Source organism: Lycium ferocissimum, chromosome 12, assembly GCF_029784015.1.
Source record: "Lycium ferocissimum isolate CSIRO_LF1 chromosome 12, AGI_CSIRO_Lferr_CH_V1, whole genome shotgun sequence".
NCBI classification, from domain to species: Eukaryota; Viridiplantae; Streptophyta; class Magnoliopsida; order Solanales; family Solanaceae; genus Lycium; species Lycium ferocissimum.
The window spans coordinates 46,604,330-46,748,508 of NC_081353.1; the positions used below are offsets into that span (position 1 = coordinate 46,604,330).

At 33.8% G+C, this 144,179-nt stretch overlaps 8 protein-coding genes and 1 pseudogene across 10 annotated transcripts in view; 6 read left to right on the plus strand and 3 right to left on the minus strand.

Annotated features, from left to right (window-relative positions):
- Window positions 1-40,874: 40,874 nt before the first annotated feature.
- On the minus strand, window positions 40,875-44,824 carry LOC132039784 (uncharacterized oxidoreductase At4g09670). The gene is made up of 3 exons (XM_059430305.1): window positions 44,560-44,824; window positions 43,187-43,477; window positions 40,875-41,671 (listed from the first exon to the last, which is right to left on the minus strand). Exons 1-3 carry the CDS (start codon window positions 44,728-44,730, stop codon window positions 41,051-41,053), a joined length of 1,083 nt encoding a protein of 360 aa, XP_059286288.1. The 5' UTR covers window positions 44,731-44,824; the 3' UTR covers window positions 40,875-41,050.
- Window positions 44,825-67,066: 22,242 nt separating this feature from the next.
- Window positions 67,067-69,213, plus strand: LOC132041089 (16.9 kDa class I heat shock protein 1-like; annotated as a pseudogene).
- Window positions 69,214-71,821: 2,608 nt separating this feature from the next.
- Window positions 71,822-75,624, minus strand: LOC132041088 (NAC domain-containing protein 17-like). The gene is made up of 3 exons (XM_059431861.1): window positions 75,256-75,624; window positions 72,559-73,719; window positions 71,822-72,287 (listed from the first exon to the last, which is right to left on the minus strand). The coding sequence occupies exons 1-3, from the start codon at window positions 75,431-75,433 to the stop codon at window positions 71,908-71,910; spliced, it is 1,719 nt and encodes a 572-aa protein (XP_059287844.1). The 5' UTR covers window positions 75,434-75,624; the 3' UTR covers window positions 71,822-71,907.
- A 10,705-nt stretch (window positions 75,625-86,329) lies between these two features.
- On the plus strand, window positions 86,330-89,870 carry LOC132039694 (co-chaperone protein p23-1-like). Of its 3 annotated transcripts, none has more exons than XM_059430197.1 (6): window positions 86,330-86,487; window positions 88,458-88,644; window positions 88,732-88,891; window positions 88,983-89,023; window positions 89,119-89,170; window positions 89,631-89,870. In XM_059430197.1, exons 1-6 carry the CDS (start codon window positions 86,483-86,485, stop codon window positions 89,735-89,737), a joined length of 552 nt encoding a protein of 183 aa, XP_059286180.1. In that variant the 5' UTR covers window positions 86,330-86,482; the 3' UTR covers window positions 89,738-89,870. The 3 variants fall into 3 exon arrangements, with proteins under 3 accessions (XP_059286180.1, XP_059286179.1, XP_059286181.1); XM_059430196.1 differs by lacking the exon at window positions 86,330-86,487 and adding an exon at window positions 87,005-87,077; XM_059430198.1 differs by lacking the exon at window positions 86,330-86,487 and adding an exon at window positions 87,005-87,077 and having other exon boundaries at window positions 88,986-89,023.
- A 1,182-nt stretch (window positions 89,871-91,052) lies between these two features.
- LOC132040127 (probable F-actin-capping protein subunit beta) lies at window positions 91,053-98,069 on the minus strand. The gene is made up of 8 exons (XM_059430741.1): window positions 97,930-98,069; window positions 96,279-96,349; window positions 95,052-95,165; window positions 94,205-94,287; window positions 94,053-94,126; window positions 93,827-93,946; window positions 92,097-92,192; window positions 91,053-91,375 (listed from the first exon to the last, which is right to left on the minus strand). Exons 1-8 carry the CDS (start codon window positions 98,056-98,058, stop codon window positions 91,292-91,294), a joined length of 771 nt encoding a protein of 256 aa, XP_059286724.1. The 5' UTR covers window positions 98,059-98,069; the 3' UTR covers window positions 91,053-91,291.
- Window positions 98,070-101,759: 3,690 nt separating this feature from the next.
- Window positions 101,760-104,674, plus strand: LOC132040540 (uncharacterized). Its single transcript, XM_059431190.1, has 2 exons — window positions 101,760-102,209; window positions 104,261-104,674. Exons 1-2 carry the CDS (start codon window positions 101,835-101,837, stop codon window positions 104,474-104,476), a joined length of 591 nt encoding a protein of 196 aa, XP_059287173.1. The 5' UTR covers window positions 101,760-101,834; the 3' UTR covers window positions 104,477-104,674.
- Window positions 104,675-119,555: 14,881 nt separating this feature from the next.
- On the plus strand, window positions 119,556-123,921 carry LOC132040587 (probable WRKY transcription factor 51). Its single transcript, XM_059431239.1, has 3 exons — window positions 119,556-119,917; window positions 120,289-120,438; window positions 123,487-123,921. Exons 1-3 carry the CDS (start codon window positions 119,634-119,636, stop codon window positions 123,671-123,673), a joined length of 621 nt encoding a protein of 206 aa, XP_059287222.1. The 5' UTR covers window positions 119,556-119,633; the 3' UTR covers window positions 123,674-123,921.
- Window positions 123,922-129,892: 5,971 nt separating this feature from the next.
- On the plus strand, window positions 129,893-132,587 carry LOC132039376 (uncharacterized; the record flags this gene model as incomplete). Its single annotated transcript, XM_059429866.1, has 2 exons — window positions 129,893-130,027; window positions 132,174-132,587. Coding segments are annotated over 2 exons (351 nt in total), but the record flags the coding sequence as incomplete, so codon positions are not given.
- A 4,109-nt stretch (window positions 132,588-136,696) lies between these two features.
- The window catches only part of LOC132039377 (probable WRKY transcription factor 51), a 34,354-nt gene continuing 26,871 nt past the window's right edge, over window positions 136,697-144,179 (plus strand). The window contains exons 1-2 of the mRNA XM_059429867.1: window positions 136,697-136,773; window positions 137,443-137,539. Of these exons, the coding sequence (XP_059285850.1) occupies window positions 136,697-136,773; window positions 137,443-137,539 (174 nt within the window). The remainder of the gene's footprint in view (window positions 136,774-137,442; window positions 137,540-144,179) is intronic.

Consider the following 144,179-nt stretch of genomic DNA (forward strand, 5'->3'; position numbering starts at 1 on the left):
ATTTAATAATGTCTACTCCTACTACTTTATGACTTAATTAAAAATAAAAGATCCAATCGAGTGTTCTTGTCTTCTCAATATCTTGCGGAGAAGAAATAGTCATTAGGAAATTGACCAAAGTTTCATGTTCACACTATATGTAAATGTAATTCGAATGACCAAGAATTTTATATATATATATATATATATATATATATATATATATAGCATAATATTAGTATCGATAGAACTATTTACTACGTTATAGTCGCGATCGAGTTCAATTTTCCCTATTTCCATTCCCTGTTCTCCTCTGTAATAAGACGTTTTTTTAACACCATCATGTCAATTTTTTTTATATATTGTGGTTGTACATCATTATGTCAAACAAAAATATATTTATTTCCAAAAAATTTCGATAAAATTTCTTATGGGTCAATTTGAGATACATATTTAATCACTATTACAAAATCACTATTTTCCCACTGAATTTCCAACTGAAAAATGTTCAATGGATATTTCCACTGAATGTCGGTGGGCAATACCTAATTACTAGTGTTTTGATGTTTTCACAGGGAAAAATTAGGAAGCTTCCCAGCGTTTTAATGGAACTTGTTTCCACTATGCGTTTTTTCAATGAGCTAGTTCGGTGAGAATGAGGTGGGAAAACTATATTTTATAGCACAAATTTCTCACTAAAAGTCGGTGAGAAAAACCTTTATTTCTAGTGGTGAATCCAAATCAGACCAACTTTTAGAGGAGCAAAATTGGACAGGTTAAAATGGACTAAACTAATAGACAAGCCAGTTATTAACCCGTCAAAACTTAAACGGGTTAAACAATCTTATTTTTATGGAACAGAATGATTTTGCCACATATACCCGTCAAAATTATTCAGAAGGAATCCATGATACCTTCACAAAGACATAGAAAGAATACTAAAACTAAACTTATAAACGAAGGTAGCAAACTCCTTGACTACAAATGCTTAAACTTATAAACGAAGGTAGCAGAGTCCTTGACTACAAATGCGGCTAATGTGAACTACAATGTTGTCTTGACTATATAGTCAAATGGAATGCATATGAACCATAATAGTGAAACGATATATGAAGGAAACATAATTAAAAGTTTAGTCAAATACTCTTGTTATAAAAGCAATTAAAAAATATCCTTCTTAAGAATTATGCCAATAACTTAACCGAACGATATGGACAGGGGAAGTATTATACTAGACGGGGTGTATATGTGAACCTAGACGGTTTTTGTTATTTTTTCCTGTCCATATTACATGATGTTTTAAATTTGGGCATACCCTTTAAGAAATTCATTGAGCCCTAGAAATAAAAGGTGGTTTCACTAAATTACCTTTAATTAAATACTCTTTTTGTCTCAATTAGTTGTCATATTTTTGCGTTTCGAAAATTAATTTGACTAATATTCGAAACTAAATTGCGATTAAAATTTAGATATTCAAAAACTATATGAAAAATAGCACAAGTTGCAACTTTTCTTATGTCAATTTGACGAAAAATATATTTTAAAATATTAGTTAAATTTTACCTAGTTTGACAAGAAGAGAAACATGACAACTAATTTGGGATGAAGAGAGTAATACATATTTAATATGTTTTTACGCTTATGTAAAAATCATTTATCTAAATAAGGGTAAATTGGAAGAAAAATAATTAACCTCTTCTTTACTAAGTTAAAATTCATTTATCTTGGACTAAATATAGAAACTAATAATACCATATAATATGGACCGGAGAGGGTAATTAAAAAAAAGATTTGTACTAAACACTCAATAACCTAGGTGCCAGTGGCCCGAGTATTACACTATTATCAACTACAATCCACACGGTCATTCTGCACACATATACACGCAAAAACACACACATACTCAAACCCCAACGACGGATCCTAACTTAAAATCCCTTTCTTTTCATGAGTAGTGTTAGAGGCCACTAGGTTGGTGAAATAAGTAATCTACTCCCTCCGTTCCCTTTTATTTGTCTAGTTTAGAATTTATATATCCTTTAGGAAATAATAATTGATATGAGTATTTTATCACAATATTCATATTAATTGATGTTTAATTTCAGGTCTTGGGAGATGACTTGAGGATTAAGTAATTAATGCTAAAGGTAAAACACGAAGAAAAAAAAAAAAATATATATATATATATATATATATATTTCTCTTGATATGCTAAAAGTGACAAGTAAAAATAAAAATGTAACTATAGTATACTGGACAAGTAAAAGTGAACGGAGGGAGTACTAAAAAAGAAAAAATATGTTTTCCTCTTGATATATTAAAAATTAAACTTGTCAAAATTGTCCTCACTCTTTAGATTTATTTCTGCTTTTTACTTGAAAATAATCAACAAGGAAAAGAATTTTTTTTTTTTTTTTTTTTTAAAAAAACACTCTCTGTCCCTTTTTAGTTGTTAGGGTAACAACAACATACCCAGTGAAATCTCACAAGGTGGAGTCTGGGGAGGGTAGTGTGTACGCAGATCTTACCCCTACCTTGGTGTTACACCTCTCGTTTCCGTCGCAAGAAAGTCCTTGGTTTCTGGGTTGTTTATACCCTTAGTATGGAGATCCGTACCCGAGTTTCTGAGATATAAAGTGCCTTACCTCGTGTGTACCAAAGCATAAGTATGCGTTCTTTGCAATACGATAGGATTATAAGTTAAACGAAACGAATCAACGCGAACCAGGGCGACTCAGGGATTCAGAGAAAACAGTGCACTTTGACGGTGCAAAGGGACGGCCCGTCAACATGTTGATGTGGCGTCCTTTCACACCGTCAATGTACTGTGGCCTCTGAATCTGGGGGTGGCTAATTGACGGTGCAAGTCGCCGTCGACGTGTCGACGGACCGTCGACCCGCTCGTCAAACCGCACCACTGGAACCTTTTTGTTCCACTTATATATAAATGCCCCTCACGTTTTATTTCTCATTTTATCATCCTCCAAACCAGAGAAAACCCTAATATATCTCCTCTCATCAAATTAGTTAAGTTCTACCAAGATCTGAGCCTCGTGAACCCGAGCTAGTGAAGAAAAAGTTATTTCTAGGGTTTTGTTGAAGTTGTTGAGCTTAAAAGTTGGAGTTGAAGTTTGATGGTTGGAAATCCTCTTCTTTAAGGTATGTATGTAATTCTTATCTTCATTATTGAGTTGATTACCAAGAGTTTTAGTAATTTTAAGGTGAAGAGAGCATAGTTGTGGATGTGGTAGGTTAATTGAGTTAAGTTGGGGCTAGGGGCTGTTTTGGGAGGTGTTTGAGATGGAATTGGTTATATTTTGATATGTAAGAATTGATGGTTGGGTTGAATTGGAATTGAAGGGTTATTAAGTTTACAAAGGAGATGCTGCCCGAATTTCATTAAGTTGTAAACTAGATAAAGGTTGGTATATGAGTACGTTCTAGTCTAATAATTGATACTTAGTCTTGTGTGTAGATTTTCCAAGCTCGGGATAGTAGCATAGCTAGCTTGAAAAGCGAATAAGGTATGTTAAGGTTGTCCCTTCTTTCATTTTGGCATGATCCTTATAATAAGAACGAATGAATGAGCTTCCATACTACTCTACTCTTAGAAGCATTAGGAGTACTTTAGTCTTTGATGATCCTACACCCTTTTATGATTGTTCCTTATGTTCTTGCATCCTAAGATTTCTTATATTGATGATGTTAGCTCAAAAGATGTCTATCGGAGGTAGTACGACCTTATGTCACTCCGAGATTTCTAGCTACTTATCATACTTATGCATTGCATTCATTATACATATGCATACTGACCCATGACCAGAAGGCGTTATATACGCGTATATTATATGTATATGGGGTATGGGAAAAGGGATAGGCGTTATATACGCATTACCACCTGATCAGCTGGTGCACTGTGATGATGATGATGATGATGATGATGGCCGCAGAGAGGTCGATGGGATATGATATATAGATTGGGTTGTATGTTCCTCAGCACTAACATATATATGGATCGGGCTATACGTTCCTCAGCACTAACAGTTATATTATGACCTATGCATATCATACGCCCTCGTAGGCACTTTTTTATACAGAAAGTTATCTGCGTACACCCCCGATGTTTAGTTACGTACGCATTCGGATATTAGAGATTAGCTTTCATGTTTCGGATCTCTTTCATGATCTTATATGTTTGTTGTTCTTTTGCCTTACATACTCGGTGCATTATCCGTACTGACTCCCCTATTACTCAAGGGGGTTGCGTTCATGCCCGCGGAGTTCGTACGACGGGCGGTCCGGCTCAGGGACTACCACTCAAGCGGCGGTGGTGAGCTCCACTGACCCGAGCCGGATAGCGCGGATTTATTTTGGTATGCCGTTTTGAGATGTATATGTATATATATATATATATATATATATATATATATATATATATATATATATATGTATATATAGGTATGGCGGGGCCCTATCCCGTCCTTTTCTACGATTTTTTCTATTCCATTGAGAGGTCCGTAGCAAACCGGTTGTATGAAGTTGGCACGTGATGTAGCCCTTGCACGCTCTCATTCTTTGTCAGACAAGACATATCGACCTAGTCGGCTTGCATTGTTATTTTCACTATGCATATATATATATATATATGCATACACCGATAGTTGATGGTTCTTGATGCATATCTCACGGTGTTATTCTTGTATACGTCAGTATAATTCAGTTATAAATCATGAATGGGCCATCCTATCCTTCATCCGAGCTTCAGGTATGAGTATAAGGGTGCTTGGTCAATAGAGGCCAGACACTTGTCATGACTCACCGGCGTGGGTCGTGACACTTGGGAGGTAGAGAGGTTGTTTCCGATAGACCCTCGGCATAAGGACAAGCAATTCAAAGAGGTATGAAAAAGGAAATAACGAAAGCGAATAAGCCATGATAAAGTAGTCTGAAAAAATGAGCATTAGCTATAATAGATAAATAAGATAATCGAAGTACAGGAAACAACAGATAATCGAAGTAGAGGAAACAACCTATCGTAGCGTAAAACCAAAGGACAAGAAACTATAAGAGCAATACTACGATTACTGGTATGAAAGGCGGCTAAGCGTGGAACGCTTAACTACCTACTAGTCTAATTTGTGTCTTCAACAACCTTATATCTAAGGTCATATCCTCGGTAAGCTGGAAATGCATCATGTCCTATCTAATCACCTTTCCCCAATACTTCTTCGGCCTACTTCTACCTCTCCTGAAAACGTCCATAGCCAACCTCTCACACATCCGCACTGGGGTGTTCGTGCCTCTCCACTTCACATGCCCAAACATTCTTAGTCTCACTTCCCCCATCTTGTCCTCCACCGAGGCCACTCCCACCTTGTCCCGAATATCTTCATTCCTAATCCTATCTATCCTAGTATGTCCACACAGCAGCATCCTCATTTCTGCAACTTTCTTCTTCTGAATGTGAGAGTCCTCCTAAAATTATTAGTTGTTAAGGTTACTAAAAATATTTGACCCCAAATACTTGTCATTCTAGAAAATCAAGATAAAATTAATTAAATTTTTCCTACTTTGACCTTATTATTAATTGTGTTCTAAAGTAAACAGTACTAGTGTCCATCCATCGAAGAGAGATAAAGGGTAAATTGCTCAAAAAGTACATTTTATTACGATTTCTTAAGGAATACAGGTAAAAGGATATCATACCAAAGGCAGGGAATAATTTATATAATTTTAATATATGTATTATTGTGCCATAACATTATAATCACTATATTACTAATCTCTGCATAATTTATCTTCAAATCAAACGACCCCTTAGGTTTTCACCTCTCTTCAAGCATGGGCTTGAACGTGCATGTAGGCGGGAGACCAGAATAAAAATGACTGTAAATGACCACTTGTAGCTTGATTACGTGTTTTCTTAATTAATGTGCTTACCCTTAACTTCATAAGCTTAAATCATAAACTAATCCCAAAAGATTTGACTACAAAGAGATCTTAATCACCGTCCTAATAAAATTGGCAAGCCTAATCTAGGATCTGCTACACGCTAGTTGGCCAATTAAGGATATACACGAGTCTGCTTTATGAAGAAAAAGTGAATGTCTAGAGGTTGATGCATGTCCTCCCTGCATAATATTAATATGTCAAACTCTTGAATGTCTGTTTTTCTTGGACTACATATTTTAGAGGTGTTTATGATACGGTATGATATGATTTTGAAAAGTTTGATTTGGTATGTTTTAAAAAATATTATATTATTGTTATATTAAATTAATTTAGTATGTTTCGATATTTTTAAGTTTGATTTTACTTTATGCGGTACGATTTGTTCAACTTCAATTCAATTTATATACGGCGGAGAAGTATGACTTCAACCATCAGTAGCGTACGCAGGATTTTTCATAAGCAGTGTCACTATGTAAAAGAGTGAACAACTGAATAATCACTATAATGATATCATATTATAAAAAGACAACTTAAATCATATTAATAAAACTCATTCCAAGTACATTATAGAAATTAGAAAGAAAATAAATTATTGTCATGAAAAAATTGCAGACACTGAATAAAATATTATGGTGAAGAAAGTGCTAACTTGATGTGGCAATCAGGATAAAGAACGAGAAGAACTTCTATTCTAATTTAAAAGGTGGATAGCCATCAATTATATTCTAATCGATAAAAGAATTTTTAAGGTTATGACTTATGAGTTCTTTTTAGGGTTTTAGCTTCTAAGTTACTTGACCAATTTGGTATAAAATTGGAGTAGGACACGGCTAAGTTATCTAACTGCCATTTTGTTCCATTTATATTTTAGTTGTTTTATTGATTTAGAATTTATATTATAGTATAAGCAAAAAAATGAGGCTAGGCGAGTTTGAACCTGCGACCTCGCCTTTAGAATAGAGCTATTTACCAACAGACCAACGCATGCCTTTATGCTGAAAAGTGTCGCGTCGTTATTTTTACCTTTTATTTTCGTTCCATTTATTTTTCATCTATGTATATTTAGTAAAAAAATTCGACGAAGCAGTGTCACGTGACACCCCTCGGACCAACATAAATCCGCCCCTGTCAACAATGATGAGTCCTCTCGTTACTCTTTCCACGACAAAGTCCCCATCTTAGCTGGCCCGAAGAGCAAGTATTTCTTCCGCTGCGTCTGCTGCTATTGATATTGCTACTCCCATTGACTCTTTTTGAGTAACTCCCATTGACTCTTTTTGAGTAAGATCCGCAGACAATAAGCTCAAATACGGCTCAAAATTCTTTCACGCTTGAGATGAATGAAAGTTGTTTAGTGATTTGCAGAAAACGTCACACATTCTGCTTGATTTACAAATGATAACACATTGTAATACTGCAAAATAAAATAGTAATGCCATATATTCAAATAATGAAATTTGGGAATTTGCATGACATCTCGTCCATGCAGGGATTACACTATCCTATAAGTACACTTAAAGATAAGCATAAAATTTGCCTCATCTATATTCCGTATGTCGATATCTCTAAAGTTCATTTTTTGTTCAAAAGACTAAAGGCAGGATAGACGATAATGAGTAGTACGTACTATTTCATATGGCTAAAAGTAATTATGTTATGAGTAATAACTCATAAATCATAATATAATTGATTTAATAACTTGATGAACAACAATACAAGTAATCTGTTTATAACGTTTCTAAACTACAATTCCAAAATAAAAATTCTTGACATCATAGATATATGAAATTAAACTCTATCCATTTTAAATTTGGAAATTTTTTAAAAGAAAATTAAAATTTGGATTGACGTGTATGTTCATGCTCCATGCACGTCCGCCCAGACGGCAGCTTTGTGAGAAGGAAAAAAAGGGCATGTGGTGTGGTGATTAGTGCCATTGGGGCGTTTACAATACCCATAACTTCTTTTTGGTGTTGGCACTTTTAGATTTTTGGTCATTTGTTATGTAACTCGAATTAATTTCTTGAAGTTAGCTAGTGTGTTCCCATGAATTATGGTGGTTTAGGTTACACGTGAACTTTTAGGATTAAGCCACTTGGACCCATAGGCTAGGATTTCTAGATAATGAGTTCACTATTAAAAAAAAAAAAAATGTATTAAGTCGAAATTGATCCCTAGACCTATAGGTAAATAGCTCAACCTTCAACCAAATGCACCATTTAGCCTTCTTGTAGTATGAGTTCTACCAAATAATATTATACCAATTTTTAAAAATATATTCATAAAATACCTAATTTTACGGAGAGACCATGGGTTCAAGTGCCCCAAAATTAGTACGCAAATTCGCCAGGTCATTTGCACGATTACTCTTCAAAGGCACTGGTCTTTAATTTTTGCCTTCGCCTAATACCATGAAGTTTGGGGTTCGAACCCCGGTTCAGTCAAAAAAAAAAACGCAAGGTAGAGTTTTGTAGCACAAAAGGCCTATTCAGCCAAGTTCGGCTAAGTTTGAATGCAAAACTCTACCCGTAAGCGCAGTTTTGCATTCAAAATTCTGTCTGAGAGTTTTGCATGCAATTGCATTCAAAACTCTGCCTTGCGAAATTCTTTTTTTTTTTTTACCGAGCCGGGAGTTCGAACTCGTAACTCGGGGTAAAGGGCGGAAAAAAAATTAAAGACCACCAATTTGAGGGGCAAAAATTAAAGACCAGTGCTTTTGAAGGACAATCCACACAAAAAAAAATGAAATTTGCCCCTGCTTGGACCTCAAATTCCACCGGCGAATTCTCCACAAATTATGCCAAGAATAAGAATAAGGGTATTAAATGGGCAGGTTAGATTAAATTTAAATCCTGTTAAAATGAATCAGTTGATATATAGATAGATTATTCAAACTGAATTGAGATAAAACACACACAAATGTGTACGTGGTCGCAAAGTAATATAGTGATTTTTAAAGTCGGATATCGTACCAACAGGCAACAGGAATTTATGATCAACGATTATATTAGACTTCACTATTATTACCAATTGAACAAATATTTTCCACAAAGGTTATTTTTATGATTAACTACTGCAGAAAGTAAACTAATGTAATTATTTCTGCTGAACACTCGAAACAAGGGTTGGACAATTCAATTAACACAAGGAGATGGTATATTCCAGGATTATGGGATAACTAGTAATCATGTTGCGCATTCACCTTGATTGACTTGCTTTCTTTATCGAGTTGATTGTTAACAACGTTGATATTATGATTAAGAATCTGTCAAGTTCTTACCGTCTATTCATGCTACTTTTCACGCGTTCTATTATCATGAACTTAATGCAAATGCATTTATATTTCTTGTAAGCTAACCAAGCAGGGCGAACTTAAGTATATGTGTATACTAGACGCAAATCCGCTCCTTTATGCCAGGGTTGAGATCCTGCTCTAATCTACTTAACCTTATGTCTATATTCCTATGTTGAGTTCAATTCAAGAGTCAAAGATGTATCCTACTGGTCGCAAAGCAATAAGATAGTCGAGCTCAAGAATAAATAAATAACTCATATGATAATTTAAGCAAACGTTAAATCAAGTTCACAATCATACTATGTCCATAACCCCAGAGCAAATGAAATTAGCCGCTCATGTTCGTAACAACATCTTAGGAATGTTAAAAATCATAAACTAATGATAAAAATGTAAAATTAGAAGTTAAACCGATGATTTGTTGCTTCCACGATGCTCTTATATATATTTTCTCTCCAAGAATGTCCGAACCCCTTCAAACATGACCTAGGGTTCTATTTATAGGCTTAGGAAAAAGCTTAGGGTTTTCCGTACCCTTTAAAAAGGACATTTAATAATTTTAGTGATATAAATTATGTTTTTTCTTCTCTTTAATAGCAAACTTATTTAATAATTCATTAATTGAAACCGCAAGGATAGGTTTGACAAACTAAAGATAAATGACTTCTCTTTTAAAACATATTGAATATTTTCAAACAGATTTATTTATCAAAATGATTAAAGCTAAACCTTCATTTTGTGTCAAGTAGAGTCAACACTGATATATATATCTATAAAACCAAACATTCACCTATCTATACAATGTAATTTTCCGGCGAAGGGGTGTCACTTGACACCCCTCGGGCATGGGTAGCTCCACCCCTATAAGTCCATATAAGGAGATCACTTATCTCATTAACCACTGATGTGGTATTTTTCATTCTTCAACATAACTCAGACGTGTATATCTAACTTTAGCATATCGAACCTCAGGCTTCTCGCATCTTTCAAATATCCTTCTTCCTCTAGTCACTACAAGAAAACATTAATTAGTTATGAAATTCGTCGCTAATCCATCGCTAAATAGCCAGTAGCTCATATTGTTCTTTTTATAATCCGTCATTAAATAAGAGTAGCAATAAATTTTATTATTTAACTTGATTTAAACTCACTTTAATAATCGCCACTTCGTCAAGCTTATAACACCATATGTGGTTTCAATGTAAAATTGGATTCAAATATTACACTTTAATTATTGTTCAATAGATTCGAAATACATCATGGTACAACAACTAAGAAGAAGAAGTACTGGAGGAGGAGCAAGCAAGTTTCGTTTGAAGTTTATCAATATTGGTTCCAAGTTAAATATTCTTAAAAAATGAAATATACTTTAAATAGTAGGATAAAAATTGACTATCATGTGCAATTCCTACTATGTAATATATGTGTATGGTTTAACACATTTCTCGCCTCTGATTAAGAGATCGCAGGTTAGTTCATAATTTTTTTTAGTTCCCCTCAAACCAACTAATCTTAGCTAGTGTGATTAAAGTTATCATCGAGATAATCAAAAACCGCATCCACCAGACTTAATTTTCTGTTGGAATCCATTAAAGTTGACCTTAATTCTAGTATACATTTGGGTAGCCCAAAGTTTAAAGCTCAAAGGCAGAGTATTGGAAATCCAAATCTTGAAATTCTCTTTCTAATTAAGCTACTCCCTCCGTCCATTTTTACTTGTCTTGTATTAACTTGGCTCACTCCGTAAGTAACCATAAATAGAATGACAATTTTATTAATATCATGTCTAATTATTACTAAATCATCTAATTATTAGAATCAATCAAACATACTTTAAAAGATGTGCAACCACTAGCAATGCATTGAAATTTTCAACCTAATAATTAATACTAAAGGTAAATCAGGTATGCAATAGTAAATTATATCTCGATTTTTTAAACCGGACAAGTAAAAACGAACATCTATTTTTAGCATAGAGGACAAGTAAGAATATACGGAGGGAGTCATATGAGCAAATTAGAAAGAAAATTATCTTACTCATTTATCGCAAATTTATTCATTTTCACTTGTAAATTTACTTTTCATTTTACCCCCTCGTAGGGTTGGGTTGGTTGGGTTTTGGTTGGGCGGGGGGGGTGGTAAAATCTTGGTAGTTGCTTTTGATGTCTATCACCTATTTAATTAAATTATAGTAAGTCCCGTTGTTGATGTGGGGACAGTTTGAAGTGAACTGAATCGGGTAAAGGCAGGCATTCTGGCGCTTCAATCGAGAGAAAGGGGTGCATTTGTAAGCCCCATTCCAGCACCAGTTGTGGACTGGACTGATGTGGGACCCATTGTGAGTTTGTTGGCAGATGATCCTCCATCACCAGACAAGGGCAAGAGGACCAAGGAAGACCTGGATGAAGAAGAGCTAGACGAGGATAAGCAGTTTAGGAAAGTCCTCCGCCGCTCACGGACTAATACTCATTTCACTAGGGCTTCTCCCAGCACAACATATGTAGAAGAGACCTTGCCCGGTCACACCTTAGGATGATCAAAGAGCCTTGTGCACCCCAGAAAGCTCATACCCTCTGTTTTTACTTATTTTAATGCATCGGGACAATGAATGATTTTCAATTAGGGGTGGGGTAGCTCGTTTTTGTTTGTATAACTGTCACTCTTTTTCATCCATTATATTTACCCGTTTAGCCCATCTTTATTTTATTATCCGCTATAGCCACTTTTTCACTCTTCTGTTTTTTCCTTCCTCCATCATCTCCGGCAAGCTTCATTGAACCCGACTAGCTCCTTCACCACGAGCCACCACTGTATAGCCTATAAACACCCCTTATACATTATGTATAAACCCCTCTCATGTATTAGCACCTCTTGTATAAGTTTGTATAATATTGTATACTAGTCTTATACGTTATTATACAAGGTTTATACATTGTCTACAGTAAGTGTATAAAGTTGTATATTGTCGTATAATATTGTATACCGTCAAAAAGTGACTATGCTGGTTGTAACTTAAAAATATAGCTACGCAAATGTAATTTTGTATGTTGGATTGTACATTACTGAAATTTTCCCTTTTAAAAAGACTTTTATATATAAAATGTAATTTGTTTTACATTTACATGATTTGTAAATATGTAAACTATGTTATACAAAAATTGAGAAATAAATATCTAAATTCACACAAAAATTGAATACGTTGACCTTAACTCTAGATGATTGAAAGAAAAGCCTAAAGAGATGGGCTTTTCCCATTTTCACACGCAAGACATCTTCGTCTAGTACAAAATTTGATATTCCAAGAATTGATTAGGATATTTGTTAAAGCACATTGAAATAATTTAATTGGGTAAATATAAGGAAGTATTTTGGTAGCTTTAAACTTTATTGTGTCTAGAGCTAGCACATCCACCAAAGAACATTTACTACTATTGATTTAGTTACAACCGAAAACACAGCTTGCACTATTAAAAATAGTACATAGTAGTACTCTCTATGATATATTTTTTCACTGTAAATGATCTAAAATTATTGATACATTTGCATTTTCTATATATTTTTTATAACTTTTGAAATCTAAATATATAAACATTTTAAATTTTTGATTGTGTTATTTCTTGAATTAAACTACATATTTTCAGGCATTGCTTCAATAAATTTTCCCAAGTACATATCATTTGAGGCGGAACTATGTCAAAAGTAGGGGGGGTCATCGGACTCAGTAACTTCGGGAAAAAAATCTTATAAATATGCGTGTGTGTTTGTGTGTGTGTGTGTGTTTTGATATCTTGAAGGACCAACATATATGTGTATATATTTGATTAAGCCTGGATACACAATGGTTGGATGGGAGTATTAGTTGAGTTTGTTGCTTAAGTTTTGCTGGTGTTAGACGATGGCCCCACTCGACTCTTACAATGGGGTGTGTGTGTGTGTGTTTTGATATCTTTGGAGGACGAATATATATATTTGATTAAGCACCTGGATACACAATGGTTGATTGGGATTGAGTTTGTTGCTTAAGTTTTGCTCGTGTTAGACGATAGCCCAATTCTATTCTAGGTCTAGTAATATAATGACTTATTTTAAAAAAAAAATACACAGCAAGTTAATAGCGCTAGGAATAAACTTCAAAAGAAGTAAATGAAGTAATTAATATTCTTACATATTGCAAGAATAAATTCTATAAAAAAGAAATATAAGAATAAATATTTAACATAATAATAGCATAGGAAAAGGATGTGATAGTTAATGGAACGGATGATCTGCAGTGATAACATGTTAAATTTAGTGCAGTACATATTTTGGAAATATGAATCAAAAAGACATTTGATTCAGACGAGGTACGCGACATTTCATTTTATTTGGATCTACGCTCATACGTACGTACTAGTGCATTCCAAGGTGCTTAACATCATAAGTAATGTATATAATATAAAGTAGGGTAATGCTAAATGGGGAGAATCGTATGGACAGAAAATGCAAAAAGTCTATATCGTTCTTATTAGTTTTTGGCTCCAACTATTCCTCTTTTCCCTCCAAAAATTAAAGTAATACTTACTATCTTAGCATGTTCAAAATGGCGTACGCATGATTTTTAGCAAGCGGTGTCACATTTTAAAATGAAACAAATAAATAAAACACCATGACACAATATTAAAAAAATGAGCATAATATAAATAAAGCCCTACTCATGTGTATTACTATAACTCTCCTCGATGAATTTTCATTTTTTGAAATGTATTCAAATTACCTCTTTAGAAATAATTTAACAATTTCCTTCTCATATTTGATATTGATTAGCTCACAATATGTAATGGAACTCTCTTCACTTTTCTGATTGATATATAAAATAATTGAATTAGGAAATCCTCTATTTACTGAATAATAATTTTTTTGTTTACAAAAGAATAAAGATCAATTAGATAATAATTGATTGAATAAGAGAACAATTGAATTGGGCGCAAGTTAGCCTAACGTGCGCCACTCCATGGGAAAGAAAACCAAGCTTACGAATCGGCTGGAAAACATGACTAGAAAGGGTAATGGAAGGGGAGTGAACGCATCTGATGGTAGAAACACACCAATTAGCAACACTGGACCAGTCATGGCAAATTTGAAAACTCGTGCCCTAAGTGAAGTTGAACAATTGGGGCCAATTGCAGTAGTAGGAACTAATGAAGTGCCAATCGGAAGTATGTCGAGCAAGCACCCCACTGAAGGAACGCTGATGGCGAAGGTGTGCACGGAGAAAAACAAAACAAACAAAACGAAGAACAAATTGGGGAATAGGAGAAGGCTACTACAACACCACTTAGCAGCGGTGGGCAATCCTGGGCAGATGAAGCAGACGACATGGAAATTCAACCAGCAATGGGTAAGTCAACTGAAACTATGGCATCGATATGGGACAATTTTGATATCACAAAAGTAACTAATGCTGGGTTCAAACTAGAATACGTTAACCCGGAAACTATTAGTGATCAATTGATTGTGGAGAATGAGGAGGAAGATTATAAGTCTGAAATTGACTACTGGAAGTATGTTGTTATATGCTATGTGCTAGGTGCGCATCCACCATTCACAGTCCTGAATGGGTATATTCAAAGGATGTGGGGAAAGTATGGAATAAATAAAGTAGCTATGATGTAGAATGGTATTGTGTTGGTTCGGTTTGATAGTGCAGATGGGGAAAATGAGGTAATCCAAGGGGGAATTTATCACTTCGATAATAAACCATTGATTGTGAAAGCGTGGAATCCTGATATGGAGTTTAGTAGGGATGAATTGTATTCAGTGCCTATATGGATTAAGTTACCTGGGTTAGATTTTAAGTATTGGAGTGCAAAAGGATTGAGTAAATTGGGTAGCTTGATTGGGAAACCTTTAATGGTGGATAGGAACACGGAGAAAAAAGTGGGACTGAATTTCACGAGACTATTAGTCGAGGTGCAAATTGATTCACCACTGCCAGAAGTGATCTAGTTTAGAAATGAGAGGGGTAACATCATTGAACAACGCGTTGCATATGATTGGAGGCCGTCTCTGTGTAAAATATGCAAAAAATATGGTCATGTAGAGGATATCTGCCGCCAGAACAAGAAGAATGCACCAGTGGATAATGCAAAGATGCGCAGAGAGTATGCAAGAGAATGGGAAGAAACAACAAGGAAAGGGAAATGCACAACAAAGTGATACTGCCAATGGTTCCGGTGTGGTAAAGCAGGTCCAAAACCAATTCACGCATGGTGGAAGGGGTGGAGGATGGAGAAGACAATATCAAGGGAATAAGTGGCAAGCTCAGAAGCAACAGGCGATACTAATTGCTAGCACAATAGCAATAGGACTCGGTACAAGTTCGAGCCAAAATGGAGGAACAAGGGAGATAAATGCCAATGTTAATAATGCTTTTCAAATTCTTGGAGAGAATCAGGGTGTTACTAGCACAGAAATTGCTAAAGAGGGGGTGGGAACTCAACTGTCTCCTTCTGGGGATGGTTAAACTCATGAGCTGGAATGTTAGAGGCCTAAATGGCCTCAATAAGCAGAAGGAGGTTAAACTCCTCTACAATGAATTGGACCTTGGATTAATGTGTTTTTTGGAAACTAGAATAAAGGTGAATAAAGTAGGAAATATTATGAATAGTAAGTTTGGAGGGTGGGAGTATAGGACCAATCATGCTGCTCAATATAATGGTAGGCTAGTAATGGTATGGAGGCAGGATTGGTTTGAGGTGGAGTTTCATAGTGAAACTGCCCAAGCAATGACCTGATTCGTTACAAATATTACTTTACAACTAAAGTTTGCGGTCATTTTTGAGTATGCTTATAATTTGAAGGAAGATAGAAAAGATCTATGGAATTATCTCTCCCAGTTGAACATGGGAGCATGCCCATGGATAGTTTTAAGAGACTTTAATCTTTTGTGTTAGGAGTTACAGATAGACTTGGGGGTAGTCCAGTTACTTTGGCTGAAGTAGAAGACTTTCAGAAATGTTTGGATGTATGTGGACTCATGGAATTGCCTAATAGTGGATGCAAGTATACATGGAATGATAACCAAGTTGCTAGGGTGTTTTCTAAAATAGACTGGGCCTTTATGAATGGGCAGTGGTTAGATGCCATGCCAGAATGTGACGCTGAGATACTACCAGAAGGAGTTAGCGACCACTGCCCAATTGTGATTAAAATGAGGCAGCTGGAAAAGAAGAAGGGGAAGGTGTTTAAATTTTGTCATATATGGAAAGCTCATCCAGAGTTCCAAGATATTATTGCTGAAGGGTGGAGAATACCTGTTATGGGATATAAAATGTTCCAAATCGTGAGGAAGTTGAAAATGTTGAAACATAGGCTGAAGACACTCCACAAGGAAAATTTTAGTAATATTGTACGAGAAGCACAAGAAGACAGAATTGCTATGACTAAAAGCCAAAGGGAACTACAGCAGGATCCTTTGGATGTTCATCTGCAACAAGAAGAGAAAAGGCTAAGGTTAAAATATAGGAATTCTTCAAGGCTAGCAGAGGAGTTCCTAATGTAAAGAAGTAAGGCGACACGGATAAGAATGGGAGACGACAATACTAAGTATTTCTTTTCCATCATTAAACAAAGGAAATTGGTACAAGCAATCTGCCAAATCAATGATGAACACAACCAGGTCCAGCAGCAACCACATCAAATAGCAAAAGTATTTGTGAAGTACTACACGCAGCTGTTGGGACAGAAAGGGGAGAGAAGAGGCAAAGCTTATGAGGGATTTTTCTCCCAGGGACCAAGGCTAACTGTTGAGCAGCAGTGTTCCTTAATGCGAGAGTGTACTGTCCAGGAAATCAAGGAAGCAATGTTTAGCATTAATGAGAACAAAAGCCCTGGACCAGATGGATATGGAAGTGGGTTCTATAAGGCAGCCTAGAATGTTGTTGGAAATGATGTATGTGCTGCTGTGTTGGAATTCATGCATACAGGTAAAATGCTGAAGCAAGTCAATGCCACTTTAATATCATTAATACCAAAGGTGGAGAAGCCAAAACATGCTAGCCAATTTAGACCCATCTCTTGTTGCAATGTGCTCTACAAATGTATTTCTAAGTTGCTATGTGTAAGACTAGCAATAGTACTACCTACTTTGATAGATGGCCCTCAGGCTGCATTCGTTAAGGATAGGGCAATGGTACACAATGTGTTAGTGTGTCATGACTTACTTAGGCACTATAACAGGAAGAATGCCTCTGCTAGATGCCTCATGAAAATAGATTTAAAAAAGGCCTATGACATGGTAAGTTGGCAGTTTGTCCTGGAAATGTTAGTTGGATATGGTTATCCCCCTAAGTTCATACAACTGGTTATGGTGTATATTACAACTACCACTTTTTCAGTTAAAGTAAATGGTGAAAGCTGTGGCTATTTCAAAGGCAAGAGGGGATTGAGGCAAGATGACCCTATCTCCCCGCCACTATTTGTACTTGTAATAGAGTACCTTACCAGAGTGCTCAAGCAGATGAGTCAACTACCTGACTTCAGATTTCATCCAATGTGTAAAGAAGTGGGATTAACACACCTGACTTTTGCCGACGACTTGATGATATTCTGTAAAGGTAATGAAGCATCTGTCCAGCGAATTATAGAAACACTGACTCATTTTTCAAATGTAACAGGGCTGGTGGCTAACAGTGAGAAGTCTAATATTTATATGGCTAGTGTGGATGATAATACCAGGACCAGACTAGTAGAGATAACTTGATTTACAGTGGGCACTTTTCCTATGAGGTACCTTGGGGTGCCCCTTTCACCAAGGAAGTGGAATAAATTAGATTGTCATGCATTATGCTTGAAGATTACTGAAAAGATCAGGTCTGTATCTGTGCGGCACCTCTCCTATGCTGGGAAAATACAGGTGATTAATTCGATTTTGTTCTCCCTACACAATTTTTGGGGGGCAGTATTCATCTTACCTAAGAGTGTGTTGAAAGTGGTGGATAGGCAATGTAGGGAATTTATGTGGGGGAATAGTGAAGGAGCAAAGAAAGTAGCACTCATGGCTTGGGAAAAAGTATGCACTCCCAAGAAGCAAGGAGGGCTGAATATTAGGAGCTGTAGGAAGTGGAATCTTGCATCTGTAGGCAAATTGGTTTGGCAACTAGTTACTAACAAGGAGAGCCTATGGGTAAAGTGGATTCAAGAAGTTTATATGGAACCTGGAGAGGAATTTTGGAACCATACTGCACCAAGTGATGCTAGCTGGTACTGGAGACACTTGAACAAGATAAAAATTGGAATGCAACAGTGGTATAGTCATGGTAAGTACTCGCTGACAGCTAATGGCAACTATTCAGTCACTAAAAGTTACCTTACTATGATGGAAACGGGACCCTTTCTTGAAGATCATGCACTGATATGGAGCAAGATGTTGCAGCCGAAGCATAGGTTCATACTATGGCTAGTGAATCAAAGGAAATTGTTGACCAAAGATAGGATGTTGGTTACGGGGATAGGTTGTACTACAGTAGAGTGTGTGCTATGTGACCAAGAAGTAATTGAAGATGCCCAACATATGTTCGTTGACTGTGAATGGTATCAAGAAGTAAGGAGGGGACTTACACAATGGATAGGAGTGCAATTTCCTCGGATGGAATCTAAACACGTATTGAGATATATTGCTAGACATCACTGGTGTAAAATGAAGAAGGAAACATTAGCAGTTGTCCATGACGCGTTGATATACTATACTTGGCAGTCTAGAAATTGGAGGATATTTAGGGAGCTTATTGTAGATACAAGTTTTGTAGTGAAGGAGATACAGTTTATATTGAAAGAAAGGATAAATATGGTTATAGGATCCAAGAGAGCTAGAAAATGTATAGGATTCCTGGAAGCTCTTTGTACTTAGAGTTGCTTTTTCTGAGGCCTGGTACTTTTGATCAGGTGCTCTTAAGTTTGTAATGGATGGATGGTTTGGGTGGTAATAATATTTTACAGTTTATTACCAAAAAAAAAAGTACTGAACACTGTTTTTCCTATATAAGGTACTAAAGGATCACTAAAAAAGGTCGTCATTCATCTGATTACATAAATCGATCTTAATCAATTTTATTGATGAAAAAGAAGATGAAAGAAAAAAAATATATAGCACACACTTAATTATGGAAGCACCAACTTTCTTCGTTCAGAACTAGTATATTATCTTGTTCGAATATTAAAATATAGTGCTTTGGATTGTTAGTTCACATTTTTGTTAACTTCTAAAGGTTCGAACCTTGACAAGTATCTTTTTTATTTGTGAGGGAGAGAAAAAAAAATACTAAAAACAATGAAGGGAGGGAAGCTACCAGGTTTCGAACGCAGGACTTCTAGCCACAAAATGAGGCGCCTGGCCAAACGAGCTACACCACTGGTTGCAACAGGCAGTGTCACATTATTCAATTTCCCCGTTATTTTACTTGTGCCTTCCAATTATGTATACATAGTTAATAAAACATTTCGATGAAGCAATGTCACGTGACACCCCTCGACCTAAGGTAAATCCGCCCCTGCATGTTCACCTTTTATCTTCTCAATACATTATATCTAAATTAAATTTATAATACAAATACGAGGATTAAATTATATAAATTGAATTTGAATAAATATTTCAACTGAAAATTCTTACTTGTAAGAATTTATAATGAAATGTTTAAATTTAATTTTAGTTAATTTAATCAAACAACTAATGTATTAATTTTATAATTTTATTTACTAATTCAAATTATGATAATTTAATTTATTACTGCGAAATAATATAATTCACATCATATATATTTTAAACTAACTCTTCTACATTTTACGTACTCATCATTTGTACATTTTACCAGTAAAAAATTAACTTATAACTCACATTCTTGCATACATGTTTCTATATATTTTAGATTTAAGCAATTGGCTCCCTTGCATTACAAATATATGATGCTATACTTTAAAAGTAAATAATATATTCTAACTATATAGAAGCGCGGGTGGATCGTCGTCCGTCCCACCCAAAAAAAAAAAGGATGGGCCCCATAATAAATACCAAGCAATTTAAAAAAAAAAAAAAAAAAAGTGGATCCCATATTAAAAAAACAAATAATGTCAAAAAAAAGTGCACCCCATATTAAAAAAAACCAAACAATATTCATGTAAGTTCCAAAGTATCTCATTAAGTCAATAATGATAGATTTATTGTAACATGCGTATCAACCCATTAGTAGGAGCAAATGAAATTATTGTACAGCAAAAAATATGGATCCCATATTATTGCTTTTCTTCAAAAGGTTAAGTAGCCAAACCATACAATTTTCTTTCTTTTTTTATATTAGCCTAAAATTTAATCTAGATATTGAACTGTTGTATTTGCTATTCCACCGTGTCATTTATTTGTTATGTTTACTAAAATAAATATACTTAAAATATTTATATTTTAAAATAAGATAAAATTTAATTACTTTTTCATTTTTATTCTTACTCTAATAAATGTGAAAAGAGATTAATGTCGTAAAAGAAAAAATAATATCAAATGGAGATCAAATAATGAATAAGGTAAATTAGTCAAATTATAATTCTAATTGACGTTTCCTTAAAAAACCATGCAAAAGACAACATGACAAGTAAAATGAGCTAAACCGAGAATATTTACCAAAAATTAAAAAATAGTAGTTCTTCGTTTAAATAGAAAATTAAATTTCTACTTTGTTTCGTTTTAAACATGTAAAATTAATTTAACAATTTGAATCAGAATCATCCAAATCAAAATTTGAAAAAAATAATAATAAGTATTTTACACCTTTAAATTAATCGAATTAAAACTGAAAGTATCAACTGATGCTTAAATATTGCTATTGTTTTATCTCAAAGAGAGGAAAATAGTTTCCTTTTAAACAAGTCTTCTCTTTTAAAAAGTATTAATAAATTTTTGCAGACTTTGTATTCATAGCTAACACTAATATAATAAAGTTTTGAATACGGAGCACAAACTACAATGTTATATTAATCGTGTTTATCAAATTTTTACTTTGTTTCGTTTTAAACATGTCAAATTAATTTAACAATTAGAATTAGAATTATCCAAATCAAAATTTGATAAAAAATAATAAGTATTTTACAACTTTAAATTAATCGAATTAAAATTGAAAGTATCGCGATGCTTAAATATTGCTATTGTTTTATCTCAAGAGAGAGAAAAATAGTTTCCTTTTAAACAAGTCTTCTCTTTTAAAAAGTATTAATAAATTTTTGCCGACTTTGTATTCGTAGTAAACACTAATATAATACAGTTTTGGATACGGAGCACAAACTACAATCTTATATTAATCGTGTTTTGAACATAGTGTGTGTGTGTGTGTGTGTGTGTGTGTGTGTGTGTGTGTGTGTATATATATATATGCATAACAACAGTGTAAAGTAATAATGTCAAAAAAAAAAAAGAGCATCCCATATTAAAAAATCAAACAGTATTCGTGTAATTTCCAAAGTATCTCATTAAGTCAATAATGATGGATTCATTGCCACATGCGTATCAACCCATTAGTGGGAGCAAATGAAATTATTGTACAGCAAAAAATATGGACCACATATTATTGTTTTTCTTCAAAAGGTTAAGTACCCAAATCATACAATTTTCTTTTCTTTTTTTATATTAGCCTGAGATCTAATCTAGATATTGAACTGTTGTATTTGCTATTTCGTCATGTCATTTATTTGTCATGTTTACTAAAATAAATATACTTAAAATATTTATATTTTAAAATAAGATAGAATTTAATTACTTTTTCATTTTTATTCTTACTCTAATAAATGTGAATAGAGATTAATGTCGCAAAAGAAAAAATAATATCAAATGAAGATCAAATAATGAATAAGGTAAATTAGTCAAATTATAATTTTAATTGACGTTTTCTTAAAAAATCATGCAAAAGACAACATGACAAGTAAAATGAGCTAAACCGAGAATATTTACCAAAAATACAAAAATAGTATTTCTTCGGTTAAATAGAAAATCAGATTTCTACTTTATTTCGTTTTAAACATGTAAAATTAATTTAATAATTTCAACTAGAATTATCCAAATCAAAATTTGATAAAAAATAATAAGTATTTTACACCTTTAAATTAATCGAATTAAAATTTAAAGTATCAACTGATGCTTAAACATTGCTATTATTTTATCTCAAAGAGAGGAAAATAATTTCCTTTTAAACAAGTCTTCTCTTTTAAAAAGTATTAATAAATTTTTGCCGACTTTGTATTCATAACAAACACTAATATAATAAAGAAGTCTTAGATACGGAGCACAAACTAAAATATTATATTAATCGTGTTTTGAGCATAGTGTGTGTGTGTGTGTGTGTGTGTGTGTATATATATATATATATATGTGTGTGTGTGTGTGCATAAAAATAGTACAAACTTATAAATGTTTATTAGCAATATATATATATATATATATATATATATATATTATCACTATCCTAACACAACTACATATATATAAATACACTATAATTTAAAATGTTGACCCGTGCACAGCACGAGCATACGCCGTCTAGTATATTTTAACTATATAGAAGAGTGAGTTTGCTCACTTTTTCGTCGCCAGTCACCAATAAATTAAAAAAGATAAGGTGGGCCCCAACCTTCTTTAATAGTAGAAAAGTTGTTGTAAAAAAAAGGGTGGGACCCAATCTTCTATAATAGTAGGAATGAAAACAAAATTAAGGTAGGGCCCACTCTTCTATAATAGTAGAGACTAAAAAATTAAGGTGAGGTCCTCGTGGAGAATTAGGAGACAATTGCAGAAAAAATAAAAATAAAGGTGGGATCCACCTGAAGAAGTAGGAGACTATTGCTACGAAAAAAAATTAAGGTGGGGTTCACGTGAAGAAATAGGAGACAATTGCAACAGAAAAAAATAAGATATTCAAATAATGATAATAAGTTCATAAAATGGTAAAGGTACGCTTAGAGAAAATGTAAAGAAGAGAAGTTCGGAAAAAAAGAAATAACGATTTAAATTGAACATAAAAAAGTCATAAAACCAAAAGATTTAAAACTTATACCTTTGGGTATAAGTTTAGACACATACGTCTCACACCAATAATGAGGAATAACATCAAGAAGACGAAATATAAACGGTCAAAAAAATAATAAGGTGGGCCCCATACTAAAAACACCAAGCAATATGAAAAAAAAATAAGGTGGGCCCCATACTAAAAACACCAAGCAATATTTTTTTAAAAAAAGAAAAAAGTAGACCCCACCATCTCCAAACTCATATATAAAAATAAAAAATAAAAAAGCGGACCCCATATTACAAAAATCAAGCAATATAAAAAAAAAATGAACCCCATATTAAAAAAAAACGTGCATCCCATACTAAAAAACCAAACAATAGTCATGTAATTCCCAAAGTATCCTCATTAAGTCAATAATGGTAGATTCATTGCCACATGCGTATCAATCCATTAGTGTCACAAAATGAAATTATTGTACAGCAAAAAACATGAACCACATATTATTGCTTTTCTTCAAAAGGTTAAGTAGTCAAACCATACAATTTCCTTTCTTTTCTTATATTAGCCCGAGATCTAATCTAGATATTTAACTGTTGTATTTGCTATTCCGCCATGTCATTTATTTGTTATGTTTACTAAAATAAATATACTTAAAATATTTATATTTTCAAATAAGATAGAATTTAATTACTTTTTCATTTTTCTCCTTACTCTAATAAATGTGAAAAGAGATTAATGTCGTAAAAGAAAAAATAATATTAAATGGAGATCAAATAATTAATAAGGTAAATTAGTCAAATTATAATTCTAATTGACGTTTTCCTTAAAAAATCGTGCAAAAGACAACATCACAAGTAAAATGAGCTAAACCAAGAATATTTATCAAAAATTAAAAAACAATACTTGTTCGTTTAAATAGAAAATCAAATTTCTACTTTGTTTCGTTTCAAACATGTAAAATTAATTTAATAATTTGAATTAGAATTATCCAAATCAAAATTTGATAAAAAAATAATAAGTATTGTTCAGGTCCAATCTACATACATTAACAATAGAATGTTTTACACCTTTAAATTAATCGAATTAAAATTCAAAGTATCAACTGATGCTTAAATATTGCTATTATTTTATCTCAAAGAGAGGAAAATAGTTTCCTTTTAAACAAGTCTTCTCTTTTAAAAAATATTAATAAATTTTTGCCAACTTTGTATTTGTAGCAAACACTAATATAATAAAGTTTTGGATACGGAGCACAAACTACAATGTTGTATTAATCGTGTTTTGAATATAATATATATGTGCATAAAAACAGTGCAAACTTTTGTATGTTTATTAGCAATATAAAATATATATATATATATATATATATATATATATATATATATATATATATATATATATATATATTATCACTATCCAAATACAACTACATACACATACATACACCGTAATCGAAAGTGTTGGATGCACGGGCATACGCCGTCTAGTATATATAGAATAGTGGTGAGTGGGACCACCAAGGGTAAAGTGATCATTTCAAACAAAAATTTAAGAATCGATCGCATACCTCTAGGTACATTCAGCATATTATGTGTGTACATTTTGACTGATTTGACATAAAAACCAACTATCTTTCAAAGAATTTCATTCTCATCCCACCTCTTTCTAGCTGACACATGTTCTTAGTGGGCCCATCTATTTATGATTGTGACCGATAGCTTTTTGTAGTAAGTTATTCAACTTTAGTCCAATAAAATTTGTAAGCTGTCAACTTCTTTTAAGATATCTTTTTTCCAGCTACCAAGACATTTGACAAAGAAAAACTATTAACTCATTTTGTAAAGGTTTTGTGATTAATAAAAATAATTGTTGTAAAAACTGATCTTTATATAGTTGTACCAAATATATGACAAGTTGATCATCAACATTGGAGTTCTCATTTCCTCACTCCATTATTAGGGCCAATTTTGGACCCCTCTCTCTGGTATATCCCAAATAAAAAATAGTAGTATATTTCTATCGTTTCAATTTATAGTGATGATACTTGAATGGACATAGAGGTTAAGAAAGAAAAAAAATTAAAACTTGTGTTTTAAAATAAGAAATAAATATTTGCGACACTATAAATTATCTCATTATAAAAAAATATAATTTTTTTTTAGAACTGACTAAAAAGAAAAAATGCCTTTTAAATTAGGACGGAGGAATTAGTATGTAATTTTATAATATTTAATTCAAACCCACTTCATAACTTTTGAAAGTTTGTAATTTCTCTATTTACTTGAATTAATATGAATATATGACATGACAACTAATGTTAATTTGATAAGAGAACTAAATTCAACATATATTAAACAATTTTTAAAACTTTATCACTGTTACATGCATAGTTGGAAATAAAAGATGTGACTTAGATTTCACCTAATAACTAGAATAATGAATTTTTAACTTAAAATATAATAATAAACAAAACACTCGATGTACTTGATATATTTAGGCTTTTTTATAGTTAATCCAAAGAAGATTAGCACATAAAGTATCATGAATTTCTTTGATATTATTATATTGTAGAATTTAAGTGAGAAACTTTTAATAAAATATACAAAGGTAAGTAAAACGTACATTCTCTTCACATATTTTAAGAAAATATATGAAAATTTGTACTTTAAATTGATAATGGAAATTTTATAAATATTCATTTTTATTTCTTTCTACATATGATTAATTTATCTTTAATTAGGTGCCTTTACTCTTTTTTTTAAAACTTCTACGGACAATATAATATAATAATAAAGAGGGTAGCATATATCCCAACAAACAAACAAAACTATTTTAAAAATCTAACGATAAATTTCTTTGATATTATTATATTGTAGAATTTAAGTGAGGAAATTTTATAAAATATACAAAGGTAAGTAAAATGTACATTCTCTTCACATATTTTCAGAAAATATATGAAAATTTGTACTTTAAAATGATAATGAAAATTTTATAAATATTCATTTTTATTTCTTTTATACAGATGATTAATTTATCTTTAGGTGCCTTTACTCATTTTTTTTTTTTTTTTTACTTCTGTGGAAAATATAATATAATAATAAAGAGGGTAACATATACCCCAACAAACAAAAAACTCTATTTTGAAAATCTAACGGTTAGTTGATTGTACAAGGTTATATATATATATATATATATATATATATATATATATAGAGAGAGAGAGAGAGAGAGAGAGAGAGAGAGAGACACACACACACACACACACTCTTAAATACTGAATGATTAACCATCTCATCTCATATTTAAAGTTTTCTTTCTCTTATATCAAGAATTATGTTAATTGACTTAAGTAAATATTAATTTAATTAAAAAATAATATATTCAAATAGTATTATTTTTAACCTTATATTACATCTATGATCGATATTAATTCCCATTTTTATTCGACATTATTAGCATTGTACCCACTTTTTAATTTCCTTAAATACCCGTGACATACTTTGGCCAAGACATTAGCAAAACGGGTAGTTTTGTCTTTCCATCTCAAGAAATAAATCCCAACATTATCTTCCCTCTTCATCAGTCTCATCCCCTCCCTTATTATCAAATTTATCAAATTTTAAAAGTTAATATGGTTAAAACCTTAATTACAAAATTTCATTTAATTTGTTATATTATTCTTTACGATGTATGTTCAAATTGAAAAAAAAAAGGAACAAAATTTTGTGACAAGGGCCAAACTCGAACCCGTGAACTAGTGATCACAAAGTTGGGTTGGTTGCCGCTGGGCAGGAGCAACTACATCTGTCGAGTGCGGATAATTAAATGATAGTTATTTACTTGAATAATTAGAGGGGTAGACTAACAAAGTTAATTTATAAAGAAATGATTTAAATCAACCGATAATAGACAACAACATAGGACATTACATGATTTACACAAGTATACATGAAACAAAATTAATGATTTAGAAAATATATTGTAACTACATACAAAATGATCGCACTTTTTACTTTATCGAATTCAAACTAAAGTAACTGACACATTATAAGTATATGTGTTATATTTTTTTCCGGAGGTGAAGAAAATGAAAAACTAATCAACATTTCACGAATAAATTATTTTTTTGTGGTGGTTATCCTACAGAATTACATGACAATACAAGTTCAATGAATTTCGATGTACATCAACAGAAAGACTGCACCACAACATGTTGTTGTCCCTCACTACACCAACTCTAACTCCCAATCAGTACTCCAACTATTTTTTTGCAATAGTCCGAGCCCGTCGTCTCACTTTGGCCCTATACTTAACCTGCGGGAAACATGCACATGGGTGGTTTGGTAGGATAGTCGTCGAATTGCATGGTCATCGTATATCTAGCACCTTCCCAGTCAGTCTCGACTTTTTTGTAAATATGACATTTCCACTTCATCAAATTCCTAGGTGCTCGACCTCCACCTTTTTCCGGCTTAGCGTTAAAATTAGGTACAGTTTGGTAATCCTTAGTCGATTGTCGACGAAACGCTCAAGTGAGGTATCGCGAGACATTTTGTTTCCCTTTTGCTCTCTCTGTGAGGGTAGTGTTTTTCTAGTAACTCAACTACACAATTTAGAGAAAGGAATAAAAATACATGTGTTATATGAGAAAATTTACAACTTACAATTTTTTTGTATTGAGCTATATTCAATTTTAATGTATTTCTATGTGGTTTCAATTATATTTTGTTGCACAAAACGATCCATATCATAGCACTACAATGTCTGAATCAATGCCTCAAGATCAGTTCCATTAAATCCTTCTATTGATTCAGCCGGACATTAAACATGTTATTAAATTAAGATACTTAATTTCATTAAATTAATTTATTACTGAGAATTTCACGGCTGAACCTAATGTGCCTCTCCATTATTTTTTTTAAAATATTAATCCTCAAAATTTCCAGTCGTCCCTCTTGGTCAGGACGACCTCCAGCTGGTGCAACTCAAATCTTCCTGACCTATAATCATATCAGAGTATGTTAAATTTGAACTAAAGCATATTGATATAAAGTATAACACATGGCAAACTGAAGTCAATAATCCATCTTTTCGCTTTTAACTATTTGGAACTTGACAAGGAAATTAAAAATATACATTCGCAATACCTTATCAATCAACTCTAGCCTATTTGTTGTCCCAACAACCAAGATGTTGTTGAAGCCAGTATAACCATCAATCTAATAGCATAATTAAGACATCAACAGTTAAATATAATATTCAATAACTTATTTAAGAAGCAAAAGTGATGCATAGATTTGGTGGTGGTGTGGCCCAAAAGAGTATTGTGTTTAAGGCCAACCAGTGTTAATAGTTGGTTCACAACCCTATCAGCTACTGTGTCTAACTAATTGTTCCAATCTCCTGATGTCAATAGCCAATAAAAGTTAACAGATGCCAAAATAAGCATAATAGAAGCTAAACAACTCAGAAATGCTTACCCTTACAATGGACTCTAGCTAATTCATCAAAGATTGTCACATGAAGAGCACTCTCAGCATCTAAAGAAATCAATATGCGTCATTTCATGACCAACCACATCACATTAAAGAAGAGCAAAAACACAATGTATTACAAAAATTACAGTATAAACATCATTCCATCAGGATGAACAACACAAAAGATATATAATAGCAAGATCTACCCCAATAATTCTATGATTTTAGAGACAAATTATGTGGTCTTTTCTTACATTACTATTTAAATACAAGATTGGTCAATAATGGAAAATTTTAATCTCTAGTGTTGTACTTGGTATCCTATGATATTTATATGAACTATCATAGGGCTTAGTTTTTAAATCCAAGCTGCTTGTATTATTATGGGAGATCATCATCATTATCAGGACGTAATAAATAAATTCACTGATTAACTTTCCTCATTCTATATAATAACTAGTGTTAAAAATATATTTGAACAGATAGTAATAGAGTAATACTTGTGCATGTTTGAAATGTCGACAAGAGGATCAGGTGACAAATGTATGTATATTAACAACATGCAAACTAAAATGGAGCAAACTATAGATAATGGGTAGAGAGTGCGAAAAATGATGATGGGAATATGACTCAAAAACTACAAACTAATCTAAAGCATACATCATAATTTTACCTTTTTAATTATGATCTATAATAGTTGAATCGATAACATCTGTTATCTTGCGCTCCCTTTCCCTTGATCTAGTAAGATGGCTAAATAGCTTGGGACCTCTCACAACCTACAGAAAACAAAAGCAAAGGATTTAAAGAAAACAACTAATTTAAAGAAAAATATTTTTCCTAAAATAAAAACATTTACAAACATGTAACTTTCTGTTGAGAATTTACAAATATGGCGACTATCAGGGTTTTCCCTATTTCGGGTGGTCAATAAAGAATTAAGTCTTGTTTATGTTTCTTTGCTCCTTGATTAGAAAAATATAAAATTTATGTTATACTAACCAAGTTTAATTTAAATAATTAGAGTTTAAATAAAAACACTAACTCTTTTTTAAAATTCTATGGTACAAAGCGATGGACAACTAACTTGGATAAAACATCTTTGAGTCATTCCCAAGTCTCCCAAAGATTTTATTTCATTTGCAAGCTCGTGAAAATTAAAATATCTTCTTAAAACTCTTTTGATTGCTTTTTAACCACTTACCTAGACGAGAATATGTGAATGACTCTATATTGTTAAAAAAAAAAAATTGCATATAAATGTAATGGTTTCTACTGTAGACTTAAATCAATCTTTTGACATTTTCATATTTTATACAAATGTAACTAAATCATCTATTCCATAAAGAGCTACTTTTGGAGAAGCAAGGGAATCAACTATGTTTGGTTTACCCTAACTCGGCCCTTAACCTTAATGTTTTGTGTCGGTTTCACCCTTTGGGGGTCATATTGGGCCCAACCTAACTCTGGCTATTGATAGGTTTAATTTAAAAATCATTAAATCAAAGTATTGGTTAAAGAGAAAAAAAAAATATATATAAATGTTTAATGAGCCTATGAATATATTGTCATTTATTAATCATGAAACTTTAGATTTTAAACAACAATAAAATTAAACTTGACTGCTTTAAACAGAGAGAGAGAGAGAGAGAGAGGGAGGGAGAGAACGCCTTGCCTGTTCTATTGGCTACTGCATATTGTGCTATAAGATTACTTCTGTTTAAAAGTTGCAATGAAAGGAAAATAAGATTGCGTGGAAACAGATACAAGACAACAACAACACCCCACCCCCACCTCCAAACACACCCCCACCCAAAAACTCAAGAATAAGGGTTTTGTTTGGGAACCAAGCAATACAGAGAACAAGGCAAAACTACAGAGTTGATGGGCCTTTAGTCTCTATAAAGCTCTTCTTGAAAATCTTTTGATTATTTTTAACCACTTACCTAGATAGGAATATGTGAATGACTCTATATTGTTAAAAGCCAAAAAAATGCATATAAATGTAATGGTTTCTAGTGTAGACTTAAATCAATCTTTTAACATTTTCATATTTTATACAAATGTAACTAAATCATCTATTCTATAAAAAGTTACATTTAGATAAGCAAGGGAATGAATTATATTTGGTTTACCCTAACTCGACCCTTAGCCTTACCGTTCCATGTCAGTTTCACCCTTAGGGGGTCGGATTGGGCCTGACCTGACTCTGACCATTGACATTTTTAATTTAAAAATCATTAAATCAAAGTGGCATGCCGTGAAATTACGGCACATTTGATGTATTTTTACGTAAAGTTTTACTTATTTTCAAGTAACTTTGTGCCATTTCTTATGTTAATTACTTTGTTGTAGGTAGTTTGGTAATGTGATGGTAAATACATGGAAAATGGCATAAAAAGGGCACAAGGAGATGAAGTACAGAAAGTGCGGATAGAAGGGAGGATTCACGGTGGATTATACGATCCGTGAAATATTCTACGGACCATATTTCATCCCCAAACTTCAACAAAAATATGATCAAGAAAAAAGAAATTACAGTCAGGAATCACAGACCGTAAAACCATTATACGGGCTGTGAATCCCACCATATAACTGCAACAGAAAAGTCTACATGAAGAGTTGTTCTACGGTTGAGAATTACGGACCGTGTTTTTGTTTCACGGTCCGTAAAAGTAAGCGCAAAAGGAAGCCTTAAATTTTGAAGAACTTCAATTTCACGGATCGTAATTCTGTTTAACGGTCCGTATTTCTTGTCGCCGAGCCAATATAGTCACAAATATATTTTCGCGTTTGGACCATTATAAATACGTTCCTAGGAAATGTGCCTAAATAACTTCGTTTTGCTTGGAAAGGAAAATGAGTGTTAGGAAAAGAACAACTAGTGGGTATTTGGGGCATTAAACCCCATCTAATGGCTTGAGCTAGGATTAAGAAAGCCAGCCTAGGATAAAATTGGTTATTCAAGTTTTTCACATTCTAATTAAGGCTTGAAAACGCTTAGAATAAAATTCACTGATTTGGTTGAAAAACATTCGGTGAAACTAAAATGAAACCTTTGTCCAAAATATAGTGGCAAATGAATAAGTTAGATTAAAGAACCTATTGCATTACCTTCTATTTGGGACCACAACCCTAATACCTTTACCCATTTAAAACAATTTAAAGTCTTCATAAATTGTGTAGCTTAACTAATTACAACTCAAACAATTATTACCATCTTCCCTAGAAATCTAGACTAATAGTCGAGCTTACACTCTACAAGTATATTTCTCGTCGTATTCCCTGTGAAAGTCGACCCCAATCTTGTTGAGTTTTATATTTGATACAACGACCGCTTTATACCTATTTAAAAGGTGTAATTTAGGCGTATCACAAAGTATTGGTTAAAGAGAGAAAAATCATATAAATGTCTAATGAACCTATGAATATATTGTCATTATAGACGCTGTCTATATATATATAGACAGCGTCTTGCCTGTTCTATTGGCTACCGCATCTTGTGCTATAAGATTACTTCTGATTAAAAGCAAGAATCCAACCGTGATTGACAATTTGGTCTTGGGTGATCTTGAAAACTCACATGTTGATGTGGACGTTGAGGCTGGCCAACAAGCTCCACCAGCAATTGCACAACCTCTACTAACAAAACCATCACCTTTCATGGATCAGATTCGAAATCTCAACCCTACTGTGGTATATATTAAATATATATTATTTAAATTTAGCGCTTTTATGTATTCAATTTTTAATTTTTGATGTTTTATTTATAGAAAGAATCATATCACCTATACCTTTGATATGTGGAGTATAGTGTTGAGAGCCAATGATATAGATTTTACCGTTAATATGTGGCAATTGAAAAAACCCCAGATAATGTAGCAACAAATTGAAATTTATCATCGGTTGATTTTGTTCTTCTATATTTATCTCTAAACAATGAATATCTTTGTAGACATGTCATGACCACAGTGAGTATTTCAATTTTTTGTCTTTTCTATCATTCTTGTGTATTCTTCTCACTAACATTTTGGTTATTTTGCAGTGGGTTAGATTTTTGAAAAGGCGTGGTCCAGATATTCCAATTGTTTTAGTTGGAATACTACCAAGTAACAAAATTTAACATATAATTTTTTATTCTTTATTTTCCATTAACTGATTTTATTATTTTGTAGCTGAAGGTCATCCTTTAGTTAGTGAGCATCAGGTAAAAAAAAATTACTTATCCATATTTTTGAAATTGATTTTGGTATATTTTAAAATTTGAATGTATTTTTTTTTTCCATTTTTCAGGCTAGAGATCTTGCCAATCGTGCAAAAGCAATTGCCTATAGACACTGTGACCCTCAAAACGAAAGGAGTTTTCAAAGTATTATCGACACAGTTTGATCACCAAAGTGGGGAAAGCTTTACACAAGCTTTGAGTCGAAGTATGCAGACATGTATCCCGTAGAATTTCTTTATAGCAAGTCCCGATATGTACAGATAATCTGTTTTTTCAGGGAGATGTTGAACAACACCATCCTCTTGCTGAAGTGCAACTTGGACTGCTCAAACTATCGGTTCAGTGAACACATGAAGGTAATAATTGAATTTTCCCCCACTAAAACCGCATACCTGTTTGGTTGGTGAATCCATAGTTAGGTAGCATGTATGTATCACTATATTGTAAAATCAATTGCTACGAATATTTTTTTCTGTTAACTATGAAAACGTTAAAATGTCAATGTTAATTCTAGCGACGGAACCCACCCGTCTCCAAATCCATTGGTAAATAATTTATTATTACTAGGGCTCTTGTCGATAAAACAAAACAGACTTCTCGCACTTCTCGCTCTCTCCGGGGACTTACCCTCTCCGGGCATCGCAGGTAGTTTACCCTCTCCACTCCAGTTGTCTCTTTGTTTTTAGGGTTTGTCTATTTCAGGTAAAGTATATTTATTTTTTTTCACTTGGTTTATTTTTGGTTTCTTATAATATATTTTCTCTGGAATTTTTTGTTTTTCAGGCTAAATGTTGGTTGCGCTGATATTGAACAAGTTTTATTTTTCTTTAGCATGTCTGAGACTTAATGTCCTTTCTCAGAATGGTTAGACTAGCAATATTAATCTATTTGGTTGGTAGGTGAGCTTCCATGAAAACTTTAGATTGAGGATTTGAGGTTTATTATAGATGACTTCACTGAAGATTAGGGTTTTGATTTGGGGAAAGGACATAAATGGCCGCTTGGCCAAAAATTATCCCACCCGATGGCCACAATTCTCTTAAACCCAAATTATAACCACTATCTTTTTCTGCCTTCTCCATTTTTCTTCTTCCTCTTCCACCTTCTTCTCCATCTTCTCCTTCTCTTTCCTCTTCCACCTTCTTTTCCAATTTTATTTGTGAGTTGCAGGTTACGAAAATGGTAGAGGATTCATATGAAGACGCCATTGCAGGACTGAAAAAGCTTTGATGTATAGAAACTGTATCATATGTGTATATAATATGTGTCCCTACTGTATATGTATATAAAATATATCATATGTATAGAAACAGTATCATATGTGTATATGATATGTACCCCTGTTGTATATGTATATAAAATGTATCATTTGTATATAAACTGTATCATTCTTGTATAGAAAGTGTATATATAATTCCAACATGTGTATATAAACTGTATCAGTCTTGTATAAAAAGTGTATCATACGTATAAAAAATGTATTGTAGAAACCGTATCATTGTGGTATATATAATATGTATCGCTATTGTATATGTAAAAAAAAAAATATCATATCATTATTGCATAATATGCGTATAATAAAGGTATAATTAACGTATAATTTATGTATAATAAATGTATGATTAATTCCAGCACATGTATATAAAATGTATAATTCTTGTATATAAAGTGTATATATAATTCCAATATATGTATATATGCTGTAGCAGCCCTTTAGTGGCGACTTGGTCGCCACAAAAAGTCTTTTTTTTTAAGCACTTGGGTTGTTGGGCCGGTTAGCCTTGGCATTATTTTGGGCCGACCGGCTATTTTTTGGCATTATTTTGGGCCGAACGAACACCTAGTGGAATTAAGCCCAAATAGTGGTTAAACGTGGGATTAGTTTGGCTGAGTGGACACACAGTGTCCTTTTCCCTTTTGATTTTACAAGGGATTTGGGGTTTATTGTAGAGACTTACTGTCCTCAACTTATTTTTTTTTTTTAGAGAGAAGCCCATCCTAATAATCATATGTTACGTTTACTAATCAAAAAGGACAATAAATGATCTTTTGTCAAGGTGACGAATCAAATACTTAGGTAGCTGATGTACTAAGGTCAAGTTCCTTTTGTAGGGGTTGAAAGCTTTCAGATAATTCTCGCATTCTATTATCTTCTTACAAAGTGTTTTTTTTTTTTTTTTTTGAACATTAACGATAGTTTATATTATATTAAACATAAAGAACCTAAGTTGGTTCTAAAACAGTACAGCATAAGTCCATCTGCTAAGACACTTTGATTACTCATAGTAGCTAATCTGTTACAGTCAGATTCTAAGAGAATATAACAAGTTAATAAACATAGAAAATATATCTAAACACGTAATCAAGTTAGCCTTTCATAATTTTTCTACATTTTAAGTTCTTTGAATAAAATTACTAATAACATGTATATGCTTTAACACATTCTTTATTCTACATAAAGTAAAAATTATTTTATACATTTAATACAAGTAATCAAGCTAGCCTTTCATTATTTTCTCCTTACAGAAAAAACTAGTAAGTCAATTATTTTAGTTAAGAAAAACCTTTTATATGGTAGATATGAATAAGAAAAGAAAAACAAATTTGCTAGTCATAGTTTTGGGAAGATAAAATTTTCAGAAGAGAGAAACCTTTTAGTACTTTTGTTGCATTGGAAACATAAAGTGATAGAGAAAGAATAAAATTCAAATTTTCATTTTGCTTTTTCATGAAGGGCATAATTGGCACAAAAAAGTGGGAAGTGCCCATAATACACCCCATAACCCATGTGAATTGTCTTAAATGTCTCATTTTGCCCATTCTGCCCACAATCATTCTACCTAAAAATCATTTTCCTATAAACTAATATACGAGGGCGTAATGAAAGTTTAAGAATAATATGCACTCTATACCTTCAGGATATACAATTTGCATAATCGTATACTATTAGTATACTATATGTGAAATTGTAAATTATATACATACATATTAGGTATTTTGTAGTTTTTTTTTTCTAAATTGTTATGAAGTGTATACTTTTTAAAATGAATATTTTCCGGTAATTATTTTTTACCGCATGGGCATTCCCGTAATTTCCCAATCTTTTATTTGTGAAGGACTATTGTCATAAATTGTTGTATAAACGTAGTGATCTAGCCTTTTGGCTACTATATAATATTTAGGCACAGTTTGAAATTCAGTTGATAAATAGTCAGTTTTCAATTCAAATAAGAGTGAAAGACTTTGTCTTGAAGAAGCATTATTGTCATTTATCTGGAGAAGGAGAAGGAGAAGAAGCGCTATTGTTTGGAAAAGCGGTCGTGTGCCACTAATACGTCGAGGGGGATTATTGTTCAAATATTATATATTATGCGGTTATAGAGTGGCTTGATTTTCAAATAGTTGTGTTACGGTACCTAAATTTCAAGCAGCAGGTCTTAAAGTGGCTATTTGTAAGGGAGTCGAAAGAAATCTTTACATGATATAGCTAACATATAAGAGTATTTAAGTATAATAACTACACTTAAATTAAATTACAATTCGTAGCTATATTATGTATTTTAATTACCCCTCGCAGCTATATTATATTCACACATCCAAAAGCTTAAATTCATTTGCTTTAGATTTCAAAAGGCATGAACACCCTCGTCTTCCTCTCCCATCCGTCCATCACTATGCTCATTGGAAAATGAATATGGCCGATTGAAACCCGACTTGGCTTGAGGCGGTTACCTAATCGGAAAAATCGTCTTCTCTCTTTCTCAGATTTAGAGCCTGTTTGGATGGGCTTATGCCTATAAATTTCGTTTGCGACTTATAAGCTAAAAAAAATAGGAATTTTAACGCGTTATAGCTACTTCTAATACATAATTAATGGTAATAACTACTTTTTATTTTAATTACTAATAATAACTAAATACTTTTCTAATTTAACTATTATAGCTACACAGTAATTTTTGAATTACCATTTCACAAATACACCTAAAAATTAGCACCCCCAATCCCATATCCCCTTTTAATGGTAACAATATTAATCACTTAATATACATTACCATTCTCTCTCTCTTTTTCATAACTTCTTACCTTTTATGATCGTCTTCTTCCTCTCTTCACCCTCTCGCAAAAATTTCACTTCCATCCTCACCAATCAAGAAGATTCGTCAAATTCTTTCTTTTTCTTTTTTTTTTTTCAAAAAAAAAAAAGGAAAAAGAAGCCTTAAAGTACTCATGTTCTATCCCATCTCCTTTGTTTCGTGAAATTTTCGCTATTTGTGTTATTATTCGCCACAAAATCAACTTGGTGGAAGTGATTGTTTTTGCTTCGTGCCATGGTGGTGGTTATGGCGGCGCACACGAGAGAAGGGAGAGAGAAAGTTTTTAGGGTTTTGAGAAGACGAAAAATATATGTATTTGTGTATGTTCTATGATATAACTACCAATTGTTGTGGTTGGTGGTGTATTTTTGTAAGTTTTTCTATATATTTGTGTATTTTGTTCAAATTAATTCCATCAAGTTCATCTAGTTTCAAATACACGGGTGACGCAAATACATGGTAAGTTTTCTATATATTTATGTATTTTGTTCAAATTAATCCCATCAAATACATGGGTGATGCAAATTGTTACTCACACAAATACATGAGATTTAATATAAAATACATGGGCTTTGATTGAAAAATTCAAATACATTAGTTATGCTATCAAATACATAGGTAAATAAAAAATGAAATCAATATTGAAAACTTCAAATACATTACCACTAAATACATGGGTGATGCAAATTGTTACTCACACAAATACATGATATTTAATATAAAATACATGGAGTTTGATTGGAAACGTCAAATACATTAGTTATGCTATCAAATACATGGGTAAATAAAAACGAAATCAATATTGAAAACTTCAAATACATTGGTACGTTGATTGATCGTGTTGTTTTGAAATCACATAAATACAACTTGAATAGACGAAATTTGTGAAATCAAAACGGTGTTTTTGCACGAAATACCTGATGATTGATCGTGTTTGTTTTGTCAATGTATTTTCAGAGGTGTTGAAGATTTAATTTGAAATTTGAATTTTTACGTTTGAATGTGGAAGAATGCATGGAAGAAGAGAAACATGTAAGGAAAGGGAATATTTACAGATTTTTGCGGAAAAAGAAGGTAAAAAATATCTTAATTTCTCATTTAATACCACCATAATTCATGACCTAAATTAAAGGAGCCTTTTTTTTTTTTACCGCATGCTCATGTATTTGCTGGAAACAAATACATGCGAAAACATACACAAATCAGCTGATTTTTAGCTACGAATGGTAATATTAAAAAAGATAGCTACAAATGGTAGGAAGCTACAATAAGGTAGTCATTTGAGAAATTTTACCAAAAAAATAAGTTGAGGTAGTCTAACTTATTTTTTTTGGCTTATAAGTCGTTTTCGAATTTATATGTCGCTTTAGATAAGCTAAGTCAAATGGGCCCAATTATTTTTTTGAGCTTATTTTAAGCACAAAATGACTTTAAGCTGGCCAGCCAAACACTCAAAAAAGCTGAAAACAACTTATAAGCCAATCCAAACGGGCTCTTAGTCCTTTTCACACCGAAAATGGCTGCGAGGATCCTCCTCCACCGTCTTTGGGGCAGGAGTATGAAATGTCTCTCTGCCGGAAAACGAAGCAACAGCCGCCGCCGCCGCACCTTCCTCGGGTATCGAACTTTAGTGAAAAGCAGCAGCCATGGCCATATCCATTCTCCACCACTGGGAGTCCGCCATCTCCATTGCGCCTCCGCCTCTTCCACCTCCATTGTTTTTCACGCCGGAAAATGGAGCCGCCTCTTCCTCTTCCTGTGCTTTTCACGGTGGAAAATTGTTGTTTGCATATGATTTTTTCGAGTAAATAAGTGTATTTGAAATTTTGTTGTTTGTATACAATTTTTTCAAGTAATTACAATGTATTCTTAAATGATTTAAACAGTGTATTTTTTATTTTTTTCGCCGAAGATCCAACCCGATTTGATTATATTCTCCATTTTTTAATTACAGCGTATTATGTATTTCGGCGGACATCCGATCGGATTTGATTGTATTCTCCATTTTAAATATAGTGTATTTTGTATTTTTGCCAGAGATTTGATTGTATTTTTCTTTTCTTTTTTTTAGTGTAAATACAGTGTATTTTTTTATTCATTTGTATTTCTATATTCCGAAGGAGAAAATGTGTATTTTTTAATACATCTGAATACATGCCAAACGGGTAAAACAAAATTGTATTTGATTGACTGTATTTTGAAATTGGGTATTGAAGACATCTGAATACACGCAAAACAGTAAAACATAGCTGCGAATTGTAATTACAAAAGTAATACCCTTAAAGGAATTGCACAGTATACCCTTCAAATGGGCTGGTCTAGAGTGCATTTTTTTTTGTGCAGAATGCCCTTCAAAGGCACTGGTCTTTAATTTTTGTCCCTCAAATTGGTGGTCTTTAATTTTTGACCTTCGCTAAAAACTCCTTGGTTCCGAGTTCGAACCCCCGCTTAGTCAAAAAATTTTAAAAAAAAGTCGCAAGGTAGAGTTTGGATTCTCTAGGCAGAGTTTTGCCTCAAACTCTCCCTGATTAGGCAGAGCTTTGCTACCTTTGAGCAGAGTTTGAGGCAAACTCTACCTGATCGGGTAGAGTTATGCCTTCAGGCATGGTTAAGGTAGAGGTTTGCATTAAGGCAATTTTTTTTTTTATTCAGTTGAAATTTTGCAAAACTCTGCCTTAAGGCCTAATTTTGCTACGAAACTCTGCCTTGCGATTTTTATTTTTATTTTAATTGAGCCGGGGTTAGAACCCAAGACCTCGGGGTATTAGGCGAAGGTCAAAAATTAAAACCACTGATTTGAGGGAAAAAATTTAAAGACCAGTGCCTTTGAAGGTCAATTGTGCAAATGACCCTGTAGAGTGTACAATTGGACTGCCATTCGTTATGGATTAACGATCAGCAATAACTATTAACTCGAAGACGCAATTTAAATTTATTTTTTCTCATGATCCTAATGAGGCATTTCTCCAATGCGATTATGCAAATAGCATTGGGTGTTTATATGCACTTCTCTGTGAGATATGTTGCGCTAAGATACCTTTTTGGAAACAATGTTGCACTAAGATACCTTTTTGGAAACAGTCTCCAAACATCTTAATATAACAACAGCACAATCAAAAACCTTTTTTTCTTCTTTTGCGAAAACTTTTCCAACAAACTCTTTTCAAAAGTTGTAGAAACAAAGGCAAAATATATTCTTCGGTTGAAAAGATCTTTAGCTCCTAACTTTCTTCTACCCTCCACTTGAGCACCTAGAGTTAGTGTGGGAGAACAAATAGCAATCGGTTTACAGGTCCGGCAGAACCAAGTGCTTCGAAGTTCAACCCTCTTATATATGTGCAGAAAACAAGTATTAGATAGAACTAAATATACAGTTTAGTACCCACTTTTAAAACTCAAAACTTACAACATCTAAATTCTGAATCGTTGCCAAAGGAATTGGGACTATGCAAGAAAACAACATATGCCCTTATTGGTAAACATAAGAGCAAAATATACAAATCTCAACTCCAATGCAAGATATGTGGAATACGGTGTACAGAGGCAAATTAAAATTCATGCAGCATATTATTTTCACAATTAATGTTGCACGCATGGGACATCTTAAATATCTCGGTACACTAAGCTCCTATTCTGCGGTCTCAATTTGGACTGTGATTGGATACGGTCACTTACCTTCACCATTTACATTGTTTTTATAATCACTCCAAGGTAAGGGTAAGGTTTGCGAACGCTCTACCCTCTCCAGACCCCACTTTGTGGGATTACACTGGGGATGTTGTTGTTGTCCAACATATCACAGCGACCTGATGTAAAAATTGTAAAACAAGGTTCTAAAAGTTCACATACTGATTATGTTCATAATCAAAGTTCCAGAGTATTTATTGGATACAGCCATGGAAGGATGGTCAAACCAGATACATCAACATACAAATCAAGCAGCTAGACTGCAATTTAAACTTTAACACCAATTTATAGAAGAATCCAATTTGTGTGACAAACATTTATCAACTTACAATATCCACAGCTTCAAAACCTTTTTCGATCGATGCCTTGACAGCATCCAAAACCAGAGTTGTCTTCCTACTAAGAGTTGGCCACTTTTTCTCAGGTTTTGCACCTTCGTTTTTAATACTTCCCACCAGCCTAGAGAATTCCCTCACCATGAGAGCTTCTTGTGGAAGGTCTGTCATCACTGTGTGCTCACTCGGTTTTGGCTCCCATCCCGTTGCAAGTTCCTTAAATCCAGATTCTACTGCTGAGACAAACGAAGCTTTCTTCTCCTCGTAAGGGACGACGAAGTCATGAAGGTGCAACGTGCCCTTCGTTCCAACAGCAGTTAAATCCATACTCAAGTTGGATAGGAAAGAGCAGTGGAAAGTTCCCACCTTCCCGTCTTCCCACGTTAAAGAAGCACCGCATGATATAATCACTCCCGCCTTATTGAACACAGGGTTGCGTAAAGCAATTACTGATTGAGGAAGCTCGAAATCAGCAGCCCATAGAATTCCCCTAATGCAATACCACCCAACATCACCAAGAGCACCAAGAGCATCGAGATCCAGTTTTACACGGATGTCATTTTCAAGGAAGTGGGGATCAGCAGCAAATGTGAAACAAGTATTCACCTGCAGAGCTCATTTAATATCAACTTCAGTTCTACTAGTATGCTATTAGCATGTATTGTCAAATCCTTGCACCGAATCCAGCAGAAGAAAGCAGAGAGCAAGAAGAATACTTAGCTAATCAATACCTATAGAACATTGTGTCAACATAATGTCAAAACAATAAGATTAGTCAATGGGTCTGATTCTGGCATAAACAAGGTAGTACAAGTGAGCATGTAGAAACTCGACCTAGTATATGATACCAAACGGACTTCGGAGCGACTTTTTGACAACTAGGTCCATAATTCCAGAAATTAAAAGCGAATCAAGATCCATAAAAGGAAGTTTTACAATAACTAACTCAAAGCTGTTGTCCATTCCCACGCAAAGGAATATGGAGGTCCTTACAAAAAGAACAAGCAATGTAGTGTTTCACAATAAAATGAGAGACGCAGTAGTCTGCTCTATTGGATAACCAATGCATCACATGTAACAAACTAAAATATGTAGATGGAATAAAAAAAAGTTTATCCGCAAATGGTAACCTTCCGCCCTCTACAAGCCCTCCATTTGACTTAAGATCAAGGCCGCTAAACATAGCCACAGTTCTGCCAGTGGAAAGTGCCGGAGTGGGGTTATGAACAGTTAATTAGGTTGGGTTAAAGTAAGTTATCTATCCAAATCAACTGTTGTTGATAGACATTACTTTACATCTTTGGCCACCATTTAGCCAGAAAAATGTAAATTTATCCAACAACTTGCTACTTTGCTCAAAAAACACCTTTGATATTCCTGACTATTCCTTCTTTCCAACAAATGATTCTAGTTCGAATACCGTTAAATCGCGCACCCCATTCCCCCAACACTATCACTACCAATCTATTAATCAACTATGTAAAATCCAAAATCTAGCTGAAGCAAAACTATATAAATGCATTCAGCTCTTTTGAGATCCGCTATCCCTCCAGCAGTGCAACTCGGCTCTACTTGACTAAGCCCGAGCTCCTCCAAAGATGGAGATGTTTTGCACAAATACCCTGTTTAATAACAAGGCAGATTTCCAAACCCTGCACTTAAAATGAAAAGTGTCTTACCCTAGCTCGAGAGTCAACCGAGTTTTTCTTTGACGGCAATCTACTCATATGCATTTTAAATTATTAATTATTGTGATTTATAGTACCTTTTACCTAATTTTCATATATGTAAATTTTATTTCCAAAAACTAAAAAGGTTTCATGTCCGAATTCACAATCAAGATTAAAAAGTTTGACTATGGAAATCTGAACCATGCAACATAAATTGGGACAAAGGGACTTTTTTTTTCCTCGAAATATAATCATACTATAAGCTCACCATAAAACAATTAGCAGGCCTGTATCAGAGATAACTAAGTAGATATTCCAATTTATAATGATAAAATGTCGTTTCTGTTTACAATAATGAAATTTTTGTCTGAAATTTCTGAAAACTAGTCTTACTTATCCCATTAATTTCAACAAATCTATGAATTAATCAGCAATAAAGCTCTAAACATACCGATTTAAGTTCCCCAAATTGCTTTGGATCAGAAAGAAATTCCCTCATCTTAGCCGTCCTCGGATGATGCATCCACATAGTACCATCCATAAACTGCACACCATTAGATTCACACGCCTCTAATATCACATCCACTTCTTCAACATTTAACCCGACGGGCTTTTCCAACAACAAATGCTTCTTTTTCTGGGCCGCAAGAACAGCCCATTTAATATGCAGGCTTGTCGGTAAAGGCACATAAACTGCATCAACATTCGGGTCGTCGAGAACTTCTTCGTAGCTTCCGTACACCTTGTTGGTTTTTTAACAAAGAAACTTAGAAAATAACAGAGAAAAATACAGCAATGGAGTTAATTATCTAGCTTTGTTAAGCTCTACATTTGTAGGGAACTTGCAGTAACAAAAAACAGTCAAAAATAAGATTATATAACCCTAGCCTAGAAATAGTGGCGGAGCCAGAATTTTCACTAAGGTGGTTCAAATATATGAAGAAGTACATACACTGAAAAGCCAAGGGGATTCAACATATACTGTATATACATAAAAGCTAATTTTAACCTTGTATATACAGAATATCTCTGCAGAGTCATACCTACTAAACAAGGGGAGGAAGAAGGGGCCCTTACTCGCAGGAGGATTTATTCAATCACATACTTTGGGATCCTAGAATATGACGCTCTTGGGGGTTTCTATTTGATTGTATCGAAAGGCTCAATGAACCGGGATTTCCCTGTTGGTCAATATATATACAAAAAAACTGCACCCCTACCTAGCTCCACCTCTGCCTAGAATATCTATGCAGAATCACATCTTCAACTTAACTCATTACTACTCCCTCCGTCCATTTTTACTTGTCTTGTACCGACTTGGCACACCCCTTAATAACCCATAAATAGAATAACAATTTTACTATATCACACCCTAATTATTATTAAGTCATCTAATGATTGAAATCAATCAAACATACTTTAAAAGTTGTGCAGCCACTAACAATTCTCGAAATTTCCAAATCAATGATTAATAACAAGGGTAAAATAAGTATGAAATGATAAATTATCTCTAATATCTAAACTGAACAAATAAAAATGAACAATTATTTTTAGTCTCCCTATCCCAACTTATGGGGCACACTTTTTTTTTTTTTTTTTTGGTCTGTGACACAAAGAAAGCCACAATTTTTATATTTAGAAATAATTAAACTTTGTAACCACAAATTTCAAAAGACTCTCAATTCTCTCTTAAACTTCTTGCCTAATCAAATGGTGCGGCGACGGAGGGAGTAGCAAATAGGAATAACTAGCTAACAAACTATTAAGTAGAATTCATTTAAAATAAAATTACCGCTATCATTCTACAGCGTAATAATAACACACCTTTGCGGTAGCCGGAAAACCGTTATCGGCGGCGAATTTTTTGGCTTTGTCGACTGAACGGCTGCCGACGGCGTAGAGCGTGGCGGTTTGTGAAAGAAGTATAGCGCGTGACACTTTTCTTGCGATTTCTGCACATCCTAAAATTCCAAAATGAACGGTGGAATTTGCCATTTTTGATTTTTTGAATGAAGTAATTGACCGTTTGATCCGTGTATAGCTAAGGATTTATGGGGAAATAGGTATCCACGCTCATTTAATACTAACATGTCTTTTATGTACAATTTTAGCATTTAACATGCCCAGTTATTATATGGAATTTTATTTTGCCACACTATTTTCGCCACAATGATCTAAATGGGATAAATTCATATGACTATTTAGGTTAAATTTAATAATTTATGCCTACTTAATATCATTTCTATCTTTTCTTTTCAAAGTTAATCTTAATTTTAAATTGTATAATAGAGATTATGGTGATTTTTCCATAAGTGTGGCCAAATTTGGGTGCGGCAATTTAGCAACTATCGTTTATTTTAATGTACTCCCTCCCTTTGTATCAAAAAGAGTGTCACTTATATTTTTTTTTTCCTTTTTCTAAAAGAGTGTTCACTTACTAAATTAAAAAATAATTAACTTAATTTTTTTAAAATTATCTTTATTAAGTATTAAGTGATTAAATTTTAATGTCTATTTAATTAGAGGTAGTTTAGTCAAATTATCTATTTTTGCTTAAGGGTTAATATTTTCTTAAGGGTTGTGCAAATGACTAAGTGGACACTCTTTTTGAACCGGAGAGAGTATTAGTTAGTCATAATTGATTATAAAGTTTAATGAAAATCGTAAGAAACGAAATGCGTTTCTAAAAAAACTCCCTCCTTTTCATTTTAATTGTCTCACTTTAACTAAAAAATATTGTTCAAAAATAATTGATATTTTAGGAATTCAAAAGCAAGTCAAATGTAGTTTTTCAACTATATCCTTAATTTTAAAAAAGAATGCACGGTAATTAGAAGGGAACAATCAATCTATAATTATTAAATAAGGGTAACTTAGTAAATTGCATCGTGTATTTATTGGTTTCTTAATAGGGTGAATGAGCTAAAGCCTCAGCTAAATGGGACGAAAGAGTAATTTACTACCAATTGCAGTTATGATCTTTGATTCAGGGAATAATAAAAGATATGGAAATTTTGATAAATAAATGAATGTGGTCTACTTTTAGGGAAAAGGGGTAAATTACCACCATACTAATTCCTTCTTTTGTTGGTAGTTGGTACAGCTAGCTTTTGAAATAATAGTAGATTACTTTATTTTTCAAAATTAAATGTAGATATATAAAATAATACAGAAAATATTAAGTTATAATTTCTTTGAATAAAAAATGGCATAATACGATGTAAAATGTTGATCAATTTACTTTATTTAGACTCCGAGAAGACAAAGAGCAACATTTTGAAATAGGGGAGTGCTTAATTGATGCCCAGTTCTTCCATTTTTATTTTTTAACTATTAGTTCAACTTTTGTGGAGCATATAATTAGAAAGATTTGAGTGGATCAGACTTTTAAAGTTCGTACAAAAATTCCTTATTTATTAAATTAAAAGTGATGGGAGATGGTTATCCTTTATAGGAAGTGGTAAGCATCAATGTAAATGCCCAAAATGGAAAACTATCTTTTTCAAGGAAAATAAAAGAATTGAAATTAGGGGTCCGGAACCAAAATGCCCCCAAAAAAATCATTTTGAACCAAAATACCCCAACAACAAAAAAATGTTACAAAACTACCTTTATAACTAAGAATAAAAAATCTTTGCGCTAAAGACTTAACCGTAATCGTCCTTTAATGGTTAAGTGCTTTACCGCGTATTTTATCGCGCTTATACAAAATTTTCTTCATTTTATAGCGCGAGTAAAAAGAAAATTTATAAGAATCCACATTAAACCCATCGGCCTCCACCACCCTTGGTCCCTCCAGCTGGCCAAAAAAAAAAAAATTGAAAACGCCATCGAGGCGAAACCGAGGTGGTCCCCTACATCCAAAAACGTCATTTTCTATTAAATTTCGTCCGAAATTTTGATTCTCAGATATTCAAGTCAAGAGTGAAGATTCTAAGTTCGAATTTTGGGAAAAAGCGGCATACAACTCGATTAAAATAACTCTACAAAAAATCTTCGATTAAGGTTTTCTATTATGAACTTTTGTTATTATTTTGTTATATACATTATATTCTAAGCATGTTTAACATTTAATCCTTGCTATTTTTCAAAAAAAAAAAAAAAATTTTTTTTTGTTCTTGTTCGGACTGGGCAGTGGCTTTTGCCATTGTTCCGATTTATTTTTTTTTGTTTAATTCATTATTTGTTAAATGTTTATGAATTGTTAATTTGTTAAATGTTTAAGAATTGTTAATTTGTTATATGTTTATGAGTTGTTAATTTGTTAATTATTTATGAATTGTTAATAAATTATTATTTTGTTAATTGATTATTTGTTAAATATTGATTATGAATTTATTAGTTGTTAAATATTGTTTATGAATTGAAAGAAGTTGATTGGTAATGAATTATTATTTTGTTAACACTTTATTTGGATGATTGTTATGTATTGTTTCATAATGTATCGTATTGTGTTGTATTGTATAGGACCAAATCAGTGGTTACATAAAATAGGACCTTTCGTCGTTACATAACAATAAAATTAAAGTAACAATCAAAGCAAACATTGTATTTAAACTAAAAACATAATATAATACAATAGGTAACAACCATCCAAACAAGTTGTAAATGATTATGAATTGTTAATATATATTATTTTAAAAGCGTGAATAAATATGTTAAATAAAAAAAGATTATCTAAAAAAGAATAGTTAAAGTTCTTCTTTTCATAAATACATAAGTTAATGAAAAAAATGTAAAGTTTGTAGGAAAATATGTGGTCGACGAATATACTCTTTTAGTCTAATTTTATCGTAGTTGTGTTGGCTATTTGGTCAACTAAAAATATATCACATATTCAAAATAGAGTTCTAAACAAATATTACTGCTGAATTTCGATTCCCAAACTAATTAACTTAAAAGTCTTTGTCATCACATAATTCAAAAGTAATTAACTTAAAAGTTTTTGCCATCACATATGTGTCCTTACTATCACATATTAAATTTACTGCATATCCCATGTTAATTATTCACAAGATATAATACTACATAATTCACATATTCCCTACAAATTATTAATTAGTTAATATAATGTATCTTTCATTTCAAGAATATTGACTAATTTAGTTTGTACAGACCGGACTCTTTCATGGATCCGAATGTTCCCCGTGGGCCCGATGTTCCCCCGGGGCCCGATGATCACCAGGGGCCCGCTGACAGATTAGTATTGTCTTTGCAAGGCAATCATAGATCAGAGTTATTATGCGGGGCGCACTATAGGGATATCTACTAGGCTCCGTCCCCGTAAGCACGAGAGTACATGAACTCTTTACGCGAGCACCCCCCACACCCTCGCGTCTTAGAGATATTGTTTCGGGGTGGCATCTACCGTTGCGTGTCCGTTGGTTGGGTACAGCATGATTGGGCGCTCATCACGACCATGGTTGAGCGGTGGAGGCCAGAGACACATACCTTCCATCTTCGCACCGGTGAGGTCACGATTACACTTCAGGATGTGGAGGTCCTCTTTGGATTACGGGTAGATGGAGAGCCACTATACACTCGGTACGAGCCTCCTCCTAGTCAGACGTGGGCGATAGAGTTGACTAGGCTCACCCACTTCGTCCCTGATGCCGAGGGCCAGATTTCGAGACAGAGTCGGGTTAAAATTAGTGCACTCTGCACTTATTTGGAGGGTCTGCATCCGGTTGTGGATGGCACCCCGCAGGACGATGTTGATCGTCATGCCCGTTTGTACCTACTTATTATATTCGGGGGCATCTTGTTCCCTAACTCATCGGATGTCTTTGTCAGTTTACGTTATTTGGTTTTCTTGGAGCATGTGGACCGCTTGGGAGACTACAGCTGCGGCGGTCTTTGTTTTGGCGTATCTTTACAGATGTCTGTGCCGAGCGTCTATTGGTGTTGTCAGAGATGTGTGTGGATTTTTTGCTCTTCTCCAGGTAATATTTTAAGTATGCATTCCTAATGTAGACAAACCTCTTGAAACGACGAATTAAAAATCGTATTTTCTAATATCGCTTATAGTTATGGGCGTAGGAGAGGATGCTGCCTTTTTCAGCCCGTACCTAGGCATCACCTCGAGATTGACATGCCTTATACGAGGAGGTGGACAGCGGGTTTTGACCGGGATGTGGATACGCACCACAGTATTCTTCCATTCCGGGACCAGCTTGATCACATAACGGACGATGCGGTAAAACTATTTAACTTTACATTATTAATTTAATTAAATGTCATTTTTACTTGGTGATCACTGATTTGTATTTATATGTTATGCAGCTATTTATATGGACGTCGTATGTGACTGCTATATTAGATGGTTTGCCGGCCTTTTGCGGGCGCGAGCCGGGGGTTTGGAGGTCGCGGTGTCCATTGATGACTCCGGACATCGTAAGGGACCACATGCCGAGCGTGTCTTACGACGGTTTGGGCATACACAGTAGTATACCCCCGACGTCCGTCACGAGTTCCGACACTACCCGGTGGGACGATCGGCCGTCGTCGATGATGATTTTACGGCTTTCATGGATGTCCGGCTCCATCGTTGGGAGAACGGGTTGGGCACTTTAGCGGTGGTCGTCATTTGACTCCTATTGAGCATTACATGCGCTGGTATCATCAGATCACACGCCGATTGATCGACAACCCAGCTTTGCGTCCCCCTAGGGATGTAGGATACTCAGCACTCGCGGGGTAGTACGAGGCATTGGTAAGTTTATTGTATTTAGATTTACTCACCTACGTTTACGCCGGCGCTCTTACTTTTTGAGATACCTGGGTCTTCATCACAGCCGAGCCAGAATGCATACATGGAGGAACGTGATAACGTTGATTGGGCGGCGTTACGCGCTTCATTAGGCGATGAGCGGCCCGTGAAGAATTTAGAGGAGCAGGATTCTTGACTTCGATGAGTTTTTGATCCCTCGTTAGTATTTAAAATACTTATTTGTTCATTTAAATTATTTATTTTAAATATATATATATGTTACTCATTATTTAGTAATATTTTATGTTTTAGGATTCGGCGCCAGCGGGTCCACCAGAGCCACCCACTCAGGCGTTTTCTCATGGGTCTACCGAGCCAGCGGTGTCTTCCCGTGACCTGCCGAGCCACGGGGTAAGCTTTTTATTAAAATTTGTTTTATTCAATATAAGGTCAATATTTAATATATATATATTTGATTATTTAAAGTACTTATTTTAAATATGTATGTTACTTATTATTTCGTTTTTTTTTCTTCATATTTTAGGATTCGGCGCCAGTGGGTCCACAGGAGCGACCCATTCAAGAGCATTCTCATCAGCCTGCCGAGGTAGAGGTGTCTTCTCATGATACCACCGAGGCGTATGTAAGTTTTTTACTTAAAATTAATTTTATTCAATATAAGGTAAATATTTATTTAATTTTTATAACCTTTACTTGGATTTCGAACAGCATCTCGTCCGGGAGACTACCTCGTATTCACCACCGACCCATCTCGCAGAGCCTACGGACCCATCTCGGAGCCCACTCGTGCGCCCGTTTACACACGGAGTTTGATTAAATAAATAACGTTAATGTATTCAATATAAATAAGAAATGGTACTAATTATGATATATTTTTTTAGGTTCATCTCCCGCGCGCGGTGGCGGCAACTCCGTCGAGGAAGAGTCCGAGGTTTCAGGACCCGGTCATCATGAGGTTCGTGCGAGCGGGACCGCATCCCCGAAAAGTACATTCTAGTCGAGCGCGCGGGCGGGAGGGAGAGAGGAGATGATTATGACTTTAGCGCCGATTATTAAGAGGAAAAAGGGCGATGGAGACGATGGCGAGGGCGGTGGGGATGGTATGAACCTTAGGCCTGCAGGGATAGTCTCCGATACTACGTATGTGACCCATCCTCGATAGTGTATATACATTAGTGTTGTACAATTTATCGTAAATATTATATATTTTTTGCATATTTATAAATATTATCTTAGTCTTTATTATTGTTTATAGTTTCACATCCTAAATTGATAAAAAAAAAAAAACGTGACACGTTCGAAATAAAGTTAAGCATTAATTTAAAAATAAGACGAAACCCTAAAAGATAAATAACGTAAAGTAAATTATTACAAGTCTTCAAACAAAAAGGACCTCGGCGCTTTTCAACCACTAAAACGACAATCAAAGATTGCGTATTTAACGTGTATTGAGTCTATCTTATTAATTGTACAAATATGAGTAGGGTTCTATATAAAATATTGAAGTTCTGAGCCTCTCAAAGCATGATTAATATACGGTTAAACTACGTAAAAAGGAGTGAAAATGTAATAAGGGGTCGTTTTCTTGGAAAATGGTGGATTGCTATATAGCAAGTATTTTACCGCTTATTTATAGCTGAGAGAAAATTTTGTATAGCGCAGTAAAATACTGCGGTAAAGCACTTAACGGGACAGTTACGGTTAAATCTTTACTTACGATTTTTCTTGCTTATTCGTAGTTTTGTAACATTTTTTTATTGGGATATTTTGGTTCAAATGATTTTTTGGGGCATTTTTGGTTAGGACTCTTGAAATTAGATAATTTGGGGAAAGAGTTAAATTACCATGAACAATTGTAACCGACCCATATTAACTTCAGTAAGGACTTTAAAGCTGGAGAGAAAATTGTGGTATTAAAAATGAACAGGGAGTATGATGAATATTAGTCGAACCACTAAATATTAGACACATGCATAAACAAAGCTTTCCAAAATTGATTAGAACAACTTTTGTCTTTTCAATGGATGCACCACAATTCCACAAAGAGCAAGCGTCCAAATGAAAGTTCAAAAAATGGACCTACTGAAAGGTGCCAAACCGACAAACATAACGAGAAGCCCACCATTTTTGCACTTCATATTATCCCTACCTGATTTTTATTTTTTGGTTCGGTACTCGTATTGGGATCAATTAGATTCAAACAAGCGCTAAGAAATCCTACTTGAGGTAAAACTCTTCCTAATAAAGACGATTTCACACTCAGACAACTCTGCAGAGGTTGAATCCGCAAGTTTTGTTTGTCCTACCAGGGGTTGTTGGAACATAATTACATGCCTTTATGGCGACAAAATAATGTGTGATGGGAATCACTAACTTTTCAAAACCTGAAATTGATTTTGGCATGTTGTTTATGTCAACCATTGATACAAAATGATGACATTTTAGCTTTTTGTTTTTTGTCAATGATTGATGACATTAACCTACTTAGGATTCTACTTGCCCGGTTGTTCCCTCGCTCCTCGATTAAGTTAGTCTACTAAACTATTAAGTAGGTAGATATATTCCCTCCCCCCTCGATTAAGTTAGTCTACTAAACTATTAAGTAGGTAGATGTATTGAAGATATAGTTAAAATTATCATTGAAATAAATAAACTAAACTAGGTTTTGAAAAGATGTATTTAAACAAGAAATACTATAAGATATTCTTGGGGTGTGTGTGTATTTGAATTTGTAAACGATGAGTAGTTTTTGCAGTTTTCAGATAAGAGGTGGAGTAAGTACATTACCCTCAGATTTCAATTCCGAGCTTGCATAATTTCAACCACAATTTAGTACTAGAAACAATACTTAGGGCCTGTTTGGAAAGCCACCTGGTAATTGGAATTGGTGTAATTACTAGGGTAGTAATTACACAGCCTAGTAATTACACATATAAGTATAATTACTGATGACGCATTTGTTTGTCATTATAACGTAATTACGATTGTAATTACAAGCGTCTTTGTTTGGTTGCACGAGGGTAATTACGCGATCAGTTTAATTTAAAAATAAACTTTAATTATAAAAAATTTAAAATTAATATTTAAAAAACATTGCCTTTATAAATGATATTAAATTAGTTATTTAATAACACATTGTTGTAAAAAATAATTGATATATATTTTTCAAATTAATATTTAATTTTAATTAATTATAAAACTTAAAAGAAGACTTTTTTTGTGAGAACGTCATGGATTGGATGTTTGACAAAAAAATAATATTAATAAATATAATGCCATACTATTATTCAAATGTTTGACATAAAAAATCCATCAAAGGTAAGTAAAAAATAAACAACATGCAATGTGAAAGCAAATAACTTAAAATTGGAAATATAACCTAAATTCAAAGTTCAAAAGAAAAAGTTCAATAGAATACTCTTATGTCAAATTTCCAACATTACATAAGTAAGTTCCAACGTAACTTAAGTAAATAATTCAAAAGAAAGGAAAAATATAAGTCTATAACCTCATTCACAACGAAATTCTACGTTAATAACGTCACTCGTTATATGTCAAGTTTGTTAATGATTCATTCTTTCCAATATTAAGGGGTGTAGTTTCAAATATTAGAATAATAACATGGTTATGCTAAATGAATAAAATAAAAAAATACGAGCAATTACGACGAAACCACAAGTAAAGGTTGGAATTAGAAGAAAGAAAACGAAAAATAAATAATATAAAAAGAAAAATACATTTTTAAAAAATAAAAATAATTAAAAAGTAAAAATAAAAAAGAAATAAAAATAATAGAAATAAAAAAAATTGAAAATTAAAAAAAATAGAAGTTAAAAATAAATTAAACTAAAAAAATAAACAAACTAAAAAGTAATCCCCACAGCAAATACGAGGTGTAATTACACCCCGATTCTCGGCCTCCCTTGAGAATTGGAGGTGTAATTACACCACGTCAATTACACCCAATTCCCACCTAGCTTGTGTAGCAATTACTTGAGTCGACAAACAAATTGATAATGCGTAATTACACCCAATTACACCTAATTCCAATTACCTGGGTGGCTTTCCAAACAGGCCCTTAATTTTCCTTCAATCCAAAGCTCAACCTAAGAATCATAAAATATATCGTCACATGTGGGAGATGGAAGAGAATAGGTCCCATTAAGGGATTGTCATGCTTCAACTGCAATGAGAAATAGGTCCCTACTCGAACCCGCGACTTTTGTGAACCCGCGACTTTTATGGGTTTAAAAAAAAAAAAAATAGCACCCAAAAAAAAAAAAAAAAAAAAAAAAACATAACTAAGTTTCACGCACGAAAGGACCAAACTGTTAAAAAAAAAAAAAATTGGCCTTTCACGCACGAAATTTGTGCGTGAAAGAGGGCAACAAAAGTCCCCCAGACCCTCCTTCTTGGCCAATTTTTTTTAAAATTAATGTTCGTTCGGTACTTTGCTTGAAGATTAGTCATGTTTCAGAACGCCGGAATATCAATATTTTATATAGAACTTAATATCTTTTTTTGGTTCACCACCCTCTTGATTCGGGGCCCTTCGACCGAGAGGTACTATATCTTCAGCTGGAGCATAGGTCGCAGCATATATGGACATCTGACCTACAGCCTGAGGCTCTGGTCCGTACCCGGTTAGGGGGCTCAGCATAAGAGATCTTAGCTACTCACCCCCCACATCCTCGTATCCTGGATATACTACGTCGGAGCGGTATCTACCGGTGCGTCGAAGTTGGTCGGATACAGCACGATAGGTCGCTAGTGACGGCCTTGATTAAGAGGTGGCCGCCGAGAGACGCACACATTTCATCTCGCACGGTGAAGCTACCATTACCACAGGGATGTGGTAGTCGTTTATAGTACGGAGTTAATGGACGCCTGTTTTGTATATTGAGGAGCCTCAAGTGATGCCGCCTTACTGGGATGAGTTGACTAGGCTCACCAGTTTTGCGGCTCAGGATGGTGATATTTTGGGCCAGAGTCAGCTTTTGTTGTTGGCCCTTTATGCTCACTTGCGCCTTATAGACATGCAGCATCCGATTTGAGAGGACACGCCTCAGGCTGATGTTAACTGACGTGAGCGTCTATACCTACTCATCATACTCGGGGCCATTCTATTCTCGAACAGTTCGGGTTCGCATGTGAGCTTGAGGTATCTTCGATATATCGACGATCTCGCCGAGTTAGGATGTTATAGTTGGGTGCTGCTGTGCTAGACTATATGTATCGAGGATTCTGCCGATGTTCTATGGGCACGAAGGTAGAGGTCCGTGCATTTTGCTCGCTCCTTCAGGTAATATATTTAAGTGTGTGTAATTAAATACAAAATATATTTTTTCAAAACGACGACTGATAAAATATTTTTTAAATGACTATATCAGATATGGGTGTGGACTAGGTTGAGACCTTTTCGGCCCATTACCGACTCGCCCCCCCCGTGACTATCGCGGGGCGTGCCATACACACGGAGATGGTCGCGAGGAGTTCGCCGATATGCGGAGACGCACCACAGCCTTCTCCCGTTTAGGGATCAACTAGACCGCATGACGGCGCAGACGGTATGTTCATATTTTGGATCCACACGCTAGACCACATAGCTACTATTTTAGTCTTTTATTGTTAACTAGTTCAATTCTTTTTACAGGCTTTTATATGGACGCTGTATGATCATATTTTGGATAACTGCTGGCGTTTTGTGGGGCTGGTCAGCACATGTAGATATCGCAGTGTCCATTGATACATATCGATATCGTTGAGTACCACGCACCCGCCCGCGTGTTACGGCAGTTTGGGTATGTACAGAATATACCCACGGCTACGGATTGCGCGCACGACCACTATTGAGGGATGAACGTGCGGGCGTCGATGATGCATGGCGGCTCCATATGCGGCAGCGTGTCCAGAGTTGGGATGCGAGGATGATAAGCCAAGCGGTGGTCGGACATGACACTCCGATCCATGTGTACATAGAGTGGTACATGCGGATCACTTGCATCATTATTGGCAACCCCTCTAGGCGTCGTCTAGATGGCCTAGGATATGTATGTATGTAACGACCCGTTTGGTCGTTTAGCACTTTAAAGCTACGAAAAGGGTATGGGACTATATTGTATTTATTTATATAATTTTAATACATGTTATAGTTTATATGGTGATGAATAGAGTGAAGTAATCTGAGGACTAATGATATATTACTTCTGGTGAAAGGGCAATTGATGTCTTAGGAAGACATTTGAAAAGTATAAAAAAAAAAAAAAAAAATTGGGCCAGCCCATCATTTGGTGGTCTCACGTAACCCAAAGAGAGTTGACAATAATATGTAGTCAATTAGAAATAAATGAAGTGGGCCAGCCACTTTTATTATGTTGCCAGGAATAAGTGACATAAAAGAGAAATTAGGTGTAAGTTTTTTTTTTTGGTTTACACGGAAAGAGGGCAAAAGGAAGTCAAAGTGGGGCTTTGGGAAGGCATATAACCGGCAGTAGCAGTTTTCAAGGGAAATCGGAAAAAGAAAAAAAACAAAAAAAACCTATTTCAGTTCCCTCATTGGAAATGACTAGTTTAGTGACATAATTAGGAACAGGGATTCTAAACATGAAATCCTACTTACGAGAATAGGGAAGAAGAACTGGATTGAAGTATTGGCGTATCTGTGTCAGACGCACTCAAAGTTTAAGGTACTGAGACTTTATATATATTTAGTTCCTTTACTGCTACCTTTATAGAGATAAAATAGTAGTAGTACATATGAATTATATTCGTCGATATTAAGTTAGATTGTGACATTGGTATTCTGTATCAAATGCGTTGTTCTTTGGTATTTCCATATCAATTTTTGTGTATAATGAGTTTATGTGATTGTACTTTAGGTGTATTGGGTCATATGTACAATTTTAAATTCAAGGTATTTGAATTGTGGAAAGTTAGATTTTTGTCCGAAGTTAAGATATTGAAGTAATTAAAAGTTTTGAGTCCTAGTCCTAAGAAAGGAAAATTAATGATTTGATAGTCCATTTATGGATGAAATTGACTAATTTTAAAAATATATGATCCTTAGATAATGGGTGAAATTATTTTTCAATAAAATTCCAATCTTGCCCTTGTGGGCCCAAGGCTACTTTTTGGGGTGCGTTTTGGGGTTTCGAATATAAATATAGCAATATGGGTGTCCTTAGATTCGTATTCTAACGTAGATCGCATATTTTATAGATTTTGATCGTTCGAGAGGCTACGCAAAGGGAAGGCATTAGTTTGATTGTTCGTGGCACCGCATTTCGGCATTGAGGTAGGTTACGGTCTACTTTAGTTAGACTCTGATTAGAGAATCGTATGTAGTTGTAGAAAGTGACGGGGATAGCATATAGGCCTTTGGGCATGAAGTGGAGGTGGATTCCAATTAGGTTGGCTCTGTCAGCTGTTATGTGGGCTTGTCACCATATGTGTTATTTTCTGTGATTATCACTTGTTTGTATCTCTGTCATATACTAGCTCCCTCATCATATGAAAAGGAATGATAACATTAATATGACTTGTATTTGTTGATTGTATATTGGTGATATTGTTGAGGTTGATATCATGCGTGACATGCCTTCCATATTATTCTTGTGATGATGGTGAGCTAAGTGATTGAGAGACTCGAGGTTTTTGCGGAGATTGAGAGTGACGAGAGAGACTCGAGGTCCTTGCCGAAGATTGAGAGTGATTGGAAGCCTTCGAGGTTTACTGCCGAAGAGCACGAGTGGTACATGGACTTCGCGGGTCCCCCGCGGGTCGTAGCTTTGAGGCACGCCCTTAGTGTGTGTGCGAGTGGAGTGAGAGAGGTGACTATTGCATTGTATTGCATTCATTCACTCATACATTTGGTGATCATACGGTGAACTATATCTGTCTTGGTTGATTTCATGATTCCTTTACACTTTACTTGTATATTATATGTGACCACACTGTTTGCTCTGAGGTGCTACTTGTTAGTTTCCACTTAACTTCGTACGTTATATAATCATTGTCGGCTGTGATGCTTACCGGTACTAGTGTTGTGCGATACTACTCTTGATACACTTTTGTTGAGTGCGAGTACGATCCGAGCTCCGGTTACACACTCGCGGCCACGTACGCGAGGGTGACATCTTTCGGTCATTCGGGGTGAGCTACTTGGTCATCGTGGCCCACGAAGGACCTCTTGTTATTTCGTTTTTTGTATTCGACGGACGATATATGTAGCCTTCGGGTATTTTCAGACTTATATTTCGTACTATGTTAGCGCTCTTGTACCCTTTGACCAGATTTTGAGGTTGTCGTGACATTTCTAGTTATGATAAGTATTTAAGACTTGATAACTTATCCTTATTTAATTTTTCGCTTATTTAACTTGTTATTAGTAATGTGGTTCGCCTACTCGAAGGGATAGTGTAGGTGTCACCACGACTCGCGAATTGGGTCGTGACAATGTAACACCCCGTAAACTTGAACTAGGTGTGAATGTGTAAAAATCTAGTATTAAGATGATATTATATATATATGAATCCATTCTTGATGAATTCGGGTGGAAGATGGTCGTTTTGAAGTCAAACCAACTAGTGAAGTTCTTAAGGCCTCTTAAATTCACCTAAGTTTTGGTAGGTCTGTCTTCTGGCCGATTTTCATGAAAATGTGTTGCGAATTTGGAAAAACTTCCTTGATAAAAAGTTGTAGATCTTTGAAATATCTTTCCAACGGTAGGTCGTCCAGCCCAAGAAAAGTTGCGTACAAAAAGTTATGTCCGTTTTACTGAAGCCTATCTTCGCTGAAAATTTGGCCTGTGTTACGGTGAGACGTTACGGACCGTAACACGTGTTACGGGCTGTAAACCGTAACGTCTCAAAAATTACCAGAACTCTCTCGAAATTTCCACTAAAGGACGGTCCAAAGAACGGTCCGTAACACGAAGGACGGTCCGTCCTTCGGGGGCGTCCTTTGGCCCGTTTTCACCAGAAAAATATAAATAAGACACTTATTTTGTTTATTCCTCCACTTTCTAAACAACCCTAAGGACGAAAACCATTCCTCCAAGTCTTCAAATCAAAGGTAATAACATCCTTAACATTACTAATCCATTCTAATATCAAACCCATGATTCTTAACATGATTCTTGTGACCAAAACCTAGGGTTTGCAACATAATTCTTCCCAAAGTGATTCAAGCTAGGGTTTGGGTGTTCTTCATTCAAAAAGTGAATTGTTAAACTTTGTTTAACATATTAAGGTATGTCTCTCTTTTGAAAACTTATTTTGAATGAAAATCACTTTTGAAACTATTGTTGGAAGTATAAATTTTATTCAAGATTCTTTAATGAATGAAAGGAAAAGTAATTTTTCTTATGTTTCTTGAACTCCAATTCATGTCTAAATGGGTTTTAATGTGTGTGAGGGGACAAACCCACATTAAACCTAGATTGCAACAAACCCTATATATGTATGTGATATTATGAATGTTTTCCTCTATAAGAGATGCTTAATAATGATGATTAAGGGTTGGTAATGATATTCTCATTGATGAAGTAGAACATCGAAATCTTGCGTAAAGAAGTTATACATTTTCAAAACATTGGTTGGAATGACTTATTCTTTCAATATGGCATAATGATCCGTAATGACAAGTTGACTATAAAGATGATTTGTATGTCTCTTTTAAAAAAAAATCCTTTTGACTATGAGGGTGATTTGTACGTCTATATTTCAAATTTCGTCTTTTCATATATGTCTAGATTTTCCCAAAAATCTTTCTTGAAGTATGTCTATATTCCAAAAATCATATATTCAACTATGTCTACTTGTGAAGTACGCTTATATTGTGAAAGCATGAATTGTATTTGAGAATCCTTCCTTGATTGTTTGTATAAGTTATAACTCTTGTTTGGTGGAATTTATTCTGGAATTAAAGATGATTTCTTTTAGACAAGGTCATGCGTGTGTAGGGTCAAGCCCGCATCTAACCTTATACGAACTATACTACTTTGTGAAACTCGCTTTTCCCATTATTGGATGATTGAACTTAATCTTCTAAAGGTTGGACCTTAATCTTGTTTTGTTGTTGAATGGGTTTCTTGAACTTGAAATTGAATAAGATATTTGAATAAGATTCTAAATCGTTATGACTTGAAATGCCTCTATTTTGAGATGATGACTTGAGAAGTGATATTCGCTCTAAGTCATGATTGATGATTCGGTAATATGCCATGATTTGTATTTTGTTGGTGTTTGGGCATGTATGGGCAAAGTCGTGCTAATCCGAGAGGACGATTAGCCGTTATGGATCTAACGTATTGATACGAGTATTCTTTGTGTCGGTAGAGGACGATTGACCTCCGTTGCTTCCTAGCGTAGAGTATCTATTCTTTGTGCTAGTCCAGAGGACGATTAGCCTCCGTATCTTCCTAGACCGGAGTATCTATGGTTGTGCTAGTCCAGAGGACGATTAGCCTCTGTTGCTTCCCTAGCCGGAGTATCTATTCTTTGTCTTAGTCCAGAGGACGATTAGCCTCCGCGGTTTCCTAACCCGAAGTATCGATTGATTGATTAGTTTGCCTATGAGTGGCTTGTTTCGTATCTTGTTTCCTGTGAGTGGCTTGTGGTGATACTGAATTCGGAAGTGAAATACTTGGCATGGTAAATAGTAAGGAGTTAAGTTAATATGTCTTTCGTTGTTGGATTCTTTCATGACTCTTTAATGTTGCTGACTTACATTATTCCTGGGTTTGAATTGTGATTTTCATTAATATCATTTTATTAATTTTATTCATCATATCTTGTTTTGTAACTATTGCCCCTTAGACACTCACTGAGTACAAAGTACTCAGGCATACCATTGTTGTTTTTTATGGTATGTTAGGTAACGGAGAAGAGCAGGTTCTTGATACTCACAGCATTTAGGAAGGACTTGCTGCTGCTGATTTGGTGAGCCCACACATTCATTCGTGGGACACCCCATTTATTTAATTTCATTTATTTATATTAGTTTCCGGGCTGCATCCTGATAAGTTAGACATTTATTCCTTATTCCTAGAAGCTCCTTAGTATACATTCAAATATGGGTAGAAGAAGAGTTGTTGTGTAACTCTTTTGGGCACGTTATCATGTTTTGGTTGAATTATTTAAATTATAAAGACTTCCGCTGATCTACTTCATATATTCATGACTAGTTACATTTATTTTATAAACTGTTGGAGGCAAATATTGAACCTGGCGGGTTCAACTGTTATTATTGTGTCGTTTAGGTTCTTCCGATGTTGTTCATGACGTTGGATGCCGGTCACGTCTAGGGTGGGTTTTGGGGCGTGACAATGCAGCTCTCGCAATAGCGTATGAGGCGCTGGTAAGTTTTATTAGTCTTAAACTTATTCCATCGTCTTATGTACTACTTTACAAATTTATTCAACTGTTAATAATTGCAAACATATGCAGGCACGGACCGTTCAGATGATGCGCTGTAAGAGCACTGCCCGTACGGAGGTCCCTGAGACAGCGGAGTATGCAGCATGGATTATTGAGCTTGCCAATACTGGTATGCGATAGGCATATGACTTTGAGCGTTTCGGTGAGCGTGTTCCCGGTGCCCCACCTCAGGCAGCAGGTGTCGTGGTCGCCGAGGAGTTGGTGGTCGTCGCAGAGATGATGAGGCTCCATCGGCTTCAGAGATCCCATCGAGTTCTTACCGGACGTCGACTACAGATATCCCATTGACTTCACAGCCGTCGACTTCATAGACACCTCTATATACGCCAGACTCTTTGTCAAATTATGTGCCCTGGCCTTTATTTCTAGCTCCATCAGTTCGTGATCTACAAGGTGGCCTACATCTGGACTTCGACGCCATATTCGAGGACTTCGTGTTTGATACGGCACCATCTGCATCTCCTGCTCCGGGGGCCACTCAGGAGCCCTCTCACCAGGTATCTCAGGAGGCCGTCGACACATAGGTTTGATTTTTACTATTTTTTATATGTTATTTCATGTTTAGTTTAGAATAAATCTAAACTAAATTGTTTATATGTTATTTCAAGTTCAATCTTCTACCCCTGTGGACCCATCTCTAGCTCCAGCCCCAGCTCCGAGGCCCACTCAGGAGACCGTTCAGGAGCCAGTTCAGGAGCCCTCTCACCAGGCATCTCAGGAGGCTGTCGACACACAGGTTTGATTTTTACAATAAAATAAAATAATTTATTAATTAATTGTTAATTTCATGTTTAGTTTAGAATAAATCTAAACTAAATTATTTATATGTTATTTCAGGTTCATTCTTCTGCGCCTGTGGACGGGTCTCCTAATGAGATTGACGAGACTCCTGATGCTGTTGTCCCACTCCCACCGCCCACCGTCATCTCCCATAGAAAGCATGTTATGAACCAGGATCCGGGTCGAAGGAAGGGAAGCAAGGATGATCATGCCATAGAGCATGTACAGATTAAGAGGAGGAAGCGGGATGGAGATGATGGTGAGGGTAGTGGGGGTGGTGGGGTTGGCCTTAGGCCTAGCCGTACTCTAAAGTCTCCAGATGTCGGACCTGAGATTGTGTATTTGTAAATAAAGTGTAGATTTTATGTTAATATTATATATATTTTTGGTTATTATTTTCTTAATGATAATTAGTTATCTTAGTCTTTATTGTCAATTAATAATAACTCGTGGGATGTCCTAAATTAATCAAAACCCTATAAAATATGACACTTAAACCTAAGGATAACAAGTTTCCAAACTAACAAAACTTACTTCGGGGCACTTTAGAACCCCTAAAACGACGATCCAAACGTTTAGGTGTACTTGATGTAATGAGCCGACATTATTGTACTCAAAAAAAGATATTAAATTCTATATAAAATATTGATATTCCGGCGTTCTGAAACATGACTAATCTTCAAGCAAAGTAGGGAAAAAACATTAATTTTTAAAAAAATTGGCCAAAGAAGGAGGGTTTGGGGGACATTTGTTGCCCCCTTTCATGCACGAATTTAGTTCGTGAAAGGCCAAACTATTTTTTTTAACAGTTTGGTCTTTTCTCGTGCGTGAAACTTATTATTTTTTATTTTTTTTTGTGCAATTTTGGTTCAACATTTTTTTTATTAACCCACAAAAGTCGCGGGTTCGACTATCATTTTTTTTTTTTTTTAGTTTCATATCTAAACTATCAGAAGGTTGAGAAAACTACCTAAACTATCACTATCTAGTTTACAAAACACACCTGAACTAAATGTGTGAATTCACTCTCGAAAAGGCAGGTGAAGCTAAAATTTTCTAAAAAAAACTGTCCACATGGCATAAGTAATGCTACGGTGGCACCTACATGGAAATTAAAAAATAATATTTTTTAATTAAAAAACTGTATATTTAAAAAAAAAATGCATTATATTTTTTGAAAAAAATCAGCATTTTAAAAAAAAAAAATTGCAAAAGGAATATCAAAAAATTTAGAAAATCAGAAAAAAAAAATGATTTAAAAAATGGAAAAGTTGATTTTTTTTTTTTTTTTAAATGTGAAAACTAAATAATCAGTTTTCTTATTATTTTTAAAAAAAAAATAACTTTTCCATTTTTTAAACTATTTTTTTATTTTCTATAATTTTTGATATTTTTTTTTTACAAATATTATTTTTCAGTGTGTTTTTTAAACAAATATTTTTTTTAATTTCCATGTCGGTGTCATTATGATATTATTTATCCACGTGGACAATACTTGGCAATATTTTTATATAAAATGGAGAGTGTAGAACACATGCCATTCAAGAATAATTTGATGTGTGTTTTGCAAACTAGATAGTTTAGGTAGTTTTCTCAGCCTTATGATAGTTTAGGTATGAAACTCAAAAAAAGTAATAGTTGGAGTGTGTTTTTGACCCTTTTCTCTATATATTATTTTACTTATTAAGATTTTTTATAACGAAATTGGTTTCAAATTAAAGGATAAATTTTCTATGCAATTTCATAAGTAATATACCCTTCATAACTTTAAAGCTATTTTTTAGTTATTGAGCTCTAGATTACTACTAGTAATTTGTACATAAAGTGAATTTTTAAAATAAATACAAAATTTAAGCTAAAATTAATGAATTCTATTGGACTCCTATCCTACTCTAGCTCTCCTCGCCTATTTTGAACTTTAATGCGTCAAAATATATTTAATAAATATTACTTCATCCATCCTGATTTATGTGATACTTTTTGTTTTTCAAAAATTAATTTATTGAATTAAATTAACTCAATATTTTAAAATTAAAATTTATATATTTAAAAACTGCATAAAAAATATTATAAGTTGTAACTATTTTGGCTTTGTTGATTGAACGGCTGCCGACGGCGTAGAGAGTGGCGGTTTGTGAAAGAAGTATACCACGTGACACTTTTCTTGCAATTTCTGCACATCCTAAAATTCCAAAATGTATGGTGGAATTTGCTATTGTTGTTTTTTTGAGTGACTGTTTGATTAGTGAATAGCTAAGAAATTTATAGGAACAGAGCTATCCACGCCGCTCACATGTCTTTTTTATGAGTACAATTTTATACATTTAACATGCCCAATTATTATATGAAAATTTTATTTTAATGTGTTAGTTAGTCATGATTGATTATATAGTTTAATGAAAATTGTAAGAAACGATTTGTGTTTTAAAAATAATACTCCCTCCTTTTCATTTTAATTGTATCACTTTAGCTCAAAAAAAATATTTAAAAATAATTGTCATTTTAGAAATTCAAAACTTTCAACTATACCTTTAATTTTAAAGAAGAATGTACGGTAATTAGAAGGATCAATCAATCTAGTTTTATTCACATAAGATAACTTAGTAAATTACGGCGTATTTATTACTCCCTTCGAATCAAAAAAAAAAAAAAGAAGTGTCCAATTAGCCATTGCACACCCCTTAAAACAATACTAACTCCTAGGTAAAAATAAATAATTTAACTAAAATGTCTCTAATTAAATAGGTGTTGGATTTGATCACTTAGCTCTTAAGAAGGACAAATCTGAAAAAGTAAAGCTAATTTTGTCTTGATTTGGTAAGTAAATTCTCTTTTTGAACCAAAAAAATGAAAGTTAAGTAGACTTTTTTTTTTTTAATCTGAAGGGAGTACTTTCTTAATAGGGTGAATGAGCCAAAGCCTCAGTTATATGGGACGGGAGAGGAATTTATTACCAATTGCTGTTATGATCTTTGATTTAGGGAATAATCAAAGATATGGAAATTTTGATAAATAAATGAATGTGGTCTACTTCAGAGAAAAGAGGTAAATTACCACCATACTAATTTCTTCTTTTGTTGGTAGTTGGTACAGCTAGCTTTTGAAATAATATTAGTCATTAGATTACTTTATTTTTCAAAATTAAATTTAGATTTATAAGATAATGCATAAAATATTAAGTTATAATTTCTTTGAATGAAAAATGGCATAATACACTGTAAAATGTTGATCAATTTTACTTTACTTAGACTCCGAGAAGACAAAGAGTAACATTTTAAAATAGGGGAGTGCTTAATTGATGCCCAGTTCTTCCATTTTTATTTTTTACTATTAGTTCAACTTTAATTGACAATATAATTAGAAAGATTTGAGTGGATCAGACTTTTCTTGTTCGTATAGAAGTTAATTAATTAAAAGTGATAGGAGATGATTATCCTTTATGGAAAGTGGTGAGCATCTATGTAAGTACTCAAAAAGGAAAACAATAAACAATCTTTTTCATGGAAAATTAAGGAATTGAAATTAGATAATTTGGAGAAAGAGTTAAATTACTACGAACATTTGTAATCGACCTATATTAACTTCGGTAAGGACTTTAAAGCTGGAGAGAAAATTGTGGTATTAAAATACTAGTCCAACCACTAAATATTAGACACATAAACAATGCTATCCAAAATTGGTCTAAAGTACTTTTGTCTTTACATAGAGCAAGTGTCCAAGACAAAGTCCAAAATGGACATACTGAAAGACGCCAAACCGACATACATAATGAGAAGCCAACCGCTTTTGCACTTCATATCATCCCTACCTGTCGTTTTTTAATTTCAACTTGGTGTTCATACTCGTATTAGCCTATTAGGGATCGATTAAATTTAAATTCATATTAAAAAATTATATACAAAAGGTAAAACACTTTCTAAAAAAGACGATTTCGCACTCAAACTACTCCGTACCAATAGCTTAAATCTGAAACCGGCCTCTTATATATTTAAAAATGAATCTACTCACAAGTTACAACTCCACTGCAATTTTTGTTGGTCCTACCTGCGGTTGTTGGTGCATAATTACAAGCCTTTTTGGTGACAAAATAATGTGTGATGGGAATCTCTAACTTTACAAAACTTTGGGAAATTGATTTTGGCATGTTGTTTTATGTCAACCATTGATCCAAAATGACGACATTTTAGCTTTTGTTTTTTGGCAATGATTGATGACATTACCTACTCCTCGCCCGTTTGCTCTCTCCTCGATTATGTTAGTCTACTAAATTATTAAGTAAGTAGATTGAAGATATAGTTAAAATTATCATTGAAATCGGTAACTAAAATAGGTTTTGGAAAGATGTCTGGAAATACTATAAGATATTATTGGTGTGTGTGTGTGTGTGTATTTGAATTTGTAATGATGAGTAGTTTTTGTAGTTTTCAGGTAAGAGGCGAAGCAAGTATTACTGCGCACCTACTCTCATATCACAAATTTATGGTGGTCCAACCACACATTAGCCTCGGATTTCAATTCCAAACTTGCATAATTTCAACCACAATTAAGTAGCTAAATTTTCCTTCAATCCAAAGCTCAACCTAAAAATCCTAAAATATATCGTAACATGTGGGAGATGGAAGAGAATATAGGTCTCATTAAGGGGTTGTCATGTTTCAAGTGCTATGAGAAATAGGTCCCTAGTCATTAATGTAAGAGGAAAGGGACAACTCTTTACCCCACACAAAGTCTCATATACTCTTAAGAGAGTTTTAAGATCGCCTTCTAAATTTTCTTTTATACTAACACTTATCTTCTTCATGGTCATTTATATTAGTGCTTTCTTTATTAAGATTTTTTATAACGAAATCGGTTTCAAATTAAAAGATAAATTTTCTATGCAATTTCATAAGTAATATACCCTTCGTAACTTTAAAGCTATTTTTAGTTACTGAATTCTAAATTAATAATTTGTACATAAAATGTTGAGTTTATGAGCCAAACTGTGGGGGTTGCACGGGACGGCAGACCACAAATGGGTCAGTATGCCCAAGACTGTAGTGTCCAATTTTCTAAAGTAGTTCGTGAAATTAAAATAGCTTGGAGGACATCATAAGTAAATTGGAATTAAGATTTTTCTGTAGCCTATATATACTTGACTTTTTCGCATAATTATCTATCCTATTGCTTTCATATATTGTTAAGTATCTCATAACATAAAATGATTTTTAAGATAAATGTAGAATTTAAACTAAAATTATAGAATTATACTGAACTTACGTCCAACACTCTAGCTCTGCACTTATTTTGAACTTGAATGCGTCCAGATATGTTTAAATATATATTATATATAATGTAGGAATAGAAAATCATTGGTATAAGTGAACTAGGGCAGTAATAGTTACGAGTTCAGTAAAACTCCGTAATTTTAGCTCAAACTCTATATCCAAATTAAAAATTTATCTAACATGTACAACTAAACTATTCATAACCTAATAAGAAAAAAAATTAAAATCCTGACTCCTCCCTAATACACCTCCGATTGGATACGCCCTGCCAAAAAGATCAGCCCGATAGTCCACAAGTAATGTAGTAGAATGTATACGACTTGATCTTATCTAACATCAACGTGTTGCAAGGCAATCTAAGTTTCAAGAAAATGAAAACGTGGCTTAGTAATCTAGTAACCAACACATATAACATCGACACAAGTCATCACCATTCTTGTCGAAAGTGTCACAAAAGAAAAATGCAATAGATATACCTATCCTTGGCAGCTATAAATAAAACAAAGCAGGTGAGAATAAAAATTATTTGCTTACCAATTTCATGTGTTTCCAAAGAAAGAAAAATGGATTCATCAATAGGACCATGGACAGGAAATATTACTGATCCTTTTTCTTCTGATTTATGGGACCCTTTTGATTATGGACTGAGTGGTGGAATGACTTGGCCGGGTCGTAGAGGTGGCCGTGATGATGACGTGTCAACCTTGGTCATGCTTATGTTGATTGGCCTGAAACTGACAATGCTCATGTTTTTCGTGTCGACCTTCCTAGTTAAGTTTCTAATTATAGTAATTTCAAGTTTTTGCTTACATCCAAAAACTTCAAAACTAAAAATCAAAGCTTAAAGAGTTTTTGTACCTATAAGCTAAACATTTTTCTTTGTTGATTTATTTTCTACACAAAAATATTGTTGCAAATGCTTTTGAATTTTTTTATATCGAGAAATTCGTGTAGCCAGTTTTTAGGATCGACCGCACCCTTTGAAGTTGGGAGATGATAGACCGGTTCATCAATTTTTATTTTTTTTCATTTAAATACTAGGATTACCTTGATTGATGTAAGGATTGAAATTGTGACTTATAGACGTAATCTTTCAACTTTGCTTAGTTGGCTTAGCATAGGGCTAGAACCGTAATATAAGCCACAAAATCCATCAACCTTTGATTTTTGAATTTTTTGCCCTCTTTCTATCGGGATGATAGAAGTCTAGCATGATTTTTTTCAAAAGGCCTCCTTCGTGAAGAGTGATTTTAGATTTTGTATGATTTTGTTCTCACATCCAATACTACAACATTTACACCCTCACCCTTGTATAGATTAGATATCGAGTAGTGTTTAAATCTCACCTAGCTAGCATACATATGTACCTTCCTATACATGTATGATGATATAGACGAGTTTAGAAAGTGTACTTGCGAAAGAAACTAAAGGGGTTCTTGAAAGTTGTTTTATTTTTATTTTTATTTTTGCACCAAAAAAAGGGCAGTTGAAAAGTTTTTTTCTTTTGGCACAAAAATAGGGATTTTGAGAACTTCTTTCTTTTTTTTTTTTTTGCCCAAAAAAGGGGTGGGGGGGGGGGGGTGGTCTCGTAAAGGATTATACTAGGATATAACTAATGAGAAAGAAAAATAGGGAAGTGGCAACAATAGGGTGCATAATAGGAGTATGCGCCATATATTCAGAAGGATGCAGATTTGCTAGACTCTTACTAGTAAAGCTAAGTGCAATTTTTAATGGCAGGGGTGAGGAAGGAAGATCTTAAGGTACAAGTTGAAGATGGCAACATACTAGAGATAAGTGGAGAGAGAGTCAAAGAAGATGAACAAGTGAACGACAAGTGGCACCGCGTGGAGCGTCGACTCGGGAGTTTCAGGCGGAGGTTCCAGCTGCCGGAAAATGTATAGGCCGATGAGATCAAGTGTGAGCTTGAGCAGGGAGTTTTAACAGTGGAAGTGCCAAAGAAGGAAACACGAGGTTACAAGGAATGTTAGAGCTGTAGATATTGCCTAATGCTTTATTTTCGGTTGTGGAATGTGTAAATTAAATAGTACTACAGTAGTTGTAAAGTTACTATCGCTGTGCATAGTGGTAGCAATGCTAGTTTGTATAGATAGTTTTGATGGGTGTATTACTGAAATAAAGGCTAGCAGTTGTATAGTAATTAGCTGGTGATTTCTTTTCATGTGCTTTGACCAAGAAAAATACACAAGATGAATTTCGATAATGGAAGAAGTGAAGGCAGATTTTTATCCAATTAATCATGTGATCTTATTAAGTCAATATGATTCGAATTCGATATAAATACTACTCTATGCTACTGAGTATAAAATACATCTCTTATATTTGTACAAATTGATAGCTTTGATCTAATTTTAAAGAGTTCATAAAACTACTAGTAGTAAATATCTCAAAGCTGATATTTTCAATTACCTCTTATTCCAGGGTCGAAATACTCCCTTGAACTATTTTATAGCAGAGTATTCACCCTCTTAGACGGTCGCACCCATACCTGTTAGGTGGTGATTTGCATGCCTTGTGTCATGTAATAGTACAATTTTTTGTATCTTTTTCTTGTTCTTTCCCTCTTCTTTTGCCTTCTACTTTTTCTTTTCATGTAATATTGGCTTGTTCTTGGCTTCCCTATCTTCTTCTTTTTCTACTTCTATAGTATTACTTTCTTTTTTGTCATTTTTTTTTATGAAGTTTCTTTCAATAGGTAATGGAAGTTTTTCTAACACATTTTGGTTTGAGGTTTAGGCGAAATTGTCTAAATCGCTCTGCCGGGTGTGAAGCTCTGGTAGAAGTTGAGTTGGCGGTGGAAAATGAAAGGACAAACATACATAGTCCCAACCTTGGTGGTGGTGGTATGTTGGACAAACATAAATAGTCCTAGAATATAGTCTTATTTCTTATTTGGTTACTAATCCTGAAACAAGTTATACCGCAATTAAAAATAGTATCAGATTAACGATATCCATATGGAGCAATAGTACTAGGACTAATTATTCTTGAATAAGACGATGAAAATAACATAATACCCGTATGGTCTACCAAACCTTTTTTCTACTAAATAATAATGGAAAGTATTTTTGTAAACAAAACTTTTTCTGAGAAATTATGTAATGCTTGTTATATTTAATACAACAAACATAAAAGTCCATAAAAAGTAATATTAGGACACCTAATCCCAACATTACTGTAATATAACTAATCCCAACATGACTTATCTTCAAACCAAACAACCCTGTAGGGAATTGTTTGAAACAACCCTGCAGGGAATAATAATCCGCTTCAAAATATTAAGGGTGTTAGAAACCCCGTAATGAATAAGTATGCGGTTAAACATACAACTATAATCTGAGGGATTCATGTCTTCCCTATAATACATACCAACTTCTGGTTACAATCACTACGTCAACCACCAAATGTCGTGTTGATTGTAACAGTACGAGGCATCAAATAGAAAAGTCGCAAAACGATTTTCTTTTCCCTTTTTTTATTGGGGGAAAGTCTATAAATAGAGAGAACAAGTGAGGATTGCTCAATTGGTAAAGCACCTCCACCCATGACCAGTAGGTCTAGGGTTGGAGTCACGCCGAAGGGGCTCCTTAATCAACAAAAAGGCTTAGCAGCTAACAAATCCTAGTGTAATTATTTGAAAAGCCAACCCCTTAAATTACACATTTTGCCGCTAACTAATTTCTATAATTAATAGCAAAATCATACAAAAATATAGTAAGAAGACGCATACATAATCAATAGAAAACAAAAATAAACATATGCTATAATGTCTGCCTTAACACACTAGATTTGAGTATGTCAAGTGCAACTATCAGGTGTCCGCAATAGAAAATTTAACTTAGAATAACTATCAAATCATGAATTAATAATTTTTTTACGACTTCGAATTGATGAAAGCTTATTTGCATTTCAAAATAGGGAATTAAGGGATATATGGCAGCACTGCTGACACCTGTGATTATCAATGACAAGCACAACCAATTTTTTTAGGTTTCCCATCCAGTTTTGGATACCTGCATTGCTAAATCCAGATTTAGTATGGGAAGTAACACATTGGGGAGTCAAGTGCTCCCTAGCAAAGAAGCCTCCATACCCCGGGCTTGAACCCAAGAATAAGGATGAAAGACTATTTACCACTCCACCACAACCATTGTTGGTAACACCGAATAAGTTTTACACACTAGTAACTCCAAAACTCAGAAGTTCAAACTACTTCAGCTTTAAGTATGTAGTTACTTCTCCAGTTTAGGCCCATACGATAAAGACAATGTTCCAATTGAACATAATTTGGAGTAGTAAAAACACTTAGAGCTGGAAGACAAACAATTTATAGCAAGCAAATTTACAAAGTAAAAATGGCAGGTAGTAACTTGATTATACTGCTGAGCATAAAGTATGCTGCATAATCAAGACAAGTTAAGATCAATCTCCTCCCGAGGCAATTTTCCAATGATATTTATCATAGCCAAAACAAAGAAGTACCAAACCAGACTTACCTGACCGAATAGGTAAACCTGTCCAACCTATAAACAAGAAACTAAAAACAAAATTAATTTCAAGCCACACTGGACCTTCCAAATTAGAAATCAACTTGGACTCACCTAAATTAAATCCAATTATACGTATACCTGCAAAGCAAAACTCTGAAAGCAGAGAAAAATTGCTTATGACATAATTTCAGAGCTTCAGTCAAAATAGTAAATGACACACGAGTAATTTCTTTGTTCTTCTGTTCACTTGAAGGTATTTTCCTTTGCTATTTTTTTTTTTCTTTTTGTTCTACTTTAGGGAGCTCAGTGGTAGGTACTAAGGGAGGGGGGAATCTAAACATCATACTTCTAAGGTAGATATTGTTTTACTCATAGAATGTATCCTCAGCTTATCATTGATTCTGGCAAGATGCCAGGTGATAGAACACCAAAACTTCATTGCATATTTAAGAGGATATGTATCTCCTCAAGACGTTAACAAATATTCCTACTAACACACATAAGATTGCACAAAGTATTCCAAGGAAAGAAAAATATAAAAGCCCATTCTTAGAGCGGCGCGAACTTCTTGAAGTTGCTGTTTTACCTGCCACAACATTCATGTTCCCGGCGTTTATTCTCATCCTACTAAAGCTAGACATGCGCTTAAAGACCATATTAACCGCAGGACTTTCAGCAGCTACAGCAGGAGTGGTAGGTATAGAATCCACGAAGGCCCACAACTGAGAGGATAACCATGACGGTGTAGTACCATCATTCTGATTGGGTATTTGATTCTGATTTGCGCCCGTAGGATGATTTCCCAAATTACTATCATATACAACACCTAGAAACATTGCCAAAACTTGCAAAAATTAGGGGAAAAAATCTAACACCAATATATTAGCAGTAGCAGCAGAGCTCTTGCTTGGCTCAAACTCTCCCATTTCCACTTGGGCAAAAGAGTTCTCGCCATGACATGGTTATTCTTATACCATCATCTGTCAAGAGCCCCATAAAGTCAGATCACACAAATGTGTTTATGAAAATCTTGAAAGATCATTAATACAGCATAGGCCAATCAATGGCAGTATTTCTGTTTGAGATCATTTCTGTACCTGGAGTAGCTGGAGGAACAACCAACTGATGTGCCTCGCTGGGGTTAAAGATGTTGAATCTTTGATCATGTGTCCACAGTTCTCCATCATTCAAATACATAGGCCGATTGTTCGTCATTTCATTCTGACAACTGCTTAAATACGTTGTAGAATCAGGGTTTACAGAACCATTCACAAAGTTGTTCATGTATGGTTCAGTAACTTGCCCCAGTTCAGTTCTTCTTATATCATCAAGAAGCAAGGGCGCATCATGATACAAGTCAAATTCTGTCAGCCCATCCAAATAATCGAATTGCAAATCTTCAAAGTTTTGACCACTTGGTCCAGCCTCATCAAAGTTTTTAACACCCAGCTCCGGGTAATCAAAGTTTTGAGTGCTTGGCTCTGGACCAAGAAGGTCATTTATCTCCAGAAAATCTTCAAGGAAGTCCTCTTCCACCACATGCCGCTGCTGTTCATGAATAACAGGAGCAGATGTGACCTCTGATGCCTCATGCAACTGTAGCTGTGATGTGCCTGACTGCGTAATCACCGCACTATGATTGGCAAAATTAACTTCCCTTGCCAAAAGATCTAGCAAGGTACTTTGAGTATCTTCCTCATGCACAAGCTGCTCCAGAGCATAAGCATAGTCTACAGAAAGTGGCTCCACAAGTACAGGCTCATTTCCAATATGGTTCAACAATTCGTCAAGTCCACCATCCACAGAAGGAGCTTCAGTAACATGCTTTGTTGAATTGTCCTGGTGGATAAAGCCTTTGGGACTTGGACATTTATCATCAGCATCAGCCCAGTCCTCTTCTCTAAATGGTGCACCATACTGCTCACCATTCTTAGGCCCGGGCCCACTCTTCTTAAATACCTTGTAAAGCGCATAGTATTCATGAACGTTCTGACATCTTTTCAGCTCTTCTTCATCCATAGTATACTCATGCATCACCCAATCTGTCCGTTCACCTACTGGTGCTCGGCCTTTATAAAAGACTAAGGTCTTCTTAACTCCAACAGCACGAGAGTTGCACATAATAATTCGATCCTTTCCCGTAACTTTCCAATACCCATGCTTTGTTGCCCTGTTTGACCGTGCTCCATTAGGATATTTTCGATCTCTGGGGCTAAAGAAGAACCACTGCCGGTCCCCAGTTTTTAACTTAGACAGATCTGCATTTCAAAATTTGCAAAATCCATAAGTAGACTATTCAAAAGATTAAAAAAGGTCATGAAACAGTATCTACCACAATATGATTTTACAAAGCAGCACCAGCTAATTTTAGGACAACTAACAATTATGAATAAGATAAGATCTCAAGTTAGGAAGGAAATCAAAAGAAAAAAGAAAAGGGAAGAATTTGGAAGACACAAGTCCATGAACCTATGTGGAGTAAATATAGGGTGTGTGCTATAGCTGCTGCATCAACTGGATGCTTTGATGAAACAAATTTTTACATGATTACAAAAAGGGTATGTCCAGTTTTTGAATTTTCCCATGTTCGAAATGAGGAAAATGACTTTCCTTATTCCCTTAACAAGTACACAAGTGACTTTCCACATTGATTATGTCATCCCCACCCTCCAACACACCTCATCTTCAACCCCCACCCTCCAACACACCTCATCTTCAACCCCCTGTAGCCTCCCAACCCCCACCACCCCATAGCCTCCCAATCCCACCACCACAACAAACCAACCCCCCCCCCCCCAAAAAGTATCCCCATCCACACCACCACACCTCCCCCTGTAGCCCCCATCCCCACAACCCACACACTCCATAGTCCCCCATACCCAGCCCCACCACCCACAGTAGCCTCCATCCCCATCCCCACCATCCCCCGTAGCCTCCCATCCCACCACCACACACACCCCCCCCCAACCGGAGCCCCCATCCACAACGCCCCCTAGCCGCCCACCCCCCCACCCCCCCATCCCCCGAAAATCCTCACCACCCCTCGTAGTCCCCATCCCCACCACCCCTCCCCCTTAGCCTCCCATCCCAACACCCCCGTAGCCCCCCATCCTCACCACCCGTAGCTGCCCATCCCCACCACCCCATAGACCCCATCCCCACCACCACCCGTAGACCCCATCCCCACATCCCCCTTTAGCCCCATCCTCACCACCTCACACCCCCATTTCCCCCACCCCACCTCCCCTAGTATCTGTCCAGATTACAAGTGTTTTTAGTATAATAATTTTAGCTTACATACGGAACATGGGCAAGAAACCCACTTACTTCCTGAAAAACATTTTACTCCATACCGAACACACCCATAATTTACGAAACTATTTCCATAATCAAGCAGCTATGAAGCTCAACTATACAGCATTAGACCTATAATCACAAAAACTCCTCACACCTAATATAAAACGCATATAGATATGAAACAAGATGTATAGACAAGTATCATATATACCCCTCACCCAATTAATTGATGATTGAGATGTAATTGTTGTTGTTATATCGCACATCATCCATCACTCAGCAAACCAAAAAGGAAATTGTTAAACCTAAGAAAAAATACAGAACCATATAACACAAGCAAAAATCACTATAATAAACGGTTCAAAATAACAAAAGCAAACACAGAACAAATCAAACCCCAAATTCAGATCAGATCAAGTCAACTACCCAAAAAAACACCAAGAAAACCAAACCCCAAATTCAATATCACATCAAAAAAAAAGAATATGATATCATACCAGGCAAGTCCTGAGGTTCCCACTTATAAACATCAGTCTCAGCAATAGCATCAAGCAACATCCTCTTCCTACATATCTTCTTCTTTAAATAGTACAAAATAAGTTCCTCATCTGTTGGATGAAACCTAAATCCAGGTGGAAATACATTCTTTGTATCACATAATTCCAACATCCTCATCTCTTCACACTCCAAAAAAAAAAAAAGAATTACAATACAGTCAATTGAATAACCAAAAGGGTGTTTATATTTATGATTTTGAGAGTGAATGTAACTCAAAAATGGAACCCTAAGAGATGAAAAAAGGAGATAAGAAGGGATTGAATGTGTTGGTTTTGGTCAAAAAAGAGAGAACAAAATAATACTAGGCCGCCAGGGTATATGAAGAGGTAATTGAGGAAGGTTCAAGGAATTTACGGGTGACACTGATAGCACGTCTGCCCAAATTTATATTTTTTCAAAACTGCTTACTTTTTTTTAATAAGAAAAAGTGAGGTGTTTGGTTAAATTTTTGAAAAAAAAATTAAGTGCTTAGCAGAAGCTGTTTTTCAGATGGTTCAGAAGTATATAGGCATGTTAATGGTATGGTTTAGGCGGTTATTTTTATAAAATTTATACCATATCAATTTTTCGGTTATTTCATTTTGTAGAACCAATATTTCACTTTTCGAAACAGTCTCATCATCATGGTTTCTCTTTGGTATCGGTACGATTCGTTAATTTTCAGTATTTATCTTTAAAAAAAATCATATTATAGTCACTAGTAAAAGCTAAAGATACGATCGTGCATACTAAGCAAAAACTCCCTAGACATTTTTACTATTTAAAAGATGGTGAATCAAGAAAACATGAAAGACGAGAAGAATAAAGTTTAATCCCACAATTTTACAATAGTGTAAAACAATGTTAAGCAAAGACAAAAAGCATAATTTAGATCTCATGAGGGGTCAAAAATCAATCAAGATAAACTCAAGAACTGAGCCTACTAAGATTAAGTATTCAATAAGAGAAATTTAAAACCATACGAGAGGAAATATATCTAATATTTTGTAGTTTTCTATCCAAGATCGTTGGAATACAGTAGCTTACAAGCTAGTTACTATTCGACATGCTAGAACTAATTTAATTTCAATAAGAGTAATATAATAGAGTAGAGTTAGAACTTTAGGTGTTAATTATGTTGCCGGCCTGTAATCGTCCCAAACCCAAGGCGAAAATTTTACTATATATATAAAATAAAAAATTGTATAAAGAATATATTTTACACATATAAACTTATTCAGTACGGTTCGGCATTTTTTCGGTTTATTTTTATAAAATTTAAAACCTACCTAATTATTCAGTACGGTTATAAATTTATATAAAAACCATCAGTTTTATTAAAAGAAACCTAAAACTCGGTTTGGTACGGTACGGTTCCACCGGTTAAGTCGGCTTTTTGAAAACCATTGACACCCTAGCAAGTATATAACTTCTACCTTCTATATTTGATTAAAAAAAAAAAAACATTTTTCAGAAGCCAAAAGGAATAGCTTTTGCCAAAAATAATTTTTTGAAAAGTACTTTTGAAATAAATCCATTTAGAAGCGTTTTTTAAAAGCTTGGTCAAACATAAATTGTTGCTCAAAAGTGTTTTTTGAATTAATTGACCAAACACAAACTAACTTCCACCAAAAGTACGTTTTTGGAAAAAGTATATTTTAGAATAAGCTGATTTTATAAGCTTGACCAAACAGGCTATGAGGCTTGTTTGGGCACAAAAATTCTACAATAAAATAATTTTTATTTTAAAAGTGAAAAACAATATTTGGAAATTAGAGTTGTGTTTGGCCATGAACCATAACTTACATTTGTTTTTGTGTGTTTATCATTGATTTAGAGCGAAAAAAATGAAACCACTTCTTGATGTTTTTTCGAATTTTAAAATTCTGAAATTTTACAATCAAATATGATTTCCAGAAAAAAAAAATATTCATGGTCAAACAGCCACTAAGGGTGGGTACGTGTTTGGTGCGAATGAAGCTCAGTGAGCTTTTGATTAGGGATTAAGTTTTTGTTTTGTTTCTCTTTTGCAATTTTTTATTTGTTAGTCAAGAGAAGATTCCATGACAAGTAGTAGATACTTAAAATATATAATTCTAAACTTATAATGTGATTTTTTATGGCTATAAATATCATTTGAAATATTTAAAATACTATTTCGAGATTTTTTGATAGGTAATTGTTTTAGAATCTTGTCCTTAATTTAAATTCAAAATTGAAATTAAATATTTTAGAAATAGATTTAAAGAGTATTTCATCTCAATTTGCACTCAACCTTTCTAGTATTTAGATTAGATCTCTCAATCCTAAAGAAAATGGCCCCTTAGTCTTGCTTATTTTGTGTTTTCTTTTTCTTTTTGTTTATTTAACTTTTATTGTAATATTTTGGGATGGAATGGGAGAACCCTAGCTTCTCTTTCTAGCTTTTGGGGACAAGAAATTAGTTTTAATGAGATAGTTTAGAGTGACCACATTTAGTAGTGAAAATTTATTTGCTTCGGTATATATAAATTCAATAAGTATATGATACTTATGTGTTTATTATAAGCTATATCATTATTATAATTAACTAATATGTATTATTATTTTATTAAATCAATTAACTATAGCAAATTTATATGATTTGATGCGACACTAATACGAGTAACTTTGGGTGGGTGGTACCGCTCTGCGGTCAATCTTCCTAACAGCACGGGCCGGGCTTAGAGCGCGTTGAACCTTTTTTCTGCATGCACAGGAACAAGACAATATCCCTTGTTGCCTACATTAATGCACATGTGTTTAAATCTTAGTAGGTCCGGTTTGGCTTGACCCTACTCTTTCTGTAAACCTATGGCAAGAAAAGAAAAAGGAAAGGATATCATTTGTGAATTTTAAATCTTTTAAACCTTTCCTGTGCAAATGTCAAAGCAAAATTCTAATCCAACATCCCTACTTGCAAATAACGTCACTTAATTTGAATTAGAACATTAACAATCACGACTAAACCTAATTATAATACTACTATTAATTAAAACCATTACTTTGACAAATTTCATGAGATTATTTTGCCTTCATAGAAATGTAGTACCCACCTTCAATCGAAAATAATTAACACGTTTAGCTTTTTGAAAGTTAATTTGATTAATTTATGAAGATAAATTGAATTAGATTAATTGCAAAAGGTGATCCACTACTAGTTGTAGTCAAATTAGATATTCAAAAATTATATGAAAAATATTATAAGTGTAATTTTTTATATCAATATGATAAAAAAAATATCTTAAAATTTTAGATTTTAAAATTCTTATAGTTTAATTTTCGAGAGTGATTTATATATTGCAACATGTGACAAATATTTTGAGATGGCTAGAGTAATATGCATATTGCGTTGGCAAATGGACGTGATTAAGAATATATGATTAGTTGGACCTGTGTGAACACATCAAAGAAAGGAATAAAAGAGTGTTTAACATATGTGTGAACACATCAGAGAAATGAATAAATGGGTGCCACGTACGCTTTTTCAAGAACTGAGTAAATAAACTAGTATTATGTAACCTTGTGCATGTACTTTCTGATATACTCAATCACACCTGTTAATTTGTGATATTTAATTATTGTAAATTATATCTTGATGATTTATAAATGATATGTTATTATTTTGGAGTCAATTCCCCTTTGCTTGCTAATATTTACAGGTTGGGAAACGATATTCCCTCCACATATCGAATGGGAACGATAATTCCCCTTATGTAATATTTTTTGTGAGAGTATTTTTTTTGAATAAATATCTTTTTTTTCTAGAATTACATTACAAAAATATATAACTTTTATTATTGTCTCATTCACTTATTCTGTTAAAACTAATGTACTTATTTTTTAGGATATAACAACTACTTGAAATAATTTGTTATAAATTTCAAGTTGTGTGACATTCGTTTTATCAATAATTTTTCACCATATGTTTATAACAAATGTTGTGTCAATAATTTTTCTTCCCTAATTTTAATTGGTCAGATATAATTGGTGTATTAAGTTTTAGAGTTTTTGAAAAAAGATTGTATGAACTAAATTTTGAAAAACTGTTGGTTTTTTCTTCAAGAGCTAAGCTATTTAGGACATCTTTCAGACGATTCGATACTTTTATTTAGGACATGTATAAATCTCATTCAACGTGTAAGTTTTATGCCAAATTACAAATTTTGGTAAAATTCTGCTCTCCGTCCCAATTGATATGAGAACTTTGACTAAACACATAGGTTTTTTTTTAAAAAAAAAAAAAACTTTTAAAATTTGTGATCTAAAATAAATTATAAGATATTTGTATGACTATAAATTATCTTATTAATAGTGAAATGAAAATTTTAAAATTAAATTACTCGCTCCGGTTCAAACAGGTGTTCAGTACTTAGCCTATAGCATACCCTTTAAGAAAATACTAACTTCTAGCTTGAAATTTATTGACAAATTATTCCAAGTAGTTGTTATATCCTAAAAGATAAGTACACTATTTTCTAAGAAATAGGTGAAAGGAAAATAATAAGAGTTATATATTTTTGTAATTTAATTATGGAAAGAAAAAAGAAGATCTTTATTCAAAAAAAAAAAATTAATGGAAAATATTAGGGGCTATCATTTCTCATTCAATATGTGGAGGGAGCATCATTTCCCAACCCTTAAATGTAAGGAGGGTAAAGTGGGATTGACTCATTATTTTGAGATCTATCTTGTGAAATATTATCTATTCGACAATCATAACTTGACACTACTCTAGAAGGTTAATGATTCTCTCTCTTACCATCCTAATTACTGTCAGTAGGAAATTAACAGGGTCATGTAAATTTTATTTTATAAACTTCATACTGAAGTAATATATATTGCTCTTCGAAAAAAATCCTTAGTTCAATGATGCATCATCGTTGTGGTGATCATGTCGGAAAGAAGGCAAATAGGCAACATTTTTTTTTTTTTTGCTGAAACGAAGAGATTTTATAAGCATAAAAACATTGTTCTTGTTACTAATTTCATATCTACGTCAATTGTTCATTAAAAAAATGTTATCGATAATATTATTTTTCGTTCTGGAAGTGGAAGTAAAGTTAAAGTGGACATAAGATATATCACATAAATGATTCGAATTGAGTGTGGATAGGCACCCCACGACCTAAAAGAAAATTAGTCAAAGCAAAATTCTGTTTTGCTGATTATAAAAAATATTTCTCTGTTTTGCTGATCACAAAATCTTTATTAAGAACTTTAAATGCAGGCTATAAAACGCAATTTTATGGAATTTTTATCATGATCGTGGAATAAAATATTTACCTACCCATTTATAAAATTGATCCCTGAAAAATTTACAGTAGTAGTTTTGTGTGCTGTATATTTTCGGGGTAATACATTCACATTTTGTAAGAATAGTTGAATCAATTAAGGTATTCAACATATGAATTATACCCTAAAGATATACAACGTACATACAATTTTAGATATTTGTGATATTTTTTGTTAAAAATAATTATAATGTAATATTTTACAATCGGCAGTTTTGGGTTAATTTTTTTTTTTTTTTTTTTTTTTTTTTTTTTTTTTTGTTGTTGCCTGGGCAGTATTAATATCCCTTTTTATGTATTGGGCAGCCCAGTGCACTAAGCTCCCGCTATGTGCGGGGTTTGGGGAAGGGCCGGACCACAAGGGTCTTTTGTACGCAGTCTTACCTTGCATTTCTGTAAGAGGTTGTCTCTACGGCTCGAACCCGTGACCTTCTGGTCACATGGCAGCAACTTTACCAGTTACGCCAAGGCTTCCTTTTCATGTATTAAGAAGCAAAATAACATTTAGATGAAAGAAAAGAGACATTTCTTTATATAAACTTTTATTTATTAAGACTGAGGGCTGAAAACGATATTTTTTTCCTTTGAATTGTAATTAAACTTAGCTTAGTGTTTAGCTGGTACCAACATTTTCTCTAATATTGTATTCCTCGATCTTCAAATTTAGCTCTTCTGAGATAGGGGTAATGTCTGCGTGCACTTACTCTTCCCAGACCCCACATTGTGGAATTTCACTGGATATGTTGTTGTTGTTGTTAGATGTACCTATTTGCTTGTGAGTCTATTTTTGAGTCATCTTTAATTTATATTTTCTTCAAGGGAGGTGTTATGGAGATGTTTGGATGCTAAAGGTGTACCGGCAGTGTACACTAAGGCGATCAAGGACATATACCATGGAGTCAAGACTCGATAAGGATATCGGGAGGAGATTCAGAGCACTTCCCAGTTGTGATGGGGTTGCACCAGAGACCAACTCTGATCCGTTTCTACTTGCCTTAGTAACGGATGAATTGACGCGGAAAATCTAAGATGTGGTTCCATGGTGTATGCTATTTGCGGACGACATAGTTCTGATTGAATAGACCACGACGAAGGTAAAGCTAAGCTAGAGGTTTGGAGATAGACCATGGAGTCCAAATGTTTCAAGTTGAACAGGACCAAGACAGAATATCTGGAGTGCAAGTTTAGTGACATAGCAGAGGCGGACATGGAAGCGAGGCTTGAGACACAGGCCCATCCAAAAGCGAGGAAGTCTTAAGTATCTTGGGTCCATTATCCAAGGAAATGGAGAGATTGACGATGATGTCACGTACCGTATGGGACAGGGCGGATGAAATGGAGGATCGCTTCCGGAGTCTTGTGTGATAAAAGGGTGCCACCAAAACTTAAAGGTAAGTTCTACACAGTGTTGGTTAGACCAACTATGTTGTATGCGGTGGAGTGTTGGTCAATCAAGAAATCTCACGCCAAGAAGATGAAGGTTGCGAAAATGAGGATGTTGCGATGGATGTGTGGGCATACTAGGAAGGAAATGATTAGAAATGAAATTATCCAGGACAAGATGGCAGTGGCCTTGATGGAGAACAAGATTCGGAAAGCGATACTGAGATGATTCGGGCATGTGAGAGGAGATGCACAAGAAGCCCAAGTGAGGATGTATGAGAGGTTATCTATAAATGGTTTCATGAGAAGTATAGGTAGGGCGAAGAAATAGTGGGGAGAAGTATAGGTAGACCGAAGAAATATCGGGAGAAGTTATTAGACAGGACATGGCGCAGTTGTAGCTTACCGAGGACATGACCTCAAATAGGAGGTTATAGAGGACACAAATTAGGATATAATGTTAGTAGGTAGTAGAGCGTTGTCTCACAAATCCTTCCATACTAGTAGGCGTAGTATTATCCTTGTAGTTTCTTGTCTTTCGATTTCTGCTACTATCTCTTGTCTATTCAACTTCAATTATTGTATTAGTTTGCTATAGTTACAACACCTTTTCTTCATAATGCTTTGATATGATTTCTATTGTATTTTGCTATGACTATTTTACTTCTGTTAATTCTTGTTTGACCTTTTTTGAAATGTCTTTTCTTGAGTCGAGGGCCTATCTGAAACAACCTCTCTACCTACCAAAATAGGAAATAATTCTGCGTACACTATACCCTCTCAGACCCACTCATGAAATTATATTAGATATGTTGTTATTGTCGTTGTTATTCTCTTCAAGATTTTTTTTTTTTGCTGAAATAGATACTAATGACATATATCTACATCTTAGTCGGGTTGTAAATTTTGCTTCAAGATTAAAATTGATTACTTAACAAATCAATTTCTAAAAAAATCTTTATCAAACCAATTCTAGAATATGAGTGGCTCTTATTTCTGTTATACCCCCCTTGTCTCTCTCTCCCTAATATATTTGTTACATCTCCCACGTACCAAATAGAATTGGTCTTGCACAAACAATAATGCTCTCTGCGTTTGTTTTTACTTGTCTATTATACTAAAAATAAACATTCACTTTTATTTGTTAGGTTTGAAAAACTAAGAGATAATTAACCATTTCATACCTATTTTATCTTTATTATTAATTATTGTGTTAGAAACTTCAAGAAATTATTAGCGTCTGCACAACTTCTATAGTATGTTTGATTGATTTCAAATGTTAATATGATTTATAATAATTAGAAGTGATGTAGTAAAATTGTCATTTTATTTATTATTTCTCAAGGGATGTGCCAAGTCAAATATAAATAAGTAAAAATGGACGGAGGGAGCTTCACTATTTGTGAATTTGATTTTCACTACTTTCAGTTTCCCTTTCCTTTTTCGACCTCCTTATATGACAGAAAAAGTGTTTTAAAAATAAATAAAAAGGATAAAAGATATAGAAGATCAGAATTTAAATACTCGATATATTGATGAGAACTTGAGAAGTACTCTCTTCGTTCATTTTTATTTGACCACTTTTGATTTTACACGCCTCTTAAGAATTTAATAAATGAAGTATATATTTTATTAAATATTCATATTAAATTGGTATATTATCTCAATAGACTTGGAAAATAATTTGAAAATGAGTAATTATTGTTAAGGGTAAAACAAAACAAAACAAAAAGAAGTTTATCTTTCCAAGAGTTTTGTCATTATTCTTGTATTTTCTTATTTTTAGATTCCTATTACTATCTGTTGTTCTTTAGCGTCGGTTATCTTATCATCTTGCTATTGTTTTTGCTTGTTGCTACTGCCTATATTTCGTCTTGCTATGAGCCGAAAACAGCCTCTCTACATTCCCAATGTAGAGGTAAGGTCTGTTACACTCTATCCTTTCCAAACCTCACTTGTAGTATTATACTGGGTATATTTAGGAATGGTAACGATGTTAAAATTTAGTTAGGGCTTGACTCTGTTAAGATTTTGACCCGCTATATAACTGCCCCTTACATTTAGCATTTTCAAAAAATTTGCCACCTTATCGTAAATCGAGCCCCCGCCCGCCCCGCCCCATTTATGTTATCTTTCATTTCACCTCTTTATTTTTCACTTTGAAGAATGGATTTTTTTTATAAAAAATCCTTTTGATTTCTTTAAATTGGATGAACAAACAATTCCTGCAATTGGATCTTTTTTTTTTTTTTTTATCGTTAGGATTTAAAAATATAATTAGTAATCAATTCCTGCAAAAACTATTGTGAAAGAAAAAGGTCATTGTGATAGTAATATTGCACTAGTATTTTGTGAACTGCAAAGATTGATCCTAGCAAGGATCGACTTTCACAAATTTTTTAGTAAAACAAAGTTCCAACTAGTTCTAAAAAGTGTAGTTGCATCATATTTTTCAATTAAAACCTGTTTATAAGAACCAATCTTCAACAATCTTTTTTACTTATTTTCCGTTGCCAACCAATCTTCAAAAACCAGTTGCCATAAAGTACAGAGAAGATAATAGTGAATCTTCACAATAAGAAACGGACTGATGGTCTCATACCAATAAAATTGAAACAAAAAAGTGGAATAAACCCAACATCAAAAACCTGAAACAAATATCATTATATTAGAAAATGTAAATGTCCATCTTATGATGTACCAACTGAACTGCACAGAATTAGCTGTCCAGATTTCAACAACCAAACAATGCCAAAATCAAATTTTGCCCCGCCCTACCCTATTAAAAAATTTCAAAAAATAAATTTTGCCCCGCCCTGCCCCGCCCCAATTTCCATCCCTAGGTATATTGTTATTGTCGTCGTCTCTCTTGATATGCTAAAGTGGATAAGTACAAGTGAAAAATTATTTTTAGGGTGTGCTCGGTATGGATGAAAGCACTGATAAAAGCTTCCAATTTTCTCATGTTCGTTTGGTCAAAATCTTGGAGAACATTTTCTTTAGGAAAATAAGTTCCTTAAAAATGAGGAAAATGACTTCCCTAGTCACAATATGAAAAAAAGTCTACAAGTAGCATTTCACCAACCACCCTATCACCACCCAACCAACCACTCCCACAACCCCACGCACCACCCCACCCTCCCTCTCCAAAAAAAGAAAAATTTAAGAAAGTTTTTTTTTTTTTTTTGGATTTTCTACACCCACCCTCATCCCCCTACCCCCTCCAATTTTTTTTTTTTGGTTTCGACGACACCCCCCACCCTGCCCCCGCCCCAATACCGCACCAACCCCTCCATTTTTTTTTTAAAATAAAGTTTTGAAAAGTTCTCTTATTTGATTTTCTACACCCCCCCGGCCCCTACCGCCTCTCGAATTTTTTACTTCATATTTAATTTTACCTTTGTAAGAAATTTATAAAAATGGAAAGTTTGCGTGGTTAAATCTGGTGTGGGGTGGTAGGGTTGGGTGATGGGTAAGAATTTTTTTTTTCATTTTTATAAAAAGTAAAATAAAATATATGAAATAGAAAATTTAGGAGAGGGTGGGTGGGTGGGAGTGTTGGATGGAGCGGTAGTGTGGCGTGGGGTTGGGGCGGGTGGTGGTGTGGAGTAGGGGGTGAAGATGAAGTGCGTTCGAGAGTGGTGGTATGGGGTAGGGGGCGGGTGAAGATGAAGTGCATTCGAGTGTGGTGGTATGGGGGTGGGTGGTGGAGGGTGGGTGCTTGGGGTGGGTGGCACGTGGTGGGGGTTGGTGTGGTGGGGTTGGGGTGGTATGGGGTTAGTGGGGCATGGGGGTATTTTTCAAAAAATATTTTCAATATCAGAAAATAAGTAAAAAATTCACTTATTTTCAACTACCCAACCGAATATGAGAAAATAAGTAGAAATTTATTATTTTTCAAGAACACATTTTCTTTCATACCGAACACACCTTTAGTACAATGGACAAGTAAACGTGAACGAAGGTAATGATATATATATTCGGTTAAATGCAATCAAGCTAAGTGCAAGCGAAACCAATTAACCAACCATCAAAGGATGCGGTGCAATGGATGTTATTGTTCCTCCCTTAACTAGAAATTTCAGGTTCAATTCCTGAATATGAAAAAAAAATTTGGTAAGGAGGGCTCCCTCAAATGGACTTTAGACGATGCCAATTCGGATACCCTTCCAATGCAGGTACTGAGCACTAAGTGGGAAAAAAAAACAAAAAAAAACCACGGACCACCTTTAGAAAATAAAATAAGAAAAAGGAGACAGAAAGCACAATTTGTTTTATTCAAAGTTGCATTAGTGTTTTTGCTTTTCCAAATATCTAGGCAGTAGAAGCATCTAGAAATTTGCAGTGGCACCCTTCAAATTTCAAAACTTCCATTATGTAATCAATAAAATAAAACCTACCACCGTTTCAGTAACTTCCTTAACATAATTTCAAGAACGGCACAATCTTCTTTTCTCTCAATTTTGCAAAACCAAAACACACTAGCAGCACCATGAGGTAATTTCTTTAATCTTTCCCTCTTGTGTTAAAGTATGCATTTTTATGTTTTCTTGGATTGTTTTTGGCTAAAGAAAGCTCAATTTTTTCACTTCAAGTAGTTGAATTAAACCCTAAGGGGTTAGTTTTGTAGCTGGTTAGGAGTTAAGTTATTTATGTATTAAATTAATAACCACCCATGTTTGGTAGCATTCATTTTGCTATGTATAAAATTGTAACACATCTGATACTTGTTTGGTTTGCAATTTAGAAACCCACGTAATTGATACATGTATAAGTCAATATATAAGTTATGAGAGAATCTATGTATTATTTTATGCAGCATAGAAGATGGAATAACTAATACATGAATAACTAATCTCTGTATCACGCATAACTCTAACCAGCTACCAAACGACCCCTAAGGTAAAATGTTCTGGAAGCAGTTTTGTTCTTGATTTCTGTCCTTGACCCTTTAAGCTGTATACTAGCATAGAATGAACTGGGATTTTATAAAAGACTTCTTTATTTTGTTTATGATATTAACTTGGTTTGCTTGAACTCTGTCTCTGTGCATTGGAACAAAATCGATCTTCCGTGGAAATGCTATGGTTTGTCCAACATTTGTGTAGTACTAAATCACCTAAACTTGAATTGTATTGATTGATAAGTTCATATAGCAAGACTGTAGTTGGTCTTTTAGTTCACGTACTAGTTATGCAGGACTAATATAGGCTTGGGTGTAGTCTAGCGGGAAATGGATTGAGAATCATGAGCTTTTAGGTTCAAAGTTTAGCGAACATTAATATAGGCTTGGGTATGGTCTAATGGGAAGTGGGTGGAGAATCACGAGGTCTTAGGGTCAAGTTCCAGCGAAGACAAAAATACTAGGTGATTTATTTTCAATCTGTCCAAGTCTTGGAGATATATATATATATATATATATATATATATATATATATATATATATACACGTGTGTGTGTGTGTGTGTGAGTGAGTGAGTGATAGTTAAACAAACTTGATAGATTACTGTGTATGACTCAGGTAGAGTCGTATAGAAAAACTGGCACATACTTTTGACCCTGACTTGGTGGTTTATTAATGAAACATTTAACTTATTAAAAAGCTATTAATGATGTAGTTTTTTCCTTTGAGTGTACTGTTGCCTCCTTTTATGTTCTGAGACCAGATTGTAGAGCAATTTAATTTCTTGCTACTGTACTTCGTTGAGAGCTAGAATTTTTTGGGAATCTCATTGCTAATAGCATCTAATCTGATATGCTTGATCTTGTACTGTATACGTTACTAAGGGAATAGGAACTTCATTGTACACTCATGGCCAAAAAAGAAATGAAAATGAAGAGGACAAAAAGGTCGTCATTGCTTTGATTATATAATTAAGTACATAAAAGTGTGTTCTCTCAAGCCGTTTAAGCTTTTACATGAGATGAGATGGTCACGTATATCATAGTGCACTGATGTGATAACTAGTGACTTACAAGCATCAGCTGCTTCATCATCTCATAGCTTTGCACGCTTATTTGCTGAAGTTGACTTACTGAAGTTACTGCACCATTGTTTCTTCCCACGTGCAGTTTTCTAAGTGCTTCTTGCTCCTGAGTAAGACATTCACACTTTTAGCAAATATCTAGTCTCGCATAGTCCTGAAATCAAACTCTCAGATTCCTTCTTGGGTCTTTTAGATTATCTAGACTGTTGAATTTTGGGCTAACAAAATTAACATTTTTAATTCTATGACTGATTTAGTTAACTTAGGAGCAGAATGTTGTGATAATGTTGGTGCCGATGGCCATCTCAGTTATCTTTGTAAGCTCTTTACAATATGTGATTTAATGCTGCAAAGTAGTAATTGATTGGAAGGAAAACATGCAACTACTTACTCGTTATGATTTTATTAAAGTTGATGAAGGTTCAGGTCAATGGCTATTCGCTTACTGAAACACACTTGTTTTGTACAATTTTATTTCAGCCGACATCCTGCTGTCAAGTGGGCCCAGAGGTCTGATAAGCTGTTTATCACGGTTGAGTTACCTGATGCCAAGAATGTAAAGCAAAAACTAGAACCAGAAGGAAAATTCTCTTTTTCGGCGACTGCTGGAGCGGATAATGTACCATATGAAGTGGATCTTGATCTCTTTGATAAAATTGATGTTGATGTGAGTATATCTCCTTCACTTATTCTCCATGCTGAGATTTCAACATATTTGAACCAAAATTTACTCTCTTATTAAATGGTCATTCAGGAGAGCAAATCTAGTGTTACTTCTAGAAATATCTGCTATCTTGTAAAGAAAGCAGAAGACAAGTGGTGGAGCAGACTGGTTAAGCAGGAAGGTAAACCTCCAAAGTTTTTGAAAGTTGACTGGGACAAATGGGTTGATGAAGATGAACAGGACAGTGCACGTAAGTAAATTTCACCACGGTTTCCGCCTTATTGATGATTTATGACACCAGTCTCTGGTATGAATATTTACCATGACTTTAAATTTTTCAGCAGCTGGACCAGACATGGATTTTGGTGACATCGACTTTTCGGTAAGCATGATTCCTGAAATAAGTATACTGTAGTTATTACTGTTGATTTGTGCTGAACTTGGGACTTACATTACCCTTTTCGTGATATATTTCAGCAACTAAACATGGGTGGTGGTCCTGGGGATCTTGATGCCGATGAGCTGGAAGGTAAGCCCGTTTTTGTTAAGCAGCTAGATTTGGTGCCCCTAAGGGGTCGTTCGCTTGCTGGGTAGGAAATGAATTATTATGCATTAAAACCAGCATAACTAGTACCACGTCCGGTAGCATTTTAGTTGTGTATAAAATTTAGTACACGTATACTGGGTATGTTGTTATATAAAATTTAGAACACCAAGTACGGTGTTCGGTTACCAACTTACAATTCCGCATAACTAATACATTATAAGTTAATGCGGGATCTTTGTATTATTTTATTTGGTAGAAGACGGATAACTAATACATGAATGACTGAACCCTGTATAACTAGACCATGCATGATTAATTCCTGCATAACTCTAACCAGCAAAACCAGCAACCAAACAACCCCTAAGGGTCATAGCGCTCTCTTGGGAGCGACTCTTGATTTATCTCCATTTTTGTTTGATATATTGTGATGCGATTTTCACAGGAGAAGATGATAGCGACACCGAAGAAGAAATCGAGGAAGGAAATCATGAGCATAGTGAAGCTCAAGCGGTGACTCCAGCAAGCACTGAACCTGAGACAAAAGCTTGAAAGATCCCATTTTTTTTAGTGCTTTTGTGAACTTCTGATGTCTTAATGCTATACACTGTTAATTAGATGCACATGGAGGAATTATTAATTGTTAGTATACGATATGTAGTTTGAACTAATGTGTCTGCTTATTGATTGAATTTCCTTGATTGTGGAGCTTAAGTTAAGGCTTTATATTCAGTGTCTATGCAGTGTCATTGGAATTATGTGGGAAAATATCCAGATTAAGTAGAGCAATGGTATACTTGGTACAAGTGATCTGTGGCTTAGTTGATTGAGGATTACCAATCATTAGCAGCTCAAGGGTCGTAAACCGGGTGGGCGAGGTAGGTGATGTTTTATATGTGGAGGTTTCAACCTGCCAGAACTGACTCGCGTTAGGTGTTCATATCCAGTTGATCAATGCAAGACATGAGTCTTTTCATGCACAAACTTAGCACTTATTAGCCTCCTGACTTATAATATTGAGGGCAAAACTCTGCTCAGTCTTGTTTTACAAAAAAGAATTTCCAAAAGTTGCTCAAAGGGCTATAAAGCACGGGTTCATTAACGTTGGGTATTTCCTTTCAAGTGACTTTTCACGACTAAAGCTGAGCTGGGGATTTTGGAAGAAGTTTATCTAAACCAATTTGGACCCTAACGTCTTTCCAGAAAAATACCAACAAGAATATTCCATAAACGCTTCATTTGCAGGTGTATTATTTTATGGAAATAAGTTGGACTGCCGTAAATCTTGGGATCCAAATTTTACTTTAAACGTGATTTCATAAGCTTAAAACTTTCGCTATGGTTAACAGTTTAGTAAGGATACATTTTCATGTTAGAAAATATTTATTTATTTCTCAAAACGCACAATACTTCAAGACAGCATTAGACACTGACACCATGAATGCTAGTCGAATTTTTATATGCCAGGCACTCCCGGATCTTGAAATTGGTCCAACAATAGCTATTTTCTTATTCTTACGTTTACATGATGCACACAAGATGATAATGCCATTATTTCAATATCAAAAGGAGGGAGAAAAACAATGTCATTCTTTAAATACTCTGGAAGAAATGGGGACAGCTGAAACTGGCAAGTGATTTGACTAGTGTGCCAGAAAACCAAGATTTCTGTTTCAACCAATACTGCTTTGATGAATCAATAGCATACAGCAAATGCAGAATATGCAATCACCCCGAAATACTGAATCTAGCAAGGACAGAGCGAATACAAGAGGTTCTATTCTATCGGGGTTTCCACAAAGCGGTATTAGGGTATCATAATATTATTCTCCTACATAAAATCAAGTATTCATTTAGATCAAAATAGGTCCTTGAAGAAATAAATTCGTACGATAACCCACATTTTAAAGAAAAGTGATGAAACATTTTCAGACAGTCTAAAGGACATTTAAGCGCTCTGTAAATGTGAACTTGACTCAATGTGACATAATACTATCAGTTATCAATTAAATGAATACTGTTCAAGCACAACCACTACCCTGTGACATATGGAAGCAAACCAAGGTTTACACAAGCACCCAGCAGAAAAGGAAGAAATAACAAATCTCAAGAGTCGGGCAATTTCATTTGCACCAGTTCAGCGGGTGGCCTCAGAGTACAAACCATTTCATTTGTCTTCCCAAAGTATACCTGCGCGTTTAATCAGGTTTTGAACTCAATTTCACGGTCTGTTATAACATAGAAAAGACAAAAGGAAAAAAGGTCTCTTATCAACAAAGCCTATAGCATCCACTTTGAGACTCTTCCAATTTGGATAAATTCAAGCTTACTCTAAGTTTTTTCCATGTGAACCACGATTTCCCCAAACTATATTTACTACCAGTAACATCCTTTCTACCACCTTTCTGCTTCCAACTAAGCATTTTCTGGAATTATCCAGTAAGAAAAGCTAGTACCAGATAACACCCTTTCCTTCACCTTTCCGCTGGCAACTAAGCTTTTTCCAGTGAGAAATGTGCCTCAAATCAAGGGAGAATAACAAAGACGTGCAAGTCATTGCTTTCAATAATTACTACTTCCTCCGTCCCATTTTATATGAAGGTGTTTGACTGGGCACAACGTTTAAGAGAAAAAGGAAGATTTTTAAAACTTGTGGTCTAAAATAAGTTCTGTGGCTAGAAATCATTTCATTAAGGGAAGAATGGGAAGTTTGAAGTTAAATTGTTACTAAATATGGAAAGGTGTCATTCTTTTTTAAACTAACTAGAAAAGAAAGAGTGTCACCTAAATTGGGACAGAGGGAGTAAGTTTTAGGACGAACTAATTAGCCCACATCAAAGGAAATTAAACCATCAATATTTCAAAGAAATAGGTAAAGGGAAAAGAACTTTTAGAAGTAAAGACATTTTACCTGATCCAAGGAGTTTCTCAGCTTACCCTCCATCTCTTCAATCATCTTTCCCATGTTACACAGATGACCCTCTGAGACAGAGAGCTTCATACTCATCTATTCAAGCAAAGAAGGAACAATTAGGAATAGGCACTAAGATTTTCAGCAAAGAGTCATAATTACCATCCATGGAAATTGGAATGAACACGGACTTGTAGAGATTAGTTTAATGGAGGAGTCCATTCAAGGGCTAAGCTAGGTTGTGGCAAGGGAGTTCAACTGCAACCCCTTCGCCGTAAAATTATAATGTAAATAGGGTAAATACAAATTTTTATTGTTATATATAAACTATTGAATCCCCTTGACATAAGGGAAGATTCTGGTATAGTGGAAAAGACGATCCAAACATTGATTTAGGTTGTAAGCCCAAATCCTAAGTGTTACATTTTAGTATTTTCTTGAATCCCTTGTATTCCTGACTCGCCACCGCCACAGGATCCATCAGTCACATCAAATTACTCCCCCCCCCCCCCCCCTCTTTATTAACGAGGAAGAAATTGAGCGGAGTCTAAGGGGCTACTATATGGAGTTAGAGCCTGTTTGGCCTAGTGGTTTTGAGTCAAAAGCGCTTTTTTTTTTCTTCAGAAAAAGCACTTTTTTGGATATTTGAGGTGTTTGGCCATTTATTAAAACTGCTTTTAAGTAGAAGCAGAAGCAATTTTTCTGCGGTTGGGAAGTATATCCCTCATTAATCCATTAAATATATATTTACCAAGTATATTCCTCATTAATCCATTAAATATATATTTACCAAGTATATTCCTCATTAATCCATTAATTTCTAATTAATAATTCTCTATGCTGAATTTTAGTTTGTGGAATGATTTTTGAATTTTATTTCGGTTGTAGTTTTCTAGTATATTTAAATCACCGTGTTGCTATTATATCAATATTTAATATTATTTATTTATTTTATGTATTATAGTAATTGAAATTTTTAATAAGTACTATTAAATTTTAATTAAATAAAAGGAAAAACTTTTCATAATAGATATTCAAACTAGTTTCTCTCTGTAAAATAATCTTGGTAGTAAACGTTTATTGATACTTGTCCTTTTTCGTAATTTGACACTCAAAAGCACTTTTTAAGAAGATTAGCCAAACATAACCTGCTTTTAAGCAGTCAAAAGCATTTTTTAAATGAATTAGCCAAACACAAACTACTTCTCAGTAAAAATACTTTTTTCAAAAGGACTTTTAAAAAAAGCACTTCACAAATTAAGCAATTTTTAGCCGCTACGCCAAACAGGCTCTTAATCACGAAAGAGATGCGAAGGAAATTATATTCGGGCCATCCATGTGAGTCAACCCGGATTCGTGTTCAAAAATAGGTGAACACACAAATATATTTGAAAATTCTATATATTACATGGTAGAAAATTTTACATTTATTTAAAGGATAATTGCTTACATTATTTCTAGCAATGTAAACTCCTATATAAGGATTCCTCTTATATATTGTCCATAACCAATTCACGGCACTCTCTTTTTTCTCTATTGTCACATTGCTCAAATAAGTTAATCAAACATCTCCATCCTTCTTCCTCCACGAGGAATGAAGGGAAGTATGATGGCAAAAATTAGATATAGTAATTACTTTTCACAGATTGAACTCGAATTTTAGAGTATTTTGGCGAGAGTAATATTAACAAGCAAAGCATTATATAACTGCAACAGCATCCATTAAATACCTGTCTTCTAATTGATCCAGACAAATTGAATGAGCCTGATGACTCATTGTCTGTAGTCAAGGTCAGCATCACTGTACTAGTCAGGCAGTACTGGACAATGTCTTCCTCTTCTGGTCCCACCTGAATGATTTGGTAACAGTATTAAGCCATGCTCAATAGATGAACAGACGAGAGAAGGAAGAGCTGACCACAGAAGTTCTCTCTTTCTTTGCTCAGGAGTAAATACCTCAATAACATGGATGGCATCCCAGGCTCCTTCCTGGAGATAACCCCTTCTACCATGTCCAGTCTTGGAGCCATCTACATCCTCCAAAAAAATTAGCAAATCAGAAGCAGAAAAAATAACACTTGTTATCGGAAATGCAAACAGAAATTCACCTTTCTTTATTAAAAAGCAAGCAACAAAACCATCATTTTCATCTTCCCACATATAAACTGATGAGATGCCACCTTCATAGTACCTAACAGTGTTTTGGTCAGTGAAACTGCAGAAAAATGATGTGACTAACCAAGATATGAAAATAGCATTGATGATATCTTATTAGTTATTAGCTAGTCCAATCATAAGTTAACATGAAACTAGGAATTGGAAAAATCTGGAAGAGACGTCTCATCTTTATCTGAAGTTAAAGCCAAGCTGAACGAAATATTTGTGAATAAGAATTAAATTGGCACAAGGGAATTTGCAAAAACAGGTTTTGCATTATGTAGCAAATTTTTTATTTGTGGGAGAGACGAAGAGACCATCTGTCATATATTTTTGCAATGCCAACTTACTGCTCAACTGTGGCAGGCTGGCAGCTTTGCTTGAACACACCCGTATGCAGTGGGTTATGTCAGAAACAACAAAGCTAGTTGAGATGCTGGACCAGAAAAGGAAATAGGAAGAGGAAGCTACTATGGTGGAATATTGTACTTGCTTGTATATGGTGGGCTGTTTGGACTGAGAGAAATAGGAGATGTTTTGAAGATAGTGCCAACTCCATTCACAAGATAAAGGCCAATCATATATTTTTGTTTTGTTTTTGGTGTAGCTTGGAACTCGTAAATGAGGCTGATTTTACAGATGTTAGAATTACTACAAGATTAGCCGGGGCATACTTTTGGGTTTTGTTTTGAGGCAATTTTGTACAGTTTGAACAGCACAGTTTCGTGCTGGTTCATTTATAATATTTGGTACAATTGCATAGCAAGAATAAAAGACGAGTTACATAAGGGACCTCACTGGTCACGATAGATAGCAAAGACTTCATTTGCTTCAACCTCAAGTTTTCTCAGTTCTGGAGAAGGTTGAGGCGCATCTTCTAATGGTGGATGATACTTATTTGACCAAGGAGACCTACAAGTGAAGATATCAAAGTTACAGATAGAACATCTATCAAATGCAGCATAGGAATTATGTCAGATTGTATGTCTTGAAACTTGGTTAATCTTAAAATGCAGTAGAAAACAACTAAACTAGCCAAACATGTACTCCGATGGTGTTAAGCTTATTTAAACCACCTGATATTCATAAACTGGCTGTACTATCATGTCAATATGTTGTTAGCTAACTCTACAACAACCAAGAGCTCTCTGACTAGGAGGGTATTATTATGGTCCGACATATGGAGAGTCGAGCACCACAGAAAATCAAATAAAGAGAATGAGTGATATAAACAGATAAACAAAGACCCGTAATGCCAAAAATCTAGGCCCACATACATGTCATCAGGCTCATTCTTTGGATGATTCTCATCCCAACAAATCAAACAAGTTGTCTTTATAAACAGCAGCAAAACTTACAACTAATAAATCCTAGTCAAAGACAATTATGACAAGTCCTGCCTTTATCAGAGGTTCTAATAAGAGTTTAAATGATTGATAATGGAACAATTAAGAAGGTGATATAGCCTAGGAGTAGCATTTTGTTGGATAGAGTCCCACAGGCTTTGACTACTTGGTGACAGAGGATCATTTGAGGTACAATGCATCGTGAGATGCTTCATGGTGTGAACGTCTGGTAAAAGGTTACCACATATAAGGCTTCTGAAGAGTCAGACCCCATTTAAGTGGAGCAACGGGTACAGACAAACTTCAAATATTTAGAAGTTGTTATGGTTAAATATGAAAATAGAACCTTATGAGGACAAAAAACAAGAGACAAACATGGATGAAACCAACAATTAAACGGGTTAAAGCTGCCACAAAAAAATTAGGACTTGATCATCTTCTAGCGCATGATGAGTTGTGAAATCTATATTTGCGCAAGCAAAGAAATCTTAAATTAGTCATTTCAAAATGACAGTATGGGCAGATTCCTCCATGGGTGGGGTTTGACGCCATTCAATATCTCCAAAACCATTTAGATACAAGCAATTAATTAGTTATATGGGCAGATTCCTCCATGGGTGGGGTTTGACGCCATTCAATATCTCCAAAACCATTTAGATACAAGCAATTAATTAGTTACCTATAGGAGTCGGCATCTCTGTTGTACTCACAGAGTATGAACTCTTTGCCGGAGTCAATATCGCACAAGACCTGATAATCCAATTTCAAAACATCAGCTTTATCAAGATGAACGAATTGTGAGACTTGATGAGCTCAAATACCTTTACGTATAGTAACAACAGACAACATTTGCTTTAACCTGTAGCTACTAATAAACCAGTATATCACATGCACATATCAAGGTCATTATCCATAAAAGTTTTTCTAAACCAAATTACCAACAAGAAAGAGAATGAAAAGAGAAAGGGAAGAAAATACGGAGCTTGGTTTTTCCAAGAATATAATTTTATGAAAAGATAAAATACCAACAAAAACCATGCTTGCTTTTATCATGGCATCAAAATGCAATTTGCAGTGGATATTTATCTTCTCATAGTTGGTCATCCTCAAGTCAAAAGGCCAGAATCAACAAATGCACAACTGTGAAGGATAATAATATAAAATTCGGCTCATAATCAAGATAAAAAGAGGTAACTCTGCAAAAAAATGCTAAACCCCTCCACACATTATTGTTCGGTACTGTAACCCAAGAAACGTGAGGTCTCAGTATAAAACAGTATCATTAAATTTTTGCAAGAAAAAGGAAATTATCTGAAAATAAAAATGCAACAGTAGTATTACTCTTGTAGTTTCTTGCCTTTTGATTTCTGTTAATATTTGTTGTTGCTTGTCCTTTGACTATTGTATTACTTTGTTTACATGTTTATTCGTTATTTCTTTTACATCATGCTTTGAATTGCTTCTTCTTTGCCGAGGGTTTACCGGAAACAGCCTCTCTACCTTTTCAAGGTAGAGATAAGGTCTGCGTACACTCTACCCTCCCCAGACCCCACTTTGTGGGACTTCACTGGGTATGTTGTTGTTGTTCTCAAACATAGACCATGTCCAAGTTGAGAAGAATCACTTTTCCAAAACATGATAAAATGTGCAGTATCGCACGGAAATCCAAACTCTATTAGTGAAGGAAGTCAGGATATCAAACTACTGACTAGATAAGTTGTACTGATGTTAATCCCATTATCAATACCGGAAGAGAAGAGGTGAATGTTCAACTTCCGCGATCATTCGAATCAATCGAGACTCGAATAAGATAGGGTTGACTATAATAGATTCTTTGTTGGTTACATCTTGTTCACTTCATTCCAATACTCAATAATTTCTGGTTCTGAATAATTATGGATTCTCTTATACTAGGTCTTTGAATCTCATACTTATCCCTATATTGCCGTAGTAATTTCTAATTAAATTAAAGAAACTCCAGCCAAACACGGGACCTAATGGAATACATAATAATAACAACTAAACCTCAATCTCAACTAATTGGCTCGCCTATGTAGATCAGATATCTATATATCTATTTGGACCGATGCTCAACACTATTAGGGTTCTCCAAAACCAGAGATTCTCTAAAGAAAATCTCAACAATTACATATTCGATTATATCAATTTGGTGAAAAAATAGATTGCTAAAATGTTGGTCGAGAGAGAGGGAGTAATATTATTTTATTAAGACAAACTAGGGTTCACCTCTAAATTGAAGAGAAGTAAGTAATGTCAACAACTGAACACATTCAATGAAGCAAAGAGGATTCATTTTATTTAATTTAAACCTGAAGAGGTTGATCAACTTGAGAAAGGAGATCTGAAGAGTGATGAGGCAATAGAGATAGCAAAGCAGAGAGTGCAGTTTCAGTATGCTTTGGTGCAATTCTTCTCATCAATCCCATTGCTGCTTCCATTTCTTCTTTCTTTCTTTCCCCCCTTTTCAAAATTACTCAATTTATTTTGGCCAACTTTTTCTTTTATTTAAAGAGGAAATGATGGAGGCCTTGTTTTGATCCGAGTTTCCCCAGCGGCAAAATTTCTATTAAAATTATTGTGGCTTTTTTTTTTAATTAAGTAGAAACACTTTTTAGTTTTATTATGGTCTTTTCTTACGAGATATCTTTAATTTTTTTTCTTCACTTAAGAGATCTGAAAAAATCTGAAAAAGACATTTTCTTTTATCTAAATTGTAAAAGTTCAAGAGATCTTATTTCTTTCACTTTATTTAGGGAGAAATAATTTGTTAGCCCTTTACAAAACTTATTTTAGTTTTATGACCCTTTTACAAGAAATTTTTATTTTTAACGTAACATATTTGAAAAAAAAAATACATAAGAGATCACAAAAAAAAATAATCTTTTATTCAAATTGTAAGAGGTCAAGAGATCTCATTTCCTCCTTTATTTATTTATTTATTTATTTATAATCATAACATTACATCAGAATTGGACAGTTAGGGGAGAAATGTTTTCTGGCCCTTTACAAATCTTTTTTAGTTTTATGATCCTTTTGCAAGGTCTTCATTTTTTATATATAAGAGATCTGGAAAAACACATAAGAGATCTGAAAATGTCATTTTTTCTATTCAAATTGTAAGTGACTATGAGATCTTATTTCATCATATCAATAGTTATATTCGTTTGGTTATTTTCACAAAAATATATGACATACTAATTTTTCTGAAAAATAATTGTTGACACCCCTAACTATAAGGTAACTCCTAAAATAATATAAGATTTAAGTACTCATTTTACCACAATAATATCCTATTTGGCCAAGATTCTATCACTTATTTTGAAAAGTATTTTTAGCCTCCCAAAAACTTGGCCAAACAAACTATAAATTTAAGTAGTTACTTAAAATTTTCAAGAGAATATTCGAAAATCTAATTAAACATATTTCTGAAAAAGATGGGACATCTTGGGTCAACTTTTTCATGGCTACATCATTGGCCCAAGTGTTTTGAGTAGATTTGAAGGCATACCTGTTTAGCTTTAACTTCTTGTTTTCTGTTTTTAGCATTGAGAAATTTCTGAAGGTTGGTGTGAGTAGTTCGACATTTGACGAATAATGAATTTGTTCTTTTACTTTTGTATTCTTAAATTATCATGCTTTTTCGACAACATAGTTCAAACTCATGATATGTTACACATAATTCCTTGCACCTATTTAGCTTCATCTTATGGCCCCAAGGCTCACGTGAATACCACATTTGTATGGTTTGGCCACTGCAATCCTTTTCGAGAGAAAGCCTTTTTCCCCACAAAGTTATGACTTCTTAGGCTATTTTGTCGAATTATTTCATCATTCAATTGACATTAACTCAATACTTTTGCTTTCGGTGTTCATCATTGTTCATCCCTTTACTTTCTCTTCCTAATCGGTTTGGAATACATATTGAATAAAATTTCACAAACATGAAAACAATACTAGTAGCTCTACATCTTAATTCATATCACCTTGATTGCTACTATATATTACCACCTTATATACTTAAAGATTAAAATCTAAGTATAGTTACTTTCACCTGCATTTTTCCTCCATATAACTTTTTCTAATCAAAAGTATAGTTACTTTTGACATCCATACCCTCTAAGAGACAAATAAAAAATGTAAATTTAGTGCCATCATGAAGTATTTATATGATTCGAGGTTACAAATTCTATCTATGCTTCCAAAATCATCCATTTGCCGGTCATATATAGGAGGAGGCAAGGAGCTTCCTATTACAGGTCCGAATAAGTAGTGCCCTCCATTACATTTTTATATGATGATTTTTGATTGAGTATAAAGTGTAGAAAATAAAAGAAGACTTTTGATCCCAAAATAAGTATATACTAGTCAATTTTTTTTGTACCAAAAATTTAATTGAGAGATAATAAGAATTTTCATGTTCCTTCATCTTTTCATTTTCTGATAAAATATTATAATAGTTTTGAATCTTTTCATAGCAAATGGAGTCCTAACAAATCGTCATATTAATATCTAATAATGGTAAATCAAAGGGCGATTGATGTTATCCACGACGTAAAAATCACCCTAATACATATAAAAAATAAGACATATTTTTAATCATGAAAACTATGAGCTAAGTTTTGAATTTTAGAGCCTATTTCTTTTGAGATTATCAAATTGGTGAGACATAGAACTCTGGAAAATAAGGTTTTGAATTTTAGAGCCTATTTCTTTTGAGATTATTAAATTGGTGAGACCTAGAACGCTGAAAAATAAGAAAAAAAGTTATTCACACGTAGCAATGCTACAAAACATATGTTGTAAACTTGTAATTCACATTGACATTGTTATGCTAAATCATAGATAGGAATGTGCGTTCATTCTCATCTCAATTTGTAACCTTGAGAAACTGATACTTCTACTATGATTATTTAATACTCCCTCTAAATAAAAAAGAGTGTTCACTTAGTCATTTGCAAACCCTTAAACAAAATACTAACTTCTTGGCAAAAGTAGATAACTTGACTAAATTACTCCTAATTAAATAAATATTGAGATTTTGATCACTTAACAAAATTATAAGGACAAATTTAGAAAAATAAAGTCAATTCTTACTTAATCTGATAAGTGAATACTCTTTTTGAAAAAAAAAAGGTCAAGTGAACATTCTTTTTGAACAAGAGGAAGTATTAGATATAATGCTGATAAGTTTATTCCAAAGAGAATGGTTGAAAATCATTTACACCATCTAACGCTGCTTCAAAAATCAAACTTCCCCCTCAACTTTGACTAATAGACATTCTCCCCCTTTATCCTAATTTACTTTTTAAAATGTCTATTTTAGCCTCACATTATCAACTTTTGTCTTATTTGTCTACTTCATTAAAATCATGCTATGTAACAAATTTCCGATAAAAAAAAAATATTATTTTCGGGGCAAAATAATGAAAAATACTAATTGAGTATATAGGTTAATGATGTTACATAATGAAATATATTAGCAGAATAAAAAAATTATTTTATTAATGATAATCAAACTCTAATATTTATTTATACAAGTGAAAATAGCAGGTAATAATAATTTTATAAATACATCTCAATGTAGATAACACAATGAAAAAAAATTTAATAAGAACAAATACAAATTTCCAGAGATTGTTTAATTATATTATAAATGAATTTTAAATTATAATTTAAGAAATTTTCATTAATGACAACCAAAACTTATTTATTTATATAGACCATAGAAAATAAGAGAGAAGTGAAACTTAAATATACACACACTTGCATTAGATACTTAATGCATACAATATTGAAATAAAAATCATAAAAACAGCATTACATTTGTGACAATTTCATAAAAGTATTAATCTACTTATAATATTGATGAGCTTAAATAAAATCCATAAGTATTTAGGTTAAAGATGTAAATATTATATTTATAACATAAAAATGTATTATATATATATGGAGGATTGAAATTAACAATGGTGAAATAGACATTGTATAGGATGAATAGGAGAAAATGTCTATTATTTAAAATTGAATGGGGATTTTGATATCTAAAGCAAAGTTGGAGGATGAAAATAATTTTCGGCCAGAGAGAATATACTCGCAAAATACTAGAAAAAAAAAATATGATAAATTGCCACGTAAAAATGCTCAAACTTTCATATTTTTAACGACTTCCCCTTGCCTTTTCCTTTGCCACATCAAATGCCATTTTTCCACAAAAATGGTGGAGATCAAAGAAGCTTCAGCCGGCAGCGACACCGACGAAGCGACTCCACTAATATCGAACCTAAAACCAAACCCGAACCCGAACCCGCCAAACAAGACCCGATCCGTACGTACCAATGTACCAGAGGTGGAGGTCCACCTATACCGACGTGGCAAGGGCCCCATTGATGTATTCAAAGCATACCTTGGTGGGTGGGACCAGGATCAACTTGATGTTAAGGAAATACTCGACAAATACGGGTTTAAATCTGTTTACGCATTTAAGCCTGATACGGGTCGGGGCGTTCCGCTCCGGTTTAATCCACGTAATGGACGGTCAATAATTACTTATCGTGATGGGTCAAAGATATACGTTGATGGAGAGCCTAAGGTAATTTCATTTTTTTACCGACTTTATTTGGGTAATTATTACATGATATATTGGCTACATCATGTCTTAGTCTTTGGGAAAATGTGCAAATATACCCCGACGTTACACAAATGCCGCAAATATACATTTTTCACTTATGATTTTTTTTTTATTAAAAAAATGCCGCGACTTTACAAAGATAAGTCTACCAATTTATTATTCGTGGCTTCGATAGTTGTGTTTTACAATATAAAAAAAGTTTGTGACTGTTTTGATAAAACATGGATTTTTATTCACCAAATCAGGAATATAAGGGTAATATTTAATTATTCGTGTGAAATGTGATGATAATTTCTCAACTCCTGCGAAATAAATTTTATAAATTTCAGAATTATTGCTAATCATATTTTCTATATTTGTAAATGTTTGAATTTTAAAAGATGTACTAGTTAAAGAAAAGTTATTTGTCCTGAGTAAAAAATTGACAGGATCTAAGCTTATATTTGTTTAACATGAGCATAAAAAGGCTAAGAATTTTGTAAAGCATGAACGTTGGTGACAATTAAAAAATGTTGTGGGTAAAGCACTTACTTTTAATATAAAGTGACCAAAATATTACTAGCAAGAAATAGGAATGTTGTTAGGCATGAGATGGATGCTATGGCCCAGTAGATTTTGTTATTCTTTAGCTTAAAGATTGATGAATGTAAAGCTAAAAAGCAAAACAGCTATTGCTTGGACTCAGTTTCTTCCCATATATGCTCCAACCTTTAGTAGCTTATCATTTTGGTGCACAATTTACAATTAGTCCGAAGAGCACTGGTCTTTTTCCTGCTGGAAATTCCGTGAGATTATGGACCTGGTCAATGTCATTTGCTTGTTCCAAATTCTTTTGGCGTTGGAACCAATCTCTGTGACAAAGAGTCCATTTGAATGGTCTTGCAGTCGTGTTTGCTCCATTGTGCGTTTAATGTGCATCCATAGATATAATGAAATTCAGACAGTTTTTCTTGAGACCTGGGAGTGGAACTCTTGTGGGAAAATGATACTTTAGATTACAATATCTGGTATTGAAGGAATATATTGAAATTAAGTGCTTGTACACTTCATGGAGTTGAATATTTCTTATCGACATGGAAAAAAATGGTGTTGAATTACTTTGCTTATTATTGTGATTGGCATAGAGCTAGATTTAAGACTATCCACCGACGATGTGGAAACAGATGATAGAGTTTTATTTATGCCCATCTACTTTCTCTGCTCTAGTTTTCCGCTTTCCTAATGAGTCAAAAAAGTATTTCTGAATCCAAGTGTCGTCTATTTCGTTTCTTTCTTTTTTCCTGTTAACGCATCTGTAGTCTTACTACATTCCTTTTTCCCTGTAGATTCTTTTTATGGTGTGATAGCATTTTTCTAAAGTAGTAAGTATTAACAGTTAACACCAGAACTCACAAGTGAAAGTGAGATGAACTCTGGGCAAAGAGGGAAAATGTTAATTTACTGGAGTAATGAAGTTTACCATTTCAATGTCAAATTTGAACTACCAAAAGAGCACTTTGAAACTTCTTAATCTTTTCTGTAAGCAAGCTGTAACAACATGAACTGATGTCACCTATATATCTTGAATCTGTCACGAAAAGCCTCTTAAGCTGCAGAGTCCATTTCATGTTGTCAGTGATGCTTTTTGAAAATGCCATCAGTTTCTGGTGTAGCTGCAAAGATATGAAAATCTGATGGTCTGATAGAAAAGAATATGAGAAAAAGACATTAAAGTCTGATGGTATGGTATTACTGATTTTCCTATGGTCACATAAAATTGGGTAAACTATGAGAAGTTGAAGGAGCAATGTCGTTTCCATGATCCGCTAGAGATTTAAGTCCAAAAGCTTAGCCACATATTCTTGTTTCTAATTATGTCATAAAACGGCTTTAGTGTGGCATTCTCAAGCATATTGATGATCCTTGCGTGTGCAAGTTTTCGCTTATTTCACGTGTTTTCACATGGTGTTCATTAAAATAGACGAATAGATGCATATGCATGAGTTGTAATGGATTATTTGTTTGATTTTCAGGACTCGTTGATCAAACCTATTACCAGGATATTGGTCGGGGTTGCTGTGGTAACCATACTTATAGTATTACTGGTGATAAGAGACCCTCCAGAGTGGGCAAAAAAGTTGAATCTCTCTGATGGCCGTATCCCTCCATGGCTTCTGGCTTGTGCTTTTGTTGCCTTCACACGCATGAGGAAGAGAGCCAGGGATTTCTTCGAAAGTCGGCGAAAATAAGCTGGTGCTTGGCACTACTAGATGAATATTCTCAAAATTTTGCCTCTCTCTATTTTATTGTATTCACAGATAACAAATCATTCTCATGTTATAACCCTGTGAAGGTACATAATCATTTTATTCTCCATCTGTTGGGGAATTTTCATTATGGCTATGAATATGGCAAAGGAGTATTCATTTGCTATTCTATTTTACTAACTCATACATCTATCTTCTGAAACATTTGGATAGAAATATAGAAATTGTAAGCGGGCCAAGGGTCCAAAGAACACGTAGTCTGGGAGCGAACTAGATTTTGAAATTCAAGTAAAAGAATACAACACAGCGAAATTGGCCAAAGTGGCCTAGGTATTATAACCTTGTGAAGGTACATGATCATTTTTTTCTCCATCTGTTGAGGAATTTTCGTTATGGCTATGAATAAGCAAAAAAATGTGAGTGCTCCTTTACTATATAACGGCTTTTTTGGCATCCCCATATCTTGCTTGAGGCAGATTCAATGTTCATAGAATCTTTTTAATGGTTTTGAACTATGGCATTCAGAGTTGCAGTTTAGCCATTACAATTTCACCCTGCACTTCTAGTGCAGTTATAACTTTAATCATTTTTCTGAAATTTTTACGTTTGCTATGGAGATAACCATAAAAGGGATAAGATTCTTCAAGTGTCTTAGATCTCAGAAGTGCATGATAAATTCCACCAAAGTTCAAGACTCTAGAAGAAATTATATAAGTAATCCAGATACGGAGTATGAAAAGAAGTCTATAATTACTCCCCATGGCTTACCATCATTTCCAGTTGATTGCTTCTAACCTATTGATTGAGTGAGTTGGGGAGCAAAAATCTTAGAAAGCTACGACTCTATAAGTTACACGTCGAACATAGAGAACTAAGATTGTCTTACATACAAACTGGTGGAATTCATTTTATTCCGCGTGATTCTTCAAATTATTTTTGTGTCAAGAATGACGAAGAAAGACGATGAAGTAAACATTTTGTGTTCCAATTATCTTGATTTTGCTTGGCTTAAATGCATTTGGTTTCGCTCAGTCTTGTTTCCCTTAATAAAACTTAGCACCTCAATAAGAAGAATTTAGGAAAAAGGGGCAAGGAAAGTTAGCACGAACAAATTTACTTTGGGCCGTGGAGAAACCACACAAACTACCGGTCTACTAAACTTTGCCCCTAAACAAGTTAATTGCTAAAATACCCACTACGGGACAAAATAATTACCCGTTGTACACCTTCTTTGCATTGACCCAAGGGAGCATACTGGTGACGGGAAGCACCACTTAAGGTAAAGTTTCTTTTTTTTTGTGTTTTCTAATTTTTGTCCTTTTCTTAAAATATGAAATTAAATAGAGTAACTAACAATTTATAGACTAGTTTAAAATATAGGATAACTAATTATTAATTAAAAAAATACTAAGGTCATTAACTTATTTATTAAAATATGAATTCATAGAAAACATATTTTATATCTTTTTAGAAATAGATTTTTTTTTTTTTTTAAGAAATAAGTTATTTTTTTTAAGGAATGAACCACTCGTGTATGATACTCTGTCAGTACATGATATGTACCATGTGAGTATCATAGAGTACTCTAGTATTATTTTAAGGAATGAACCAGTCTGCTATGATGCCCAATCAGTATATGAAGGATTGAGTTGTGTTTTTCTTGAAGAAATGAAGTAATCATCTATGAGACCCCGTCAGTATATGATACATACCATACGGGTATCATAGAGGATTGAGTTGTATTTTTCTTGAACGAATGAACCAATCTCTGAGATACCCCATATGTATATGATATATACCATGTAGGTATCGTAAAGGATTAAGTTGTGTTTTCTTGAACAAATGAACCGATCTCTGTGATACTCTATAAGTATATGATATATGCCATGTAAGTATCATAGACGATTAAGCTCTTTTTGAAGAATGAGTCAGTTCTCTATGATATCTTGTCAGTATATGATATATTATGTGAATCATTCATCTATGATACCTTGTGAGTATACGATATATACCTTGTGGATATCTTATAGGATTAGCTTGTGTTTTTCTTGAAATAATGAGCCGGTCCTCTATAATATCCTATCAGTATATGATATATACCATGTAGGTACCATAAAGGACTGAGGGATTTTTTGAGGGAATGAATGAAGCCCTTACGGTACGCTGTCAGTATATGATATATACCATGTGGGTATCATAGAGGACTGAAAAAAAAATTTCTATTTAGTAAGGAATGAATTAGTCCCTATGATATCCTGTCAGTATATGATATATACCATAGGGGTATCATAGAGGATTGATTTGTGTTTTTCTTGAAAGAATGAATCAATTATTGTGATACCCTATCAATATAAGATATATACCATATGGGTATCATAGAGGATTGAGCTGTGTTTTTCTTGAACGAATGAACCAATCTCTGTGATACCATATAAGTATATGATATATACCACGTGAGTATCATAGACGATTAAGCTTTTTTTTTAAAGAATGAGTCGGTCCTTTGTGATATCTTGTCAGTATATGATATATCATGCGAGAAATTAATCCATGATACCTTGTGAGTATATGATATATACCATTACCATGTGGATATCATATAGGATTGAGTTGTATTTTTCTTGAAGGAATGTAGCGGTCCTTTATGATACCCTATCAGTATATGATATATACCACAGGGGTATCATAGAGGATTGAAGGAAAACAATCCTCTATGATACCTTGTCAGTATATGATATATACCATAAGGGTATCATAAAGGGCTTAGTAGTGTTTCTCTTGAAGAAATGATCCATTCCTCTGTGATACCCTGTCAGTATATGATATATACCATGTGAGCATCATAAAGGATCAAGCAGTGTTGGAATGAATATGTCATTTATGATATCCTATCAGTATATGATATATATCAGGTTGGTATCATAGAGGGCTGAGTGTTTTTTCTTGAAGGAATGAACTATCAATCCTCTATGGTACCTGTCAATATATTATGATATACTATTTGGGTATCATAGAGCGTTGATTAGTATTATTTTGCAAGAATGAATCAATCTTCTATGATACTTTATCACTATATGATATATATACCATGTGGGCATCGTAGAGGATTGAGTTGTGTTTTTAATTGAAGGGATGAATTAGTCCTCTATGATCCTTTATCAATATATGATATATACGAGGTTGGTATCATAGAGGACTGAGTGTTTTTCTTGAAAGAATGAACAACTAGTCCTGTATGATACCGTGTTAGTATATGATATATACCATATGCGTATCATAGTATCTTTGCAACAATATACTTCAACTGCTCCTGATTGATATACTATATGCTAGAATAAATTATTTTTGAGATATGGAAAAAATTAAAAAAAAATATTATATCAGTTATCCTTCTTATTTATATAAAAAAAGAACAAAAGAAAAAAAGAAAAATAAAGGAGCCAAAAAGTTTGTAGAATCAGATTATGAAGAAAGAAGAAAATACAAAAAAATTTAAAAAATAAAATTAGAAAAGGAGGAAAAAGTAAATGAAAATCACTAGAAATTAAAAAAGAAGAATAAACAAAAAAGGTGAATGGAATTAGATTATGAAGATAAAAAAGAAAAAATAAAGAAAAGAAATAAACGAAATTAAAAAGGAACAAAAAATAAAGAAATAAGAAATATAGAAAAAAAACGAAAAGAGAGGAGCTAGAAAAAAAAATATGGAGTCAGATTATGGTGAAAAAGAAAAGAAAATATAGTATGATTTGGGGAACAAATAAATGAACAAAAAGGAGAAAAAAGAAAAAAAAATATGAGAAAAAAGAAAAGAAGAAAAGAAAGAAAAAGAAGATACGAAGTAGAGAAATAAAAAAGAAAAGAAAGAAAAAAGAGACAATTACCTACAAAAGATACAGTGGCTATTAAGGATAAATAGTTTTGGGGGTATGAAAGTAAGGAGGCATGGAAGAGTAATTATTTTGTGTGTAGTGGGTATTGGTGTTCTTTTCTCATCAAATTTTCTGCAGTTCGAGCCTCAGAGATGTCCATTCCTATTTTTATTGTAACGGTAGCCTATAAGTCAATTTGGTGTGTATGGCGATTGATTCATCGGGTATATATATACTATTTTCCATTAACACATGTATCGGGTATCTCTTTGTACCAAAGATTATGACATAGAAAAAAAATCACCTAACAATATTTGTATCTAAACGCTGATTTCCCACGATCCATAGCTTCATTGACAGAGCTAGCTAGACGGTACCTTTGGATGCTTTTCATTAGAGCTAGGATATAGGATTTCGGTTTGGCAATAAAAGCAGGAAAGAAGATTTTAGAGATAATTTCAGAGATCTCCCCTCAGGTTTGGTTTCATTTCACTCACTTCCCTTGTGGTTTACGATATTACGCTTGCCTCCCTTATTTTGATTTTTTTCTAACGATTCATTTAACTTATTAGTTATTAATATAAAAAATTATGATATGACTAAGTTGCCCTTTTTAATGTACTATTCATTTTTAAAAAATTTAAAACTCCTTTAGAATCATTCTTTTTCCATCTTTCATAAAACTTATTTTGTTTAAAATGGTCTTATTATTCATACTCTTCGTGGTAAAATCGCTCATAATAGTGTCAGCAATTAGGATAATATTTAAAATATAAGAATGTTAGTTTAATATGACTTTAATCATGGAACGGGAAAAGAAGATGATTAAATTAGGACAAAGTGTATGTTAATTTGTTTGCATTCCAACTGATAAGAAAAGGGTTTTCAGTTATTCAACATTTGATATTAAACTCTTCATCTTCAACAAAAATTAGACAAACTAATTAATTTCCAGTATCGCAGAGATCTTGAGAAATAATGAACTAAATTTTTTTTTTTCTTAATTCATAAAAAGGAAGCTTCGAATTTCATGATTCTAGTGGTTCTGGACTCTTATATTCACAAAAAATTCTGCTTGAAAGCTTATTAGAATAGGTCTTTCCGATAATGTTCTACAAGTTACATGTGGATTTGGGGGTGAATAGGTGGAACTGTGAATAAATCCTCTGCCTAATTAATGAGGCGACGGTGGCCAAATCGGTGGCATCAACTCCGAGTGTTATATGCCTTGTACTAATTTGATCTTCTTATCATGTTTAATTTTTTCTTAAATATTTTAGCTTTGTAGTTGGCTCATTATCTTCACGAGTTTAGCAGAAGGTTTAATGGGAGATGGAATATTACTTTAAAGGAAGATGAAATGGAATTTGTTTAAAAGAGATTTTACAAAATAAATTAAATACAAGGATATATTAAAAAAGGTCAAATTAGTCAGATCATAATTTTTTACATTAATAATTAATAAATTAAATCAACTGTTACAAAAAAATCAAAATAAGGGAGGTAAACGTAATATCGTAAATCACAAGGGAGGTGAGTGAAACGAAGCCAAACCTGAGGGGAGTTGTTGAAACGAATTTGACAGTAAGCGGTGAAAAATTAAAATCATGATTGTTTAAGATGTTTAGAAGCCATATTAATAATTGTACTCCGTAATATGTTTGTACAAAAGAAACAGTACAGTTTTTTTTTTTTTTTTTCTTCGCAGAAATACTGAAGTACATGGAATTATACATCTAAGGTTTACGATTAGGTAAACATCTCTATACTCAAATATAGAAAACAAAAGTTAAGCGTAGTAAACATATATGTTATTAAAATGAGAAAAAACACATAAATGTTTCCCATTTTGAAAATATCGTAGTATCTCTATTTTATTCCTAATGACGTCATTTGTTAGGATATATTACCACTCGTTTAAAATGAAAATACTCATCAAATTACCACCACCACTTATTAAAAAGACTACTTTTTGGTATTGTGATTAGATTTGACATAATATTTTTTCAACTTTTTAAACTCTGCCTAATCAAATATCTTATCAACTTTGGATGCCGATTTACTCTGTGGAATTGAGATATGATATGCGCTAACAGCAAAATGTCTCAAAGTTGAATATAGACCAGACAATGTCATAAAGTATTGACTTCGTAGACGGTAATTATGCGTAGATGCTACAAAGATAACAGGAGACAAAGATTTAACGTGGTTCGATCAACTTGTGGGATTGACCTACATCCATAACCAAAAGAATCATATGTAGAAAACAAGTCTTTTTTTTGAGACACATATGATGCGAACAACCCGAATCTAAAATCCACTCATCATTAGAACCAGTGGCGAATTTACATGGTAAAAATGGGTCGTGAACCCATGGTCACTCGACTAAATTCAGTATATTATGTGTATATTTCGTATATATATAACTAATAGTAACTAAAGGAACACATGATCAAAATGGATCTCGTGGAGCACTGGTTGGACATCGCTATTATGATCTCAAGGTAGAGGGTTCGAATTCCCCTTGACCTTTTTGCTCTGTGTTATTTTACTTCTTCTTTTCCCCTCTTTTAATGCAAACTAAAATGTAGTGGTGGGGATTCGAACTTGGAAGTTCAAAGTACATTTTAAACCCCTTAAACCACTAAGTCAACTTCTAGTCTTGTGTGCTTAGGGGATTCAAAATTAATATATAACCATAAAAAGTAAAAATATTACCATATATATATATATATATATATATATATATATATATATTATAATTTTTGGCCAAGGGGGTTGAGGTGAACACCTTCCCCTCACCCCCTCCCATAAATCTTCTTCTGATGGTGAACCCATCCTCTTGAAATCTTGAATTCGCTTCTGGTTAGAACTAAAATTATTTTCAACTACTAAGAATATAGCTTCTTCAATCTCATCAGCTGCAACAGTTGCTTCAGCAATGTCAGAATGCCCGTGCTCATTTTTCTTTTCTTTTTCTTTTTTCAACTTAGGACACTCAAACTTAATGTGTCCCCTTTTTATGACAATAATGGCACACTAAATTATCGTATCGAACTTTTGCATCGATTTACTCCTAACAAATAAACCAAATACCGATTTCCACTACCTTCCCAAAGAATATCTCTATCTATCCGATCTTTAGATTTCAAGATAGATTTGGTTTTTCTATAAGAGATAATTTCTTTCCCATAAAGTATAATATCTCTAAAATGCTTAAAGGATTAGGGCAGGGAACATATTAACAAAACAACTTGATCCTTTTCCTCAATCTTAACATCGAGATCCTCTTCCTCAATCTCAACATCTATATTACTCAAATCCATAAGAATGGAATCAAAAGCATCAAGATGTGAGAGTATGTAAAGCTTCTGCTTCAAGTAAAGTCTATTATCTACTTTCCTTTTCATATACAGGTGTCACGACCCGAGCTACGGGCCGCGACGGGTATCCGGGCTAACCACCGAACACCACTCACTTGCCTGCTTATCTGCTATTATTCATACTATATGCTCATAATCATATAAAACTGTCATTTTCTGAAATACATTAGCCTTTATAAACATAAGCCCGTCGGCTATCAAAATATATATATATATATATATATATATATATATATATATATATACATACAAGCCATGGGACCGGACTACCTACACCGTGTATCTACGAGCCTCTATTAGAATACTAGACATCCGGACGGGACAGACCCCGTCATGCCCAAAACATGAATATACGGATATATACCAAAAGAGGATACGTGGCACTTCCGAAAAATGGAGTGCTCTCGCATCGCCTACTAGCTCCCATGAGTCCGGGTCACCTCCCCGTCTACTGTGGGCATGAACACGGCGTCCGAAGAAAAGGACGTCGGTACGAATATTGTGCGAGTATGTAAGGCATAAACAATGATAGAACATCAATGAAATAGGGGAGACATCAAACGAGGAGCAACTCCGTACCGACCGTATCATAAAAGAAATAGTGTATCTTGGCTTACTCTCATAAACATCATCATGTCATGTATGCATAAGTTGTATAACCGCCCGACCATTTAGGTGCGGTGTGACAATCAATAATATTAGCCCGCGTCCGGGCCTCCCGCGTCCGGGTACCATCTCATGCCGTCCACTAGTGGCGCCGCCCGCCATTTGGCCATGGTGTATAGTTGCCCCGTAGGTATAGGCGCGGTGGGATATCATCATACATTCATTACATCATACTTATCATAACATGCTCATCAAAATTATGCTTTTCATAACATACTTATTATAATACATGCATAGAGACTCTTAGCTATTCATACTTGATCGGGGTGACGTAAGGTCGTGGACCCCCCCCCCCCCCGTTGTCACTATGGAACATTCATACGTATTCCGCCTCACCTTGAAGGAACAAGCATGAGGTGAGTGGACATAATGATCAATACCATTTGATTACATATATAGCATCATGTCAAAGGCTATAGTATTTCTAGACTTTAGCTTACTATCATAGTCATCGTATGTCTTATCTCGTATAGCTATTCATGAACGGGGATCTTTACTTTCTTAGAGATAGGAACATTCATAGTAAAGGAGGAAATTCATGTCATATGACTCATGCCTTGGAAAGAAAGGACTAGCCTCACATACCTTTGCCGCTTTACTATTCTATTGCTCGTTTGTGCTCCTTAAATGCACTCGTATACCTTCAATGGAATTCGTATCGACATTAGCTATATAATCGGGGAAACATGTTCTCTAAGCTATAGAAATTTGGGCAGCATCTCCCTTGTTTATACTACTTTCCGCCATATTTCATATCAACTCCCAACATTCATAATAATCATTACAATATCGCTAACAACAATCGTCCTTCATTCATCTTATTCGCATCTCGAAATTCTATCTCGATTCCCCATAATTATGACTAAAAGTCCATCATCACATTATTTCGTATCCAATACTTATTTCATATTCTATAAGTCATTTATAACGTATTTATATCATCAACAAACTCATTTCTATGATTCGAGCCAACTACTATTCAATAATAACATTTTTCATCCATTTGATGACCCATTTGTGGTACTCTTCTACAATCCGTGAATCTCAATTTATAAATACTTCAAATAGCATGTAAAGGTCATGAAGTTTACCTTAGATGGTAGAGAAATAGTCCTTGAATGATAATACACCCTCTTGCACAAAACCCTAGTTCTTCCTTCGAGATTTCTTGACCTTAATAGCTTTAATGGAGTTTCTTAGGTTTGATTCTCCTCAAATCTTGTTATCAATCCTTGATCTCCTTAGTTTTCTTGTGGAAGAAATGTTTGGAAGGTTCTAGAGGTGTGGAGGGGGTTGAAGACGTGAATGGAAATGAAGTAAATGAAGTGAGATCACATTTAAAGACTTGGAACATCTTCAGTCGTCGGGACTTCCACGACTGTTCCACGGTCCGTGGAACCCGAGTGTTGGTTGTGAACTGGTCGTGGTTCACGACCAGCTGACCAACCTTCGCTGGCAGTTCCACGGACCATTCCACGGTCCGTGGAACATTATATGGGCCGTGGAAGTGGTCGTGGAAACCATCGTTTCCGCCAAAGTTGTTCTCGTCGTTTCGTTTGATCTCCAATCCTTATGGAACCTTCTTAGCACTTGTTTACCACTTCATTATAAATCTAGGGGATGTTATAAACTCTTTTCCATAATAACCTTAAGGCATCAATAACTCAATACTCCTAGTTTGCATCCAACATACTAACTTATAACCCGATTCCCTTAACAACTTTCTTTCTTCAAGTCTAATATCTTTGGAAATCTTAATTAGAGTCATCGCATACTATTTCTTGCTTATCCGTGCTTCTTATACGCCATATCTTTCGTGAGTCTATTCACTGTATGCTAAGGGAGAATTTTCAAGGTGTAACAACAGGCCTTTCAACTTTTCCCACATGCCTTTAGCAGTGGTTTCCAAAGCCACTTCACGCAATACATCATCAGAGAGATTTAGTATAATACTAAATCACGCCCTTTTATCAAGGCTAGCAAACTCCTCATCCGTCATTTTTACTGATTTGTTCTCATTTCCTTGCAGCGCATATCTGAACTTTGCTGAACTAGGATAGCTTCCATTTTCAGCTGCCACATACCGAAGTTTGATCTCCAGTCAAATTTCTCAACATAAATCTTCGTTATCATCATAATGACTACTAGAACAAAACCCGGATTAACAAGCCTTGATAAAAGGGCAAGATTTAGTATTATACTAAATCTCTCTGATGATGTATTGTGTGAAGTAGCTTCGGAAACCACTGCTAAAGGCATGTGGGAAAAGTTGAAAGGCCTGTATGTGAAAAGGATAGTAAAGAACAGACTCTACTTGAAGCAGAAGCTTTACACGTTTCGCATGGATGAAAGTACTTCCATACTCTCACTTCTTAACGCTTTTGATTCCATTCTTATGGATTTGAGTAATATAGATGTTAAGATTGAGGAAGAGTATCAAGCCGTTTTATTAGTATGTTCCCTGCCCCAATCTTTTAAGCATTTTAGAGATACTATACTTTATGGGAAAGACATTATGTCTTATAGAAAAATCAAATCTATGCTGAAATCTAAATATCAGATAGATAGAGATATTACTGGAGAAGGTAGTAGAAATCAGGCGGCTGGTTTATTTGTTAGGAGTAAATCTGATGCAAAGTCCAAATACAATAATTTAGTGTGCCATTATTGTCATAAAAAGGGCCACATTAAGTTTAACTGTCCTAAGTTGAAAAAAGAAGAAGAAAAGAAAAATGTGCACGGGGATTCTGACATTGTTGAAGCAGGTGTTGCAGCTGATGAGATTGAAGGAGCTATATTCTTAGTAGTTGAAAATAGTTTTAGTTCTAACGATGAGTGGATTTTAGATTCGGGTTGTTCGTATCATATGTGTCCCAACAAGGACTTGTTTTCTACATATGATTCTTTTGGTTGTGGATGTAGGTCAAGTGACCGAACCATGTTAAATCTTTGTGTCCAGTTATCTTTGTTATTGTCTTTAATTGCCTGCTTTGTCCAATTCCGCACTATCTTGGACTCCCGATCCTAACAAATATAGTTACTATATTGGCCAAAATCAGGCCAAGGTGGAGATTTGTAAGGTGTGGCCTTATTTGGCATGTGCCAATTTAGTTGGTCACAAATATTTCTTGGAGCCAAAGCATGGTTATGTGGTAGAGAAAATTTGACCATTTATTATTTTCTTTATTATAGAATTTGGGCTCTAAGTTTTGCTCATATAAAAGGAGTGTTATTTCTTCATCCAAGAACACATCAATTTGAGAAGAACTTAGTTGAGTTTGTGTTCTTCTATAGAGAGTAGTTGTAAGAGTTGTGTTGGGAAACACTTGTGGGAACCCTTTATTGGAGTGATCTTATGAGGTTATTCTCTTGGGGTTTTTGGGATATTAGAGTATTTAATTACTCTACTTTTGTACTCTCTTTGCATCCGTTGGTGTTAGTAAATTTGCTCCTCTTTGGTTGTGGATGTAAGTCAAGTTGACCGAGCCACGTTAAATCTTTGTCTCATATTATCTTTGTTATTGTCTTTAATTGATTGCTTTGTCTAATTCCGCACTATTCCGGACTCCCGATCCTAACAAATTGGTATCAGAGCCTAGTTAAATCCGGGTTTTGTTCTAGTAGTCATCATGACAATAACAAAAATTTATGTTGAGAAATTTGACCGAAGTGCAAACTTCGGAATGTGGCAGTTGAAAATGGAAGCTATCCTGGTTCAAGATGGTTCAGATATGGCGCTGTAAGGAAAGGAGAACAAATCAGAAAAAATGAAGAATGAGGAGTTTGTTAGCCTTGATAAAAGGGCGAGATCTAGTATCATACTAAATCTCTCTGATGATGTAATGCGTGAAGTAGCTTCGGAGAACACTGCTAAAGGCATGTGGGAAGACCTGTATATGAAAAGGACAGTAGAGAATAGACTCTACTTGGCATAGAAGCTCTACACATTTCATATGGATGAAGGCGGAGGTGGAGTTCTTGAAGTTTCTCAAGACGCATTTGTGGTTATGAAGGCATGTGAGTCTGGAATGTAGTACACGTTGTTGGGATCTACTATTACAGGTGTTGCTATTGTTTCGACATCAGACGGAGATCCGTCTGATTCTGACATCATGAAATTTTGAAATTTGCCTCTTGGGGCGTTTTGAAGAAGGTGGAGCAAAATTACTATACTACTCAAAATTAGGCCAAGGTGGAGATTTGTAATATGGCCTTATTTTTAATATTCTCAAGTGAAATATTATGCTTGGAGCCAAAGTTTGCTTTATGGGGATGATGAATTTTTTATCATTTCTCATTTTCCACAACTTTCATCCAAGTTAGGCCCTTATAAAAGGAGGACATTTCTCTCCATTTGAAAACACACCAATTTGAGAAAAACTTAGTTGAGTTTGTGTTCTTCTATAGGAAGTACTTTGTAAGAGAGTTGTGTTGAGAAACACTTGTGTGAACCCTTCTTTGGAGTGATCTTTTGAGGTTATTCTCTTAGGTTTGGGATATTAGAGTATTTATTTACTCTAATTTTGTACTCTCTTTTGTTGCTTTGTACTCTCTTTTGTATCCGTTGGTGTTAGTAAATTTGCTTCTATTTTGGTTGTGGATGTAGGTCAAGTTGACCGAACCACATTAAATTTTTGTCTCTTATTATCTTTGTTATTGTCTTTAATTGACTGCTTTGTTAATTCCGCATTATTCCAGATATCCAATCCTAACAAGGATATTTGGTGGGTCCCCAATTTATGCGTACACCGGACACCTGGTGTTTCGAGACCTACTCGGAGCTAAGGACAATGTAAAAAAGCAACGAGAAGAATAGGACCACAAGAATTTATTGTATGCAACTTTACTCTGGCCTATTGCGGGGGACCAAATATCATAAATAAATTGACAAATTAAAACTTCCAATGGGATTATATAGACTACTCTAAACTATGGATTAAGTTATACCACATACACTGATGGTGAAGATTACGTATTTACTTTAAAGACTACCTAGTAGCGCTTGTTAGAACAAAATATTATCCGTAACCGTAACGGTTGCACGTGTCCCGATAGTATAAAAGTTCTTACACCTTTGGTATAAGTTAAATTCAAAAAAAAAAAAAAAAGACCCAGAAATAGAGGCTTCTTTTGTGAAAATTAAAGGAAAGAAATAATTCAGACTTTGTATTATTTGCAAACTTCAAGGATAGAAATTAAGCAGAAACGAGGAAATTTCCATATATGTCCACGTCGAGACAAATACAACTGTATTAACAAAGTCAAATTGCATGTATGATTCCTTATTTGAGCACAGCTATGAGGTTAATTAAATTATCTGGCTTTTGTTCATAGTCTAACTAATTACGACAGCTAATAGAAGTCAGAATCTTGTGGGGTGAGGTGTAATTAAGATACAGTAAACTGAAAGATCCTAGAGGAGACTTATAAGTACTGGCAGTAGCTAAAACTTTGTACTTTAATTAGGTTGGGATTTATACACGATTTAATTTCATGCATAGAATAAAATTGCAACTATTGTACTCTTTTAGCTTTCAATATTTTTTTCTCCCACCAGTTATCATGATCTCAATGAGAATTTGATTAAGGAGATGTTGTCCCTATAATCATTCACTTAGTACGTGTAAGTTTAATTTGTCTTGGGTATATAATTGTGTATTGTCCTCTATCTTTAAAAATGACATAGCTATTTATTACAAGTTGATAAACTATAATTAATTACTTATCCATACATACAAATAGCATACGGGCTTTGTATTTCTATTTTGTTGGTTTCCCATTCAGGATCCAGCATGCATCCGCTTTGGGATCCAGCTAATTAGAATTCGTGTCGTATACTATCAATTAAAAGGGGAAAGCACTTGTTAATCGATCTATTTTCATTTTTTAAAGCTCAAATTCGAGACATCTGATTGTGTGATTGAATTTTATCTATCCCACCACAATCATTGGTGATTAATGCCCGTTACTATTTACAATTTGAGCAAAATATTATACTATTTTCTTAAGGTTAAATAATCAATTGACGTAAAGTCTAAATTTCAGAATGACTACAAAAAGTATCCTTCCTTTCACACCCTTTATTTTTTTAACTTGGTCACCATTCTCTGGTCCAGTGCTTAATAGTACGGAAAGACTTATTAGAATTACCTTTTTCAGTTTATGATCTTTTTTTATTTTTTTTATTTTTATTTTTTATAATTACCTTTTTCAGTTTATGATCTTTTTTTTTTCTTTTTTCTTTTGGTTCAACAGATCATGATCTCTTGAACCATTTAGAACTCAATTTAGTCCCAAAAAAAGGTCCAAAATGATATTTTTGTCTTGCGCTAGAATTATCAAGATACATTGTACCAGAATGTTGGATTATTGACTAACAATCACGTCAAAACTTTAATTTCCAAACACATAAAATCCAACTTATTAGAATTTACTTAGAAAAAATTCACAAATATTTGAAGTTTTATTTTGTCTTAATGCATTGTATAATTTCTGTCTAGAAGCCAATGAGTAAAGTAGCAGTTAAGTATGAACTTAACATCTGCATGCCTTTTGACTAATATTTGCCTAGTTTTAGCCATGTCATAGTCTTTCTAACCGAGTAATAAAAACCAGAAAATTTTGTAACTCAGAATTATAATATCATCATATCATGCGCCCATGTTGAGATGGATAAAATCTCTCCATCAGTGGGTAGCGAAGTCATGGATTTCACTAAGGATGTTTAAAATTTAATATATTATTTATATAACATAAAAAATGATGTTTGACTTAAATACGCAATATGATTTTTCTATATAAATTTTCCGATTGAAGGGTGTTCAATTAAACACCTTTCAGTCTATGTGGCTCCCGCCAACTGCCACTAACCTTAACCAGAGGTCTCAGATTTGTGCTCTGGAGTTAGAGAAACTCCTACTAGGGAGGCCTTTCCCTTTTAACAAGTGTTGCACGGTGCAAATTTGAATTAATCGATCAACAAATTTTAAATACCGCATGCATAGAGAAAAAAAATAAAGATATTGGAAACTCCATAGATCCTACTAGGAAGGTGGTGAGAAGCTCTCTCTAGACAAAGATACACAAAAATCTACAATGTTATATAGAAGCACACACCACCAAAAAGTAAGCACACCATATTCTATCAAAGTCACTCTCTCGATCACAAAGTCTTTCTTTGGTCTTATAGGCTTTTGGTTTAATTTTTCTCCAAACACAATGCACTCCACCTTCCTAGAAACAAGCATTCCTCAGACAGGAAACCCTAATTTTACTTTTCCCTTTCTTTACTCACATATGACTCAAGATTGTAGTTATAATTTTCAAGATTTTGAATCTTCTTCATTTCTTGATCAGCTTCTTGTTGACTACTCTCCTACCAATAACAACAACCATAGTACTTCCCTTTCAGAAAATCCCATCATGCAGGAAATTAATATCAATAGTGGAAATCCTGCTAGATCCTTTTATGCTACACCACCACACATTAACCACTTGAAAGAGTAAGTCATCAAGCTAAGAAGATCTTGGCTAGAATTAGTACTCATAATTCTTTTTCGAGCACTAAGCTCAGGAATATGTTTAGTTGCTTGGCCGATCATAATTCAGCAAAGATTTTAAGTGGGTTTTGTTTGAACTATAGTATTATATATGAGTTACCTTATAAATTTTATACTGGATCTTGATCCTTTATTTATAGTTCTTGCATTAACCGATTTGAAATTAGATAAATCTATATCACAAGCTAGCTCATGTTATACAATCATAATCTATTGTAAAACATTTTTATAATCGTTGGTGTGTATATATATATATATATATATATTTATTTATTTATATATATTTATTTATGTAGTTTTTGATGTTTTTACAGAAAATCCAAAGTGGGGATAAAGAAATTAGAGAAGATAAATCAAAGACATGTTATTGTTTTTAGAACAAAGACACAACTTGAGATCTTGGATGATGGATATAAATGGAGAAAGTATGGGAAGAAGAAGGTGAAAAGCAACACAAATCCAAGGTAAATTATAAATTATGATCTCATGCATGCCCATCTCACCAATATGATGATCAATATTGACGCAATATTTTTTCTGGGAGTAAATTCCACTTTTTTTTGAAATTCGAGTCACAATTTTATTACCACTGAAACTAGCATACATTTTAAGGAGGACTAGGCCTGGCCTTCTTGTGAGAGTTGATAACTTGGAAAGATCAAGTTAAAAGAGCTATGAACAATTACATGTTCCAAAATGCAAAAAAAGTAACAATAAAGATGGTACTTCAAGGTGGCTTGAAGATGAGCACACCAGGTTTTCTCTTCTTGACTCGAAAGGATGGTAATTGCCATCTATTAGTGTTAAAAAAAAAAAACCTCTAATCGGTTTATTTTACTTTGCTTTTGAAAAAGAAGTATTTCAGAAATACTCAAGGAAATTCTCGAAGACACATGACATAGAGCAAAAACCAATTTTTTGGTTCTAAAAATCTACCAAATATTTCAAATTAACAAAGAGTGCTTCACAAAAGACTCAAGCCTCAACAAGAATTAAAAATTACTGTTTGTGGGTATATACCTAAATATAGGTAGGAAAAAGATACAATCACTAATTATATTATGCATTAAAGTTTTTAGTGGTCCTGATTATGATACATGCTCCAGATTTCTGCCCTTGATAAGTTCCTATCCTTTGGAAATGCTTCTTATTTCTGTCCTCACTGTTTCTAAACGAGGGGAAATTGAACTTTAAATTGATTAGATGAACATTCTCACTGACCGAGTTGTTTATTTGCTATGTATACCTTGAAGATTAGGGCCACTTCTAGCATTTGCTGCACTCAACCCAAGAATATATTCAGTTTGAGTTTTATATACATCATTGGTATCAAGAATAGCTAGCCAAAAGATATCTACAAGTAATTGTCTCTTTAGAATATAAGATTTGTAAGACATGTTGCCTATTACAATAGGTAAAGATGACTTGATGGTGTAAAAATGATCATTAATTACACTATAGTGTATATATATAACTAAAACTCATTTCAAAATTATAATTAATTCTTGCTTCTAACATGGCCATATCGGTATTAATTAAGTGCTCCTTGGTTAGATGTTATTGTTGATTGTGTACAGTGTACCTAGTTATTGTTCTTACCCAAAAAAAAAAAAAAAAGTGTGCCTGTGTATTGTACTTGCTTCTTATAGTTAGTCACATGTCCCTGGTCCTGTCCCCATGGAATTTCTTTATTTGCTGCACCAAATAGAAATTGTCCGACTCAAAGCACATATAGAAAGTTTATTATTTGTTTCTGGTTGTCGTTACTGTACTGGATATTTGTTTCTAAGTGGAGTACTTTAGTTTGATCACATAATGACATATATATATATATATAATAAACTGCTGAAGATGAATTTCATTCCACTGCTCAAAATAGTATTGTAACAATTTGCAAGATAAGCTTAACAGAAAAGTGGTAATAGTAACTTGGTCTAGGAAAATATGAAGATTAAGAAAATATATTGTCTATATGTATATTGATATTTGAATGCGCCTCGGAGAGTTCAAAGTAGTATATCTAACAAGGCCATCCAATATGACACCACATGGAGGTCTCAGCTTCGAAACCCCCTGCCTACAAAAAGCAAGGAATTTTTCTTCTGGGTCGAGCTCGTCGCATGGGCTTGCCTAGCACGGTTATCTCTTCTGTGTGGTTTGCGAGCTATTGCACAAAAGCGAGATTTACCCAGTGCGCACCCGAAGGATAGCGGCTGCGGGTTCCCTTGTCATAAGTAAAAAAAAAATGTGGAAAGAGTATTTTGATTTTGGCATATAACACAATCATGAGATATTCAAAGTAGTGTCAATCTTCATTGCATTACATGCTGAAAGGACATTAATATAAAGATGATACTAGACTAGTTTGGATTTACGCTTGGTAGATCTGGAATAGAGGCTATAATTCTACTGAAAAGATTGATAGAAATTCATCCCATTATAAAGGTAAAAAAAAAAAAAAAAAACGTAAGTCCTAAATTAATTAAAGAGACTGACATGCATGTTAAAATAGACTGTCAGTTTGGAAAAACAGATGAATTATTTAGGGTTTGTTTGGTCATGATCTTTGAAGTTGAAATTTTTTTAGACATGCAATTTGGATCTCAAAAGTTGTACTTTTTCTCAAAAAAAAAAAAAAAAAACTTCAAAAGTTCATGCAACAAAATATATGCTAAAAAACTTCTCAAATTCTTACAATCTTACAAAAAAAAAATGACCAAATACAATTTTTTCTCATAAACATGTACTAAAAAATAGATCTTACCAAATGAGCAAGCCTAACTCATAAAACTCCAGAAGCTAGCTCATGAGGGTAGCATTGTCCAAGTCCATGTAAGGAGACCACTCATCTCGAAGTGCAAAAATTAAAGACCAGCCCATTTGAATGGCAAAAATTAAAGACCAGCATTAAATAGGGACAAAAGTGCAAATGACGCCCCATCTCATTAACCACCGATGTGAGATTTTTTCCATTCTTTAACACCCCACCTCATGCCCAGGGATGGACATTTGGTGTGTGGGCGATTTAATTTGGGGGCCCAATATCGAGTGAGATGGTTCTACTCTGATATCATGTAAAGAAATGGATCTTGAGTCTAACTCAACATCAAAAACTAGCTCACGAGGGGAGGATTGTTCAAGTCCATATAAGGAGACCACCCATCTCATTAACCACCGATGTGGGAATATTAATTTTTAATTTTTTATAATTAAATTTATTTTTAAATTAAACAAACTGTGTAATTACACTTGTGCAACCAAACAGTACGCTTTTAATTACACAGTAATTATGTTATAACAAACAAACAAATCGTTGCAATTATAATAACGTGTAATTATTAGGTTGTGTAATTACTCCCTAGTAATTACACCAATTCCAATACCAGGTGGCTTTCCAAACAGAACCTTAGTATAAAATTGAAATGGGTCCGAACGAACGTCAACATAGAAGACTCATATAGCTAGCAGCCTCTAACTCTAACTAATGATATGCTTACCTATTTTATTAATAGGAATTACTACAAGTGTTCAATTGGAGGATGCAAGGTAAAGAAGAGGGTAGAAAGAGATGGACATGATTCAAGCTATTTGATTACAACATATGAAGGCAGACACAGCCATGAAAGCAGCTCCTCTATCAATTACAACCATGAAATGCCACTCAATTTCCTCAATGAATGGTCGCATTGCTCTTGTTGATGATGAGCAATTTCAGATTTTACAACTTCCATTAGAAGGCAACAGGGTACCTTTGTGATTTTTAGCTAGTGTACAAATATATAGAACATTATATTCTATTATTTCATTAGTTAACATCATGTGTGATATATATGACTTCTCGCAGTTTACAGCTACCATATAATTGTAATGTCTTATTGTTGATTAACTATGAGCAACACTGTTGTTCGTGTAAAAGATATTTACCCGTACATATATATTTATTCGTTAAAAGTTTTTTCTTGCTTATGTGGCCATGTCACGTCATATTTGGAGTATGTTTCTGCATCCCAATTCATGTGATGATATTGATTGAACATGAAACTTAAATCATGTTATTAAGCATGAAATGAGAAATTTAAAGATAAAAGAGCCACTCTTTGGCTTGACCCGCCAAAAACCAACTGTTGGGTCTTCTTCCGCCAGGTTGTGGATCCCACTCTTTGACCTCAAATCAAAGGTAAATTATACCGTGTCTTTTTTAAATTTTATACTCCCTCCGTTCCAAAAAGATTCGGTTACTTTTCTTATTAATTTGTCCTAAAAAGATTAACACATTTTTATATTTAGAAACAATTTAATTTGAGATGATTTAACAACGTATAACATATAAATATGTAAGTTTACTTTGTCTATATTTTGACCAAATGATGCACAAATAAAGAATCACATTACAAAAAAAATCTTTATTTTTTAAATTACGTGCCAAATCAAACTAAGACTATGATTTTGAGACGGAAGGAGTACTTAATCCAACGGTCCAACCTCAACATGAAAATTGGCACGGAAGGTGTACGGTTTACTTTGTCGGAATTGAAATATATACATACAAATTGAAAAGTATCCCATTAGACCAAATGATGCACTACTCAAAAATCACTATTTTCTCATTGAATTTCTCATTGAAAAATATTCAATAGGAATTTTTGTGGAGTTGTGGAATGTCGGTAGAAAAATCCTAAATAGTAGTGAAATTTTTTTGTTATGTAAAAATATTAGGAAGTTTCTATTATTTTTAATGAATCGGTTTCCCTACCATGCTTTTTTTAAAATTTATCCATTATCGTGTCGGAAAAATATAAAGAAATGAGATGGAAAAATCATATTTTATAGCACAATTTCTCACTTGATGATATTTTGTGCCATAAAAATCAATTTCAATGGTTTTTTATGTTTTGGAATGCAATGATAGTGATGTTAGCTTGTCGCGTAATAAACAAATATGCCCTCAAATATTTTCCGTTAACTCAAGGGCATGTATGGCCAAAAAAAAAAACCCGTTGGGGGCAATATTTGAACCTTTTAAGACCTACTGAATTTTGCAAACGTTAGGAGCATATTTGAGCTTTTGCCGATAATTAAATTGGACATATTCAAACCGTGCTTGTTGCAAAATATTATTTATAATAAGTTTTTAAGTAATTTGATAGTACAAAATTTCTTATCCCAATGGTATAAATTAAAGTCATAATAAATAAATGAAACAAAATATGAGAAGGTTCTTTTTGCGAAAATGAAAGCAAAAAAGTATTCGACTTTGCATTCTTAGAAAGCAGAGATGAGGAGATTTTGATATATGTCCACATCCGGTGGGGTTGACAAGTCAAATTGCATGGACGGTTCCTTATTTGGGCACATGTATGAGCTTAATTATCTGCTTTAATTTTTTATCCTAGTCTAATTACGACAGCTAAGAGAAGTCTCAATCTTGAGGGTTGAGGTGTAACATACAGTAAACTGAAAGACCGTAAGTCACACATAATATGTAAATATTTGTATTTTAATTAGGTTGAGATTTGTGCCGATTTAATTTCATGCATAGGAAGGCACCAAAACATATAACACACACACACACAAAAAAAAAAAAAAAAAAAAAAAAAAAAGAGAAATTAGCGATAGAGTCTTCCGTCACTAAACCTATTTAGCTACGGATTTGTATTCTAGTTGATGGAAAATAGAAGCTTCAAAGAGACGAGCGGATTAATATGCTTGTTGCTATAATGTTTGTTTGGGGTTAATTTTTGTGAAGAAAGAAAATTGAATCCGTTGTAAACCTTGTGACGCTACTACAACATATATACATATGTTGGAATTATATATACACTTTATATACAAAAATTATACATTTTATATATATAGCTATATATGATGATATACCAAATTAGCGATACATATTATATACCACAATGATACGGTTTCTAAAAAATCTATGTCCCTATTTGATGGAAAATAGAAGCTTCAAAGAGATGAGTGGATTAATTTTTTTGGGTACAAAACGAGTTTTGTGGATGCATGCATGATATGAAGATATTATATTCTGACTCGCAAAATTTTCTGGTTTTTATTACTACTTGATTGTTAGAAAGACTATAACATGACTAAAACGTGGCAAATATTAGTCAAAGAGCAGATGTTAAGTCCACACTGATGATTTGCATCTAGAGGGCACAATGCATTAAGACGAAATAAAATTTCAACAGTTGTGAAATTCTTCCAAGTATATTCTAATAAACTGGATTTTATAATAAGTGTTTTAGGAGTTGGGAAATTAAAGTCTTGACGTGGTTGTACATACATCAAGGTTGTCCAACAAATTGTTACAATGTATCTCAATAATTTTTGTTCTGGAAAACTTAAAATTGAGTTCGAAACAGTTAACAAGATCATGCATATGGACTGAAAAGATTATTATAGCAAGTCTTTACAAACTTGACCAGAGAATGGCGACCAAGTTAAAAAAAAAAAAAAAAAAAAAGGTGTGAACGGAGGGATATATTTAGTAGCCATCCTGAAATTTAGATTTTACCTTAATTGGTTATAATCTAAAAAAGATATTACGTATAAGGTTCATATTATACGGTGTTTTAAGCTTAGGCACACTTTCTATGAAATTATAAACAAAAGAAGCCCCGAATTTTAGTTAATTATGTATGAATAAACACACAACCTCTTTTGTCTTCGCCTTCCAAAGTTCTCATTTGAATATTTACTATTATTACCGATTATCTGTGCCGACGGTCACTGGTTCCAAATACTAATCGTTAATGTCAACATACAAATATGTAGTTTGTAGGCCGTTGTATAAGTTCAACGAATGTCATCCAATTATCTCCCCCAATTAATTCTAGGGAAAAGGGTAAAATAATTCTAGGGAAAAGGGTAAAAAATACCCCATCATACCCCCATTAAGTCAATAATGGTGGATTCATTGTCACATGTGTATCAACCCATTAGTGAGAGCAAATGAAATTATTATACAGCAAAAAACATGGACCCCATATTATTGCTTTTCTTCAAAAGGTTAAGTAGTCAAACCATACAATTTCCTTTCTTTTCTTATATTAGCCTGAGATCCAATCTAGATATTTAGCTTTTGTATTTGCTATTCCGCGATGTCATTTATTTTTTATGTTTATTAAAATAAATATACTTAAAATATTTATATTTTAAAATAAGATAGAATTTAATTACTTTTTCATTTTTATTCTTACTCTAATAAATGTGAAAAGAGATTAATGTCGTAAAAGAAAAAATAATATTAAATGGAGATCAAATAATGAATAAGGTAAATTAGTCAAATCATAATTCTAATTGATGTTTCCTTAAAAAACCGTGCAAAAGACAACATGACAAGTAAAATGAGTTAAACCAAGAATATTTACCAAAAATTAAAAAATAGTAGTTCTTCGTTTAAATAGAAAATCAAATTTCTACTTTGTTTCGTTTTAAACATGTAAAATTAATTTAATAATTAGAATTAGAATTATCCAAATCAAAATTTGATAAAAAATAATTATTATTGTTTAGGTCCAATCTGCATGCATTAACAATAGAATATTTTACACCTTTAAATTAATCGAATTAAAATTCAAAGTATTAACTGATGCTTAAATATTGCTATTGTTTTATCTCAAAGAGAAGAAAATAGTTTCCTTTTAAACAAGTCTTCTATTTTAAAAAGTATTAATAAATTTTTGCCAACTTTGTATTCGTAGCAACCACTAATATAATAAAGTTTTGGATACGGAGTACAAACTACAATGTTATAGTAATCGTGTTTTGAACATAGTGTATATATATATATATATGCATAAAAACAGTGCAAACTTATGTATGTTTATTAGCAATATAAAATATGTATATATATATATATATTATCACTATTCAAACACAACTACATACACATAGATATACTATAATCTAAAGTGTTGGGCCTGTGCGCAGCACGGGCATACGCCATCTATCTACTATATAGAAGCAGCGTGGGTTTACCCATGCTTCGTTGTCAGTCACCCCTTAAAAAAAAAAAAAAGGTGGGCCCCATACTAAAAACACCAAGCAATATTAAAAAAAAAAAAAAGTGGACCCCACCACCTCCAAACTCATGTAAAAAAAACAAAGTGGACCCCAAATTAAAAAAATCAAGCAATATCAAAAAAAAAAAAAAGTGGATCCCATATTAAAAAACAAGCAATGTCAAAAAAAAAAAAAAAAAACGTGCACCCCATATTAAAAAATTAAACAATATTCATGCAATTTCCAAAGTATCCTCATTAAGTCAATAATGGTGGATTCATTGTCACATGCGTATCAACCCATTAGTGAGAGCAAATGAAATTATTGTACAATAAAAAACATGGATCCCATATTATTGCTTTTCTTCAAAAGGTTAAGTAGTCAAACCATACAATTTCCTTTCTTTTCTTATATTAGCCTGAGATCTAATCTAGATATTTAACTGTTGTATTTGCTATTCCGCCATGTCATTTATTTGTTATGTTTACTAAATAAATATACTTAAAATATTTATATTTTAAAATAAGATAGAATTTAATTACTTTTTCATTTTTATTCTTACTCTAATAAATGTGAAAAGAGATTAATATCGCAAAAGAGAAAATACTATTAAATGGAGATCAAATAATGAATAAGATAAATTAGTCAAATTCTAATTCTAATTGACGTTTCCTTAAAAAACGGTGCAAAAGACAACATGACAAGTAAAATGAGCTAAACCAAGAATATTTATCAAAAATTAAAAAATAGTAGTTCTTCGTTTAAATAGAAAATCAAATTTCTACTTTGTTTCGTTTTAATCATGTCAAATTAATTTAATAATTTGAATTAGAATTATCCAAATCAAAATTTGATAAAAAATAATAATTATTGTTTAGGTCCAATCTGCATACTTTAACAATAGAATATTTTACACCTTTAAATTAATCGAATTAAAATTCAAAGTATCAACTGATGCTTAAATATTGCTATTATTTTATCTCAAAGAGAGGAAAATAGTTTCCTTTTAAACAAGTCTTCTCTTTTAAAAAGTATTAATAAATTTTTGCCAACTTTGTATTCGTAGCAAATACTAATATAATAAAGTTTTGGATACGGAGCACAAACTACAATGTTATATTAATCGTGTTTTGAACATAGTATGTATATATATATATATATATATATATATATATATATATATATATATATATATATATATATATATATATATATATTATTACTACCTAAATACAACTACATACACATAGATACACTATAATCCAAAGTGTTGGGCCCGTGTGGCCGTCTAGTATAAATAAAGGATGATAGATATTGATGGATATATAAAGAATTTTTGTTCACCAAATTGTAGTAGTAAGTTATTTGATAATTGCTCTTGATTTGCAAGAGCCGGGTTATGTGTTATCACCAGTGTTTTAAAAGGCAGCTTCAGGACTCGTCCCGGGGCTCGCCTCAGGGAGAGGCACTGCCAAAACGCCTCGGAGCTTAGTTCTTGTGAGACTTACACCCTAAGCGCCGGACTATACGCTCTAAACACGCCTAACACCCAATTCTCGGGGCTCGCCTAACAGTTCTTACGTATTATATGTTAAATTCCTTAATTAAAATCGTTGACCCTCATAATTCTTTAACAAATGAATGATAATTAATAGTTTTTCATCTATATAAATAAGAATATTGGGTATAACTTAAATAACAAGCCGTAATATTGCATATTTACTATTTGAGTACATCGTGAGGGTGAATATCACTTAATATTTCTTTTCAAACTACATAGCCGATTTGTCCATTTTCACTTGTCATTGGTCTTTTGTCCTATGTATCAAATTTATCATATTTTATTATTTCGCTATTTGAAAGAATTTTAATTTTATTCATGAAGGAGTTACGTTTTCATTATAATACGGGGTTAAATCTGTTTATGCATTTAAGCTTGATACGGGTCGGGGCGTCCCGATCCGGTTTAATCCACGTAATGGACGGTCAATAATTACTTATCGTGATGGGTCAAAGATTTACGTTGATGGAGAGCCTAAGGTAAATTTAATTTTTTACCGCTTTATTTGGGTAATTATTACATGATATATTAGCTACATCATGTCTTAGTCTTTGGGAAAAGGTGCAATATACCCCCGACGTTACACAAATGCCACAAATATACAATTATTTTTAAAAATCATTTAAATTATTTTTAATTAAAAAATGTCGCGACTTTCAAAAGATAAGTCTACCAATTTATTATTCGTGGCTTTGATAGTTGTGTTTTACAATTATAAAAAGATGTTTGTGAGTGTTTTGATAAAACATGGATTTTTATTCACCAAATCAGGAATACAAGGGTAATATTTAATTATTCGTGTGAAATGTGATGATAATTTCTCAACTCCTGCGAAATAAATTTTATAAATTTCAGAATTATTGCTAATCATATTTTCTATATTTGTAAATCTTTGAATTTTAGAAAATGTACTAGTTAAAGAAAAGTTATTTGTCCTGAGTAAAAATTTGACAGGATCTAAGCTTATATTTGTTTAACATGAGCATAAAAAGGCTAAGAATTTTGTAAAGCATGAACGTTTGTGACAATTAAAAAATGTTGTGGGTAAAGCACTTACTTTTAATATAAAGTGACCAAAATATTACTAGCAAGAAATAGGAATGTTGTTAGGCATGAGATGGATGCTATGGCCCAGTAGATTTTATTATTCTTTAGCTTAAAGATTGATGAATGTAAAGCTAAAAAGCAAAACAGCTATTGCTTGGACTCAGTATTCTAGATGCTGCTCTAAGTTATGGTTTTCTATTGTTCAAATAATCTAGTTAGCTTTATAAATTTGATGGCTGAGCATGAAGATGGTTTCTTCCCATATATGCTCCAACCTTTAGTAGCTTAGTATTTTGGTGCACAATTTACAATTAGTCCGAAGAGCACTGGTCTTTTTCCTGCTGGAAATTCCGTGAGATTATGGACCTGGTCAATGTCATTTGCTCGTTCCAAATTCTTTTGGCGTTGGAACCAATCTCTGTGACAAAGAGTCCATTTGAATGGTCTTGCAGTCGTGTTTGCTCCATTGTGCGTTTAATGTGCATCTATAGATATAATGAAATTCAGACAGCTTTTCTTGAGACCTGGGAGTGGAACTCTTGTGGGAAAATGATACTTTAGATTACAATATCTGGTATTGAAGGAATCTATTGAAATTAAGTGCTTGTACACTTCATGGAGTTGAATATTTCTTATCGACATGGAAAAAAATGGTGTTGAATACTTTGCTTATTATTTTGATTGGCATAGAGCTAGATTTAAGACTATCCACCGACGATGTGGAAACAGATGATAGAGTTTTATTTATGCCCATCTACTTTCTCTGCTCTAGTTTTCCGCTTTCCTAATGAGTCAAAAAAGTATTTCTGAATCCAAGTGTCGTCTATTTCGTTTCTTTCTTTTTTCCTGTTAACGCATCTGTAGTCTTACTACATTCCTTTTTCCCTGTAGATTCTTTTTATGGCGTGATAGCATTTTTCTAAAGTAGTAAGTATTAACAGTTAACACCAGAACTCACAAGTGAAAGTGAGATGAACTCTGGGCAAAGAGGGAAAATGTTAATTTACTGGAGTAATGAAGTTTACCATTTCAATGTCAAATTTGAACTACCAAAAGAGCACTTTGAAACTTCTTAATCTTTTCTGTAAGCAAGCTGTAACAACATGATCTGATGTCACCTATATATCTTGAATCTGTCACGAAAAGCCTCTTAAGCTGCAGAGTCCATTTCATGTTGTCAGTGATGCTTTTTGAAAATGCCATCAGTTTCTGGTGTAGCTGCAAAGATATGAAAATCTGATGGTCTGATAGAAAAGAATATGAGAAAAAGACATTCAAGTCTGATGGTATGGTATTACTGATTTTCCTGTGGTCACATAAAATTGGGTAAACTATGAGAAGTTGAAGGAGCAATGTCGTTTCCATGATCCGCTAGAGATTTAAGTTCAAAAGCTTAGCCACATGTTCTTGTTTCTAATTATGTCATAAAACGGCTTTAGTGTGGCATTCTCAAGCATATTGATGATCCTTGCGTGTGCAAGTTTTCGCTTATTTCACGTGTTTTCACATGGTGTTCATTAAAATAGACGAATAGATGCATATGCATGAGTTGTAATGGATTATTTGTTTGATTTTCAGGACTCGTTAATCAAACCTATTACCAGGATATTGGTCGGGGTTGCTGTGGTAACCATACTTATAGTATTACTGGTGATAAGAGACCCTCCAGAGTGGGCAAAAAAATTGAATCTCTCTGATGGCCGTATCCCTCCATGGCTTCTGGCTTGTGCTTTTGTTGCCTTCACACGCATGAGGAAGAGAGCCAGGGATTTCTTCGAAAGTTGGCGAAAATAAGCTGATGCTTGGCACTACTAGATGAATATTCTCAAAATTTTGCCTTTCTCTATTTTATTGTATTCACAGATAACAACTCATTCTCATATTATAACCCTGTGAAGGTACATAATCATTTTATTCTCCATCTGTTGGGGAATTTTCATTATGGCTATGAATATGGCAAAGGAGTATTCATTTGCTATTCTATTTTACTAACTCATACATCTATCTTCTGAAACATTTGGATAGAAATATAGAAATTGTAAGCGGGCCAAGGGTCCAAAGAACACGTAGTCTGGGAGCGAACTAGATTTTGAAATTCAAGTAAAAGAATACAACACAGTGAAATCCCGCAAAGTGGGGTCTAGGTATTATAACCTTGTGAAGGTACATGATCATTTTTTTCTCCATCTGTTGAGGAATTTTCGTTAAGATTGAGGAAGAGGATCAAGCCGTTTTATTAGTATGTTCCCTGCCCCAATCTTTTAAGCATTTTAGAGATACTATACTTTATGGGAAAGAAATTATGTCTTATAGAAAAATCAAATCTATGCTGAAATCTAAATATCAGATAGATAGAGATATTACTGGAGAAGGTAGTAGAAATCAAAGGCCGGTTTATTTGTTAGGAGTAAATCGATGCAAAGTCCAAATACAATAATTTAGTGTGCCATTATTGTCATAAAAAGGGCCACATTAAGTTAGCGTCATCGTCCCGAGTTGAAAAAAGAAGAAGAAAAGAAAAATGTGCACGGGGATTCGACATTCTTCAAGCGGTGTTTGCGGTGATGAGATTGAAGGAGCTATATTCTTAGTAGTTGAAAATAATTTTAGTTCTAACGATGAGTGGATTTTAGATTCGGGTTGTTCGTATCATATGTGTCCCAACAAGGACTTGTTTTCTACATATGATTCTTTTGGTTGTGGATGTAGGTCAAGTTGACCGAACCACGTTAAATCTTTGTCTCCAGTTATCTTTGTTATTGTCTTTAATTGCCTGCTTTGTCCAATTCCGCACTATCTTGGACTCCCGATCCTAACAAATATATTTACTATATTGGCCAAAATCAGGCCAAGGTGGAGATTTGTAAGGTGTGGCCTTATTTGGCATGGGCCAATTTAGTTGGTCACAAATATTTCTTGGAGCCAAAGCATGGTTATGTGGTAGAGAAAATTTGACCATTTATTATTTTCTTTATTATAGAATTTGGGCTCTAAGTTTTGCTCATATAAAAGGAATGTTATTTCTTCATCTAAGAACACATCAATTTGAGAAAAACTTAGTTGAGTTTGTGTTCTTCTATAGAGAGTAGTTGTAAGAGTTGTGTTGGGAAACACTTGTGGGAACCCTTTATTGGAGTGATCTTATGAGGTTATTCTCTTGGGATTTTTGGGATATTAGAGTATTTAATTACTCTACTTTTGTACTCTCTTTTGCATCCGTTGGTGTTAGTAAATTTGCTCCTCTTTTGGTTGTGGATGTAAGTCAAGTTGACCGAGCCACGTTAAATCTTTGTCTCATATTATCTTTGTTATTGTCTTTAATTGATTGCTTTGTCTAATTCCGCACTATTCCGGACTCCCGATCCTAACAAATTGGTATCAGAGCCTAGTTAAATTCGGGTTTTGTTCTAGTAGTCATCATGACGATAACAAAAATTTATGTTGAAAAATTTGACCGAAGTGCAAACTTCGGAATGTGGCAGTTGAAAATGGAAGCTATCCTGGTTCAAGATGGTTCAGATATGGCGCTGTAAGGAAAGGAGAACAAATCAGAAAAAATGAAGAATGAGGAGTTTGTTAGTGTCACGCCCCAAAACCCACCCTAGACGTGACCGGCATCCGATGTCATAAACAACATCGGAAGAACCTAAACAACATAATAATAATACTTGAACCCTTGAGTTCAACATTCGCCTCAACGGTTTATACATTAAATGTAACAAATCATGAATACATAAACTAAATCGGCGGAAGTCTTTAATATCATAAAAGTTAATCAAACGCGACGATGCCCAAGAGTTAACAAAACTCAACAACTACCCACAAGGATGTATACTATGGAGCTTCTAGGATAAAGAGGTAATAGTTTAACTCATCGGGACGCGACCCAAAAACTAATAATAAATGAACAAATAATAGGGTGTCCCACGAATGAACGTGTGGGCTCGCCAAATAAGCGACAATAGCAAGTCCTTCCTAAGCGCACGAAGTATCACGAACCTCGCTCTCCTTCGTTACCTAACATACCATCAAAAAAAGAATGGTATGCACGAGTACTTCGTACTCGGTGAGTGCCCTCGGGGACAATGAGTAATATAAAAATAAAATATAATACCACATAAAGAAATCGATTCCGAAAGGATAGTAAAAAAAAAAAGCGTCATTCGACTTTATGATTCTTAATACGTTTGTTGAACGCTTTATAAAGCCGTACAAAATCCCAATTTCAATTATGCTTTAAATCGATCAGCATAAATATCGTTCCATAATAAAGATGGACATCACAATCGCCCATATAGGCCCAACTCAATATCAACAACATCGCGCAATACACCGGAATATGGATTCACGATGGCTACTCTTCCTCCCGAATAGCAAGGCAATTAATACACCCCGTAGCGAACCCGGAAGTGGCCACTCTTCCTCCCGAATGGCAAGGCAATTAATACACCCCAGGTAGCGAACCCGGAAGTGGCCACTCTTCCTCCCGAATGGCAAGGCAATTAATACACTAGGATCCATAGTGGCTACTCTTCCTCCCGAATAGCAAGGCAAACATAACAACAAGGTCCATGGCATAGAAGCCGACTCACAGCTTGTCTCGAGAATAGTCACACCATCATTTAACGTTAAAGTTCATTATGCCATTTCAAAAGAGTAATCCATTCCAATCAATATTTTGAAAACGTACAACTTCTTTACAAAGATTTTCATGTCCCAATTTATCAATGAGAATGTCGTTACCAACTATTAACTAGCATTCATAAGCATCTCTCGTAGAAGAAAACGTTCATAATATCTCATACATATATATAGGGTTTGTTACAATATAGGTTTAATGTGGGTTTGTCCCCTCACACACATTAACCACCATTTAGACATGAATTAGGGTTCAAGAAACATGAAAAGATTACTTTTCCTCCCATTCATTAAAGAATCTTGAATAAAATTTATACTTCCAACAATAGTTTCAAATAGTGATTTTCATTCAGAATAAGTTTTCAAAAGAGAGACATACAAATCACCTTTATGGTCAAAAATGATTTAAAAAAGACATACAAATCACAACCAAAGAGTTCGTAAAAACCGATAGAAATAGTATGTTCAAAAGAGACATTCATCCAAAATAAGGTTTTTAAAAGGGAGACATACCTTAATTTGTTAAACAAGGTTTAACAAATCACTTTTCTAATGAAGAACACCCAAACCCTAGCTTGAATCACTTTGGGAAGAATTATGTTGTAAACCCTAGGTTTTGGTCATAAAATCATGTTAGAAAGGGATTAGGAACTTGAATTCAACCTAGAATCATGATATCACTTACCTTGTGTGGTTCTTGAGGCTTGGGACTTGTTCTTATTGACTTTAGGGTAAATTTTCGTGAATGGGGTCGGGGAAATAAACCCCAAACCTTAAATATAACTCGAAAACGCGTAAACCTGACTTTTTGACCTAAATCCGACCCGTTACGCGATGGGTCCGCGATGCGGGACCATTGCGCAGTGTTCTGCAGCTCAATACTCAGATTTGCGCGATTGGCTCGCGATGCGGGGCCATCGTACGCGCCCCCACGCGCCTGAAAATACGACGGGTGTCGGTTCTGCACAGTATTCAGTAAAATGGACATAACTCCTTGTACGTAGCTCCGTTTGGGATGGCCGACCTCCCGTTGGAAAGATATTTCAAAGATATACAACTTTCATTGAGGAAGTATTTCCAAATTCGTAACATATTTTCATAAAAATCGCCTAGAAGACAGACCTTTCAAAACTTAGGCGAATTTAAGAGGCCTTAAGAACTTCACTAGTTGGTTTGGCTTCAAAACGACCATCTTCCACCCGAATTCATCAAGAATGGATTCATATCGACATAATATCATCTTAATACTAGATTTTTACACATTCACACGTAGTTCAAGTTTACGAAGTGTTACAGTTAGCCTTGATAAAAGGGCGAGATCTAGTATCATACTAAATCTCTCTGATGATGTAATGCGTGAAGTAGCTTCGGAGAACACTGCTAAAGGCATGTGGGAAGACCTGTATATGAAAAGGACAGTAGAGAATATACTCTACTTGGCATAGAAGCTCTACACATTTCTTATGGATGAAGGCGGAGGTGGAGTTCTTGAAGTTTCTCAAGATGCATTTGTGGTTATGAAGGCATGTGAGTCTGGAACGTAGTACACATTGTTGGGATCTACTATTACAGGTGTTGCTATTGTTTCGACATCAGACGGAGATCCGTCTGATTCTGACATCATGAAATTTTGAAATTTGCCTCTTGGGGCGTTTTGAAGAAGGTGGAGCAAAATTACTATACTACTCAAAATTAGGCCAAAGTGGAGATTTGTAATATGGCCTTATTTTTAATATTCTCAAGTGAAATATTATGCTTGGAGCCAAAGTTTGCTTTATGGGGATGATGAATTTTTTATCATTTCTCATTTTCCACAACTTTCATCCAAGTAGGCCCTTATAAAAGGAGGACATTTCTCTCCATTTGAAAACACACCAATTTGAGAAAAACTTAGTTGAGCTTGTGTTCTTCTATAGGAAGTACTTTGTAAGAGAGTTGTGTTGAGAAACACTTGTGTGAACCCTTCTTTGGAGTGATCTTTTGAGGTTATTCTCTTAGGTTTTTGGGATATTAGAGTATTTAATTACTCTAATTTTGTACTCTCTTTTGTTGCTTTGTACTCTCTTTTGTATGCGTTGGTGTTAGTAAATTTGCTTCTATTTTGGTTGTGGATGTAGGTCAAGTTGACCGAACCACATTAAATTTTTGTCTCCTATTATCTTTGTTATTGTCTTTAATTGACTGCTTTGTTAATTCCGCATTATTCCAGACATCCAATCCTAACAAGGATATTTGGTGGGTCCCCAATTTATGCAGACACCTGGACACCTGGTGTTTCTGAGACCTACTCAGGAGCTAAGGACAATGTAAAAAAAAGCAACGAGAAGGATAGGACCACAAGAATTTATTGTATGCAACTTTACTCTGGCCTATTGCGGGGGACCAAATATCATAAATAAATTGACAAATTAAAACTTCCAATGGGATTATATAGACTACTCTAAACTATGGATTAAGTTATACCACATACACTGATGGTGAAGATTACGTATTTACTTTAAAGACTACCTAGTAGCGCTTGTTAGAACAAAATATTATCCGTAACCGTAACAGTTTGCACGTGTCCGGATAGTATAAAAGTTCTTACACCACTGGTATAAGTTAAATTCAAAAAAAAAAAAAAAGACCCAGAAATAGAGGCTTCTTTTGTGAAAATTAAAGGAAAGAAATAATTCAGACTTTGTATTATTTGCAAACTTCAAGGATAGAAATTAAGCAGAAACGAGGAAATTTCCATATATGTCCACGTCGAGACAAATACAACTGTATTAACAAAGTCAAATTGCATGTATGATTCCTTATTTGAGCACAGCTATGAGGTTAATTAAATTATCTGGCTTTTGTTCATAGTCAAACTAATTACGACAGCTAAGAGAAGTCAGAATCTTGTGGGGTGAGGTGTAATTAAGATACAGTAAACTGAAAGACCCTAGAGGAGACTTATAAGTCCAGGCAGTATCTAAATCTTTGTACTTTAATTAGGTTGGGATTTATACACGATTTAATTTCATGCATAGAATAAAATTGCAACTATTGTACTCTTTTAGCTTTAAATATTTTTTTCTCCCACCAGTTATCATGATCTCAATGAGAATTTGATTAAGGAGGTGTTGTCCCTATAATCATTCACTTAGTACGTGTAAGTTTAATTTGTCTTGGGTATATGATTGTGTATTGACCTCTATCTTTAAAAATGACATAGCTATTTATTACAAGTTGATAAACTATAATTAATTACTTATCCATACATACAAATAGCATACGGGCTTTGTATTTCTATTTTGTTGGTTTCCCATTCAGGATCCAGCATGCATCCGCTTTGGGATCAAATTTAATTAGAATTCGTGTTGTATACTATCAATTAAAAGGGGAAAGCACTTGCTAATCGATCTATTTTTATTTTTTAAAGCTCAAATTCGAGACATCTGATTGTGTGATTGAATTTTATCTATCCCACCACAATCATTGGTGATTAATGCCCGTTACTATTTACAATTTGAGCAAAATATTATACTATTTTCTTAAGGTTAAATAATCAATTGACGTAAAGTCTAAATTTCAGAATGACTACAAAAAGTATCCTTCCTTTCACACCCTTTATTTTTTTAACTTGGTCACCATTCTCTGGTCCAGTGCTTAATAGTACGGAAAGACTTATTAGAATTACCTTTTTCAGTTTATGATCGTTTTTTTTTTTTTTTAATTTTTATTTTATTTTTATAATTACCTTTTTCAGTTTATGATCTTTTTTTCTTTTTTCTTTTTTCTTTTGGTTCAACAGTTCATTATCTCTTGAACCATTTAGAACTCAATTTAGTCCCAAAAAAAGGTCCAAAATGATATTTTTTGTCTTGCGCTAGAATTATCAAGATACATTGTACCAGAATGTTGGATTATTGACTAACAATCACGTCAAAACTTTAATTTCCAAACACCTAAAACACCTTGCATTATAAAATCCAACTTATTAGAATTTACTCAGAAAAAATTCACAAATATTTGAAGTTTTATTTTGTCTTAATGCATTGTATAATTTCTGTCTAGAAGCCAATAAGTAAAGTAGCAGTTAAGTATGAACTTAACATCTGCATGCCTTTTGACTAATACTTGCCTAGTTTTAGCCATGTCATAGTCTTTCTAACCAAGTAATAAAAACCAGAAAATTTTGTAATTCAGAATTATAATATCATCATATCATGCATGCATGCATCCACAACATTCGTTTTGTAACCCCCCCCCCCCCCCCCGCCCCAACAGAGGCGGATCCAGGATTTAAACTTTAGGGGTTCAACCTTTTAACATTCTTAGCATATAAACCATTTATTTAAAAGTTATGGGGTTCATGTCTACTATTATTGCAATTTTGATAGATTTTTACACATAAATTTATACTCCGTGTCGAAAGTTTGGGGTTCAATTGAACCCCACCCAATGTGCTACATACGCCCCTGCCCCCCAACCCCAACAAAACCCAAAAAAAATCCACAAAACTCGTTTCCTGGAAGCTTCTACATTTCATCAAATAAAGACCGAATTTTTTGTCGTAAAATTTGAAGACAGATATTATTCATCGCTAATTTGTTGCAAGATTTGCAACAGATTAAATTTTTGTGTCACAGAAGTACATTGGCAAACAAACATATTAACGATGAACACAAATCCATAACTAAATAGGTTAACGAAAGATTCTGTCGCTAATTCCTATTTTGTTTTTTCATAACGTTATATTCATTGTATCATGCATGCATCAACAAAACTTCTAGTGGTTTGCATACCTTTAGAAAATTTACACGTGTAGAAAAAGTAGCATTGACTTGAGGTAACTTGCAACTTCTTCTTTCTTTCCTTTTCTCAATTTTTGGGTCTTGTCGCGTATTCAGAGGAGTGATCCCTTTCTTATTTTCCTTTTTTTATTGATAAAAATGGTTGGAAGAATTTCTTTCCGTCATCGGTCTTTTCCTTCTCTCTCTTCTCTTAGCAAAGCCCGCTTACCCACTCTCCTTTCCCCCATTGCGAGGGCCTTCATTGCCCTTTGAACAAAGTAAAAAAAGAAAAGAAAAAAAAAAGCGCTAGAAAAGAGAGAAAGTTGCAGAAGTGCTTCTAGATCTCATGAAATAAGGCAAGAAATGTTGAAAAGCGGCTAACGATGCATGAGAATGAGACATATGTATGTCAAGCAAAACATTTTGTTTATTCTTGAATGTCTAACAAATATATTTATTTTAACTAAAAACTAAGATAGCTTATAAAATAAATACCTGCAAGCTTGACGAGTTGATGGTTTGAACAATAAGCACCTCTGCTTGTCGTTGAAAGCAATTAATTAGAGACATTTCAAGATTCAATTACTATGGCACAAACATAATTACTACAATTATATATAGAGATTAAACTCGACAATTTAATTTAGTTATTATCTTCAGAGTCTACCCTTTAGAGATACACCTTCTTAATCTGAAATGACTAGAAGAAAGATTATTTTGTAAGGGTACCCTAGTGACAAAATATAACAGATCGATGGGAACAGAGGCGGAATTAGAATTTTGAGTTTATGGGTCCTCGCCTACAACCGGCCTAAGGAAACTTATCATTTACCATCAATAACAGGTGTAAGGGTTAAACAATGATGAACCAAGTCGAGAAATGATTATGCATGCCTATTGTCCGATCTATAAGTGCTAAATAATCTCACCCTATTATCTAACAACTTGATCCTCAATCCGTTATTTTACAGTGTTACTAAAAATACCAAATGGTTAATATGCTAGATACGAAATATAAACAATTAATCACCGAAAATTGATGGATATATAAAGGACTTTAGTTTACTGACCAAATTGTAGCAGGAGTACTTGGAAGAGATGCGTTACAACTAGAGGCGAATCCAGAATTTTAAAAGGATGAATCCATCATTGCTTCATCTAAGTATATTTCTTTTGCCTTTTGGGACTTGGGTAATTAGAAATAAAAAAAAAAAATTAGATGTAATATAAGAATAAGAAAGGAAAACGTTTTTGCCTTTTGGGTAATTAGAACTAAAGAAGAAAAAGGGTTTAGAAATAATATGCAAAAGGAAAGTTAAAGCTTTAGAAATAAAACAAAAAAGTGCAACAGATTTCTTTTGCCTTTTGGAACTTGGGTAAATAGAAATAAAGAAAAACAATAATTAGATGTAATATAAGAAAGGAAAACGTTTTTGCCTTTTGGGTAATTAGCACTAAAGAAGAAAAGGGTTTAGAAATAATATAAAAAAGGAAAGTTAAAGCTTTAGAAATAAAATAAAAAAGTGCAACGGATGGGGTTTGATCCCCCAACCTTGAGGAATTGAACTCAGCCCCCAACAGTGCTCCACTCAACCCAATTTGACCATGCATTTCTTTAGTTAATACTAAATATATTTTTAGAATTATACACATAATATATCGAGTTTAGTCCAGTGACCATGGGTTCACGTGACCCAATTTTTGTATATAAATTCATCTCTAGTTATAAACCGCTGAATTTTTTTATGATGGGTGAGGCACAAGTATTACTTGACATGTGAGGGTAACTTTTTTTTTTTTTTTTTTTGAAAAGAAAAGGGTATGGGTCCTACTTCTATGACTATCTCTCATCATCCTTAATTAGCACTATTTCTCTCTCCAATCTCCGCTTTTACTCATCGACCCTCCTTTTCTCTATTTATTTCACTCTCGTTGTTTTATCGTCTGGTTATCTAGCTAGATTGGTTTTCTAATCATAATTTTTTACACCCAATTCTTATTATATTCATGCATATATTTATAATTTTCATTTGATGCTTGGTACGTATAAATAGATCTGATTGATTCAGATTTTTTATTTATTAAGTCAAATTAATTATGTCTGTCTTTTATATCTATAAACAAAATCAAATCTATAAAATCGAGTTTTTATCGGTTTTTTTGAATTTTTGATTTTTTCTTGGTTCGATGTAAAACAATTTATAACAAAATTAATTTGCTTTTTGTGAAATATGATGCACATTTCATACTATTTCATACAATCATATTTACTTCAATTCCTGGTAATCAATCACACATAAAATTATCCATTATAACGCCATAAAAAACTTGATTAAAAGGGAGTAAATTGTTGTCGGAGACAACAAAAACATGAGAGGTGTAAACTTGTTAAGAAACAAAAACTATACAAAGTTAGAAACATATATTTACAAAGTAGATTATAATAAATATTTTTGCATACAAATAATTTTAAAAAAATGAATATATATATAATGTTGAGTTGGTTTGTCTTAGTTTGACTTATTTTTTTATAGTTAAAATCGAATCAAATTAGTTATGATAGAATTTTTTCCTTTTTATCAACCCATTAATTTTTTTTTTTCAATTAACGTAATTTATCAATTTGGTCTAATTTATCGATTTTCTCTATATACCCCTACTCGGTAATTGGTATAATGGTAGTTTTGTGCACTGTGTTGGTGAAATAACAGAAAAGTTATTTTAATGGATGTTTATTGTTGCTCAGATGTTACTTAAAAGTTAAATTTTTTCTTATTTTTATCACTATCTTCTTCTTCTTGTGAATGACTTGAATTAATTAACTAATTACAGAAATACTAATTTCTGGACATTAACTAGTCTTTTTACTGTGTCTTGTGCTATTTAACTTGGGATTCTTACGTAAATGTACTGTCCAAAGAAATAGATTACACCTTATATAGCAGCCCCGCATCATTTTTCCATTATCCAGTTTTAAAATATGCTGTATATACATTTTTATACATCAATATACAGTACATATACGCTATTATGCATTATATACACACACATTGTATATGCAGTGTATGAATGATGTACATGTTCTGTATATTCATCAATAAACGGTGTATAACTATGTATAAAAGATGTATCTACATTGTTATTATGCACAAAATCAAAGGTGAACCAAATTATTTTCTTCATCAATTTTTCAGCTGCTTAAATCAGTGCAAACCAGTTTCAATTGTCACTGATCTAACACTTAATATTGTAAAGTCACCGTCCTTCCGCCCAGCCAACGAGTTTATCCAATACAGACTAGAGAGCCTTGGCATTTGTTATGCAAATGAACAAAAAGTACTTAATTGCAACAGTTGTCATTACTTACAAACCATCTCTTTATGGGCTAAATCCGGTAACAAAATAACAATTGGATCAAATATTGTTAACTAGATGACCGACTAGTATCCAACTGTAATTAGTCCATAACTTTTTTATGGTGTGTGAGATATGACATGTCGTTCTTGTGTGAGGTTCTCTATTAATTGACAAGTTGACATTTATGGGTCCCACTTCATTTTAGCTTTTCTCTCTCGGTTTACCCACCGCCATTTCTTCAATTCACCCTCGTACCCTCCGTTCATAACTTACTACCCCACTTACTAATCTCTCTTTGGCTAAGCTTGACAAAAATAATGTTTATTTTTTAGTTTGTTTACACAAGCCATTTGATTCAACTATTGATTGATTTGCCTTTCACTGTAATGATGTTGATCAATTCCGATTGATTTTATTAAATTTCAATTCTGACTTCCGTTTCTACTAATTTATTTTCATACTTAAAGCAATAGTTACAACTTTGGTGTTTTGTATAGAAATAAAATATATAAAATGTGTTCTGTAATACATTTTGTAATAATAAGGTATTTTGTATAGAACTAAAATATATAAAATATTTATGTATAATTTTTTGTCTATAATAGTTGAGTACGATCTAAAGTTTAAATGTCATTATATATATATATAATAATAATAATAACAAACAATGTTTGGACAAACAATTAACATCATTATAGAGATGTCTATATTTATAATTATATTTAATAACAATATCTGACTCGTACATCTTCATTCAACCTGCCGTTCACATTCCAAAATTTGTGGATACCCTCATTAATTCTCAGCTAGAAAATCCGCCATAAAT

What these genes read in the sequence shown, in the direction of transcription:
- LOC132039784 (XM_059430305.1), bottom strand. Translation starts at nt 44,730, where the DNA reads ATGGCAAATTCCACCGTTCATTTTGGAATTTTAGGATGTGCAGAAATC. An exon ending in GTTTTCCGGCTACCGCAAAG is followed by an intron (nt 43,478 to 44,559) that starts GTGTGTTATTAT and finishes AAAACCAACAAG; the next exon opens with GTGTACGGAAGCTACGAAGA. An exon ending in AATTTGGGGAACTTAAATCG is followed by an intron (nt 41,672 to 43,186) that starts GTATGTTTAGAG and finishes TGAGCTCTGCAG; the next exon opens with GTGAATACTTGTTTCACATT.
- LOC132041088 (XM_059431861.1), bottom strand. Translation starts at nt 75,433, where the DNA reads ATGAGGATGTTGGAATTATGTGATACAAAGAATGTATTTCCACCTGGA. An exon ending in GGAACCTCAGGACTTGCCTG is followed by an intron (nt 73,720 to 75,255) that starts GTATGATATCAT and finishes TTTGAAATGCAG; the next exon opens with ATCTGTCTAAGTTAAAAACT. An exon ending in TGTTCCTCCAGCTACTCCAG is followed by an intron (nt 72,288 to 72,558) that starts GTACAGAAATGA and finishes CAATGTTTCTAG; the next exon opens with GTGTTGTATATGATAGTAAT.
- LOC132039694 (XM_059430196.1), top strand. An exon ending in AGATGAACAGGACAGTGCAC is followed by an intron (nt 88,892 to 88,982) that starts GTAAGTAAATTT and finishes TAAATTTTTCAG; the next exon opens with CAGCTGGACCAGACATGGAT. An exon ending in TTGGTGACATCGACTTTTCG is followed by an intron (nt 89,024 to 89,118) that starts GTAAGCATGATT and finishes GATATATTTCAG; the next exon opens with CAACTAAACATGGGTGGTGG.
- LOC132040127 (XM_059430741.1), bottom strand. Translation starts at nt 98,058, where the DNA reads ATGGAAGCAGCAATGGGATTGATGAGAAGAATTGCACCAAAGCATACT. An exon ending in ATGCCATCCATGTTATTGAG is followed by an intron (nt 93,947 to 94,052) that starts GTATTTACTCCT and finishes CAAATCATTCAG; the next exon opens with GTGGGACCAGAAGAGGAAGA. An exon ending in CTGGATCAATTAGAAGACAG is followed by an intron (nt 92,193 to 93,826) that starts GTATTTAATGGA and finishes TTGCTTGAATAG; the next exon opens with ATGAGTATGAAGCTCTCTGT.
- LOC132040540 (XM_059431190.1), top strand. Translation starts at nt 101,835, where the DNA reads ATGGTGGAGATCAAAGAAGCTTCAGCCGGCAGCGACACCGACGAAGCG. An exon ending in ACGTTGATGGAGAGCCTAAG is followed by an intron (nt 102,210 to 104,260) that starts GTAATTTCATTT and finishes TTTGATTTTCAG; the next exon opens with GACTCGTTGATCAAACCTAT.
- LOC132040587 (XM_059431239.1), top strand. Translation starts at nt 119,634, where the DNA reads ATGCACTCCACCTTCCTAGAAACAAGCATTCCTCAGACAGGAAACCCT. An exon ending in CACATTAACCACTTGAAAGA is followed by an intron (nt 119,918 to 120,288) that starts GTAAGTCATCAA and finishes ATGTTTTTACAG; the next exon opens with AAAATCCAAAGTGGGGATAA. An exon ending in AAAAGCAACACAAATCCAAG is followed by an intron (nt 120,439 to 123,486) that starts GTAAATTATAAA and finishes TTTTATTAATAG; the next exon opens with GAATTACTACAAGTGTTCAA.